The 122,742-nt window shown below is 36.2% G+C and overlaps 1 protein-coding gene and 29 non-coding genes across 31 annotated transcripts; 6 read left to right on the plus strand and 24 right to left on the minus strand.

The window, feature by feature from the left end:
* Positions 1–15,690: 15,690 nt before the first annotated feature.
* LOC128228086 (glycine receptor subunit alpha-4-like) lies at positions 15,691–37,931 on the minus strand. Of its 2 annotated transcripts, none has more exons than XM_052939176.1 (11): positions 37,426–37,931; positions 32,733–32,797; positions 29,532–29,596; positions 28,486–28,555; positions 27,753–27,909; positions 22,984–23,066; positions 22,423–22,557; positions 21,793–22,023; positions 19,063–19,268; positions 18,363–18,503; positions 15,691–16,928 (listed from the first exon to the last, which is right to left on the minus strand). In XM_052939176.1, exons 1-11 carry the CDS (start codon positions 37,533–37,535, stop codon positions 16,740–16,742), a joined length of 1,452 nt encoding a protein of 483 aa, XP_052795136.1. In that variant the 5' UTR covers positions 37,536–37,931; the 3' UTR covers positions 15,691–16,739. The 2 variants fall into 2 exon arrangements, with proteins under 2 accessions (XP_052795136.1, XP_052795135.1); XM_052939175.1 differs by having other exon boundaries at positions 15,694–16,928; positions 29,532–29,599.
* A 1,686-nt stretch (positions 37,932–39,617) lies between these two features.
* On the plus strand, positions 39,618–39,690 carry Trnav-cac (transfer RNA valine (anticodon CAC)). Its single transcript has one exon. It is a non-coding gene; the product is annotated as a tRNA-Val (tRNA).
* Positions 39,691–82,944: 43,254 nt separating this feature from the next.
* Trnaa-ugc (transfer RNA alanine (anticodon UGC)) lies at positions 82,945–83,016 on the plus strand. Its single transcript has one exon. It is a non-coding gene; the product is annotated as a tRNA-Ala (tRNA).
* Positions 83,017–83,369: 353 nt separating this feature from the next.
* On the plus strand, positions 83,370–83,441 carry Trnaa-ugc (transfer RNA alanine (anticodon UGC)). The gene has a single exon. It is a non-coding gene; the product is annotated as a tRNA-Ala (tRNA).
* A 66-nt stretch (positions 83,442–83,507) lies between these two features.
* On the plus strand, positions 83,508–83,580 carry Trnav-cac (transfer RNA valine (anticodon CAC)). Its single transcript has one exon. It is a non-coding gene; the product is annotated as a tRNA-Val (tRNA).
* Positions 83,581–83,894: 314 nt separating this feature from the next.
* Trnaa-ugc (transfer RNA alanine (anticodon UGC)) lies at positions 83,895–83,966 on the plus strand. The gene has a single exon. It is a non-coding gene; the product is annotated as a tRNA-Ala (tRNA).
* A 598-nt stretch (positions 83,967–84,564) lies between these two features.
* Positions 84,565–84,637, plus strand: Trnav-cac (transfer RNA valine (anticodon CAC)). The gene has a single exon. It is a non-coding gene; the product is annotated as a tRNA-Val (tRNA).
* A 5,877-nt stretch (positions 84,638–90,514) lies between these two features.
* On the minus strand, positions 90,515–90,586 carry Trnaa-ugc (transfer RNA alanine (anticodon UGC)). Its single transcript has one exon. It is a non-coding gene; the product is annotated as a tRNA-Ala (tRNA).
* A 4,841-nt stretch (positions 90,587–95,427) lies between these two features.
* On the minus strand, positions 95,428–95,500 carry Trnav-cac (transfer RNA valine (anticodon CAC)). The gene has a single exon. It is a non-coding gene; the product is annotated as a tRNA-Val (tRNA).
* A 71-nt stretch (positions 95,501–95,571) lies between these two features.
* On the minus strand, positions 95,572–95,643 carry Trnaa-ugc (transfer RNA alanine (anticodon UGC)). The gene has a single exon. It is a non-coding gene; the product is annotated as a tRNA-Ala (tRNA).
* A 365-nt stretch (positions 95,644–96,008) lies between these two features.
* Trnav-cac (transfer RNA valine (anticodon CAC)) lies at positions 96,009–96,081 on the minus strand. The gene has a single exon. It is a non-coding gene; the product is annotated as a tRNA-Val (tRNA).
* A 70-nt stretch (positions 96,082–96,151) lies between these two features.
* Positions 96,152–96,223, minus strand: Trnaa-ugc (transfer RNA alanine (anticodon UGC)). The gene has a single exon. It is a non-coding gene; the product is annotated as a tRNA-Ala (tRNA).
* A 5,434-nt stretch (positions 96,224–101,657) lies between these two features.
* Positions 101,658–101,730, minus strand: Trnav-cac (transfer RNA valine (anticodon CAC)). Its single transcript has one exon. It is a non-coding gene; the product is annotated as a tRNA-Val (tRNA).
* A 70-nt stretch (positions 101,731–101,800) lies between these two features.
* On the minus strand, positions 101,801–101,872 carry Trnaa-ugc (transfer RNA alanine (anticodon UGC)). Its single transcript has one exon. It is a non-coding gene; the product is annotated as a tRNA-Ala (tRNA).
* Positions 101,873–102,737: 865 nt separating this feature from the next.
* Positions 102,738–102,810, minus strand: Trnav-cac (transfer RNA valine (anticodon CAC)). The gene has a single exon. It is a non-coding gene; the product is annotated as a tRNA-Val (tRNA).
* A 66-nt stretch (positions 102,811–102,876) lies between these two features.
* Positions 102,877–102,948, minus strand: Trnaa-ugc (transfer RNA alanine (anticodon UGC)). Its single transcript has one exon. It is a non-coding gene; the product is annotated as a tRNA-Ala (tRNA).
* An 862-nt stretch (positions 102,949–103,810) lies between these two features.
* Trnav-cac (transfer RNA valine (anticodon CAC)) lies at positions 103,811–103,883 on the minus strand. The gene has a single exon. It is a non-coding gene; the product is annotated as a tRNA-Val (tRNA).
* Positions 103,884–103,946: 63 nt separating this feature from the next.
* Trnaa-ugc (transfer RNA alanine (anticodon UGC)) lies at positions 103,947–104,018 on the minus strand. Its single transcript has one exon. It is a non-coding gene; the product is annotated as a tRNA-Ala (tRNA).
* An 848-nt stretch (positions 104,019–104,866) lies between these two features.
* Positions 104,867–104,939, minus strand: Trnav-cac (transfer RNA valine (anticodon CAC)). The gene has a single exon. It is a non-coding gene; the product is annotated as a tRNA-Val (tRNA).
* Positions 104,940–105,005: 66 nt separating this feature from the next.
* On the minus strand, positions 105,006–105,077 carry Trnaa-ugc (transfer RNA alanine (anticodon UGC)). The gene has a single exon. It is a non-coding gene; the product is annotated as a tRNA-Ala (tRNA).
* An 870-nt stretch (positions 105,078–105,947) lies between these two features.
* Trnav-cac (transfer RNA valine (anticodon CAC)) lies at positions 105,948–106,020 on the minus strand. Its single transcript has one exon. It is a non-coding gene; the product is annotated as a tRNA-Val (tRNA).
* A 66-nt stretch (positions 106,021–106,086) lies between these two features.
* On the minus strand, positions 106,087–106,158 carry Trnaa-ugc (transfer RNA alanine (anticodon UGC)). The gene has a single exon. It is a non-coding gene; the product is annotated as a tRNA-Ala (tRNA).
* A 994-nt stretch (positions 106,159–107,152) lies between these two features.
* On the minus strand, positions 107,153–107,224 carry Trnaa-ugc (transfer RNA alanine (anticodon UGC)). Its single transcript has one exon. It is a non-coding gene; the product is annotated as a tRNA-Ala (tRNA).
* Positions 107,225–109,056: 1,832 nt separating this feature from the next.
* Positions 109,057–109,129, minus strand: Trnav-cac (transfer RNA valine (anticodon CAC)). The gene has a single exon. It is a non-coding gene; the product is annotated as a tRNA-Val (tRNA).
* A 71-nt stretch (positions 109,130–109,200) lies between these two features.
* Positions 109,201–109,272, minus strand: Trnaa-ugc (transfer RNA alanine (anticodon UGC)). The gene has a single exon. It is a non-coding gene; the product is annotated as a tRNA-Ala (tRNA).
* An 855-nt stretch (positions 109,273–110,127) lies between these two features.
* Positions 110,128–110,200, minus strand: Trnav-cac (transfer RNA valine (anticodon CAC)). The gene has a single exon. It is a non-coding gene; the product is annotated as a tRNA-Val (tRNA).
* A 71-nt stretch (positions 110,201–110,271) lies between these two features.
* On the minus strand, positions 110,272–110,343 carry Trnaa-ugc (transfer RNA alanine (anticodon UGC)). The gene has a single exon. It is a non-coding gene; the product is annotated as a tRNA-Ala (tRNA).
* Positions 110,344–111,576: 1,233 nt separating this feature from the next.
* Positions 111,577–111,649, minus strand: Trnav-cac (transfer RNA valine (anticodon CAC)). The gene has a single exon. It is a non-coding gene; the product is annotated as a tRNA-Val (tRNA).
* Positions 111,650–112,325: 676 nt separating this feature from the next.
* On the minus strand, positions 112,326–112,398 carry Trnav-cac (transfer RNA valine (anticodon CAC)). Its single transcript has one exon. It is a non-coding gene; the product is annotated as a tRNA-Val (tRNA).
* A 71-nt stretch (positions 112,399–112,469) lies between these two features.
* Trnaa-ugc (transfer RNA alanine (anticodon UGC)) lies at positions 112,470–112,541 on the minus strand. The gene has a single exon. It is a non-coding gene; the product is annotated as a tRNA-Ala (tRNA).
* Positions 112,542–122,742: the final 10,201 nt, after the last annotated feature.

Consider the following 122,742-nt stretch of genomic DNA (forward strand, 5'->3'; position numbering starts at 1 on the left):
TTTTATTGATGTATAGCGTGTTTAGTTTAAAACATGGTAAATAGTAACATAATGAAAATAGTAGTATAAATCTTAGATAAAATCTCTCAAATGCATTACATGAAATGAACGTGCCATTGAAGCTTTATATATGCATTAACTTAACATAAAACATTTCAGATTTATTTTCTGATGACAGTTACTGTACAAATTTGAACATATTATGACGTTGTCAATAGTAACGCTTTACATATTTCTCTCTAATTTGTAGATAAAAATGACAAATAAAGATAAAATGGAATTTATCTTCAAAAACATTCGAAGTACAAATCTGGCATACACGCAAACATATTTCTATTCTTTGGCCATACCTTCCTGTATGGACTCTTAGACTATGAGCAGACACGCGTAGTTTTGCAACTCTTATATGTCTTGAAAATATATTTTCTAAGTACGGTTCAATATCAAGTCAACTTTTGACATGGACATATACAGTCTGTACACCATTGTCATTCATTCCGTCGTGCCATTATTGCAAAAATTCATCAATCAATTGATCTTTCTTAAAACAATGGAATTAAAACATTAGCATCTACATTGGCAACATCTTCATAAACTTCTAAAAATCCATTGATTAAGTGTGTGACAAAAATGAATGACGTCCAAATGGTTATGGAGCTTGAAATTCTTGTAATTTTCATAAAAGAGCCTTATTTCTGTAGAGTGTTTTTACAAGTCTTCTTAAATTACAAATACGCTCGTGGACGGAGCTATACAACGTCTTAATATGTAAAAATTAAAGTAAAAAGTTAAAATTCCAGCCGCAAAGATATTTACTGATTATTTATGGTTCGTGACTCAAAAATCGACGTAAAATAGTGTTACGTTTTTGAACTTTTGAACATCAATGTATTCGACAAACGTGTCAATTATTTTCACAAACAGGACTTGTATTGACCGACTGACATTTCTCTTTCTTGTGAATGCATATAAATATGGACAGCTTTGATTTATTGAAATGTCCTTCCAGAATAATACAGTCGAGCTGGCCGATGCTTCGGACGGCCTTGACACAAAGATTTCGGTCTTGCTGGCATGCATAGACTCAATACACCTGATGATTTGGCTTGCAGCACAAATAATTCTAACATTCATTGGATAGGCAGTCATTTTTAGATAAAATTGTGTCATTTTCGACACTGGTATGCCAGCCAGTGAATATAAGACTATCTGGTGGACAACTGCCCTAAATTGCCATATTTGGATTAAACATATTTCACTGAGCAAAAATAAACAACATTTCACTACAGATACAAAGTTCAGGAAGAGAACGGTAGAAATAAACTTATATAGTTTCATCTCCTGGTATGATCAATTACCATTGACAATTAAGGCAGGTATTACTAATGAAGGTATTATCATACAAGCTCATATTAAATAATGTTTTAAACACAGATGATTTGATGTAAGACATCAAAGGCAAATACCTATATTTTAGAATCAAGTGTATCTTAAGGAATTGATTAAACGTATTTAAGAAGAATATAGTACGAGGGAAATATGCAGAAGAAAGAAGAAGAGGGGCATCTTAAAAGATGTGTGAGTGTTAGTTGGTGATGTGATCACGTGATCCCAGCGTGACCCTGGAAGGTGAGCGCTGCTTGGCTGATGGCAGACCCTTGGCTGGATACCCAGTGGACCCACAGATGCAGGTATCAGACCAATACCAGCACCACAACCATGAAGACGTAGAATAAACTTACCAGATTTCCGTCCACATGGACGGTGAGTTTTTGATCTCGTAACCATTGTATTACGCCGATATATATTATCGGCACTAAAACGAATATTGGTAAAGACGATAACTGTTCAAACAATTTTGACATAAGCTGAAACGTACAGAGTAGTTCAATCAGGGTGTCATCACCATATGACATAGAACGGAAGGTTACCTCTATCGGAGATTGAACAGTAATGAGCAGTAATGAACATAGGTTGTCTTTGTCCATTAAAGAGGGGACACATGATAAGAAAGTGGTATGATGTCTACTGACATCCACACCGACAAAATGGCGAGAGAAAAATATTTTAAATATAGAGATGATAAACTACAATCCTTGCGTAGGCGAGTATACAGAACATGTAGCCGACGTTTCCAATACTAGAACATTCTAGGCGATTTAGCTTATCCAAATAGAGGTATGATTTAAAACCAGCAACAGTGTTGTGTTAACAGTCTTTGCCTCAACTGGAACACAACTCATGTAGAAGGAAGGAAGGAATTCATTTACAAAGATGTGTGGGTTCGGAAACTGGATATGTTGGATTAATTTCTAAGAGACCTTAGTGAAACTTGCCTAACTGTCTAGGGAACTAAAATCAACAGATATTCTTGCGTATAACCATTTTTTAATTTATAAAATAGAAGAAATTTGTGTTTCTCTCGTCTTGTATTTTAACTATGCCAATCAGATTCGATTTGAAGCAAGCTCAGAAAAAACAGACGGTATAACCAATAAGTATACTTACACATTTATTTTGTATGTTGGCCAGTTCGTCGTCTTCATTTTGTGTATAATTATGCCAGATAACATCTGCATATTCTAAGAATTACCACCAGAGACCGTCAAGTCGATAACGAAGACGTTTTATTATACTATATCTGGAGAAGGCTTCATCTTTGATGTAGCAACATGAGCATGCCAACTGCACTCATCACTCAGAAAAATACTTAGATGTCTGTGAGATTCAACAAAAGGTATAGCTGTGTTAAACGTATACACTGGTGGATGAATGTATTTTTCAAGTCCGAGATATGACCATTGATTCCGATTTTGCAGGATTGAACTTAATTTGTCATATTTGAAAGCAAATTTGTCCTAGAGATGCCCCACCCCTGATGCAACAGCCATTATCTGGGTCCAGAATGCAGTTGAGGTGGATGTTTTGAAGCATTGCAGTGTAATAAGGCGACATGACATTTCTTTGAAGAAGACTGAAAATCTTCATCTAATTCATGTTTGCATAGCAATAAAACCCATTTCTAGCGTTTTCCACCCGCGACACCATATATAAACATGTAAGACTTCGATCTTAAAATACTATTTTAAGGTTTTATCAAGTTATATGCATTTTAAAGTGTTTTTTCTATAAACGAATATATGAATAACCCAGGATATAACCCCCTTCTCTATATGAGTATCGAATATCTTATTTACTACCAGAATCCTGGTCCTGTAGTCATGCTTTAAACAGAGACTCGGACAAGTAAGATCTTTACTTTGTTTGGTATAACAAGAGAAAAGATGGGAAATCAGTATCTGTCACTAATAATCTAGTATACAATAAGGAACATATATTTTGTTAAAAATTACAATGTTGATATTCAAAATATTTAAGAATTCAGTTTTCTGAGTCTGAAACTAAGACTCAAGACATCTGTAAATACGACCCTAGCATAACTTTCGATGTTCTTAAGGTGCTACGGCTGGTATTTACATACTCTGACTGTCAGGGCAGCGGTATACCTGTTCTTGAACTGTCTTTATTTCAGCGGTAATTGTTGTTTATGTATTTTCCCTCGGTAACTCAACTGTCTGGAAGATAGCAATATTATACATTAATGTGAATTTTATGTTCCGTTTTAAAATAATTAACCAGCAGCTTCTAAGAATAATCGGCAATATATCAATTTACTTGTTTTAATATTTTTATATTTTTATTTTGTTCGACCTCCTAGTCTGTGTAATGAATGATACAATCTTTATGAGGTTGCTTGAACACATAGTTTTAAAGATGCACTCTTATTCCCAATAAGCGGTACCACAATTAATACAATTTATTTAATTTACCAAAAAGGATCAATACATATCGAACTCTTATGAAGGATACCGTGTTTAATTCGAAAGAAAGGTACAGAAAACACGATATTTCTACCTTATAAGATGATCATTGATCTCCGTAAATCTTTTAGGACCCACCAGTCATTTAATGTTTGTGCGTTCTCATTACTTGATATTTTCCTTGAATGCATTATTTATTAAGTCGTTAAAGGTGTATCACTCGAACTCTATGTTCGATTAATAAATTGATTATAAATACGAGTATCATTTTAAACATTTGATTTTACATGTCGGGTAGCTGTCTTTTTAACGACCATGCCCAGTGTCCAGTGTGTGTATACCACGTGATAAAATGCTTCATAAATGCTGCGTTGGAAGCCAACATTTTGTTTCGAATAAAGACTTTAAACAAAGATAACTTCACTATTACTTCACTATTTTAAATGAAACGCCCCCGCCGTCGGTCTTTTACCAGAGTTTGATAGAGTGTTAAGTTTCTTAAAACACTAGACAAACCTTTTCACAAAACGGCCATCTGGCGGAGCACTGTCAAAACATTATTTGGGAAACAGGTTTGTCGAAGTGTTTGATGAAACTAATCACCTTATTAAACTCCGGTAATAAAACGAAGGCAGTGCTCTTTAAGCGGCATAGACTGCCATTTGTTTCATTTAAAATAGCGTGGTAAAAGAAAAGTTATCTTTGATGTAAGCCTTCATTTTAAACAAAAATTTGCCTTCCGACGTAGGATCTATGACGCAATTTATCACGTGATATACACACACAGATGTCATGAGTTGACTCTGCTCCTCCGGGACCGAATTTATTCGTTGGCAGGTGATGACTAATCTTGTCGTTGTATACTGGAAGTAAGTTAATCCGTTGTATTATTTGCTTAACTTTAGTTTCAATTGTCTTCAAGTTAATGCTAGCTTCGAATGGGCTTATATTTTTGTCTTCAAACATTGCCTGAGGCCTACAGACTTTAGTATCGCAAATCGAAATCAAGTATTGTCAGATATATTTTTGTTGAAATAGCTCAACATCGTTCGTCGTTTTTTGAATGTTTAGTATCATTATTTGTTCCGGCAACTCGGCAGTCTATTTCCACAATTCGTTTGTCATGCCAGTTGGACACACATTCCCTGATGTTCATGTCCATTGTTGGGTAGACTCAACAGACTAGTCCTATGTGCTTTATCGAGGTTGGTCGATTTTTACTTTCTGAATGTCCAATAACTTTTGTCATTCCAGCTCAAAATTAAATCTCGTTTGTCGAGTAAGCTGGACATTCATATTAAAAAAATGAGTATTATCGACACTTTCTGATTATTGAATGTCGCTGCAAGCTGGACATTCATATAACATAATTTATATTACAAGTGTGTACAATTATTTTATGATGAACAAAATATTTCGTTCTTGGGTCTTTGAGGTCACGCATACATTTTGTGTTATGTATGAATGCTCTTGGTTATCCGTTATCGAAGTTGATACTTTCTTGAACCAGCACTAGATTGTTTCCTACGTTCCACGCATTTATAATATCACGTGCGTTGCTTTACCGTCATTAAGTTGTAAGATATCGTTTTCATACAATTATATGGTTTCTTTTATGAAATATTTCATTTCAATACTGATAAAGCCGTGGTTTGGAAATATACAGGAAATAATCAATAAGAAACAAATTATACAACATTTTATATTTTGCAAAAATGTACTCCTGTAATACAAGGCATGGTCAACGAAATGACAAATGTATAAATGAACTACAGCCACAATGTAGATTTCGGAAAAAGAGATAAGAGACTCCTACTTTGGACATTTGTAACACCACTGGTAGGAGCGACAGTGGCTGCTGTGTTGTACAGTTGATACCTGCCCATGCATTGTGAGTGTAATGAATAAGCTGTGTTTGTTTTATTTCAGAAGCTGTAGATGTTTTCACCTTAAGGTTTGTGTGATCATTGAAGAAGAAAACCGACTTGCAGAATGTTTCGTCAGATATAAAATTTTATGTTGGTGTTGTGATATAATAATTCGTAGTGTTTGAAAATCGGACTCCATTTGCTATCGATAATCGAATCGAATCGGACCAAGCATTTCGATTTACTATCGGATAATAATCGAAAGTTCGTACGTGTGACACTATGGTCATGCATTTTGCAACAGTAAGTAAATTTCCATAACCTTTTTCTGTCTTTAATAACATAACAACACAATACATACTTGATAGTTGCACATCAATTGCAAAATGATGTACATCGCATCCAGTAAGTTATCTTAACATTTTATCTATTTAAAAGCATATTCAATATTTGTGAACCAGCTTAACATTCAATACCCTGTTATATTGAACATTTCATTAGAATATCTTAATTCATAAAACGTTCACAAAAAAGTAAAATTAGTTTCTTACAAACGATACCAAAACAGGTTTCAAATACAGAATGCATCGAGCCGGGATCCCCGATATTTGCAGATAAGACCTGACCCCCTACATCATAGAGACAGGTTATTGAAAAAGGCAAAAGCAAATGTGTTCACATTCACCGCATTAATGTAAGAGAGTAACCTCCCTTGTTAAAATGAACTCAACAAGAATCTACCGGAAAGTAAAAAACGACATTTACTCGACTTTTACTACAAAACAAAAAAAATACGTAGTTACCGGAAGTAACATTAGCGACATCGATTTTGGACAACCACTATCGATTGTCGCCGACATAGCATCGTCAGCGACGATTTATCGATTGTACTCGATAATCGTTTCATCACTAATAAATCGTATGTTTATAATTAATATTAATTTTATTTAAGCCGCTCGTTGGCATACTCAAAGTATAATAGTTAAAGACCAACTGCAAGATTTGTGATACTATTCCACCGATGGTATAGGATCTGTTTCGTTGGGGGCGTTATAGACCTCAGAATGCAATGTAAGTGACGATTTCTTTTTTAAACTAGAACTGGCGATTAGGTTAAAATGGCTCTAACCTTGGTAAACAACGGCCAGATCCTGAAAATTTACTGTAATGTATTTATAACAGAACGGGTACATGGGGATATGACCCGATGGTTTTTAAATTTCTAGAACTCTAGTTGTGAGCGGCCAGACGTAATTCAACAAAATCATTTATAGTTTAAGAAATGGTTACAATTTGTTTTTGTCCGTCTTTTTCGTAATAAACCTCTTAAAATGAAAATTATACTTTATTAAAAGATAACTATATTAGGTCTTACACTCCAGGTGAATTTGTGGTCACCAAGCCGGACAAGTGGGTTTCTTCCGGGTACTCCGGTTTCCCCTAGAACACAAGTCCGCACTCCAGCGTAACATCGTGCCAATGAGAGTGATTGTTATGGCTTGATACACTACCGTTGTAAAATAAATAAATTCAAATTAATCCTCATACATTCAAACTGTATAATAAAAATATAATGAAATACTGAAGAGGCATGTTAAGTGGTTATTTGGGTCAAATAAATTATGATAAAAGCAACATTAACTCCCCTAGATAGCGTTATACAAATAAAGTATCTTGCTTGTTTCAAAACGCAAATTGTTAAATATATCTCAAACGTTTTAGAGACAGCGTCGAAATTCGCAAGAATGCAACTGTATACCTTATGAGCACATGTGGTAATAAGTAACCTGAACAGAGAAGGCGAGCATGCAAAAGTACATTATTCTACAAGCTCCATAGTCGTGTTGGACCCCGATGCAGTTCCCACCGAGTGAGTCTACACACATCGCATCTGAAGTGCTAAAAATAGCGGCACCGCAGTAGAAAAACGCTCACAAAGTATACCTTTGTCGCCGTTAAAAAGAAGCTGTAATCTAAGATACACTTCCATTGATCTGTATACTAGGCACAAATAGCTTAAAGGGACTGTACACCAGATTGGCACCCAAAAAGTTTTTTTATGTAGCTAATCTCAGGACAATTATTTAAGAAAATGTTTTACTCTTTGATATCATAATTGTAAAAAAATACCAAAATGTAAACAAAAGAATTAATTGTAAACTATGTGGTACTTCAGTTAGTAAGTTTCAATGCATTGTGCGCATCAATACCAAGTTTATGTCAGTTTTCGACAAAAAAAATGTCGCTATTTCATTATACGGAGTACAGCCCCTTTAACACTGATGGAGTCTGCTTAACACTACATTAACGCGTTCTTGAACGCTAAGTAAGGCATTGTACACTTTAAAGAGAGGTAATAAAGAATCCTAACGGGTTTCCCCATTACATCTCATGTCAGTCTGGTGTTTAGGTTCTTAGATCAATAAACATCATATTCCAATGGCAAGACTTTGGGCAGACGGCTCTAATCTCGGCCTCAAAAACGTTGAAATCGTCTGGCAGGGATACGGTATAATGTTCCTTAAAAATGAATTTGTGTTCCCTAAACATCAACCTTGTCGTACATTTCGTGGCTAATGATCTAGGTCGGGTAAACACTTTCGATATAATGTACGCGCCTGATAAACTGATACGATTTTCGTTTTGTCGTGAAAGCCATTGAATTCTAGCTTTGCTGGAGTTACATTAGAATCTGGTGGCCATTATTTAAAACACTCAGAGCTTAAAGTTTTTATACCCCGTTTTTACTCCAAGGACGGGGTTCATCTGACCAATCTAGACTCAGACTTGCTTTTATATGAAAATTCAGCAGCTTTGTACGAAATCATACACCTTGACTCGCCTGTTTGATTTTCAATGTGTGAAGTATTTAATACGTTACCAAATTCTTGCATGGCTACACTAACCTTAAGTTGTCTTTTTCAATGCACGGCCTCTTTTGGCATATCGACAATCCGAAGGTATTTTTGGATGCGATCTGGGATCTAATAACGGCCCTAGGTAAACCTTTTCGGCGATGGATCCCTATGAGTTACACATTCATGAAATTGGGCTTCGATACGTCAAAATCTTCCATATAATTAGGAAACCGCCTCTCCAAGTCCGATACCGCTGATAACCAGAGTCCGCTTCGGACAGTTATTCTGAAAATTCGTGACTTTGTGAACATTCGTGACTTTGTGAACATTCGTAAAGTTGTGAACATTCGTGACTTTGCGAATGTGACTTTGTGAACATTCGTGACGTTGTGAACATTCGTGACTTTGTGAACATTCGTGACAGGTATGATATGTTTGGCCGAGGTACGGCCCCGTTTTCCACTGTCATTACAAAGCTGTGCATTATTCTGCCAAAAACATTTAGTTGAATAACATTAATATATATATATACATTATATTTTTTTTCGTACAAAATAAGTTTGTGTAGCTTTTATCTTTAACCAATAAAAGTATTTTGATTATTGAAGATTATATTATAAATACATGTTGTGGTGTTACGTTAACCGTCTTGCTTCCTACAGTGTTCATAGTTATGCACCAGTCAATTGTAACCACGGCCCCCCAAGGTCCGGGGGTAAACCGGGGATAGCCGAGGAAATGGGCCGTGTTTTTACCTTCCCGGTGGCCCCGCAGTGCCGGGTAAATGCGGTGGTTTTGTATTCGCGCCAAATATAGCGGGGAATGTGCCTTACTTAGGGTCCCTGTGGTGCGGAGGCATTTGGCGGGGATTTTACCATCAGTTCGTTCCCAAAGGACTGGGGTTTGACCCGGGCTGGGCTGGACCGAAAGTCAAAGTCCCCGGTCTTCCCCGGACCTGGAGGGGCCGTGGTTACAATTGACTGGTGCATTATCATCTAGAAACCTTATTTGAAGCCGTTGGTCAAATCACAGTAACCTTATCAAAAAGGTGAAAAATTGCCGTTTGAATATTAAAAACATTGTTACCATTTTTATCATGAAAACGCAAGTTTTTTTTTCGAATTGCTAATTTGAACGCAATATGTTACTTACACAAACACTTTAGTTCCCATTTATTTTTGTAATTTGATTGTTTTTGTTTCGACGACAGGGGCATCTTCAAACATTACATAGATCTACGTGACGTGCTTACATGAACAAAACACATCGTTAGAAAGAACAATTACATTTGTTGATAAATACATTAGAGTTGTGTGATCACTGGTTATAAAAACGCCCTTGGATGGCGAATAACCATAACATGCCAATCGACGTAAAACATATCCATCCTCCACTGTAATGGATTTCAATTAGAATTTAATTTTAAAGAGTCATGCAATAAACATAGATACTCGTATATACCTTATTACTTATTTGATTCAAGTCGCAAACAGACACTCCCATGATATATTTCCAGTACAGAGTACCAACAAAGTGTACGTAAAGAGTGCATGTTATACTTAATTAACATCATACAATAGGGCGTAAGTGGCATTATTCATGCAGCGCACTGGTACATGATTTAATAAATGAGGTACGTTTGAGCAAATGCAATGAACAATAGCTTTTCTGTTTTGTACACAATCATTGATTTTAGATTTAGCCATAATTAGGTAGAGCTGCTCTATATGGGAAACGTTAGTTGATAAAGTACTGAAGTATTTAATCATGGTTTCCGGACAATTCGGCACCAAACGAATTCGGCATACATACCTTTTCGGCACTAAGATAATTCGGCACCGCCAATTCGGCACCATCCGACTGGATACCAATATAATTCGGCACCGTTTTATTTATTTTTTTGCTCTTGTATTTAAGCATTAAGGGTTTAAATGTTTTTCAAAGAAAAATAATCATTCCCCGAAATATTTATTAAGCAACATTATTTTTTATTTTGTTTTCAATTCTTATTTCTGTATTCATTTTTATTGATATACCGTACCGTTTTCTAAATTTTAAGAACTGGTACAAATACTTTAAGCATTTAAATCCGTTTTTTTTTTGTTATACTGAATTCAAAAGGAATGATCGAGATAACAAACAATACACGTGACATAATAAAAATGTTAACATTAAAACTTTATGATGAAACGTTCGTTGTTAAAAAAAAACTTAAAAAAAACCATATGAAAGTATTTTGCAAAAATGAAAATAAGATGCTATGGTATAATACCAAATTTAATATGATTTTTATAAAAATGAACTCGTTAAAGTCGATTTTTAACGTAAATTCATTTACACGGAAAGGAATATAATTATTATTTAAACTTAAGGCCACACCAAATTAATGTTTAGTTTCTCGGATTTTTGCCAAAAAAAATTGGAGCGAGCGAGCGAAAAATTTTTTTGTCAGTTTTCATAAAAACCGAAGCGAGCGAAGAGCGAAAAAATATTTTTTTCCTTATATTCAATATAAATAAGAAAGATTTTTCAAAATAATTGCCCTTAATCCCATTTTTAATGCCATCTTAAACTGAACCTCTAATGGTCATTGGGAAAATGTCGGAATACATACTATTTATTCATCCGTATTTAGTACAAACATTATATAGATAAATCTAATTTCTTATATAATTAAAACGTACTTTAATATGACGATCATTCATGATAATAAATAACCCTGCTTTTAGTAAAAAGTTTGAAACGACTTATATAAATCTACCTGAATCAGTTTTACATCATATGCATACTGAATTTAGACATAACTTAGGATTGATTTTGGATTTGTAAAAAAGATCACTTACACAGGCATCATCAAACATCAGACTCCATATAACATAGACTAAAGTTTGTTTTTATTATCACAGGAAATGCAATGACATGTGCTTATTAAAACAAAAAGAACAAGGGTATTTTTCAGAGTACTTTTTTTTTGGTTATTTAGATGTTTTTATGCACCAGCCAATTGTATATGCCCCCCACCCTAAGTCCGGAATAGCGGGGACTTTGACTTCCGGTCTCTCAAATCCCGGGTAAAATACCCGACCTTCAGGGACACCGCAACCCTGAATACCTATGTGAGGCCCATTCCCGACTATTTTCAATATGAAGACAAAACCACATTCACTAGGCACTGCTGGGCCACCTGAAAGGTAAAAACACAGCCCATTGCCTCTGCTATCCCCGGTATACCCCTGGAACAAGGGCGAGGGGTGGGCGGGGCAGTTGTTACAATTGACAAGTGCATTACAATCCCGAATTATGCTGCAAATAAAAACAAAATATAAGGTGATAAATTTGGCTTACTTATGTTGAGGTATATCCAGACCAGTGTTTATATCGCTATTTGTGAAAAGATATTTGTTCAAAACTGTTGTTATGTCAAAATTTGATCAAAAATGAGCTTGATACATCAATTTGGACCAAACAATGACTCATGTTCCAGTTAAGTTGACCTGTTATCTTCAGCATCGTCGTAACGAGGTAAAATTTTGGTCCCTTGAATTATGACTTGAATAAAATAGTACTAAGTTGATCATTCCGATTTCCATTCAAAACGAGTCACTAATTACGCAATATAATCGCTACCAGTCTCAGATACACATGCTTTATTGCATAATGATTGCTTTAAATAATGATCCTTTAGTGCATGAGACGATCAACAATGACTTCAAGCATGCTCAAAACATATTTATTGTCAAAAATAAGATTTAATTTCCAAACTTCGAGCCACATTGTTGATACTGGAAGCCGCCATTTTGATTGAATTTATTGAAACTCATGCTAAACCGATCGATATACAGTATAAAAACACTACGCATCGGTAACTTCCCTTTACAAAAACACGAAAACTAGCGTAGACAAATTATACTTGATTATTTTTAGCCTTTTAATAAATTCTTACCTGAAAAAAATCTGCTTGGCGATCAAAATGGAGGTGCGGGCGCACTAAAAAAATAAAAAAATATTTTTTTTACATTTTCAAAAAAATAGGAGCGGTAAATCCGCGGAACGAAATATCAATTTGGTGTGGCCTAAATCATTTTATTGACAGATTGCTTTCTTATTCCGTATGCATAGAATACTTAAACCGAATATCTTCATGAACTACTAAAAACATAATGAAAATAAACAGACTTCTTTAAATTTATTACAGAGTTATTTGTTGTGTGATGAGATTATTATTTATGAAAACACATGTCATAGTGTGTCGGCATGTGTCTCGTTAATTAACCCTATCCGTTCAACCCCTGGTGTGAAATTAATAATAATCTTTAACATATCATTGTTTATTGATAACCATATGGTTTAATTAAGTACAGGAGGTCGCGTGGCAATTTTCTGAATTATATTACTGTGCGTATATATTCAGTCACACTGATTTTTATTTATTGTTGTAGAATTTTTCTATTTAACTGTTAGACTTTCCGATTAGTTGTTGATAATCTGTATTGGATTTAACAATGATCGACGATTTGTGCATAAAGTGTCGCCGTCTTGTGAGGCCTAGGCATAAGGGAAGGACATGTATATCATGTGGAAAAAACAACATGAACAGTGCCTTGAAGGTAAAATCTTTCTTTTTATATGTTAAATGAAACTTTTTTTAAATTATTATATTGTTGCATAAAAACTTCCAATGGGTATTTTGTTAGTATAATAAGTGATTGTTTTAGTTTACGTACTTGTTATTCATGTGTTTTCTTTTCTGCAAACACATATGTTATACTATATAGAAATACATAAAATAATTATGTTTTATCTGTTTTAAACTACAGATGGAGCTGAGACATGTTCGTTTGTGTGCGGGCTAGTGTTGGGAATCGGACAGAAAAATAACTATCGATAATCGGTTTATGAAACCGATCAATGATCGATTATTAATCGATTTAATTAATATTCAATTATCTTTGGTCATTTAAGGCATGCAGATACAGTACATGCACCAGTTTTAAGCACCAATATTCCCTTACAATAGTGTTTGTACATTTCTTTGTATAAATTACATTATTAATTCAGAACGAAACTGTCCTTTAGTGTTTACAAGTTACTGTTACAGAACAATTGACCACAGGCTCTATTTTAGTCTTACATTTAGTATTTTATACATGTGTAAAATGATAACAAAGAAATATATCAATTTGTTTTTAATAATCAGTAAGTAACAAGTACAACAAGCAGTTGATTATTCTATATATTTTACAAGAACATATCCTTTCAGAAAACTGAGAAAACTAAATTCCTACATTGTAAAAAGTAAACGGGAACATGTTTTAAAAATGAGAGGTTAGGAACCAAACCTATAGCAGTTTAATTCCAAAAAAATGGTAATAAAGTATTGTATTGCCATACTGACTTGATAAGAATATGACTAAATAACTGAACATAGTAACAGCTTACATGAACTGCGGTTACGTCCCTTGTTTCTGTAATCGATTGTTCAAATTTTACTATCGATTGTCGCCGACGTAGGCCTTTCCGATCAATTGTCGATTATAGTCGATCATCGGCACAACACTAGTGCGGGCCATGCGAAGAAAATATTCCGGAAAGGGAATCATATATAAATGCCGACGATAACGCATAGAGAGCGCGTTCCGTCGTCTTCGGAAAAGGCAACAACCCCCAAAATTTGAGATTCTCTGTGAATACATAGACGACCAGTGGATGGCCAACTCTTGCTGGACGGTGCGCGAGTGGTCTTGCTATCGTCAGTCTGTCAGGACAAAAAGTGACTGCGAAGGTAAGCAAAAATCTAAATTCCAATTTGTTAAATAAAGCATTATATTCTAGTAGCATTATCGTTCAGCTGCACCGACTTAACATTATGTGCAACTATAATGAACAATTGTAGTGCCATAACATAACACTAAAGTTAAAGATAAAACAAACTACCGATCGCGTGCAATAACATTTGTTTAAAAATAGTTTTATACCAATATAAACAAGGATGGCGCAGTAAAGCGGGTCGCAGTAATTTGAAGTTTTACGTTCTTGTGTCATTGCTGCAGCGTGAGGCCGAGACTGTTGGACGACAAATACAGCTTCAGCCTTTCTTAAGTCATTTGGGGCAATGTATCGACCCATTTGAAAATGCACAGCGGAGTATCACTCTTTATGTACTAGCAAAAATCAAAGTACATTATAATTGTCACAAGACAAAAGGTATATATTAAATAATTTGTCTGAAATAAAAAAAAAATACTACAAAATAAAGCATTTAAGACTCGACTTAAAACTTACGACTCGAGGGAAGATCAGCTCAAGATCCAATCTTTGCAAACTTTCATGTATATTCAATTATTAACTAAAAATTGTATTTGCAAATGACTATTTATGATAATTTATGAATTGCCTTTAAATTTTGAATTAAATTTTTGACAATAAACGTGTCTTGTAATCATTACTTACCCACGGCGCACGCGTTTTACTAACGTTAATTATAGTTCAAAAAATAAGAAGCAAAATATCCCCCAATAAACGAATGTATGCTATTAAAATAAGAATGTTCATTATCTTGGGCCATCTGTTATTACTGAAAAAAACCCATACATGATGCTCATATTGGATGATCGAATGTTTTTTGAAAGGTAGATTAAATCATTAATTGAAATAAACGAACCATATAACGAATGCAAGTGAGAACAGTTGAGTTAAAGATAATTTGAATTTTGTGCCGAATTGACTATGCTTTATGGTGCCGAGTTGACGGGGTGCCGAATGTGTTGGTGCCAAATTGACTATGCCGAATTCGTTTGGTGCCGAATTGTCCAGTTACCTTTAATCATCTCTGATAAACTTACTTCTATTAGATATTACTTTCCGTGTCTTTTTGTTGAAGACTATAATTGATCGTTTATCAAGACATTTAATTGGGGCCATTTCCACACCTTTATTCTAACAGTTTGGTATTTTTTCTAATAGCATTGTAACACAAAATTGGGTGTGAAATTTCGGAAAGGACCAGCTAAAATGAGATAATAACTGCAGTTGTTATGGGTATAACCCGATGGCGAGGGTAAATAAGCTCCCCCCCCCCCCAGTTGCTATCATTTAGTACCGGTCTTTAACAACACACGTTAAAATGTCATTAATGTATATTGTAGATATGTAAATAATTATCTTTGAATACCCTTATTTAACATATTTCATAGCCCATATGTATTTCCAAAATTGCCAATGAAACTTGAAACATTAATATTTTATAAGAAAAGTGTTACGTTTTAACGGTCTGTAATCGTGTTGAGGTTAAAAATGGGAATAACTTTTGCTAAATATATTACTTTGTTTTATACACAAGAACAATATATGACATTTCTTAACTACTAATGTAAATGAATAATCGAGTATCATATATAATTTCACTTTTATAATAATGATAAAAGGAAAAAAATCCGAAATGGTTATGGAATAATTTTATTGCTATAAATGACAATCTTCGATACACATGTCATTCCCAGTGTCATAACCTTGCCGATGGATTAATTCTATCCTGCTTTGAATACGCCGCGGGGTGGGCCATAAAACCATTATCGTACAGTTGAATACACAATTTTGGGGCATCGATTTTCTACAAATTTTACATAAATGTTCAAAAAGGACCAAAATATATTTATAAATTCATTATTTCGAAAAGTGCATTTGAAAGAGAAAAATATTCTGCAACGTAATCCGTTGGAAGCTAAGCGATCAGATGTCTATTATAACTAAATAGCAAAACAATTTTAAGCTCCTTCTTATTTCAATGTAACTTTTCATGACCAACAAAACCCTTAAAAAGGACCAAAATGTAAAAAATCATACAATTAATACAAAACCATCATCTTCAAGGGCAAGAATTATCCTAACATATATGTAGGAAGTAAGTTAATCTGTTGAAAGACTAAGTCGTGAGAACTGTTTAACCATATTTTCCCTATATAACTCTATAGGCACTTTCGCTTCAGCGGATTTCTCCAAAGTTGGCAATGTGTTAACAGCTGGAGTTATCAAGTTTGTATGGTACTCTTGTGCTCATTAATCCTGCAACTACGTTGTGATTTCATTGCTGTTCTCCAAGTTTCTGTTCTGGGTTCAGTGAAACAAAAGCAAACCCGACACGTCTCTTTTGTGTACACTTCTGAGGGCTTGAGATACACTTCGTGCCCGCGCCGTCACTCTGCCGGAGTGACAGGCTCCCAGAAAATATAGACGCACCAGTATACAAGGTTGAATAGAAAGAAGGCGACCGGAAACAGGGTCCTGGAGATGCGGTCAATGTTGCGCGCTTTCTCGCGGTCCGCGGATACCAGGCGCCCAAACCTCATCTGAGCTCGACGAACCATGCCGTATATTCGGGCACCCTGGAATAGTCCGGAATGTGTTTTGATATAAAGACATGAAGTGTTAATAATAATCAAACATATTGGGAAATATGTTTTTTTTTAACATCCGAGCATATTATAGGAAAAAAAGGAAAAATAAGATGCTTTATTCCAATACTGAAATAAATTCATCAATGTTACACATTATTTGTGACTTGAGGTCTGCGTTTAATTGTCTGAAGTGTCGAATATTGTAAAATTAATACTGCAAACGTGTATTCCATGAAAGTTCTTATTGAAAAATGAAGTATAAAATTATTAAAATATTTTGTGTGCTATGTATGAACACAAACAAGGGATGTTCAAATGTAGAGATTTAACCGTTATTGGTAGTTTGTGCAAATAGGAAGTTGTTGTTTTTTTTCTTAAAAAAATTCTCATAGCAGTTTATACTTCAGACTTAACTTTTGTCAAAATATAGAACAGCCTCTAGCGGAGGTAGGAGGGTCTTAATAATTGCTATATTTGAGGTAAAATTATGTTTACTTCCTTGCACTAAAATAAACAAAAACGAGCTTTGAAAAAACTCAAACATCGACACAGATTCATACTCCAAGGTGTGTTGTCCGGGCAAAATTTCTTAACTAAAGAACACGTGTACACAAAAACAGTAAGAACACGTGCTTGTTTACATAAAGATCAGTCACAGACATGTACGTTAGTGGTCATCTTGAGTCATTTCATGCGTGGGGTTATGTTCTTGGTAACATTCTTCCAGAGACCATTGTTTGGGTATTGCTTCAAGATATGTATAAACAATTTCAAACACAACGTCATAGATAATGAGTTTGAATGTATGATCTCATTTCATAGTATGGAAAAATAAAGGGATCATCCGATTGTTAACATAATGTGCCTATTGAATTACATTGTATTGATATTACCAAATCGTTCCATATATCACTAATCTTTTAATGCCTGATGAGAATGAAAAATTCGTAATGATAATTAAGGATAACCTTATACGGTTACATTATACTTCATAAATATTTATCGTTTTCGGATTTTCACAACCGTGGGAAAATGTACATTAACTTGTCAGGTTAATCCAGTTTAGTTGCCCAGTCATTTCGTATCAACTGCATAATGTTTTTATCGACATAGTCTATTTGGTCAAGCTCAGTTTTGTGATTTTTTTTATAAAACTAGTTGCCTGAAAGTCATGATAACAACACAGTGGTGTGTTTCAATTATAACGCTTCCATAGCTTTGTGTTATATTTTAGTATCTCTCCATTATGTGAAACAACACAACGCTGAAATCATTACATGCACAATTGAGTGTCCACTTTTGACTACCATAAACATCAGGATCCTATCACACAATTTACCCTTAACGCAAACATTGGTTCTAAGAAAATATGTTAAACTTTTAATATAAAATGCGTTACGTACAAACATTTATAAACTTTACCTTGTCATCCATCTTGCCGTTGGCCTCAACGTCCCCATTGTGAGGTAAAGAGTTGTCGACAGGCAGTGGTGTACCGATGGCTATTTTACTGACCACAGGCTGGAGTTGAGCTCGACGTACCACGCCGAACAATCGGGCACCCTGGAATAGTCCGGAGTGTATTTTGTCACATGTGATGCGAATAATAAGTAAACTGAATGGGAAACGTTTTTTTCGATCGGGTAGGAAAATAGAATCAAAGAGTTGTTTAAAACAAATGTGGATAGAACGAATTTATTTGTGACTGGGGTTCTGTGCGTTATTGTTTTAAACTTAAAAAAAAACAGAGATATAAGAGTGTATTAATGTGTGTCCTTCTGTAGATTTTTACTGAAAAGTAATGCCGTCAGTTACCAATAAGCAATACTTTCATGTACAAATTCTTAACACGGATAATTGAAAAAAGACGCATTGTCATATAAAAGTATTGAATGGTGTTAAAGGCTAATGGCCGGTTGGTCAAATTTCCGAATACGAGCATATAGGATTCAAAAGGATTATGCCCAGTTTTATTTTACTGTAAGCTATTGAAGTATAAACCTAGATGAGATACGACTTAGAAACTGCCCGTAAATATGTCTTCAAAAAGTCCATCAAGCGCATTCATAATTTCTGAACACAAATGTTATTTGTCACATGTACAAGCGTTTATTGGCTCTACCTTGTCTTCAGTTGTGTTGTTTGCCTCGATGTCCTCATTGGGAGGTATAGAGTCGTCGGCAGACATTGGCGTACCAAGGGCTATTTTACCGGCCACGGGTTTAAGTTGACGCCGCTTTTGAACACGCGACAGAACATTGACGTACGCAAATTGTACCAGGGCCAAAAATACGAACAGTAAACAGGCCGCCATCCATACGTCGATCGCTGAAATTAAAAATTAACAAAACAATGTTTCAATCAATCACACACGAACAATGGTAGTCTGTAACATATTGCGATCTAAAGGATATGAAACGTCAGGCACAGGCGAATTATATAGCCAAACAAGATAACCTAGCGATACATGTACGGCAACATGGAGGAACAGCAACGACCAAAACTGGTCACCACAAAAACAGTTAACATGAAACAATTATTCATCTGATAACAAAGCAAACATGAACCATGTTATCCCGGACGCAACTATCGAGCTGTCTCCTTGGTGTTGTTTATAAGTAATATTGGGTGTTCAGTCGGAAATGAATATAATTGAAAAGGATTCTGAGTACCTAAGCTGACACGAAGCACACAAGAGGTGATAAAGCAATGCTTTGTCGTATTCATCCAGATCTTTATCAAAGCATAGAACAGAAATTCAACATTGCCTTTGTAGAATCCATTTTACTCTTCAAGCCAGTAAAATCGCTTCGAAAATAAGATAAATAGAAACAGGTAACAACGGATAGATGAATTGTGCAATGTTAAGAGTGGACACAATGACAAATACACGAGCGTGATTTACAACGGCAAAAATAATAGACGTAATCAGTTATAAAGCAACCCGAGTTAACACTTGAATATCACATCAATTCTGCTATCATTTAGACAAACATATAGTTTTCAAATAACAGTAACCTAGGTAATTTGACATAAACTAATGCTCTTTCGTAGCGTTGTAAAATATGAGCGTTTTCTTTTTTCATGGGTCTGGTATTTAGTGCAGGTGTTTCCGCTATTACTGACATTCTGGTGGAGGACGTGTGCTTCAGTCGACTCATGTCAGAGATTAGTATTCTTGAAGAACAAAGTTTCGATAATCTAGCCTGTTAGTTTGAGTTTCGTCTCGTTTCTCGTTTTGTCTTGTCTGGTTGTTTATCTACAAATGTAGTTTTATGATAGCATCTCTCCTTTTTATATAACCAATCGCTCAAATATCGAGATAGTAAAGATTGGGGGAAAGGTTTGCAAGTAAAATGATACCGATTTTATTACTCTTAGGTAAAAACAAGAGGAATTTGTTTATGTCATACCTGAACTTTTGGGTAGTATAAACCATATTATTTCACAATTGTTTCGCACTAAATTATGATGTTATTGAATGACTCGGGTAAATATTGAAAGAACAGTCAAATAAATGATCTTAGATTGTATCAAGAAAACACATTTTTATTTACAACAATATAATAAACCACACACATTTTAAGCATGTCAACGAAATGTAAGCAAACATATTGCACCAGATTATGGAGTGCCTATACGTCTAATGTTCTAAAACAGGCAAATAATATCGTAATTTCTAATATGTTTTCCGACTTTGTCTAAATGTGTATATTCCAAAAGAGAGAGTCTTTGGAAACACAACTACAGGTGTAGTATGAAAACTGTAGCTACGCTTTTAATGACACTATTCATTGAAGGTGATGAAAGGTGCATAACTGTCAACGCCCCTAGCACCGGTCTTAGAGGTAATCACCTGAAAATAAATAACTACATTATAGCGAAAGTACACGATGTGTACCTCCTTTCTATCTAATATAATTGTTAAGTGAAACAATCTGTGGATACTTGTGAAAACAAAACAACACAACAAAATAAAAACAAGTTTTGTCGTAAAAGAGAACTGCATTACATGGTGGTAATCTTCAACTTTTATTTCATAAATACTAAACACAAGATATCAAATCTTCAACTTTTATTTCATAAATACTACACACAAGATATCAAAACAAGTATCACAAAAACATATTGGTAAAGACGTAAAAACATAAACAAGAACTTCGCGAATACGAGCATATGGGATTCAAAAAACCTTCTGAACGTCAACATAATTTCTATTATGTTTTTTTTGTTTTAAGTCGAAACGGGAATATAACTCAACAATAACTATGACCAGATATCTAGGTCTTAAAAACTATTGTCTCCTGTCAAATGCTTTTGCGAACACCGAAGCTATAATACAACAGATATGTTTACTTCGAAAAACTTAAGACCTAAAATTGAAATGATAACTATTTGTTATAAATGCACGATATTCATTTTACTGAAAACAAATATACTGCAGATAAATAACATTGCAGACGGCAACCTGTTATAATAGACAGCTCTTTAGGTAGAGGACTCAGCAGTACTCCATCTTACCAACTACTTACTACATCCGCACTATTGACCGCCAGATAGTGTGATGGTATTTTAAAGATCATGCATACCGTGAAAGCCAATACTTCAATCTGCTGGCTTCATAGACATTTTTACATACATTATCTTCCCTGGAGCATAAACAACTCTTATATTTTGATTGTTTTTACCTTATTTGTAAAAGATGCACAAATTGTTTCCCACTTCCACGAGTAATGCAACTAAAGCCACCATCTCTACTACCACAACAACACCAACATCCATATCAAAAACGTCTACAACAAGAACATCTCTACTTACAACAACGACTTAATGAAGAGCAACAATTATATACCTTTCAAGTAGGATACTTTGGGTAGGTTGTTGCGTGCTCCTGCACTCTGTGTTGTCATGGTGAGGACTGTGAGAAGACCAAGAGATATTCTTGCAGGAACTGCGTCAATGTCGAGCCAAAATGAGACCCATGAAAGGAACACGATCAAGTAGCTGGGGATGATAACCTGGGTGATGTAGTAACCCTTGCTGCGCACCATTGAAATGTCAAACCGCACACAGGAGTACCCGACTGTTTGTATGAACGAAAGTAAAGGTAACTGTACAAATATAATTATATTGGACATAGGACAGTACTGTTTTTAAATATATGTTTAATATTGTGCATGCGTTCGCAGCAGAATTTGTATTTGTCTAATGGCGAAGCAACATGCTCTTTGTGTTTTTTTACCAAATCAATGCATGCGATGTGTATATGCAGTGTGGGTACACGCAGCTTTTCTTCTTTACGAAACACGACCAGATGGCTACACACTACTGAGCCATGTACATCTCATAACGAGCCTTTTAAAATACATTAAATATGTTTGAGTTAGTTCTGTTTTTAATGTACACCACAACCTGTCTAAATAACACTTCTAACGGCGTACGTAAATGTACAATGCACCTTACGGAAAGTTGTTGCACTTACCACCGTAGTATAGCTTGTCGCATTGGCTAGTCGATATCTCGTTGAGGGTGAACTGAGAGATGGCAAGGCCCGGACTGTGACTGATGGGATCCAGTCCCGCCCACTCAAACCTCATCGTGTCCGTTGTGTATCCGTCTGTTAATAGATATCACTATGAGAAACATATTCAAAGTTGAAGTGTTCTTCTTTATACAATGACATTGAAGTTGAACAGAGAGATGGTAAGGGGCAACCTGGCCCAACTTGTGGGACCTACCCCCGCCCCGTTACACCTTTATGTACAGATGTATCCGTCTCTAAATTGGATAAAACGACAGTTGTTTTTTATCTTCTAAATAAAATAAATTGAAGTTTCACTGGCATAGGATAATGCTAGGACTGCGACAAATATGAGATACTGTCGTCCATTTAAGCCGATTTGCCCCAAATACCTGGAATAATGGGTAGTTTTATAATTAATAATTTAAATCAAAATGAGATCTAAGATTTAGTCAATACCATTGTAATTATGTATACCATGTCCCTTCATTAACTTGGGAATGGTATCATATGAATGCTTACAGCTCTCCATTTCCACCATGCAGTGCTGACTATCCAATGGGAACTTGCGGAGGTCAAAGTTACATTTGATTGTTGCTGACATCCTGAAAAAATACACAAGAAGTTTTGACAGTGCCGGTCATCGTCTGGTCAGTAATTTGGAATGTAGTACAGCATATTGAATTAATTATGAAAACATATTTGCTTTGTCTGGGGATCATTACTGCAACCTGGCAAAGCATATTGTTTTAACACTACAGTCTACTACATAAACTAACAAATCGTCCTGCTAATCATTTTGCGAACTAACAACAATAATCAGAAGTAATATCTAAATATATATTTCTTAGCAACAGCAGTTAATGACTAAGGTTAGAAGAACGAAATTCCGCTCCAGATCTAAAATAAAGAAAGAATAAAAAACGGCAAAGAATGAAGGGCGGACAATTCAATTTTAAACAAAATGTTATCCCTTGATGGTTATTATTTTTCTCAATTTTTTATATTGGGTGTTGTTGCTGTTTTATTCCTGTATCCATAACATATTAATACAATACAACTTATATGATACCAATCAAAAACAAGGCCTTTGTTATGCGATACAAGTACTAAATATGTTGACTTGGGGGGGGGGGGGGGTGCGATCAAAACCTATTTTAAACTCTTGTTTCTATACAACTTGACTTCAGGTTAAACACCCGAATGTCAGTTAAAATCAAAGGTGTGTTAAACGTCCATGTTAGCGCGAAAGCATAACATATTTTAATTCACGTGCACTTATAAGTCTGCAAATTCGATCATAGTACTTAGTCAATATAGTAAATGAGCCTTGCAGCACACATATGTAACATTCTATAAAAAGGAAGTCATAAAACTCGTAAGCAATTACAATCATCATTACCACACCTTCGTTAAGTACTCTTTCCTGACAATGTTAATAAAATATCATTGACGTCGAAAGCAACGTTGTCTCAGTTGTTAGGTATTTCCAACAATCATTTGTGATAGCTGTAAGAGCTTCTCACTTAGGTAATCAAGTATTAATTAGTATCCTTGCTGCTGAGGTGGTCCTCTCTGTATAATGAGAAAACCACAACGTGTGGCTGCTATGTAACAGCGTTTTTATCAGTATTTACATGAGCAGTAAATGTTCATGTCTGTATTCGTAATAGGATATGAAATAAATTAAGGCTTGGACATACTTGAGCAAGCATTATGCAGCTCCTCAAAGGTTGACATGACACTTTGGCGTTTGGTAACGGGTTTTGGTGAGAGGAAATACAAGTACAAAAAACATTCGTAGATATTTTCAAAAATAATTGTAAAATCAATGTTTCGAAATTGTATTACGATCGATAATATTTGTTAAGCTAGGATTCAAAGAACAGTACATGTACGCTAAAACTATATAGCAATAACATACTGAAATAATTTAATTACCTAAGCATTCGGGATTGGCAGCTAGCTAACAAGATAAAAAGTGAATTGCTCACTACAAGACTGCCATATTGTCAGTACATATCTGTATACTAAGACACCACATTTATGTGGGGAAATAATAAACTATAATAACAGCAACACCTTTGTCTTTCACAAAGCAAGTCTTGGGAAGAAACGTAAAAAAACACTATCATTAACCAAGTCAAACTAAAAACACAGTTAAATGAACAAAATCCATGAAACAGATTCGTCTTTCCGTTCGAAATGCTTAAAGAAGCCTTTTACTTCTGCCAAGAAATGAGAAATATTGGATTTCAAGACTCCCTTCAATGATTTTCAAGACATGGACAATGAAGCGGGGTTTTTTATGCACGTTTAGGACACATATATTTTATTTTTTGAATTAAGCAGATTTTTGCCGACTTTTTTGAGCGAGCGGGAGGAATAAAAATAATAACACAAATTATCAATTTATCAATTTCGTTTAAAAACAAGAGCGGTCGATGGCGAACCATTTCTTTCCTACCTTATTTACCGCAAGGAATGGTGGTCCTTATTAGCTTTAATTACATTTCCACTTCTAAATGAAAATTTAAGCAAAAACCAAATGTAGTATTCATATTATTCACCTGTTTCAGTGTTTCGAGAGTTGTCATAGAGAGACATAGACTACCATCGGTTTTTTCGTTGTTTGGGGCAACATTGCTTTTACAATTAATTTTGTTTTTGTCATTTCTTGAACGACACAGCTGGAGCGGTCGCTTAAAAATAATATACAAATTGTTTTGCATGAGAAAAGGGTGCGGTAAATCCATCGAAAAAAAATGTGTGGCCTAACCTTGATATATGTGCCAGGATGATTGATTACAGCGTCTATGGCAACGTTTATGAGATTTGTAGAATCACATTGGGTTATATTATACAGTTGATACTTAAAAGCTAACAAATAGTAGAGGAATCAATATGGTAGAGTGAGAGTTCAAGACTTTGGCTTCATTGAAATCGATGACATTAAAATCATGCCACGCTTTACTGATGAATGTAATGTTCTAACGTGCCTTTTTGTCTGTTGCGTCATGTATGGTTCACTAACAATTTGAATTTGAATTACCCATTGTTCTAATCGAGTATAATCTGAACACTTAACAGATGAGAGAACGCATATGCTAGTCATTGATTAACTGAAGAAACTACTTTTCCATTGATGAATTCTTTTTGCCGTGCCATGTGTTCTGCATTAATGATGGTAATGCACAAACTTGCAACACGTTACGTCACCAGGTATGTTTTTATTTTCAGAAAGTATTCACATAATTTGTTATTCATGCACTTAACTGCATTTTATCACGTTTAAACAACAAACCTTTATCTCTCTGGGGTCAAATGAGTTGCAAAGTCAGTCGTATAAATTATGGGCAAACAATATGCACTACGCGAAAATGCGTATGAGTTTAGTCTATCACGCCTACTAAATACCAGCTCTACCTCTAAACGGTGGAGCAAAGAAAATGAGGAGTCAACAATTTTAATATTTTCCTCTTTTTTCCTCAACATGTAATAGCAATTTATGATAAAAATGGCACCCGATTGAATTCCTTCCAAAGGCCTTAAATCATATCACTTTTCAGCATAAAACACACTCAACAGCGCCACCACTATTCCACAGCCCCATCACTAAACAACAGCACCACCATTGTGCATGGCTCCTTTTTGGTCTTCGCACGTATTTGTGGACAATGACAATCGAGGATTTACCCGATTTACTGCAGCTCCATATTTGACCGTCTCCGTGGCCTAGTGGTTAAGCGTCCGCCTACGGAGCGGGAGGTCGTGGGTTCGATCCCTCAGGCCGCGTCATACCAAAAGACGTTAAAAATTGGTACAAGTAGCTCCCTTGCCTGGCGCTCGGCATTTAAAGGGTAGTGCTTGGAAAAGTGGTGTACTCAGTACTGGTTTAACCCAGGAAAGTTGTACCCCGTGTATCGGTGCTTTACACCGAGCACGTAAAAGAACCAAGGGGTCTCTTCGAAAAAGAGCTAGGGTAACGCACCCGGACTTCCTTGTATCCCACCACTGTCTCTTCAGCGTGCTGTCCCTTCAGCAAAAACAAAGGACCCCGTTGGAAATAAGTGCTTGCACTTTCACGGGTTATCCTTGACCGCAAGGTCTAAAGAAATACATACATACATACATACATATCAGGGACAGCAGATTTGACGGTGAATAAAAAAGTTATCTTGGTAGATAACAATTTGTCGGACGACATGATTTGGTAAGGTCGTCTATTTTTCATACATCGCTATGCAATCTGCGCATGCGTACTTATGATTGACAGTGAAGGGTGCCGAATTCATGAGGCAGTTGAAGCTTACGTCATTATTGAAAATAGATTTGTAATCAGCTATAAAATCGTATTGACATCTTTTCAGTGCACAAGTAAACTATTTATGTGACAACATTCGAATACAAATCCCATTGACGTTTCTTCCTGTCATATTCACGTTTAACAACATCAAAACCAAAATGTGCAATCATTTGTTGATCATTATAAATAAAAAAAGAAACGAGGTCATCGCAGTAAAGTTCAGTTTTATGAAAATATACCTAGGTAGTTCGAATAATCTAAATATCAACAACTTGACTATTTCTAAATAAAAACGTTCATGTTTCGGTGCTTTTCCATTTTTGTACAACATCAATCAATTGTACTATTATAACATATTCACGAAGTCGCGACAATTTACCATTACCCGACACTCATTTAATGAAACAAACGCCTGGTCGGTTTAAAACTTTCGTGCAAAAAATACCACGTGACTACACAATGGGCGTAGCTAGTCTCGATTTTCTGCAGGTCGCCAAAATGAACTCTAGCTAATAAGAGCTTGTCAGGTTCCACGTGTACCGGCGCAAGCACTTTAAAAACCTATTCTATTTTCACTCGCAATAATGTTTTACGGATGAACCGAAATGTAGTTGAAATATGAAGTAGTCCTTATCGGGGCAAAAAGCTACTGACACCACAATTCGTACTATTGAAATTGAATCGAAGACAACCTGTAGTAAAAGTGTTCTTACGGCAACGCGTATGTCCAACAATAGACACAGATGCACCAAGGACAAGTGTCGACAGCTTATTTTCTTTGCCCCACCGATAAATGGTGAAGCTGTTATATAAATATCTGTAAACGTTCACACCACAATATGTACGGTATTCCCACCAATCTGAGCTTATATAACTATATCAAATCATGTTATGACTATTTGATTAGCTTGTTATTAGCATTGTCATAAGTACCATTGGAAAAAAATGCGGAATAAATGATATAACAAAAATTGAGAACACACACCTGAGACTATATTGTATAGTGCCGTCCGGGTAAATGTGCATAAGCTTGTTTGGAACGGTCACGTGATGCACGTGCGCACTTTTCTCGGCAGGCATGAACAAATCCGGCACCCAGACACGTGCTATTGACGCCGAGTCCATCTCCAGTCGAACCATATCTGAGGTATGGGGACAGTTGGTAAGGGGAAGTTTAGAAAGAATGAAACTGCTTTAACCACTGGTGAAACATTCCCGTTTCTTAAAAAAAATATACACAAATCTAACGCAGTATTTTGTTAACATTGAATCATAAGATTCAGACGATAAATATTGATTTATGTAATATTGATTACCTTGAAACGTCCGTTAATTGGTGATTTCACCTCATTCAAGTTCATAATTGGCCAGCTGACAGTGTATGTCATTAGAAGTAAGCGACACAAATATTGCACACGGATCTTCTTTGGTACTTTATTCATAAAATGTTTAATATAATTATACAGTAAAACTGCGATCGCTCGAGGACACCGGAGTCCGAGCTGAAACCTCGAGTGAACCGATGTTTTGATGTATTAATAAATAAATGTTCGGAAGTGTACTTTGTAATTGTGATGTTCCCTTAAAAGATATACGACTTTTTGAATTGATTTGACTTTAATTTTATATCACAGGTACTAATAAAAGAGGAATATGTATCATTATATAATTTGCTACATGTATACATCACTGTCTTTGTATTAATTCTATATTCATACCTGCCCTCGGTGTGTACATCAAACGCTTGTCGAACCAGCGTTGGCGTAAAAACATACTGATTGAAAAGTCCTGAAATAAATCAAATGAACGTCAGCACAACGCTAACACTTTAAATAGTAGTTTCATTTCTGTTAACGTCTTTGTGGTACATCAAAAGCGAAAAGAAACAACATAACTAACAAGACCAGGCTTATTGGCTATTTGGAACCGGACATTGTGTTTAACGTAAAAACATCTGATAGTTTATAAATCACACACGAGTCCGTTTTATAGGTAAAAGCCAGAGGCAATGAGGAAGTTTGCCAAATGGGGATTGAACATTCAATGATGAATTTAATGACCACTATAATGAGCCGCATCGCGCGATTTTGGGCCTTCGGACATAAATATTACAAATGAAATAATCATTAATAAAAAAAATGCCAAAAATAAAGTTTTTTTCTATGTAAATCAATTTCTTCCAAACTTCTTTTTTTAAGGTTTTGTCATTGGTGCATTTTCTCGACAATTTATGACCATTGATTTACTCATGTTTCCATAGCAACCATGGATTTCGTCCCGACATATTTTGACCGGATTAATAGTCTGTGTTTAAAATGGTCACATGTATTAAAAATGCAAAAATGGTTCATTATTTTTATTCTAATTTATGGTCCTTGAAGATTCTGTGATAAGAAAATATTTTTAATTATAAGCTAGTTGTCATATTGATACGTTAATTTTGAACGTCATTTGAATAATGTGCTTTGGTAACAACGTCATTTGAATGACGTCAAATTTAGTATTCAAAATGCGCATTACATGGTCTAACTTGTTAGCACGTATCTTACGCAATTTAAGTGTTATTATCATGAAAATTTCAGAATATCTTCCTGAAATATCATTTCATTTAAATACCTTAAAACATTGTTATAGCAAATATATGTCCGAAGGCCCAAAATCGCGCGACGCGGCTCATATGGGGGTTGTATCGCGTTATCTCGAGTTGAACGTTATAAAACATTCGATAATTAAAACGGTTTATGCCTTGAATCCCTAAACCTACCATGTTGGTTTCACTTATGGAGTCAATGCTCAGGATGAACAGCTGGACCGTAACATTTGTTGAACCTTCTGAAATATCATACACTATAAGGGAACACGGTTAAGTTTGAGCATATGATACCAAGTATTAAAACATCAAAATGTTCGTTAGAACATCTTACAACGAAAACATTGCCACTAGGTTATTATCCACCTGGTTTGTCCCTTAAGAGTGTCCAGTTAGCACAGTGGTTAGCGCATTTTTGGCTCACTAAGGTAACTTAGGTTCGATTCCCGGCTCCGATGCATACGAGTTTGGTCTGTGGTCACCAAGTCCGGGTTCTCTGGTTTCCCCCACCACACACTCGCGTAGCATCGTGCCAAAGAGGGTGACTTAGAATAAAACTTTCTTCACACTCTTTGTAAAGTGAATCAAGTTTATACAATATAATGCCTCTTAAAACTACCCAAAAATAAAATGGCTTATCAGATCATGTTATACATTACAAATAAGTCCCGTATGTCAATTATCTAAAAGGGCATTCGTATATATCTGGTATTTTTGGAAGCTTTTGGAAATTTGTGTAAGGGAAGTTTTCAAAGGTTTTTTATATAAACACACGCAATAATAAAGTTTTGTGTCATATTTGCAACTTATCGATAATCGTGAAAATAGTCGACAGCCTTACGAAGCCAAACTTTTGGAAAAGCAATGAAGCGCTGTACAGGGAATGGCATTTTGTGATACGCTGAAAGGTCTTCTCGAAATTCTTCAAAGAAGCACTTGTGTTAATTGACTAACTGGTAAGTGTGATTCTAGAGCGACGGCTGTTTGATTAATGAGCATGGTCATTAATATATAACCATTGTTCCGTGATGATGTCGAACAGTTTATGTGTCTCAATAACACGTAGTCTGCCGGGATGTGACCAGAGCATTACGGTGTCTCGTAAATTATATGTGTCTTTGTCCATACATCATTGAGGAGACGTATATCATCTACTTGAACAAATAGGCTTGTCAACGATTCATAACATGTGACATAAACTCGGTGAAGGCTCTGAGGACTGTACCCAGTAAAATGTATACAAAGTGTGCCAAGAACATCTCGATAGATGTAAACACTGGAGGACACTTTAGGACAGTGCAAAAACTCCCATAGGAAATAAGCGAAAGTAAATATATTGTTAGAGTACTATCATACCACTTTGCTTACAATGGCCTGTCCAGTTTGCTTTATGACAAATAGATTCATACCCGCGTGCTTTCATCATTTAGATACATGAAAGTGACATTAGCAATTATTGTTGTATGTTTCCTAGAGGAGCCATATATAAACATGTATTATTTATCTTACCACTCGTATACAAGTCGGTCAAATAACAAGGTGCCGTGTAAATTTTAGTTTATTAGGATAGTTGACCACTTATAGTCAGTTGGTCACGTGACCGCGAAAATGAACTTCATTTCTAATCAGAAATGTCAGAGGAAAGGCACAAAGATGCTTTTAAATCTTAACAATAGTCCGCCAGCAACCGATCGCAATAATCACTCTCTCAGAAAGTTCATTCACTCTGCATAATAATGACACTGGCAAAGAAGATCGGCCAGAAAATCTACATATGCACTTACCCCACCCGCAAATGCATAACATGTGCAGCATTCAACGATAGGTGATTCAATTTATGTAGTGAATGACAAAATCTCGCTTACAAGAAAAATGAATTCTTTATTTTCCGGTGAAGTCCTGAACATCCAACACTTTATTCTTTAATATCAACATGAATTAAATCCATTAAACATGTGGCATTTGTTTGTAAACATGTGATTTTGAACAGTGTAGTCTGCGACTTGGGGAATAATTGTTACATGTTTAGATTATGTTTGGTGACGGATCAACTCTTATGCACGTTTGAAAGCTTCTAGGTTTTGAATTCGTATTGACATATTAAAATGCAATTTCTTTGACTTTACCCCTATTGAATGAAACTGAACAGTTTTGAAAACTATTTTTGGGCACATTCAAACATAGATACCCAGTGTGCCGATGTCAACAGGGAAAACAGTTGTCCCCCTTTAAAAAAATGTACTTGATAATTTTAAAGTAGGGATGGCAACGAGTAGTAAAATTAATACTCGAGTACTCGGACGATCGTTCGATCGAGTACTCGGGTACTCGATTACTCGGAAAAATTGAATATGTGTTCGCGAAGACAAGTTTGTATCGTTAATGGCGTATATTGTGCGTTGGTCGTATTAATGGTCGTTTTCACCTTTAAATTAAACTTTCGTTACGTATTTCAACAAAAAATGATATAAAAAGAAAACAAATGTTGTTTCATGCTTTTAATTTGTTTAATTCGTTTCATTTTATACAAGTATGCACTGCAGAAATGAACAACAATCAGAATTACAATGGACAAAAATTAATAGCATACACACAAAAAATGAACGAAATTCAATACGAAGTTCAGTTTTTTAGTGGTTTACAACTACTAGTATCACAACAACTGTCAACTAATCGATTGAGGTCAATTGTATACACAGCGGGGATTAGAGGGACCGTAAATTGTCCTATTGGCAACTAGCCAGATCTGATATTTTGTCTGTAAATCGTGTATTTGGTGATTTTTAAAAAAAACAAATCCGAGTACTCGAGTAGTGATTTGGTACTCGTGAACTCGGACGTTCGATCGAGTACTCGGGTACTCGTTGCCATCCCTATTTTAAAGTATTCGATTGTGTTTTTATAAACAAAGAAACAGGTTGAATGGAGAAGGAGAAAGTAAGTTTCTATGGGCCGCCTTGCCAGATAAATTTCCTTCATCCACGTCACTAACCTAGTATTCTCTATACACATGGAATTTGATATGAAATCGCTCTGTCCAATTAGTATTCCGATTAACTAGAATTTTAGCTAAAAAATCAGCCTCAAATGAAGCCGTTCTATTGCATGAAATCCTTATTTAATCACCGGTCAATATTATTTGCTATATCAACAGTTTCTAATTATCTTGTGAGTAAAATATTTTCTTTAGGTTTATTGCGTAAACGTTCATTTTGCTATACGAGTTACAAATTTCAAAGAAATCCTCCCCCGACAGAGGTTGTAATAGCTATTTTGCTTGAAAGTAAACCTAGCCTATGGTCAGCCATCTGTTTCGCAGCGAGTAAACCAAACGTTGTGTTACCCGACACGTTGTTGTTGAGATATCAGGTTTACCTTTACTAGTTGTTGGTGGAATCCGGGCATCGTAGCGGAGAAACAGGTTTTCTATCAGCAATTTTCTGGAATATACCAAATGCAACAGGTTCGTTTAATAAAGGCATTTGATATGTGCTGCATTATGCAAAAATAAAATTATCATAGGGTGATTGATAATGAATCTCTAGCCATAGAGGCTAATGTTAACAGTTACGAATCTTCCAAAGAAAGTCATTACAATACATATAAATATAAAGCAGGGTTTAGGTACTTGGAATGTAATGATAAAGCAGAATCAAATGAAATAACATGGACAAGCCACGTAGCAACATATCCAGCAGGTAATGATTTATAGTATCAAACAGAAGAGGCCAACATACAGGTACTGGCCTTTATGTTTACATCAATACATGCATTCGTTGATCAATCTTTCCAGTAAGAACCGGACAAAAAACAAACACTAATGCAATCCAATTCCAACAATAAACCTATGAATGTTCTAAAACCTCATCTAGGACTAATAGTGTCAAATTAATCGGGCGTATACGTATATGACAACTTGACAAGAGCTGCGTTGGTTAAATGTATAAAAAATTAAACCTACTGGCCAGCACCTTGACTACTTCCAGCTTGATCACATGATGCGTTGGACCTGGAAATGTTACAAAAAAGCGAGTGAAGCGTAGCATGCAAACAGTTAAATCAGAATGCGAGAATAAAAAGATCGCCATTCAATACTTATTAAAGTTCCAAGTTGCAACGACACTAAGTAGAGAAAGGCTGATTTTTAACATAACACGAAACAAGATCATATGACATGCTAGCTAAACACACATTGCTTACCTGAAACTCCTCATTGAAACATTTGATAAGTATGATATTTACATACTATATACTAATATAAATATGTCATGTCAAAAAGAACTCGTATTGGCAGTCATTGAGTTGTGAAGTTTGGAATTTCTCTACATCTGACACTATTGAACCAAACACAGAAACTTTCAAATTGTTCACTAGTTAAATAAGTACATTGTACTCACGTGTGTATGGACAATTGGAAAGTTAACCAGCTTACATAACTATGTTTTTGAGAATTATAAAATTATCTATTAAATTAAAAACTGTTAATATTTTTGTCCATTAAGTAAATATAACGCAATAAACAGTTGAGTTTACGTGTCTGTTCTGTTCTGTAGAACAAAAAACTTCAGGCTTGAAGAAAACGTATCAGGCAAATATAACTGAGAATCTAAAGTACAAGACTTTCCACAGTATAAAACGTCATGAGTTATTTCCAGACTCTATGAATATTGATGCAACTCAATATTCTTTTATAATATAACAGTTCAAAACTAATTTTATCAACACGTACATAGTTTAATGGAGAACTTATTTAAACCATCAAAAAACTTAGTCATAATGATTTATAAAAAAAACAAACCTCGATACAATTGTATAAGTAATTAAACAATAACTTTGTAATTGAAAGTTATCATTCCATAATGTATTGCTATTATAACACGTTTTAATCTAAGAAAGTATATAGGAGTATATCCCATTAAGGATATTATCTCATATGTCAAACACACAATATTGTATCAAGAATCAAACGTAAATGTGGATTGTGTATTACAATTGACTAAGAAGGCGAACTTTCACTTTGTATATATATATGTCGTTTGTATACGAAAAAAAAACATATAAAAAGCTTTATTTCAGGTACACGTCCAAGTTTATACTTCTTTAAATAATACAAATCAAATTTTGTTGAATTTTGCCATTTATCGTTAATATGAACTTAAATCCGGACATACCGAATAATAATTTATTCATTAGATTAGTAACAAGGTAATTATTAGAACTAACTCATGCTAGGTGTATGCTATGCATTACATGATTGAACTCCTGTTTATTCTAATTTGTTCACTCTCGCAGTGGATAAATCTTTTGACCTGCGTCTATAATATTCTTTCAATCTATTTGTTGGGTTTGCATAAAATTGTTTCTGAAAGACATTCGCATTAGATGAAAACCGAGAAATTGGATAAATCGACCGAAAATTCCCCAAACTTCGGTGAGCTTTTAATTAAGAAATATTTCTGTAGACAAATCATTGTTTATCAAATGAAGGCAAAACGTTGAATAAAGCAGAGTCGATACACGTGGTTCATTACTTTTCAATGTTTGCTTCCTAGAGAAAACTTCGGAAAAAGTGAATATCTTAACTTGAATTCAGTATTATTCTTAAAGTGCATTTCGAAGAAGTTCTATATTATATTACCCAAAAGTGACAAAGACAGCTAAAGCGTGTGAGCGATATACGAGGCAATGTAATGCATTAAGCTCGAGATAAGCTATATGTGCGACATTTACCCCAATGTAGCTGAACGTGATCTATATGCACACGGATGATATTATCCGCCTATATCTTGATTGGCATAAGGTTTTTTTGACCGAAACGAATGCTTGATATTGGCGAAGAAATTAAAATTCATAAAATTAATTAAAAAAATGAAATGGAGGTGGAGAAAAGATGACAAATGTAGGATTAGCAATGCTAGTTCTGGTCACCAGGGTCAATTGTTTTAGTCCTGTCCATTTTGGTTAAGGCAGAAAGTAGTGTGTCCACATGCCATAAATTATTTAAAAAGTATAATTTCGAAATATTTTCCTTAATTATTCAATTGTTATTAAGAGCATGTTTCGAACATAAACTATAACAGTAATCACAGAGTCACAAGTAGAATGTTCACGGATTATTTTGCGCGTGGCTTAAACATGTTCTACAGATAAATGGTCTTTGCATTTTGCATTAAGCCCGGGCTTACGCTCATGATGACATTAAGGTAATACAATTTCGCATTTTTTTTATCATTAGTTTGGTAAGTTTATTCATGTTCCAATGTATTTACGATGTTTACTGTGTTCTAGTTCTTTATACTTGTTTGTGTATTTTTAAACACGTTTTTTTTGTGTTTTTAGATGCACTATTTCTTCCTGGGAATTGTTTTCTAGTAACTCTCAGACAAGAACTATGTGTTTTGATAACCTTTTTAGCATCTTCTACAACATATAAACGTTTGATTCGTTCAAATACTCGACAGATTTATCGCTGTGAAAAAAGATAGGTCAATAACATTCTTGTAAACAAATTTACAACGCTGGAATTAAACTAAAAATAAATGAACCAATTTTAGAATCCATCATCGCCGACGGTGTTTGAATCATAAATTAAAACCATTTATCAAATTCAATCGATTTTCATTAATTATTTCTTGACTTAGACAAATAATTGCGGTATTATGAAAGCAAATAAAATATGGCACTATGGGGCCATACGCAAGTTTACAGACAGGGCAGCCTTACCGGTGCTATATGGACCGAAAGGAATGTATTCCATTGGAGCGACAGGGACGTCAAAACAATATAAATTAAAACAATGGAAATAAAATGCACGAAATACCTGGTTCTGATTGGCTTGATTGATATGATGAACTATAACTTCGTATTTTTCATTGAGTGAACGAATCACTTTAACGTAATTGCATATTTTGGATGTAGATTATGCATCTGCAGAAATGCATTTACTGTAATTAGGTAAAACGTGCTGGCCATCAGCTATGACGCTAAGCAATTTACCTAGAGTTGTTCATTAATCACCTACGGGTTTGAAAAGCAGGAAGTACTTCATTCATATCATTAAGTCATATGAAAGATTTTATAAAAGTTTGGAACAATGATTACGAACAGCCTCAGGTCTGAGTTCAAGCTCAAGTGGCAAAGATGTAAATCTTCATTTCATTGAACGAGTTGAGTTTAATTGATGAAACTTGCTGAACTTTATTATTATTCGAAATTGAACTAGTAATCACATTAAGTTTTGTAAAATAAATGGATTGAAGGTAATGTTTTGAAAAATAATTAAAATGCTTTTCTGAGTCTGAGTTTAGTCTTGGACTTGAGACTGTTCGTAAACTCATGGCCCCTGGCCTCGATTTCTCAAAAAAATAAGCGTAACAGTCGTAAGTGTCTGAATTAAAGTACACAAAACACTTTCTTAAACTTGATATTACAAAATCAAAAAAGTTTCTCATTATTAGTTTGAAATAGATTTCCTTTAAAAGTCTCATGATCAGAAGAAATAACGCAATGTATACCAAAACAAAATTAGCTTAGTATCATTCTTGAAGCGAAAATGAAACGGAAAACATTGTTTGAGGAATTTGGGCCTATTTAGAGACATTGAAAACCTGCATTGTTCTCAGCTAAAGTAAGCTTGAATAGCAGTTAACGTTTCCTTCAATATGTTTTAGCACTCAGTATGTAAAACATAATGTAAGAGAATGCTAAGTAATAGTTTGCCCTCTTGTAGTGTTTTTGGCAATGTTCAATGACCTCAGAAGAATACGAAGCTATGGCTGTCACTAGCATTATTATGCATAATAAGTTATAAAACAACAAAACTAAAATTATTTCGATACATAATACGTAACTAAAATAATCTGGAGTGAACATTTTATTGATGACTTGAATATAATTTTGCTACATATAAACCAATTGAACAAGATTTGAACCTTGTTCTTCATTCATTTGGAGATATCGTTTCCATCTGTCATACGAATAATTGAAAACACAAAAAAACTATGCATTGCATTGGACACGTTCACTACTACAATTCTAAAACCAAACGGGATTTTTTTGGTTCTCTTACCTGGTGCTTGGAATATCCGTGTCATTCAAGGTGGAGTTCTGTCCTTCCGAGCCCTGGACAACAATCCCAACAAGCACAAAGGCAACACCACACCACCGCAGTGAACACATTTTAAAGAGTAAGAGAAATATAACTCCAAAAAAGATTATTATTAAAAGGCAATATCAATAAAAAAAATTAAAATGACATTTCAATAATCAGTAATTTCCCGAAGCGTCATAAAGTTTGGGGTACAAGTTATGTTGCTTAGACAGTTACAAATATATTACAGATTGTATCTTATATCCTTATTTTTGAAAATATTGTATTCACTTCTGAAACCACTTGTCACTTCAATTAGTTCTAAATATCAAACAAAACCGAACTATCCGCAAGTAATGCCCAATTCAGTTTCGACTACGAGCAAGAGCAAATACTGTCGCTCCGATAGCGAGTGCCTGTCTGCGAGCCTGTCTGCCTATCGAGGAAGTGACATTTTCTACCAAATTACTGACAAGGTACTAGGCTACAAACACAAGTGTTACTACCCAGTGTTACATTAGATACTGTTCACTTGAGTAAGTCTGCCAATTTTCGAGAAAATGCCATATGGCTGTATGGTCGTTACCGCTAGGAAGAATGAACGCCTCTTCTAGTATATTGAACAGTAAGAATGACAGTAAATATATGTGAGGAATGCTGTTACAAGACAGACCAGTGTTTCTTGTTTATGTGAATATTTAAATCCTATTAAATCCACCTGAAGTTTATAAGATGTTTCAAAGATAACCTGTGCTTTTGGAATGCTTGTTCATTGTTGTTAGTCATTTATACAATTAGAATTCAATGTCAAACAACATAAACATTTAAGCACTAAAGATAGTAGAATTTATAATTAAAGGAATGCCAAGCCCATATTTATAGTACACATCCCAGTGCTTTAGTAAACTTCTTTTATGCACTGAAAGCTTTTGTATAACGGCTACATTATAAGCGGCATCTATTTCGAGTATGCTGCTTAATATTTCAATTTCCTAAAAGGCATTGAAGATACCACTTTGAAGTTTTCCCCACTTATCAACTAAAGGTATCGACTGACCACCAAGCTTTATGTATATTGCATTTTAAAGTTTCCTAGTGCTTGTACCAGCCCCAAACCTCCACCACTTTGCAGTAAATTAAGCAATTCAAGTAAAACATATTTTCTAATGTTGGCATTTTAGTATTACTAGTATACAAGTATAATATCTCAACAGTCCAATACGAGTAACGCCCATTGAAATACATTGAAATATTATAATATATTATATGAGGTAAACCAGTTTTTACCATAACAAAAAATCATATATATGATAAAAAAACATTGATTTGTCATAGAAAATTTACTAAAATAGTAATCATGATTAGCTATTAAAATTATAGTGTGTGAATACCACGTGATAAATTGCGTCATAAACGCTTGGTCGGAAGGCAATATTTTGCCTTGAATGAAGACATTAAACCAAGATAACTTCACTAATTCCTCACCATTTGAATGAATTATAGCGCAGTCTACGCCGCTTACGGAGCATCATCTACCGTTTTTACCAGAGTTTGATAGAGAGTTTAGTTTCTTAAAACACTTCGACAAACCTTTTCATAATACGGCCGTCTGACGGAGCACTGTCAAAACATTTTTGGAAACAGGTTTGTCGAAGTGTTTGATGAAACTAATCACCTTATCAAACTCCGGTAATAAAACGAAGACGGGGCTCTTAAAGCGATATAGACTGCCCTTTGTTTCACTTAAAATGGTGCAGTAAAAGAAAAGTTATCTTTGATTTAAATTTTCTTTTTAGGCAAAATGTTTCCTTCCGACGTAGCATAAATGACGTAATTAAGCACGTGGTATATACACACTGTAATATGTATCTTTAAAATCATAAAAAAACATTTGCAAAACAACAATCATACTACATAGTAATAACTAGACGCTTCAACAGGAGTCATTGTATGGCAGTCAAATGAATCATTTTTAGCAAACTTGCATGGCAAGTGGCGGTGTCAAGGGCCATTCGTACTATCGTCGTAAAATTATCGGGGTCATTCGGTCGACGATTGGTCCTCGATATACAAATTTGTTTTTTGTTTGTTTTTTTATCCCCGAATCTTCATCTATGTTTTCTGCTTCTTTTGTACATAAAAGTAAGGACCGGTCACATTTCAACCGTATCGGTTCCGTAGTGTAGTGGTTATCACGCTCGCTTCACACGCGAGAGGACCTGGGTTCCAGCCCCAGCGGAACCATTTTTGTTTCCTATTTTACTCAATTCCTTGTTATAGTTAACTTTTAGGGTGTTACAATTGTCCCGAGAAAACATTTTTTTTTGTCACCAAAAGTTAAGTTTACATTTGCAAATTAATGTCTATAATGTATAACACAATTGAAAGCTTACAAAAGTAGGGGCCCTGATATGAATGTAAATGCATTTTGCATTCATGGGAAATCCATATTGTTGCCACATCTTCTTTCATTGTTTAATAAGCTTTTTTGAAATACGATATTTTCCGCAGGAGGGTCGCGTTATACCATTGCATAAAAAGGTAAATTATCAATGACGAGAATTACTTCGTAGAAATCACATTGCTGAGTATTATTGGTAAATTATTTCTTAGAGTATTAAACAATATATAGACTGATTGGGAAGAAACATATTATGTATATATATAGAAGCATAGACGAAATCCATATCACATATTGGTACTAATGATAATAGGTACTGCATGTTATTGCCACTCTTATGTTGAATTAAAGCAAACGCTTATACTGCGCGTTTAATAGATACTACAAAAACCTTTGATAATATATGTAAAGTGAGAGACAATCTATGGTATCAATTTATAAAGCTTGGAATTAGACGTAATATGTCGAATAAATTTAAATCTATGTACGATTCGGTCAAATCAAAAGTGAAACATAATAATGCATTAGGCGATGATTTGAATTGTACTCTTCGAGTAAAGCAAGGATAAAGTATGTCGCCTTTCCTTTTCTCGACGTTTATGAATGACATTAAAGTTTTGGTACATAAATGTTTAGATTGGATTGATGGCAGTATGTTTAAAATATTTATTATTTTATGTGCAGATGCTATTGTTACATTTGCAAACTCATCAAATGAGCTGTAGTTAAGTTTAAATGCTCTGCTTGAATATTGCATTAAATATAATTAAGTTGTAAATACAAATAAAACAAAGAAATATGATTGCCAAGTATTAGACTTCAGCCAAACCTTAAAATATTGAATGTGACATCAATCAATCAATTAAATTTTATTTCCTCCTAAATTGAAGATATGCAAATATATTTACAACTTACAAAGTACTCTAACATTGAGAAATATAGACCAAGTTAACACAATAAACAACATGGATCAATGACCTTCTTGGAATTAAATGTTTTGTTCTGTTCTATATCACTTTGCCATTCGCAATTACAAATTCAATCTTCGCCCGGCGTAGAATATTTTAGAGTGTAAATGTTTGCGGGCTCTCTTAGGCTAAATTATGGTCTGACATTGTCAGGAAAACTTGCGTGAAGAGTCATTTATGATCAGTGGATGCGGTATTTAATCGAAAATAACACATATAACGATATATAGTTACGAAAGTAAATAATACTTGCATTCCTTTTTATCACGATGCTGGTTTGCCAACACTGACGGAAAACGTGACGTCAATGTCCTCGCAGATAAAGCCTGTTTATCGGAGATGTGGCTCATTGGAAGAACGTTCGCTCCAAATTTGAAAGGCCCCCGGTTCGATATTGTCCAGGCATATCCATATATCTTATCTGATTATATTAGCTTGTGTTTAAGATTAATTTAAGTAAGTTTTATATTTTAACCGTCTCCGTGGCCTAGTGGTTAAGCGTCCGCCTACGGAGCGGGAGTGAGTTCGATCCCTAGCCGCGTCATACGTAAAGACGTTAAAAGTTGGTACAAGTAGCTCATTTGCGCTCGGCATTGTAAAGGTAGTGCTTGGAAAAGTGGTGTACTCAGTACTGGTTTAACCCAGGAAAGTTGTACCCCGTGTATAGGTGCTTTACACCGAGCACGTAAAAGAACCAAGGGGTCTCTTCGAAAAAGGAGCTAGCGGATCGCACTCGGACTTCCTTGCATCCCACCACTGTCTCTTCAGCGTGCTGTCCCTTCAGCAAAAACAAAGGATCCCGTTGAAAATAAGTGCTTGCACTTTCACGGGTTACCCTTGACCGCAAGGTTTAAAGAAATATATACATACATACTCCCGCTTGTATGCTTTTTCATAATCAGATTTACGAGAACCTTAATTTGCGTCCTCCCCATATATTGTGTTGAGGTCGTTAAGTACAAGAAATCAATCTTAGGCCTAAAAAAATAAATTGTGTGGTTCGGATCACCCGACCCTAGCTGTAAAATATCGCCGACCCTACTGTTATTTTTTTGGTGCGACTTGCGAAAAAAACACTCCAGAACGTCGGGAGTTTAAGCTCATAACACCCAAGATTAGTTTCGAAGATGTAGAGATAATGTTTTTGTTCTAGCCGGGATCTGTATCTGTGATTGACATCTCAACATCCGACAAGGGGCCATGGACCCGTTTGTATGAAGAACAGCTGTACGATATTCCTGTCGTACAATTTATCAAGAAATTCTCCGACTTTTCGCTCTTCAGAGTAAGGTGTATACAATGGAACAAAATGTCTCTTGGATAATAGTACAAGTTTTCCCACTCATAAGATTGAATGCCGGTCTAATTTTAATATACTCCAACCACCACTGCAGGACAAGCCATGACCCTTTTCACCTGTCATGTTGTCAGATGCAATCATAAAAAATAGTTTAAATAAAATAGCAGCAGGGCAAACATACTACTAGTATAGAAAGGAAATATAAAATACTGGGAGTTCTGACATAGGCTGGTGCCTGACAAAATGAGACTTTCTTTTAAACTGGGACTGAAACCTGGGTCTGTTGCCATTTGTACAGTTTATAAATTATACTTACTTTACTTCTTGGAAAAAGGCAGAGAAATGTTTTTGAGATGCTGAAGCAGGTCAGTATTGTCACATTTAATTATCAATATGTTTTGCTTTCGGAAGGTGTGTGACGAATGGCAACAAAACTAGCAATGACACACCACCTAACTGCAGCGATGCTCAGCAATGTCCTTATATAACTAAAATTATGTTGAAAAGGGACAAAAACAAAGCAAACAAACCTGTACCAAACTAAAAACAAAACAAAAAAAGAACAAAATAAAAAACCTATCCTACCTATTCTTGGGGACCATATTACCCGAACCACACAATTTATTTTTTAGGCCTTATCTTGAATGCCAATTGTTCAATTGGCTATAGATTCTATAAATTTATTTAGTGGATGTCTGACAGTTTTACCGAAGCTACCAACCAGACAAAATTTCGGTTTCATTTTCAAGTATTCAGTTATAAGTAAAAAGGGAATAGGTTCCCATTGGAGATAAGTGGAATATAAATAGAAATTGCATTCATGCAATATGCGGATGGGTTGATAAAATAACGCTATTCACTGCAAAACTTCTGTAAACGGCTCTCTACAGTGACGTCACGAAAAGTAGTTCGTATGAATATTCAAAAGTGTATTTCCAACTTCTTCCTCTGGACGCTCGGTGACATGGGTGGTTTAATTCGATCGGAATACAGTTTATAAGGACAAATGCGCAAAAGGGAATTGTTAATATCATTATTGCAATGATACCCAGCAGTCATTTATGTTGCTGCCTTTAGGCATCACCTAACAATAACGGCTAACAGTAAACTTGGTACATACTTATAGGTAAAATATCGGTTGATGCAAAATACAATTTAAATGCATTATCATGTTTTATTCATGTTTTACTTATTTTACTAAAATGGTTAAAAAACAAAACAAAATAGAATAAATGCATATGATTTAGGTACAGATAAAAAGATATTAGCGATGTTTTGGCGTTTTTTAACTGGGAAATTTGTGGCCACGTAGCTATTGATTAAAAATGTATAAAAACTAATATTTTTTATCTTTACCTAAATCATATGGGTTGTTTTGTTCGGTTTTATCAATAATTTTATTATTAATATATATTGAAAATAAATATTATTTTTTGGCATCAACCTGCCGTAATTTCAGGGCGAGTACTTATGTCAATTGAAAAAAGAATAATAATTCCAATAAAACAAAAGTATGTATTGAAAAATACATATTACCATTTATGTGTATGTGTTGCGTGCGGTATCTGTTAGAGGAACTATATGCCACTTTGGCGCTCAGTCAGTATTTGTTTTTGTTTGGTTGTCGTTCAGTACAGCTGTTTTTCTTGAGTGTGTGGAGCGGTCTTCAGTATATGTAGATTTTCCGTAAGTGGTATTCGGTGCATATTACCTAGTTATACGATTATATTGGCTCGGCATATGTTTTAATTCATCGGAAATTCTTGCGCGTGTTACGTGCACTTATGATTTGGTATGTTCACAGCATGATAGACACACCAATACCAGACGATTAGTACGTCTTCTCCAAACGCTGTGTATCATTACATACGCTAAAGTGATTCAATGGATGTAACGTTACTGATTTACAACGAAATATAACTACCGCAGGTATTCTTTACCGTTAAGATATTAGTTAACAAGTTTGTCAAAACCTTCAAGACAATTGATTCCCTGTAAATGAAGAGGCGACTCATTGTCTTCTTTTTTAAGGTAAATAATAAACAATATGAAAAATATGCTGAAATGGCATTAATTCATTCAATACATGTGATGTTAATTTTTGTCTATTAATTGCATGTCTATGTGCTATCAAATCCCTGGTTTATAACAAGTATTTTTGTTTATTAGAATAAGTTATTCGACTAATTCCTATTTTTTTTTATTCATTTCAAATATTCGTATCTTTATTCTCTCATGAATATTCAAATGATCATGACGAACATGTTCTACAGCAAAAGTATTAATATCCCACCAAAGATGTCGGTGATTTGTTCCTATGAACTATGGGGACGTTTCCTTGGCCACCTATAAATTCAAGCTAGTTAGACTCGGACCCAACAGTTATTAGTAGCTTGCTTCTCAATCGAGCTTAGCTATATCTGCATAACTAATCAATTAATATAAATTTCAATGTAGGTTTAAAACTGCAAAACTAACTATTACTGTTAGGAATCAAAGCGCTTAAGGCGTTGAAAGGCTTTCGGTCTGCTACGTTTTGTGAGTAAATTAATTATTTTTTGTAAGCTACTTAATATGCAGAACACCGTTTCGTAGCTATAAGAGCAGATTGGTGACTTTGTTATTAATATGTAAATTTTAATTAGGTCGTTGAACACCGCATTTGTTACAGCGCTGGGTTTACACGTGTAAATTCGTCAAATGTTTTAAATGCCATGTCTATCTGTCCATGGTAGATTACAAATTACGGTTATAAAAGACAACAGTTATAACGGCATACAGCCTAGAAATCAACATTCATCGAGTCCGCCTTCACAGTGAAATTTTAATAATACACACAAGAGACAGTAAGAAACAATAGCTAAATACGTAAGAAAACACACACTTCAAAGAAAGGTCTCTGCTCCTATAGGATGACTGCCAATTATTCAATATTAACTTGATAATTTTTATGAATATCCGTTTAACTTTAAAAAAAATATTTATTACGTTTAGCGCCGATACAAATTGCAATCGGAATAAATTTGACTTAAGAAAAGCATTGGTAAAGTAGAACCATATGTTACATTCGGAATTATAAGTATTCTATAAAGAAACCACCACTTAACCCAGGTCATAACATTAAAATGGGTATTGTCGGCTTTATCATAATTGTAAATTTGTAAAACAAGCCATGATAATACGTTAAGATATTAAATTCAATGTATAAATAGAATAATAATTAAGAAAGTTAGAAAATAGAAAATAGACAAACATATTTCTCCGACGCTTGACCCATGTCTTCTAGGTTTGCAGTAAGGCACCTTATACTTCTGTTATTCTAAATATAACAAATGAACTCGTAAAAGCCGACTATACCCCTTTAAAAGAAAACGACACCTGCAAGAATCCTATTATTTCACAAAAGTTTTAAAAGTAAGCGCTGAGACTTTACTACACAGGCGCTATAAAGGATAAGTTTTAGGAGTAGTCGATACTTTCACGATAGCGATGTTGTTAAGGAGTACGCGAAGATGAGCTCATCTTCTCTCGATCTCTCTTTCTCTCACATGTCTTTCTCTACAACTTCTACTGTATCATGTTTTTTCCGCTTAAACAATATTACTCTTAGTGTTGTTGTTGTTTTGCTTATGAAACACCTTTGCTTGGTATAGAATGTGACGTTTCGGGAGAGGGCTGTAACTGATCTTGGCATAACTCGTGGCCCAATACCTTTGCATGCTTGTTTTTATCACGTCGGTCTAAATATTGTGTTGAAATTTGTATTCTAATTGTAATTGTCAAATGTGTTCTCATGCAACAAAATATTATTTAATCAAGGAGTACCCACTTCACACAAATGCGATGCTGTAGAAATAGGCGAAAACTGCACAAAGGCGATAGGCGATTACTTCATCATGGCGATACCGTTTAGGAGTAGTCGATAACTCATTTAAAGCGATGATACTTAGGAGTAGGTGATAACTCGTTAAGAGCGATGATATTCAGGAGTAGGTGATAACCCTTTAAGAGCGATGATATTTAGGAGTAGTCGATAACTCGTTAAGAGCGATTATATTTAAGAGTAGTCGATAACTCTTTAAGAGCGATGATATTTAGAAGTAGGTGATAACTCGTTAAGAGCGATGATATTTAGGATTAGGTGATAACTCGTTAAGAGCGATGATATTTAGGAGTAGGCGATAACTCATTAAGAGCGATGATATTTAGGAGTAGGTGGCAACTCGTTAAAAGCGATGATATTTAGGAGTAGTCGATAACTCGTTAAGAGCGATGATATTAAGGAGTAGGTGATAACTCGTTAAGAGCGATGATATTTAGGAGTAGGTGATAGCTCTTTAAGAGCGATGATATTTAGGAGTAGTCGATAACTCGTTAAGAGCGATTATATTTAAGAGTAGTCGATAACTCTTTAAGAGCGATGATATTTAGGAGTAGGTGATAACTCGTTAAGAGCAATGATATTTAGGATTAGGTGATAACTCGTTAAGAGCGATGATATTTAGGAGTAGGCGATAACTCATTAAGAGCGATGATATTTAGGAGTAGGTGGTAACTCGTTAAGAGCGATGATATTTAGGAGTAGTCGATAACTCGTTAAGAGCGATTATATTTAGGAGTAGGCGATAACTCATTAAGAGCGATGATATTTAGGAGTAGTCGATAACTCGTTAAGAGCGATTATATTTAGGAGTAGTCGATAACTCGTTAAGAGCGATGATATTTAGGAGTAGTCGAGAGCAGGTGATAACTCGTTAAGAGCGATGATATTTAGAAGTAGGTGATAACTCGTTAAGAGCGATGATATTTAGGAGTAGTCGATAACTCGTTAAGAGCGATGATATTTAGGAGTAGTCGATAACTCGTTAAGAGCGATGATATTTAGGAGTAGGTGGTAACTCGTTAAGAGCGATGATATTAAGGAGTAGGTGGTAACTCGTTAAGAGCGATGATATTTAGGAGTAGTCGATAACTCGTTAAGAGCGATGATATTAAGGAGTAGGTGATAACTCGTTAAGAGCGACGATATTTAGGAGTAGGTGATAACTCTTTAAGAGCGACGATATTTAGAAGTAGGTGATAACTCGTTAAGAGCGATGATATTTAGAAGTAGGTGATAACTCGTTAAGAGCGATGATATTTAGAAGTAGGTGATAACTCGTGAAGAGCGATGATATTTAGAAGTAGGTGATAACTCGTTAAAAGCGATGATATTTAGGAGTAGGTGGTAACTCGTTAAGAACGATGATATTTAGGAGTAGTCGATAACTCGTTAAGAGCGATGATATTTAGGAGTAGGTGATAACTCGTTAAGAGCGATGATATTTAGGAGTAGGTGATAACTCGTTAAGAGCGATGATATTTAGGAGTAGGTGATAACTCTTTAAGAGCGATGATATTTAGGAGTAGGTGGTAACTCGTTAAAAGCGATAATATTTAAGAGTAGTCGATAACTCTTTAAGAGCGATGATATTTAGGAGTAGGTGGTAACTCGTTAAGAGCGATGATATTTAGAAGTAGGTGATAACTCGTTAAGAGCGATGATATTTAGAAGTAGGTGATAACTCGTTAAGAGCGATGATATTTAGAAGTAGGTGATAACTCGTTAAGAGCGATGATATTTAGGAGTAGGCGATAACTCGTTAAGAGCGATGATATTAAGGAGTAGTCGATAACTCGTGAAGAGCGATGATATTTAGAAGTAGGTGATAACTCGTTAAGAGCGATGATATTTAGAAGTAGGTGATAACTCGTGAAGAGCGATGATATTTAGAAGTAGGTGATAACTCGTTAAGAGCGATGATATTTAGAAGTAGTTGATAACTCGTGAAGAGCGATGATATTTAGAAATAGGTGATAACTCGTGAAGAGCGATGATATTTAGAAGTAGGTGATAACTCGTGAAGAGCGATGATATTTAGAAGTAGGTGATAACTCGTGAAGAGCGATGATATTTAGAAGTAGGTGATAACTCGTTAAGAGCGATGATATTTAGAAGTAGGTGATAACTCGTGAAGAGCGATGATATTTAGAAGTAGGTGATAACTCGTTAAGAGCGATGATATTTAGAAGTAGGTGATAACTCGTTAAGAGCGATGATATTTAGAAGTAGGTGATAACTCATGAAGAGCGATGATATTTAGAAGTAGGTGATAGCTCGTGAAGAGCGATGATATTTAGAAGTAGGTGATAACTCGTTAAGAGCGATGATATTTAGAAGTAGGCGATAACTCATTAAGAGCGATGATATTTAGAAGTAGGTGATAACTCGTTAAGAGCGATGATATTTAGGAGTAGGCGATAACTCATTAAGAGCGATGATATTTAGGAGTAGGCGATAACTCGTTAAGAGCGATGATATTTAGAAGTAGGTGATAACTCATTAAGAGCGATGATATTTAAGAGTAGGCGATAACTCATTAAGAGCGATGATATTTAGAAGTAGGTGATAACTCGTGAAGAGCGATGATATTTAGAAGTAGGTGATAACTCGTTAAGAGCGATGATATTTAGGAGTAGGTGATAACTCGTTAAGAGCGATGATATTTAGAAGTAGGTGATAACTCGTGAAGAGCGATGATATTTAGAAGTAGGTGATAACTCGTTAAGAGCGATGATATTTAGAAGTAGGTGATAACTCGTGAAGAGCGATGATATTTAGAAGTAGGTAATAACTCGTGAAGAGCGATGATATTTAGAAGTAGGTGATAACTCGTGAAGAGCGATGATATTTAGAAATAGGTGATAACTTATTAAGAGCGATGATATTTAGAAGTAGGTGATAACTCGTGAAGAGCGATGATATTTAGAAGAAGGTGATAACTCATTAAGAGCGATGATATTTAGAAGTAGGTGATAACTCGTTAAGAGCGATGATATTTAGAAATAGGTGATAACTTATTAAGAGCGATGATATTTAGAAGTAGGTGATAACTCATTAAGAGCGATGATATTTAGAAATAGGTGATAACTTATTAAGAGCGATGATATTTAGAAGTAGGCGATAACTCATTAAGAGCGATGATATTTAGAAGTAGGTGATAACTCGTTAAGAGCGATGATATTTAGGAGTAGGTGATAACTCGTGAAGAGCGATGATATTTAGGAGTAGGTGATAACTCGTGAAGAGCGATGATATTTAGAAATAGGTGATAACTTATTAAGAGCGATGATATTTAGAAGTAGGCGATAACTCGTTAAGAGCGATGATATTTAGAAGTAGGTGATAACTCGTTAAGAGCGATGATATTTAGAAGTAGGCGATAACTCGTGAAGAGCGATGATATTTAGAAGTAGTTGATAACTCGTTAAGAGCGATGATATTTAGAAGTAGGTGATAACTCGTTAAGAGCGATGATATTTAGAAGTAGGTGATAACTCGTGAAGAGCGATGATATTTAGAAGTAGTTGATAACTCGTTAAGAGCGATGATATTTAGAAGTAGGTGATAACTCGTTAAGAGCGATGATATTTAGAAGTAGGTGATAACTCGTGAAGAGCGATGATATTTAGAAATAGGTGATAACTTAAAAAATATGATAATGTTTAGGAACAGTCGATACTTTCCAATGACGATGCTGTTCAGGAGAAGCGATAACCGCACACATCCGACAAAGTTTATGATTAGCCAATAAATTTCATAAGGAGGAGTAGCCGATAACTTCAAAAGAGATAATGTTCAGGTGTAGTCGATTAACTTTATAAGGACAATTCAATTGAGGAGAAGCCGATAACTTCAAAAGATATAATGTTCAGGTGTAGTCGATAAACTTTATAAGGAGAATTCAATTGAGGAGTAGCCGATAACTTCAAAAGATATAATGTTCATGTGTAGTCGATTAACTTTATAAGGACAATTCAATTGAGGAGTAGCCGATAACTTCAAAAGATATAATGTTCAGGTGTAGTCGATTAACTTTATAAGGACAATTCAATTGAGGAGTAGCCGATAACTTCAAAAGATATAATGTTCAGGTGTAGTCGATTAACTTTATAAGGACAATTTAATTGAGGAGTGGCCGATAACTTCAAAAGATATAATGTTCAGGTGTAGTCGATTAACTTTATAAGGACAATTCAATTGAGGAGTAGCCGATAACTTCAAAAAAGATAATGTTCAGGTGTAGTCGATTATTTTCATAAAACCAGTAATATATAGAAGTTGCCGATAAGGGGATATTGTTTAGGAGTATGCGAAAACTCTTTTAGAAAGGCGACGTTTTTAAATGGATGTGATAAGTTCTTTAAGAGTAAGTTGCAATCAGACACGGGTGATAATTTAAAGGAGTAGGTGGTAGCTTCACACAGGCGGTAACTGCTCTCAATCGACGATCCTTACGCGTAGGCTATTATTTCACAAAGTTGTAGGTAGTCACCCGAAGACGTCAGCTGTCGCAGACGGAGGAACCGCCCATATCCGACATTGTCACATGTGACCCTTTGCGGCAGGTACGGGTCGAAGGGAGGCCCGCTGTAGTAGGCACATAGTGTTCCTGTGTATCCTTCACATTCGGCCTCCGTTTGACAGACGTACAGCCAAATGTTTGCATTACGTTCATCTGTAAAAAATAAAAGAAAGAGTTGGTTAAATAAAATGGTGGAAAGACCACACTACGATTTACACCAACAATGAAGTTTTTTTATATTACCTATTAGGAAATATGTAAGCGTATGGATCTTTAAAATGAAGAGAAGTTTTGTTAATAATAAAAAGCTTCAAGAATACGAGAATATTAGATATTTTTTACTGAAATTTAACATTTCAACACCTTTATCATTATACAATATTGGCTTCAGACATTCAACAAAGTGTACCCTGTGACTTATATATTCCAATAACCGTATCACCGCAACAAGGAAATAAGGCTAGTGTAAAGTCTAAGATTTGCATGACATTTGATACACTTGAAGAACCGCCAATACGTTTTTAGATTGTGCTAGTAGACTTAGCACAACTATGAATCGCTTACTGCAACAATCAGCTCGAAAGTAGATGTCGACGGCCGTGATAGGTACAGGCATTGCGAACTCCATCTGCCAAAAGTTGTCCTTATCCAATGCTGAATGGAAACAACTGTTCAGGCCGTGGTGGCTTGTCGACAAATCACCGTCAATGGCTTTACGGGCCGCTGTCTTTTCCACTTCAATACTGGAGGCTGTTGCGTTAATACCACTCACATTGCGTCCTGAAAGAAATAGCAGTACATTGACATATTTGTGTAGTGTAAGTTCGTTTGCGTGTGGCAACTGTACTTTTGTGTGTGATATTTGTACGTTTGTTTGTGATATTTGTACGTTTGATTTTGGTGTTTGTACGTTTGTTTGTAGCCATTGTTCGTTTGTGTGTGGTGATTGTACGTTTGTGTGTGGTGATTGTACATTTGCGTGTGGCGACTGTACTTTAGTGTGTGGTATTTGTACGTTTGTTTGTGACAGTTGTAAGTTTGATTTTGGTGTTTGTACGTTTGTTTGTGGCCATTGTACGTTTGTGTGGTGATTGTGCGTTTGATTGTGGCCATTGTACGTTTGTGTGGTGATTGTGCGTTTGATTTTGGCGATTGTACGTTTGTTTGTGGCGATTGTGCGTTTGATTGTGGCGATTGTACGTTTGTTTGTGGCGATTGTACGTTTGTTTGTGGCGATTGTACGTTTGTTTGTGGCCATTGTACGTTTGTGCGGTGATTGTGCGTTTGATTGTGGCCATTGTACGTTTGTTTGTGGCGATTGTACGTTTGTTTGTGGCGATTGTACGTTTGTTTGTGGCGATTGTACGTTTGTTTGTGGTATTTGTTCGTTTGTTTGTGACAGTTGTAAGTTTGATTTTGGTGTTTGTACGTTTGTTTGTGGCCATTGTACGTTTGTGTGGTGATTTTGCGTTTGATTGTGGCGATTGTACGTTTGATTGTGGCCATTGTGCGTTTGATTGTGGCGATTGTACGTTTGTTTGTGGCGATTGTACGTTTGTTTGTGGCGATTGTACGTTTGTTTGTGGTGATTGTGCGGTTGATTGTGGCCATTGTACGTTTGTTTGTAATACTTGTACGTTTGACTTTGGTGTGTGTACGTTTGTATGTGGCCATTGTACGTTTGTGTGTGGCCATTGTACGTTTGTGTGTGGTGATTTTACGTTTGTTTTTGGCGATTGTACGTTTGTGTGTGACCATGGTACGTTTGTCTGTGGCCATTGTATGTTTGTGTGTGGTGATTTTACGTTTGTTTGTGGCGATTGTACGTTTGTGTTAAGTGATTTTACGTTTGTTTTTGGTGATTATACGTTTGTGTGTGGTGATTTTACGTTTGTGTGTGGCCATTGTACGTTTGTGTGTGTTTGTACGTTTGTGTGTGGTGATTTTACGTTTGTGTGTGGCCATTGTACGTTTGTATGTGCTTGTGCGTTTGTGTCTGGTGATTTTACGTTTGTGTGTGGCCATTGTACGTTTGTGTGTGCTTGTAGATTTGTATGTGGTGATTTTACGTTTGTGTGTGGCCATTGTACGTTTGTGTGTGGTGATTTTACGTTTGTGTGTGGCCATTGTACGTTGATGTGTGGTGATTTTACGTTTGTGTGTGGCCATTGCACGTTTGTGTTAAGTGATTTTACGTTTGTGTGTGGCCATTGTACGTTTGTGTGTGGCCATTGTACGTTTGTGTGTGCTTGTACGATTGTGTGTGGTGATTTTACGTTTGTGTGTGGCGATTGTACGTTTGTGTGTGGTGATTTTACGTTTGTGTGTGGCCATTGTACGTTTGTGTGTGCTTGTACGTTTGTGTTTGGCGATTGTACGTTTGTTTGTGGCCTTTGTACGTTTGTGTGTGCTTGTAGGTTTGTGTGTGGCGATTGTACGTTTGTTTGTGGCGATTGTACGTTTGTTTGTGCTTGTAGGTTTGTTTGTGGCGATTGTACGTTTGTTTGTGGCGATTGTACGTTTGTGTGTGGCGATTGTACGTTTGTGTGTGGCCATTGTACGTTTGTTTGTGGCCATTGTACGTTTGTGTGTGGTGATTTTACGTTTGTTTTTGGCGATTGTACGTTTGTGTGTGGCCATTGTACGTTTGTTTGTGGTGATTTTACGTTTGCGTGTGTTTAATTATGCCATCTGAATAACAAGCAAGTGCTCCAGAGCTTAGATTCATGCACCAATATAGGTTTGATTATAGAGATCGAACATAATCTGACAATGGTGCTAGTATGCAACGTGGACTTTTTAAAGTTGAAACATGCAGGCGTTGTTTGCAGTAAAATATATGTCAAATGTAGATATAAACGGGTGAAACATAAAATTGAGGGAGAAAAAAACAAGGTTGTCCAATTTACAGTCATATGAATGAAGACGGCTATAGTCGTAGGGCTTTTACAGTCTTCCTCGGGTCAGGTTCAGTGTTGCTTCCATCCACTCTTATAATTTAGTTATCAGTTTTATCATTATTATCAGACTAGAAAGTAACATCACTCTTAATTGAACACAATTTTAATTAAAGCCGCATTTTCGAAACTTTGTGCAAACCACTGTCACGAACAGTAACTGCTATTGGTATGTTGAGAAACCTAAATGTGATGGGGATAATTAACCAATTAGGTTTTTTTTAGGTGTATTTAAATACAATTTTAATATATAGAGGATATTTGTTTATTTCAGTGTCAGATCGTATTTTATTTCACGCTTGTCATAGAAAAACCTATTTTCACGAGTGGCGATGTTGTTTTTAGTATTTTAATTTATTTTCTTAATTACCCCCTTTTGAAAAGGGCGCTATTTTCGCCGCTTCTCGTGAGACGTCCCTCACGCAAAATTAAATCTGATGACGTAGCTGTCAATTTTCTATTTCCGGTTTGTTGAGAAAAAGTTCTCTGATTTTCTTTTTTATAGTTTATTATTCGCTAGTTTTTAGAACAAAGATTTTATGAACAGTAATCAATGAAGTTTTATTAGAGCATGATCCAAAAAATAACGAAAACACTTTTATATTAAATGGGGCACGAATACATAACCAAAATACTACGCCGCCATTTATTGAATGAAAGTTTGAAAGGTCAATAATTGTATACTATTAACCGTATGGGTTAGGCTATGAGTTCAGTCTATGTAGACTGTTACAATACCTTGTGCGCTTTCGGAGAAGTAGGTAGACCAGCCGACGTTCTGGACACACATCGACAATTGTTCAATTTGGTTTGTGTCCAGTAGAAAACATGTCCGGAGGTTGTGATCATAGCTGGTGATTTGACATCCGGTGTAGGAGCTGCAACGGATTCCACATCCTGCCAGACTTATCTTGCTGTACGTCTTCAACAAGGGCACATCTGTGCATTGAAGGTTTTTCATTTGTCTGAATTTCATTTCTTTCACGTCTGTTAATAGCGCCTGCTGATATAACGATGTAATGATACACAGCATCAATAATGAAGCTGCGTCGGTGTACATTTGTGTTTTACCGTAAATGCCGTTAACTTGCATAGTTTTTACGTGTCTGCAGGAATATCACCTTATTCAAATGTCCTGGTTTCGAGAAAAATGCTTATAACAATGTCCGTCAAACCCCACTGAATGTTTCTAACAAAACCAACTCCAGTGAGAGCTATTTATCTGTACCTGTTTAAATGAAATGTCGTCTTCTAAGAAATGCCACTCCATGAAAACCAGTAAACTATTTTAATAAAAGCGCGTTTCAGAGCCCAATTTATAGTTTGAAAAAATCTTTATTTTTACCCGAAATACTGTTTACGTACCTTTTATGAAGGGGAATCACATTTTAAAAATACATATGAATTTGTTTGCGTAAAAAGCTTCTATGCCGTTGAAGCTGACCTAACGGAAGTCCATTAACGTATTCTATTTTCCGTTGGATATACAAACGTTTCCCGTAGAACACTTTAAATAAACAGCAACTGTTTATTCTAACGTTGAGATTATACAGGTTAGCAAGTTTTGTCACATAGCTCTTTAACAGCGTACCTTATTCGGAACTCTTATTTCCGGGGGCTGAGTATTAGTTTTGTCATCCGGTACCAAGAAGTGTTTGTTTTATTAAAACGAAAAATATAATTTTAGCACCATTAAAATGTTTGCTTTTTGTAAATATAAAGTCAGTACCACTTGTCACTTCCTATCCCATTAAGCAAGCAGCCGCTGCAAAGAAACAGACTCCGGTCCCTATAGCTGTCACGGTACGTGCACAGGATGCTCTAACGCCTCCTTCCGGTGATAAATAGCTGCGCCACTCGTGAATGACGTCATGCAATAACATGGCGGGTAATCATTGGAGCCATAACATTTTGTTACGTGTTGAAAATGCTCCAACGCGTCTTCCGTTATAGTGCCAATGAGTGGAATATGGATGTAAACAGTGAATATGGTTTCTTATTTTTCATTTTTAGAGGTTTATACGAGTAAATTTAAAAAATGAAAATGTAGTTTCACATATGATTGGCTATGAGTTGTTCTTAATGTAAAACTTCTGAATAAATTTAAAATCTGATCGTCTAGAACTTGCATAACTTGCTAGAGGTTAGTGTTGACAACGTAAAAATCTGGAATTTCGTGAGAATTGTTATCGTATCTTAGTTTCATCTAATTTCTTAACATGTGTGTGGCTTTTTATTGACAAAAGGTTGCCTCGTTACAAATTTTAGAACTTTATTTGTTATACTTATTGCACTATGTTCGATTTTCTGAACGTTGTGGTGCCAATGAATAGGTTGTGGTGCTCATGAATTGTAATTTATTAGGAAACGAATTGTTTAAAAACGGTATCAATTTCATAACATGAAAATTAACAATTAACTGTATTAATATCATTTTCGATCTTTTAAAAGTATGACGAACTACGACACAGCTTCACGAACTTTAAGGCTCATTTGATGTCAAATAAATTGTCACTTGATTGCAAATGATCGTCGAAATTTCAAGTCTGTATTTTCAGGTATTATAAGGCAAAAATCTAACGATTGTGTTTATATATTTTCAGATAGATGTCTTTAAAGGGAAAAGGAGGCGGTGGGCTATACCTGTCGAGAAAAAATCACTCCGTGGCTCAAAATTTGCAAGAAAATGTATTTTACAAAGTCAATCACCTGTTATAAAACAACCTCTGATGTATGCCGGTACATCAGTTGAATTATTTTTTTTTAATTATAACAGTAATGTAATGTTTTAGAGTTGTATTAATTCTATTGATCTAAGTTTAAATTGATTGCGAGTGAAGTGTATTATAGCAAACATAATTAAGATTCCCAAGAGTTAAGGCATAAAGTATAACTGCTAAATAAAATTACTACGCGATCTACTTGAAGCGGGCTTAAACGTATTTCTTTTTGAGTATGTAAACCGTCCAAATACATCCGAGGTTGTTTTAGATAAAAATGGCCGAGGAGCTCCGATTCAATGTGTCCAAAGCTTTGTCATAACGTTATAAGACAAACGGGGTTTTTGTATCCTGATGGTTCGTTTTTTAATAAGTTTATACAATTGTTTGTTAGTAAAGGTTGTTTTTTATTAAACACATTTTACAGTTTTATTTAAAAAAGATAACTTTGGCTGGTTCCTGTTGATTACCTGACCCTCCACGGAACAACAACGAAACCTATTCCAAACTGACTCCACCAACACGACGTAAAAAATGGGGCTATGACATTTACGACCAAAACTCTGCGTTTACGTGATTTAAGAAAATGAAACGCCTCAAACTGTCCATTATGTTAGAGAAAAACAACTTCGGCTCTGTGTGCCTCGGACAGTCCTTTGTCTGACATAATGGACTTTTAAAATATTTCTGTCACGTCATCATTTAACTATTTTTTACACTATACAGGTTTTTTGGACTGCGTAATGTACTTTATTTTACAGTCTGTCCAGCATTTTAAGACCTGCCCAATATTCCAAAAATGGACAGTATTCGTATAGATGATGTACAGTCAGTTTACACGATACTATAACCTATATCGAGTACAGACATGACAGTGGATGGCGGTACAGACATGTTAACTCATGTTCTTGTTGAAATCAATATTAAACAAATGCGGCCGTTAAAACATAATCACAACTTGTTGTTATTTGAGCTTCATTTTTATTTAACGTGATTTTGTTTCCTTCGGTACATTAAAAAAGAACAGAAAAAGGACGCTACCGGCCACCATTATAGCTATTGATACCTGGCTTAAACGCAAATATGAGGTTTACCATAGCCCTCGTTTTTTGGTTACTTTGAAAAATAAACAATATTAATACATGAGCGTCCCTTGTCGTTTGAAACCATAAATATAGCCTGTTATTAAAAAGGCATATTTCTAAAAACAATGGGCCTTTTGTCTTTCTGGTAGTGTTCAATAAGATGTCTGTCTTTCTGTCTGCCTGTCTGCCTGCCGTATGTCGAACGTAAATATGAATACTGCAATCTGCTCTTTTGTCAGCAGTTAAATTTCACTTGTTTCCAGACATTTAGCAAACATTAGCTCATTCCGAAAATAAAAATAAAAAACAGTTTTGAGAACAATCAATCTGTGACAGCGCAGCTTTGATAACTAAGGTATAATGATATGCATACTTGTAAATCGGAATCTAAATGAAATAGACTGGTAAAGAGGATAAAATGGTAAACATGGAATAACATGCTGAATACAGCATTATCGTGCAGTGGTGAGGAAAAGATTGAAAGCATGCATGGTTTGTTATTTTTCCTTACCTGTAGATGCGGAACTAAATCGAAGAGAACAATTAATATAAAGTGTGATTGTTATAAATGATTCTACACCTTAATCCGACAAAACAAAATCAATGATCGAAAATCGGTCAATAATCGATACATAAACAAAACTGAAAGCATGCACGAGAGGGAGCAGTTGCCAAACTGTGTCGCTGACTTATTTTTATGAGCTATGGAAAACGACATTTGTCAATTATAACTTAATAATATCATCTTTACATTGAATATATTTATTTGATCATTTAAATCACCCTAAAGAACTTCGGTGACAAACAATCCATTGGCAACTTTGGAGAAATCCAGCGTAGCGAAAGAGCCTATAGAGTTTTATTATTTATATTCATTGAACACAACTACATGAATTTGATTTTTCAATAGTTACAAACTTAATGCTAAAAGGTGAGTTTTATATTACTATTACAGATTGAAACACATGAGATGTATTATTTCCTTACGTACAACTGCATTTACTTATTTCATTGACCTCATGACCTTGACACACACACCTTAAGACTTATGACTGGCCACTATATTTGTGGTAGATACTAGTTTTTTCCTAACAAAAAACGAACAACATTTTGAGAAATACAAATACTGTATTTGAATAAGCATCTGGACGGTCAACTGAATTAAAAGAACGGGCACTGAATAAATAACAATCTGATGGACCTTATAAACTCTATACGTATGGTTAAAACAAACATTCATAAGTTTACAACAAACAACAATCGTTACAGTCCCAAACTCATAGACACTGATAACCGTTCATGTATATCATCTTTGATATAATCATCCTTTGCACTTTCACTAACCCACCGACCATGTCTTTTAAAGAGTCTGTCTTTAATACCATTGTTTGCAGCAACAGTAGCACCACCCGATCTTAAAGAATGAAGGCAGTATTTACTCACATCGTTTACATGCGGCTTTAAAGGTGTAAGACATTTCCTTATTTGCACTTCTAGTTTTGTAACCGTCTTTCGTTAAAAATATATTGCAAAACAAATAATCGTTATCTGACAATTTGCTCCAAAATATTAACTTTCTAACATTCTCGACTGGACACAACTTTGTATTTGTTTAGGCAATCATTACCCAAGCACCATTACGATATCTATCAGTCTTGCTCCCCTCCATAAATATAGCCATTTATGAACATTGAAATACAATATCACACACATGAATGCTTAATAACTCAGAACTTCTCAAAAAACCTGCGAAAGCTCCCAAAAAAAGCGCAAATAATACGCTGGCTTTTAATGTTTTCTTGTGTATAGAATCTGTCGTATATACCATTTAAAATATTAATATCTATCGGTTCTTTCTTCTTTTTAGGCTTAGATAATATGTGTTTTGCAGACTCCAAAATATTTACTACTAATTTAGAATTTGTAGGAGATTCTAAACCCATTATGTCATGAAACCATTTTATTGCGTAAAAAGCAGCAATCACAGGACTAGGTGTGTTTGCGGTTTGAATTAAAGATGCTAAATAAATAGCAACTGCAAGACTCCTAGCAGGTAAAATGTCCCTACTCCCCAACCCGTTACACAACGCACATTTATGAAAACGCACGAAAGCACCATGGTATTTTGTGTCCGTACTGTGTGCGCGTGACTGGCGTAGCAGGTCCGGGAGCAGGTTCACTCTATCCGCCAGGACATCAGGTAGGCTATTAATATCTTCCTCATGAACCTGGAAAAATAAATGTATAAAACAAAAATCAAAATAAGCATTTGTCTTGTTTCTTTAAATGGAACATGCCTAGTTACAACGTAACATGAACAAAGACAATCGTCCTCTTCTTATAGCATTGTAATAATCTCACAAACAATCATCGGCATGCGCCTTATTTTTATGCATTGTGGCAATTTCTTAATCATACAATCGACCAAGCAATAAAAAGCAATTCTACTAAGTCATCTATGCGATACCGCAATGACAAATGTTATTGTTTCGGCGATACCGCCTCTCAGCAAAGCTGCAATATTACAAAACTCGTTTATTTACCCAACCAGGGTAATCACTGTTATACTACATATTTACAAAATCACAGTTAATTCCCCTTCCTGAAATCATACTGTAGTGCCAGCATTCTAAATTTCAAATCAGTATTTCCGAACATCCCCTTTCCATTTTTGCATTTTACATAATAATGCTTCTCGATCGGTAAATCAAACCAATCTACAACTTCATCGATAAATACACCGTTTTTACACAAAAATGTCCAATACAAAGACGATTTCCAACACGGACACACTAAAATACCTCTCGCTTTATCGTTAGCCATTTTCATGATGACTCTGTGAATGACAGCAATTGGAGGCACAAACAATCCTATATGACCATTCCAGTTTTCTGCGAATGCATCTATACCTGAACAATTTGGATTCCAAAATCGGGAATAAAATATCGTTAACTTTGCATTATAATATGATGCAAACCAATCTACCTGTAATTGACCAAATCTCTCAAAAATCATTTGCAAAACGACATCAGATATTCCCCAATCATCAAACTCTGATAACCTCGACAAATAATCAGCTTTTTCATTTTCCGACCTTGGAACCCACTCCATTTCAAGTGAAATAGAGTTAACCATACAACACTGGAAAATACTATACGCAACATCTTGCAATTCCCTTTTCATAGAACCCTTGACAGCAATTGATCTGACACCTTGATTATCTGTATACCATTTAACCTTTTGGTGTCTTACGAAATGTACCAAAGACAACAGTACTCTGTACACTGCGACTAACTCTCTCCACGTAGACGATTTTATGCTCTCTTCCTGTGACCAAACACCTTGAGAAACACCATTTACAGTATTTACTTCACACCCTCCGTAACCAATGTCACTAGCATCTGAATATACCACCTTTGTACATGTTTTTGACTGCTCAAACATTTTGTTATTTACTAACACTAAATTTTGTTGCCAAAACAACAACTGTTGTTGGCTTTCATCACTCAGAAAAATGTACGAATTCCAATGACTAGCATTCAAAATATCTGCACTCAAATACCTAGTCATAATTTGAGAAATATTACCAATAACCACTGTCATTGAAATCAACTGTCCTACTGTACTGACAACTTTCCTCACAGAAACACGAACCTTTTTGTTTGCAGAAACAATAAGCTCTTTGATAGCTGAATTTGCTTTGCTCAATCTACGTTTTGGTACAGAAATGGTACCTTCTAAAGTATCAAGATCACAGCCCAAAAATTCCATATTTTGAACTGGGGTCCAAATACATTTTTTGCGTTAGGAATAAAACCAGATTTCAATAAATCAGACTTAATATGACTACTCAATCTCAACGCACTTTCATATGTGCTCGAACAACCTAGGCCATCATCTAGAAACATGGTAACAAGCAAACCTTCACCACGCCATTTCTTAATCAATGGGTGGCATAACTTGGTCCATAAATAACAAGCTGACGATAATCCAAATGGCATTACTACGAATCTATAATATACAGGATTACCTCCCTTGTCATTCCATGAAAACCCTAAAAACTTTGTATGAGGCTCGTAAATCTGTACAAAATGATAAGCACTAGTAAGATCAAATTTTATCATAAAACATCCTTTCTGAATTAAAGCCAATGCAGTTTTAATATCTTCATATTTAACAGATTGCTTCCATAAATGTTTGTTAACCTCTCTTAGGTCTAATATCAAACGTTTTTTACCAGAACTCTGAACTGAAACAGTTAAAGGATTAACCACATATGGGGGGATACTACATTTCTCTATTAAGCATCTATCTAATAAATCTTCTATGGCCTCAGTAACAAATTCTGGCTCTAAAATAGCAGACTTATTGTTTTTACAGAAAATTTGTTCTGGCTCCGAATACAAAGGTATCATGTAACCGTTTTTAATAATGTCTAATATATAATCATTAGTACCTATGCTTTGCCAAAATTCTAAGTGATCTTTTAATCTGCCCTTAACAATCATATGTTTCTGACCCTGTTCATACTCGTAAAAATCATGAGTAAAGCGTCTATAATCATACTCATCTTTAAAGGTCACATCAGAATTCTCGTTTTCTGGAACCGGAAGGCTGGTCGCCTTGAGCACCTGCCCGAACGTTGGGGCAGTTCCGCCGGAAGTGGGTGGTCTCTCCACAAGCGAAGCATGGGCCGGGCGCGGGTGGTCTGCCGAAGCCTGGGACTGCGTTGTAGCCGAAAACGGAAGTGGATCCTGAACCGTAACCGGAAGCGTTGCTGAAGGACCCGTATGGACGAAACGACCTCGCCCACCTCCCGTAAGAAAGGGCGACTGCACAGGCTGACGAGTGTTAGCAAAATCACGCCCCTTACCCCTTGAAGAGCGTTTCTTCTTGAGAGCTCTGCTCTCAGATCGGTGAATCTTGGTCTCATCTTCACTATCACTCGCTACCGGATTCGACTCGTACTGTCGTACCGTCTCCCATCCGCCCTAGGAACTATCAGCAATCCTAATTAACTTATTCCTCTTTTGCAATTTGTCCGAAAACTCGCTTAATTGTTCAATACAATATTCCCTCTTTCCATGTTCTAACGCCCAAGTTGCTTGTTTTACAGCATCCAACAATTCATTGTTAAAGTTAAACTGAACTTTGTTTCCTTCAAAACGCCACTTTATGTCTTGCTCAGTTTTTAACTTTTTCACTTCTGATGACACTGAATAACTGTTACCATGTACTTCTTGTTTCAAGCTGCTTAACTCCGCTAAAATAGTACTTAATTGCAACTGGATAGGGTTCGAATCTCCACAACTTGTATCCTCAGTACTTAGAATGGACTCCGAAGTCATAATCTACCACGTGGTCGCCCACAGTGTAATCAAAACCGGTTTTCAAACATTAACAAAGAAAGTTAAGTCTTGTCCGTTTGACTGTCCGAAACTGAATGACCAATTCACTGACCAATACCTCGTTTTCCTCGTGCTAACTTACAACGCCACCTAGCGTTCATTTCATTTAACTAAGGAAATTAATTTACTTCTAATTCGTAAACTCAAACTAAGTAAATTACATTTCATAAAGTTGATGTCGTCCATTAATTGTTTTAATTTGTAATTCATTTGCTTCGGAAAATAAAGTTAGCTTTAATACTTAATTATGTTCAACATGCATAATAATCAAATAATTGAACATCTATACAATACTCGATCATCGTTTTATCACATGATATACAACTCTGATATAACCATCACGTATTTTCTGTATTACACATGTATTATACGTCACCACCACCACCACAAGACTTTTCTTCAGGGAGATTGAATAAGCTGTTCGGACTCTCCGGGAGTTTCTTCAGTGCTGTCCTATTGTAAATACTGGCATCGTTGCTTGAACCATCAGAACCGAAATCAATCCTGAGGAATCTGTTGTCAACGTCGACCAGGGTCATGAGGACAATGGAGAAGAAGCCCTTGTAGTTTCTGTACACAGAGCAAATATTCCAAGTACAGGTGGCCGTCACATGCTTGCCATTCAGAGCACCATGGCAGTGTGGAAATTGCCACCTCTCCTCAAACTGCTCAGTTGTAGTAAGACACTGCATTACCTCAGCAGCAAACTAGGTTTTGATGGCATCGCATAAATGATGACTCCATAAATGATGAGGGAGTTGGTGGTCGGGGCAAAAGTGAAGTTGTAAGAGAGACATGGATAATTGGCACTGCAGGCCAGTTGTCGTAGACAGCTTGAAACCAGGGGAGATAAACTTTCTGTAACATGTGTCCTTCTTCTCTCTTCTGCCTTCTACCATTCACAGGACCTCATCGTGAGGCCTTTTTGGAAGTATTGTGTAGTTGTAGAAGGCATTCTTATCTGCTGTTTTCAACTTATTTAGTAGACCTGACCCACATATACATTCAATTTGGTTTACTCCTTCATTTAGTAGACCTGACCCACATATACATTGGTTTACTTCTTCATTTAGTAGACCTGACCCACATATACATTGGTTTACTCCTTCATTTAGTAGACCTGACCCACATATACATTGGTTTACTCCTTCATTTCCTTTGTTTGCCCCAACCCTGGCACATTAAAAGAAAAACAAAGAAAGTACATTGTCGAATGCTAGAAAGGAAAACAGCAAGCAATGGCAAAGTGAAATAAGATAATTTCACCTGTAATAGGAGGTACTGGGTCTGTAAGAGTTGCTCATCATGTTATTTGAGGTGCATCAAAAAATCAATGGTGCTGCCTTCGTTTTCCTGGTTGACTCGCCGTCAAAGTATGTCATACTGCAGAAACTGAATTGTGATTGATTAGGAATGAAGTATTGGGAGTTACACACGTCTCTGCTCCGTAGGGTTGCCCAGGGCTGATTGCGATAGAGGTTTGTTTATTTGACTTTACCAATGGCTGATTTATGGCTTGACCCCGCAGTGACGCCATCACGACTTAAAAAAGCCGTAAGTGACATGAAATTCGCAGTCGAATCCAGACATATGAACACTTAAAAAAACAGAAAGAGATACAAGAGATCTAGGTGCGATTCCCATAGCCTTTTTCGAATATACCTATTGGTTCTTAAACGCGCCAGTATAAAGAACCGATACATTGGATACAACTTTCCTGGGTTGAACCAGTACTGGGCACATCATTTTGTTAGTACATCTCCTGTCGGGCACTAGCAAGGGAGCATTTAACGTCTTTTGGTTCGAACAACTGAGAAAAAAATAATCTGAAGCTGGTCTTTTATATGTCCGCCCACGACACATGGAAAACACTTTGTGTTGAGTTACTCAATTTTGGCTGTTTTCGCCGACACCGTGGTCCCATCTCGATGTCATCGTACTATAATAAGATGGCTTCATGATGGCTTCACGTCGCGTTGCGAGACAATCGGGCCTCTTCTTGTTTCCCTCGTATTGTTTTCGTGAGGCAAATTGCCCGATGACACGGATGGTCACACGAATTTAAGACAAAGATGACACGATTTGGCAAGTTGGCTATACAAAGGTAAAAATGAGCAAACGAATTCAACACGAAAATGAACCTTCGCAAAGATTTTGCAACCGCTCACGAAATTGCTGCCGGACCTTGAGAAACTCTACCGGCGGTCAAACGATTACTTAAGATGTCCGTACAAATGGCCCGATGGTTTTACGAGCAGAGCCGAATTGTAGCATTTTCTTTAAAGTGTGTCCATCTGGTGTCAATTTCGGGACAGAGTGACGTCTGCATCAAGAGCATTGAACAGGAATGCATTCTTACTTGTCACGACAATCGCAATACTAATACAAGAAAGACAACCGTTATTACTAACCCTATTATTCACAGTAGAGCGATGTACCATATTGAGTGTGTTGCATATATTCCAATAAGAAACATAACAGATCGGAACAGTGTATCAGAAAATTTATGAAAAATGTAATGAGCCTTGTACAAACCTACTTCGTATAAACACACACTAGTTTAGTTTGAATATGTCACGTACATTTCCTTCAACATAAACGAAACGCGTTGACAATTTCACGATATGTTCATAAGAATATATTGTATTGATGTAGCAAAACTACTAGTCATAGGCCACGGAGACATCACTCAACGTAACCGACAAACCATACGGAATTATAGAATAGTTGTTTAAGGTATAAACTATTCTTATAACACAGCAATACAGCGGTACTAGAAACGGATACGTAGTAAATAATTGACTGTATGATAGTAGAGGATGGACAGTATTGTTATACAGGATGACCAGTATGGTAAAAGAGGATGGCCTGTATTGTTATAGAGGATGGGCAGTATTGTTATAGCGGATGGACAGTATTGTTATAGAGAATAACCAGTATGGTAAAAGAGGATGGCCAGTATTGTTATAGAGGATGACCAGTATTGTTATAGAGGATGGCCTGTATTGTTAAAGAGGATGGCCAGTATTGTTATAGAGGATGGCCAGTATTGTTATAGAGGATGACCAGTATTGTTATAGATGAAGGCCTGTATTGTTATAGAGGATGGCCTGTATTGTTATAGAGGATGGCCAGTATTGTAATAGAGGATGACCAGTATGGCAAAAGAGGATGGCCAGTATTGTTATAGAGGATGACCAGTATTGTTATAGAGGATGGCCAGTATTGTTATAGAGGATGACCAGTAGTGTTGTAGAGGATGGCCTGTATTGTTATAGAGGATGACCAGTATTGTTATAGAGGATGACCAGTATTGTTATAGAGGATGGCCAGTATTGTTATAGAGGATGACCAGTGTTGTTATAGAGGATGACCAGTATTGTTATAGAGGATGGCCTGTATTGTTGTAGAGAAAGACCAGTATTGTTGTAGAGGATGGCCTGTATTGTTATAGAGGATGACCAGTATTGTTATAGAGGATGGCCAGTATTGTTATAGAGGATGGCCGGTATTGTTGAAGAGGATGGCCTGTATTGTTATAGAGGATGGCCTGTATTGTTATAGAGGATGACCAGTATTGTTATAGAGGATGGCCAGTATTGTTATAGAGGATGGCCAGTATTGTTATAGAGGATGACCAGTATTGTTGTAGAGGATGGCCTGTATTGTTATAGAGGATGACCAGTATTGTTATAGAGGATGGCCTGTATTGTTATAGAGGATGACCAGTATTGTTATAGAGGATGACCAGTATTGTTATAGAGGATGGCCTGTATTGTTATAGAGGATGACCAGTATTGTTATAGAGGATGGCCAGTATTGTTAAAGAGGATGGCCAGTATTGTTATAGAGGATGACCAGTATTGTTATAGAGGATGGCCTGTATTGTTATAGAGGATGACCAGTATTGTTGTAGAGGATGGCCTGTATTGTTATAGAGGATGACCAGTATTGTTATAGAGGATGACCAGTATTGTTATAGAGGATGGCCAGTATTGTTATAGAGGATGACCAGTATTGTTATAGAGGATGACCAGTATTGTTATAGAGGATGGCCTGTATTGTTGTAGAGAAAGACCAGTATTGTTGTAGAGGATGGCCTGTATTGTTATTGAGGATGACCAGTATTGTTATAGAGGATGGCCAGTATTGTTATAGAGGATGGCCTGTATTGTTGTAGAGGATGGCCTGTATTGTTATAGAGGATGGCCTGTATTGTTATAGAGGATGACCAGTATTGTTATAGAGGATGGCCAGTATTGTTAAAGAGGATGACCAGTATTGTTAAAGAGGATGACCAGTATTGTTGTAGAGGATGGCCTGTATTGTTATAGAGGATGACCAGTATTGTTATAGAGGATGGCCTGTATTGTTGTAGAGAAAGACCAGTATTGTTGTAGAGGATGGCCAGTATTGCTAAAGAGGATGGCCAGTATTGTTATAGCGGATGGACAGTATTGTTATAGAGAATGACCAGTATGGTAAAAGAGGATGACCAGTATTGTTATAGAGGATGGCCTGTATTGTTATAGAGGATGGCCTGTATTGTTATAGAGGATGACCAGTATTGTTAAAGAGGATGGCCTTTATTGTTATAGAGGATGGCCTGTATTGTTATAGAGGATGACCAGTATTGTTATAGAGGATGGCCTGTATTGTTATAGAGCATGGCCAGTATTGTTAAAGAGGATGACCAGTATTGTTATAGAGGATGGCCTGTATTGTTATAGAGGATGACCAGTATTGTTATAGAGGATGGCCAGTATTGTTAAAGAGGATGACCAGTATTGTTATAGAGGATGGCCAGTATTGTTATAGAGGATGACCAGTATTGTTATTGAGGATGGCCTGTATTGTTATAGAGGATGACCAGTATTGTTATAGAGGATGACCAGTATTGTTATAGAGGATGACCAGTATTGTTATAGAGGATGGCCTGTATTGTTAAAGAGGATGACGAGTATTGTTATAGAGGATGGCCTGTATTGTTATAGAGGATGACCAGTATTGTTATATTGGATGACCAGTATTGTTATAGAGGATGACCAGTATTGTTATAGAGGATGGCCTGTATTGTTAAAGAGGATGGCCTGTATTGTTAAAGAGGATGGCCTGTATTGTTAAAGAGGATGACCAGTATTGTGATAGAGGATGGCCACTATTGTTATAGAGGATGACCAGTATTGTTATAGAGGATGACCGGTATTGTTATAAAGGATGACCAGTATTGTTAAAGAGGATGGCCTGTATTGTTATAGAGGATGGCCTGTATTGTTAAAGAGGATGACCAGTATTGTAAAAGAGGATAGGCAGTATTGTTATAGAGGATGGCCTGTATTGTTATAGAGGATGGCCAGTATGGTTATAGAGGATGGCCTGTATTGATATAGAGGATGACCAGTATTGCTATAGAGGATGGCCTGTATTGTTATAGAGGATGGCCAGTATGGTTATAGAGGATGACCAGTATTGTAAAAGAGGATAGGCAGTATTGTTATAGAGGATTAACAGTATTATTTTAGAGGATGGCCAGCATTGTTAAAGAGGATGACCAGTATGGTAAAAGAGGATGAACATTATGGTAGAAGAGGATGGTCAGTATTGTTATAGAGAAAGACCAGTATTGTTGTAGAGGATGGCCAGTATTGCTATAGAGGATGGCCAGTATTGTTATAGAGGATGGCCAGTATGGTAAAAGAGGATGGCCAGTATTTTTGTAGAGGATTGCCAGTATTGTTATAGCGGATGGCCAGTTTTGTTATAGAGGATGGCCAGTATGGTAAAAGAGGATGGCCAGTATGGTAAAAGAGGATGACCAGTATTGTTGTAGAGGATGGCCAGTATTGCTATAGAGGATGGCCAGTATGGTTATAGAGGATGGCCAATATTGTTATAGAGGATGGCCAGTATTGTTGTAGAGGATGGCCAGTATTGTTGTAGAGGATGGCCAGTATTGCTATAGAGGATGGCCAGTATTGTTATAGAGGATGGCCAGTATGGTTAAAGAGGATGGCCAGTATTTTTGTAGAGGATTGCCAGTATTGTTATAGCGGATGGCCAGTATTGTTATAGAGGATGGCCAGTATGGTAAAAGAGGATGGCCAGTATGGTAAAAGAGGATGGCCAGTATTATTGTAGAGGATGGCCAGTATTGCTATAGAGGATGGCCAGTATGGTTATAGAGGATGGCCAATATTGTTATAGAGGATGGCCAGTATTGTTATAGAGGATGGCCAGTATTGTTGTAGAGGATGGCCAGTATTGCTATAGAGGATGGCCAGTATTGTTATAGAGGATGGCCAGTATGGTAAAAGAGGATGGCCAGTATTTTTGTAGAGGATGGCCAGTATTGTTATAGCGGATGGCCAGTATTGTTATAGAGGATGACCAGTATGGTAAAAGAGGATGGCCAGTATTGTTGTAGAGGATGGCCAGTATTGTTATAGAGGATGGGCAGTATGGTAAAAGAGGATGGCCAGTATTTTTGTAGAGGATGGCCAGTATTGTTATAGCGGATGGCCAGTATTGTTATAGAGGATGGCCAGTATGGTAAAAGAGGATGGCCAGTATTGTTGTAGAGGATGGCCAGTATTGTTATAGAGGATGGGCAGTATGGTTATAGAGGATGGCCAATATTGTTATAGAGGATGGCCAGTATTGTTGTAGAGGATGGCCAGTATTGTAATAGAGGATGGCCAATATTGTTATAGAGGATGGTAGGTATTGTTATAGAGGATGACCAGTATTGTTGTAGAGGATGGCCAGTATTGTAATAGAGGATGGCCAATATTGTTATAGAGGATGGCCAGTATTGTTGTAGAGGATGGCCAGTATTGTAATAGAGGATGGCCAATATTGTTATAGTGGATGGTAAGTATTGTTATAGAGGATGGCCAGTATGGTTATAGAGGATGGCCAATATTGTTATAGAGGATGGGCAGTATTGTTGTAGAGGATGGCCAGTATTGTAACAGAGGATGGCCAGTATTGTTATAGAGGATGGCCAGTATGGTAAAAGAGGATGGGCAGTACTTTTACAGAGAATGGCCAGTATTGTTATAGAGGACGGCCAGTATTGTTATAGAGGATGGCCAGAATTGTTTTGGGGATGGCCAGTATTGTTATAGAGGACGGCCAGTATTGTTATCGGGATGGCCAGTATTGTTATAGATGACGGCCATTATTGTTATAGAGGATAGCCAGTATTGTTATGGGGATGGCCAGTATTGTAAAAGAGGATGGCCAGTATTGTTATAGAGGACGGCCAGTATTGTTATGGGGATGGCCAGTATTGTTATAGAGGACGGCCAGTATTGTTATAGAGGATGGCCAGTATTGTTATAGAGGACGGCCAGTATTGTTATAGAGGATGGCCAGAATTGTTATGGGGATGGCCAGTATTGTTATAGAGGACGGCCAGTATTGTTATCGGGATGGCCAGTATTGTTATAGATGACGGCCACTATTGTTATAGAGGATAGCCAGTATTGTTATGGGGATGGCCAGTATTGTAAAAGAGGATGGCTAGTATTGTTAAAGAGGACGGCCAGTATTGTTATGGGGATAGCCAGTATTGTTATAGAGGACGGCCAGTATTGTTATAGAGGATGGCCAGAATTTTAATAGAGGATGACCAGTATTGTTATAGAGGATGACCAGTATTGCTATAGAGGATGGCCTGTATTGTTATAGAGGATGGCCAGTATGGTTATAGAGGATGACCAGTATTGTAAAAGAGGATGGCCAGTATGGTTATAGAGGATGGCAAGTATTGTAAAAGAGGATAGGCAGTATTATTTTAGAGGATGGCCAGTATTGTTAAAGAGGATGGCCAGTATTGTTATAGAGGACGGCCAGTATTGTTATAGAGGATGGCCTGTATTGTTATAGAGGATGACTAGTATTGTTATATTGGATGACCAGTATTGTTATAGAGGATGACCAGTATTGTTATAGAGGATGGCCTGTATTGTTAAAGAGGATGGCCAGTATGGTTATAGAGGATGGCCTGTATTGTTATAGAGGATGGCCAGTATGGTTATAGAGGATGGCCAGTATTGTTATAGAGGATGGCCTGTATTGTTATAGAGGATGGCCAGTATGGTTATAGAGGATGACCAGTATTGTAAAAGAGGATGGCCAGTATGGTTATAGAGGATGACCAGTATTGTAAAAGAGGATAGGCAGTATTATTTTAGAGGATGGCCAGTATTGTTATAGAGGATTAACAGTATAATTATATTGGATGACCAGTATTGTTATAGAGGATGACCAGTATTGTTATAGAGGATGACCAGTATTGTTATAGAGGATGGCCTGTATTGTTATAGAGGATGGCCTGTATTGTTATAGAGGATGACCAGTATTGTTATATTGGATGACCAGTATTGTTATAGAGGATGACCAGTATTGTTATAGAGGATGGCCTGTATTGTTAAAGAGGATGGCCTGTATTGTTAAAGAGGATGGCCTGTATTGTTAAAGAGGATGACCAGTATTGTTATAGAGGATGGCCACTATTGTTATAGAGGATGACCAGTATTGTTATAGAGGATGACCAGTATTGTTATAAAGGATGACCAGTATTGTTATAGAGGATGGCCTGTATTGTTATAGAGGATGGCCTGTATTGTTAAAGAGGATGACCAGTATTGTAAAAGAGGATAGGCAGTATTGTTATAGAGGATGGCCAGTATTGTTATGGGGATGGCCAGTATTGTTATAGAGGACGGCCAGTATTGTTATAGAGGATGGCCAGAATTGTAATAGAGGATGGCCAGTATGGTTATAGAGGATGGACATTATGGTTATAGAGGATGACCAGTATTGTAAAAGAGGATAGGCAGTATTGTTATAGAGGATTAACAGTATGGTAAAAGAGGATGAACATTATGGTAGAAGAGGATGGCCAGTATTGTTATAGAGAAAGACCAGTATTGTTGTAGAGGATGGCCAGTATTGCTATAGAGGATGGCCAGTATTGTTATAGAGGATGGCCAGTATGGTAAAAGAGGATGGCCAGTATTTTTGTAGAGGATTGCCAGTATTGTTATAGCGGATGGCCAGTATTGTTATAGAGGATGGCCAGTATGGTAAAAGAGGATGGCCAGTATTGTTGTAGAGGATGGCCAGTATGGTAAAATAGGATGGCCAGTATTGTTGTAGGGGATGGCCAGTATTGTTATAGAGGATGGCCAGTATGGTTATAGAGGATGGCCAATATTGTTATAGAGGATGGCCAGTATTGTTGTAGAGGATGGCCAGTATTGTTGTAGAGGATGGCCAGTATTGCTATAGAGGATGGCCAGTATTGTTATAGAGGATGGCCAGTATGGTAAAAGAGGATGGCCAGTATTTTTGTAGAGGATGGCCAGTATTGTTATAGCGGATGGCCTGTATTGTTATAGAGGATGGCTAGTATGGTAAAAGAGGATGGCCAGTATTGTTGTAGAGGATGGCCAGTATTGTTATAGAGGATGGGCAGTATGGTTATTGAGGATGGCCAGTATTGTTATAGAGGATGGCCAGTATTGTTGTAGAGGATGGCCAGTATTGTAATAGAGGATGGCCAATATTGTTATAGAGGATGGTAAGTATTGTTATAGAGGATGACCAGTATTGTTGTAGAGGATGGCCAGTATTGAAATAGAGGATGGCCAATATTGTTATAGAGGATGGCCAGTATTGTTGTAGAGGATGGCCAGTATTGTAATAGAGGATGGCCAATATTGTTATAGTGGATGGTAAGTATTGTTATAGAGGATGGCCAGTATGGTTATAGAGGATGGCCAATATTGTTATAGAGGATGGCCAGTATTGTTGTAGAGGATGGCCAGTATTGTAATAGAGGATGGCCAGTATTGTTATAGAGGATGGCCAGTATGGTAAAAGAGGATGGGCAGTACTTTTATAGAGAATGGCCAGTATTGTAATAGAGGATGGCCAGTATGGTTATAGAGGACGGCCAGTATTGTAATAGAGGATGGCCAGTATTGTTATAGACGATGGCCAGTATTGTTATAGAGGATGGCCAGTATTGTTATAGAGGATGGCCAGTATTGTTATAGAGGACGACGTGTATTGTTATATAGGATGGGCAGTATTGTTTAAGAGGATTAACAGTATGGTAAAAGAGGATGGGCAGTACTTTTATAGAGAATGGCCAGTATTTTTTATAGAGGACGGCCAGTATTGTTATAGAGGATGGCCAGTATTGTTATAGAGGACGGCCAGTATTGTTATAGAGGATGGCCAGAATTGTTTTGGGGATGGCCAGTATTGTTATAGAGGACGGCCAGTATTGTTATCGGGATGGCCAGTATTGTTATAGATGACGGCCACTATTGTTATAGAGGATAGCCAGTATTGTTATGGGGATGGCCAGTATTGTAAAAGAGGATGGCCAGTATTGTTATAGAGGACGGCCAGTATTGTTATGGGGATGGCCAGTATTGTTATAGAGGACGGCCAGTATTGTTATAGAGGATGGCCAGAATTGTAATAGAGGATGGCCAGTATGGTTATAGAGGATGGACATTATGGTTATAGAGGATAGACAATATTTTAATATAGGACGGCCAAGATGGACAGTATTGTTATAGAGGATGGACAGTATTGTTATATAGGATGGGCAGTATTGTTTAAGAGGATTAACAGTATGGTAAAAGAGGATTGACAGTACTTTCATAGAGAATGGCCAGTATTGTTTATAGAGGACGGCCAGTATTGTTATGGGGATGGCCAGTATTGTTATAGAGGACGGCCAGTATTGTTATAGAGGATGGCCTGTATTGTAATAGAGGATGGCCAGTATGGTTATAGAGGATGGACATTATGGTTATAGAGGATAGACAATATTTTAATATAGGACGGCAAAGATGGACAGCATTGTTATAGAGGATGGACAGTGTGGTAAAAGAGGATGGAGAGTATGATAATTGAGGATGACCAGTATTGTTATAGAGGATGGACAGTATGACAAAAGCGGATAGCCAGTGTCATGTTAAACTCATCGCTTAGTACAACGAATGTCAACAACATACAAACCTTCATTGGAATCGATCCATTTTGAAAACGATGTTTCATGTTGATAACTGTTCTTTGGATGTGTGTATTTAGTAAAGACCTTTTACTGATCGAATCTGTAATTGACGTTGATTAATTGTTTTTACCTTTTATATCCATCTTATTATTTATCAATTCTAGTTGTATTGGTTTCTCATTTAATATAATCTTGTTCCATATTGTAGATGATTTCCTATGTTTTTCTCAATATATTAACTCCAATATAAGAACGGTGACCAAGTAGGCGGAGCTTAACCATGCAATAAGTAGCGTGCGGATAAATTGCAACGATGCTAATATATATCTTCAAGCTAGTTATTTACCGCTGTGCTTGACAATGACAGGTGTAATGTGAAACTCCTGATCGAGAAATATAGGATTGTTGACCACCTCTATGTGTAATATAAACCTTGGAACGCGTGCCATATTATCGGAATGAGAGATCAGGATGAAAACAGCGGACACAAACTGGAATATTTCACAAGATACAAGATACAATAATCTTTACTTTAAGTCTGATATGTGCTTACAAGAAACATTAGCTCAATGAGCTATTTTCCGACATGAATAATGCATAACATATCAAAACACAACAATAGTGACCAAGAAATAAAAGCAAATAGTTTTAAATAGATACATTGGAGCAATTATTTACCAAAAAACGTTTCTTAATAGATTCATGCATAAAAACACAAAAAGTAAGATAGATTAGAGCACTGTATACAGTGAAAACATCTACTAGTTCTTCCGACCACATGCGCACGGTTCCTCCTTTTGACATACCATTGTAAATTGGTTAGTTCTTTCAAGAGTATCTATACAGGATCATTTCACACATGTACATGGGTATTACAACATGGTTCAGTGATATGTCGTTGGTAAAAATGTTATAATTAATTTTGCTTGCTAAAAAATGCTAGAAAGTATTGCTTAGAGGAAGTACTTAATTTATAATGAACTTTAAATACTACGAGATTTTGCTGATATTATTAGAAACAGTGGCGTACAAAGGCATTGTTGCTCCGATGATTGGGTCAATCCCTACCTTCAGGTTACTATCCAAATCTTTGCCCAGTCACCGTCTTGATATAATCAGCAACTATCTCTGTGTAAGAATGTTAACTGAAAATGCCAAATCGTAACACCTTATCAAATACTTGCCGAAAAGAAACACAGTTAGTTGCATATGTTTGACAAATGTTAATGAGATAAACATGTGAAACAATGATAAATATATATTATCCCTTGTTATTTAATATGATTATTTTTTATTCATATTCAAAATGCCCGCTGAAATCTTTTCTGGTATTTGAATGCCACATCGTATCCAGTTGGTGTAGGTAATCCCACTGAAAACAAAAACTCCTTTTCCATGGAGGCAACTGATAAAATATATTTAGTGAATATTATTTATAATTCTTACTTTCTTCTCATTTTAAGGTATGAAATGCTTTTTGCACGTTTTGCATTTACTAGAGGGACCTGTACAGGTGCGAATCAAATACTCAATTCCATGTAGTTTTAGAGCAGCTCATATTCTTTTGGAGGCTGTTCCATACCTGACTGGCCTCAAATCGGAAAGAGTTCTTTCCATATGTTGTTGTCCTTACTGTTGGCATATCTACATAGTTTACATATTTGAGAATAAAACTACATGTCTTAAAGCTTCAAGAATGTGAACTTAGTCTGGTCACATACCGTACAGACGTTTGTAAGTTTCAGCATCTTAACCTGCTCAGATGTAATGTTGGCAAACAAACTATATGAAGCAGATGTTTTGTAAGTTGAGGTGTAATCATTAAAAACATTTGTAAAGCTCTGTTTTAAATCTTTTTTTACTTTCTCTGTGTTGGTATTGCTACGAAATGCCAGACATCAGGACAGTAGTTTAAATTGGATCTGGTAAAATATTTAAAGATAATAAGATTATTATTGGTTGTTAAAAATTTGCTTAGCCTTCAAAGGATAGTCACTGGCTTAGCTGATTGTTTGTACATTTAAGGAACCTGGGCATCAACGCTTGATAAACTATCTACCTCAGCTCCTAAAAGTTTAACATGCTCTTCACAAATAATAGTGTGATTACGTAAATTGTTTTATTTCTTTTACGTTTTGAGCCAACTATAATTGCGTGAACTTTGTCAGGGTTAGCCTGCATTTGATTGGAAGTAAACCGTTTTATCAAAATATAATTTTCTCTGTTTATCACACACATAAACAGTATCAATAATAATAAATGGCTGCCTTATTGATGAAGTATAAGATGTCATTGAGAAAGACATGATGCCGTGGTATCAATCCTTCATGCACGCCTTTCAAAATGGATGCCCACTCACTGGTAGTTTGACCAAGTTTGACCTGTTGCTTTCTGTTTTTGGACTAGGGCACTTGCGGCCTAGTTCATAGCCATAACCGCGCTATCTGCATTTTCAAGCCGCATCTGGTTAAGATAGCCGTGCATAAGTTAACATGCTGGAGCTGACAAACCATATGCATTAAGCTTGTCTTAGATGAGATGAGATCATGGCCACCAGCTTTTGATCAGAAACCAAATTTCTTATATTGTCTTTGAGTATTATTGGATTATCCAATTTATTTGTAGGTTTCTGTGAGAGAAAAGGCTTAATTATCTTTAGATTTGGGTATTTCACACCACAGTTCTTTGAAATAAACAGCTACAGATTTTCTTTTGAGCTTGATTTTAATATTTCTGAACTAGCTTTACCAGTTGGTAGTGTTTTGATTTCTGTTATAGGTGTTTTTTGCTTGACGGGGCTTGTAAATAGGGTAAAGGTACCTAGAGTTCATGTAAGGGGGTGTATTTATTTTTGGGGTTTTCAGTTTGAATGGGGCATGCTCGTAAATGCCTTGCTTTAATATATGTTCTTTGGCCCAATACATATCATCCATGTCCTCAAAGATATTGACGAGATGGAACGGTGCTTTGGGAAAATGTTTATTAAAATAGTCGTTGTCAATTGTATTTGTATGACATTTCTTTTCATAAATGGCTCACATTGTTATCTATACTAGTTGATATGAGGCTGTGACAGTCGTTTAGGCCGCTTCACCATAAACAAAGAACTTCTCGAGAACAGAACATTAAACTTTACTCACTGTTGTTACAGCGCATTCAAAACGTTTGCCGCTTTTCGTCTCAACCGACATGTAAATGAACTCGATGTTAGGTCTACTGTAAAAGAAGTTGTACGAGAACACATTTGGAATAACTGTAATGTCAGCTATTCTTGGAAGAGCTCGTCCTAACAACCAACTGATCCCCATTGGCAAAATGGTACGCTGACAACACGCTACCTACCTTCACTGACGCTGACATAAAATGATCCACCTGTGTATATGTGACACCTGCTGGACACGTAGTTTTAGCTGTTAGCTAACATGCACAATCCCGCAGGTTGACAATGACTTCGGTAGATCTATTTCATCAGTAAGTGTGGGCAAATGGAAATACATTATTGTTGTCATATAATTGCAGTTGGTATGTATGAACAGACTTTTTGTTTGGGGAGGCTTTAAAAACGAATTTAATTTTATAAGTACATAATGATTTGTGATCTGGGACGGGAATGGTATATGAGTCCTTGTATCATCGAAATAGAAATATGCTAGACATATCGTCTTAATAATACACATTAAAGTAAAAAGAAAAGGTCCTCGACATGACTATTCCCTTGATCAATCCGTGGTTTGAAAGTCAGTTCGAAAAACTTGCGATGTGTGTTTGATATTCCATTGAATTGGCAATAGGTGCCTTACAGCAGATATCACTCAAGCGAAATAACTCCTCCCTTCAACCGAAGAATACTTTCGACAACTGATGTCCCTTCTTATGCAGATCAAAACAACACGCGTGCATTTATAAGCATTACACGGGTTTGAAAGATACCTACTTGTGAAAAACTATATTTGAAAAAAAAATCATAAACTACCAGCTATATTTACTCAAGTGAAAGAAACACGGCCATTAAAAAACTGTAACGTATATCCTTTTAATGCAATCATACATATGACAACAACATAATGTTATATTAGGATGACTTCGATCCTGTCATTGGTCCATCGAGTTTCATTGTGTTAAAATGAATGTTGCGGGGTTATCTGTAAGTAAATCTGACCTAACTTTGGCCACTTAACGACCTATAACGTCGTTTTGATTAGCTTCTTAATTGCATTGGCACTCAGAAGTTTTTAATGTTGCAACGCTCAAACCTCACAGTGTTCTTATAATAATGATCTTCCGATATTATACTCTACTTCCCTCTGATAAAATACGAAGAAATAAAATACAAGTTAGATGTATTTTTCTTCGGCATAGGTTCATTACATTATTAAAAAGTATTAACAATCAAAAGTAGAGAGATAGATTGAGTTACCAAACATGTCGTGATATAATACATTGTTCATTAAATACGGGATGACTACGAAATGTATTTTCATAGACAACACACTATCGTAAATCCAAAAGCAAGGGGGAACTTATAATGGGACCCATGAAAGGAAATTGACTGGAAAAGTTCACGAGATTTGCCGATATATGGTGACAACAGTAAAGAATTTCTTAAGCTTTTCATTAACCCGGGAATATCCGCCTTTTAATAAAACCAAACAGTTCTACCGTATGATTGGACAGTGTCTGATTATGGTGCGACGAGCACTAAATTAACTTTACTGGCGGTCTCGCTTATCAGGACTAATCAAATCCAAACATAGAGGAGTTCTTAGTCCGAGTCAGGCCGTAAGCTGGCCAATTTATATTCTTTGTAGAAATGTCCTAAAATACAATTACCTTATAGATCTGCAATCAGAATGAGTACTTTTCTGAGTATTTTCCACCAGTGAAGAACATATCCTTCCCGTTCGTGTATACTTAACATCAAGATATGTCTAATGAAGTACAGAAAAACATACAATCTGGACTCAAGTCTATTCAAACCCTTTAATACCACTATTTTCGACATTCAAAAGTATTATACATTATTGTTTTTTTTATAAAATGTTGACTTCGCAACTGATAATTGACGCACAATATCTTATTCAGATTCTAAGTTTCAAAGCATATTATCATTCATTTTGTTTTACATTTTAAGAAATTCCAATCAGTAGATTTGATTAAACAACCATCGTTAACCCATTGGGACGTAACAAGTTAATTAATTAAATTACGCAAGGACGGCACTGAGTACGTTGTAAAAACAATGCATAAACACTTATATGTTACAGCCAAATGTAACATGTCATTCAAGAAGAATAAAAGATACATGCGTTTTATACGAATTCATAATTTAGATAGGGGAATAGACATTTCCTGTATAAACACTGGCGTTGAAACGTTGAAACATGTTCTATTCTTTGTCCAACCATACAACATGTGTTTATCAATATTTAGACGAACATACTCGTTTGAAACATAATTCGTGCTGCAAAATTTGCAGACATCAAAATACGAAAAGTTGTATCATAAGTAAGATTATGAGAGGAAATGAACATGCAACATCATTATCTTTATGTAATTGATTAATTTGTAATTTGTTAACAAAAAAGCATAATCCTGCGTAGGGGTAATTTCCATAACTTTTCAAATATCACACAAGGGTGTCGTAAAAAATCGGAAAGTAACAGGGGTTTTTAAATAATTTATTTCAATTCAGAACGTTGCATTCTGTTTTTACCATTTGATTTTTTTTCGAGATGAATAATATTTAAACGTTATCATTGTCTAATATTACAAATCGAGGGAATTTTTAGTAAAATAAAATGCTGTGTGTTCCGTAAAATGTTGGTTTTCTTGAAATTCGTTTATATTGTGCACTGCAATCCATCGTAAAAATAATTTTCAACATAATGTTTTCATAAATCGCTATCATAAATGTTAAAATAGGAGTTGCTTGCGATACCGTGAAAATTCACTATGTTTCAGTATGTTGTTATTTTGTGATCAGGCCTTAGTTGCCTGTAATTTGAATATATCTGAAAAATATATAATATATATATCATTGTCGTGTGACCATTTGTAGACGAGTTTCCGTTCATGACTATGAACAAACTATTTAACTTCTACTTTGTCAAACCTGGCCACAGTTAAAATAGTCAAATCAAAGTGTACATTCAGTAAAGATGTCATTTCGTTATTTCTCTTACTGAATGATTAGTTTCTAGTACATATAAAATATAATTGTTTTCATTGATTATATTTGGTTTTGGACATCACAATTGCTTTTCATGTAGGGAACAACTCTATAAATAGTTATCCTCGTCTAGCACGAGTAATGTGTACACGAGGGGAAAACCGGGTCGTTTCCCTGTTGTTGAAGCTCTGCCATTTTAAAAGACAGCGTGTATCGATCATGGCTACGAACAAAAAGTTTCTGGTGAAAATTACTGGACAGGTTCTCAATTAAACCTGATTTGAATTGCCATCTCCGTCTTGAAAGTACATGTAGAACATTGCCTAGCAAATGCAGTTCATGTGCTTAAATGTTCGAAAGAAGATGCTAGAGGACCACACGGGAAACTACACAGTAACCCAGCCCACCATGGAATACCCATCAATACTCTGTAAATATAGAGCTCGTACATTTTCCCGTAAAACGCTAAAATGAACTCTAACTTAATTGGTGTTCGCTCTTATTTAACTCCTTTGTTCCACCCTCTATGTGATATTTGGGCGCAGAAGTTAAATCGCCCAGGCGTTACAGCTAAATTTAATCAGTAAATGAGTGTCGCGTCAATGTAAATTGTCGTCGAATATTTCATAAAGCAAATAGAATAATTTTTTGTTTGCATAAAAGGGAAACGCACCGTAGGATGAACGTTGAGGGTACATTTCGTTAAAATTGGAGATATTTTGATAGCTATTATTACCTGTGAAAAAACGCTCGACTTTTCACACGTATCGAATATCAAAACCATATATTTCATTCCGGTTAGAAATGATAAAGTTGCCCAAGAAATGAAAGATATTCAATCAGACCGTGAAGATCTTTGGATCAAAATATAAACCCCATGAGCATGACCAGCATAGTTGGGATTAATTCGCACTTTAACTTGCCCAAGAAAGATGGATTGGGACCACCAGTGTCCCTCCACTGACTGCAAACATCCCTCATACTTCTAACAAATCATCGAAACACTTAATGACTTCCACTATACTCAATCAGTCAATCTACCAACTCGTGAATCTAATATTCTTGATATTTTCCTTACAACAAATACCACTCTTGCCCAAAGAGTCAATATTTTTCCTGACATAAGCCTTAACTATTGAGCACCATAAATAATCTTCCCAACTCAAAAGACTTGCTTAAAAGAGAGAAAGAGTTTACCGAAAACATTGTTATTTCGGGAAGCCTTAATAGAAAGAGGTTTCTTGATCTAAAACGTCTACTTAAGAAATCCATCAAACTATCCTACCAATGTTATCTTGAAGACATTTTCAATAATGCTTCCAATGATCATACCTCCAAACGTAACACGAAAAAAGCTATTAAAGCTTCTTAAGCATTCCAAACAGGATTCAGCCTCTGTTGCTCCCTTACGTACATATAATTTTGTCCTCCAAGCCGATATAGCAAAAGCAACCAAGGGGATTGAGAAACTTCTTTCTCCCACCTCAGATAAGTAGATCCAATAATTTAACCATGCTTGAAATTCTTATCTTGCCCACGGGCGAAGATAAAATGCTCGTATGGAACTCCTTTTTTAATGGTCATCACATCGAAGTTACCTCCCTTGTTGAAGACAGTCGTCTGTAGCATCATAGAAACCTTGTCTTGTGGCAATATTTAGAATGCTAATTAACTATTTCTCACTTCAAATGTCACAATAAAAAAGTATTCACGCATCTTTCATGAAATAATGCTCCACTCTCATCAGTACTATTTAAAGACCTTTTTGACTATTAACATAATCTGAATCAATGCGCGCATATCCATGACAACCACGAGTTATCAAATATCCATACGCATTATTTTCACTACGCACAAAAGAGTTCCGGCAAAAAATACATTTTTACTTAATTTTGTTTAACTGAGGTGGGAGAAAAAGCATCTACCATAGCCGCTCGTATAAGATAGGTTCATCCCGACCCTCGCGCAGGGTGTTTTGCGGAAACTCGGTAAACCTCGTTTCCCGAAAACACCCTACGCTCGGTCGGAATTAACCTATCTTACACTCTCGGCCATGGAAGATACTTATACTCAAACTTAATTCCTAACAAAGCTTCAGGCCCAGATCAGATAAAGCCTATCATCATGAGAACCTTTTCGACTTCACTTTCACCCATTCTGAAACATCTCTTCCAGAAGTACATTGACATTGGATCTCTACAGGCCCATTTCTCTTTCAATCATGTATTTTGTGCAAACAATATAACATATAATCGCATCCTCTATTTCAAAACACCTTACTTAGATCAATGCCTTTTATGAACTCCAACATTCCCTTCTGGGAAAAGCGCTCTTGTGTATCCCAGCTCCTTATGCTGGTTGATGATCTTGTCAAATCCCTCCATAACAAAAAGCAAAATGATCTAAGCAAGGCTTTCGACAAAGTCAGTCATGGGAAACTTTCCCTCAAACTTCATGGCAATGGCATCAAAGGCCCTGTCGTAAAATGGATCAAAAGGTTTCTCGATAGCTAATGTAAGACTGTTTGTTGAAAACGAGTCTTTGTCAGAAATTCTGCAGAAAGCTCTTTATATACTTGAACATTGGAGGCATGAATGGGACATGGAATTTGTCCCATCTCAATGCAAAATCTTTCACATAACACAGTTCACTCTTCACCATTGCTTACTAGAATAGGTATCTTCAGAAAAATATCTGGGTGCTGATCTTTCTTCAGATATATCGTGGGTTCGAGCCCCAGTGGAACAATTCTTTATTTTACTTATTTCTTTGTCTGATCAAGCTAGTCAGTGATTTAGAAATTATAATAAGATCAAGTGAAATGTTTGCGGTCAATATGTCAAACCAGTCAGTGTATGTTTACTTTAGGGTGTCGATCTTTTTACAACATATTTACAAAGTCCAATCAGAAGCGAGACGGAGCAAAAATCAGATTTAAATTTGAAGAAAAACGCTCGACTTTTCTTACTTATTGCATTATTAAAACCATATATAAAACTCGTTGAAAAATATTTCTGATGCTTGTTTTGGAATCAAAGTATATGGGGGATGTGGCTCAGTGGTAGAGCGTTCGCTTTGCATGTGAAAGGCCCCGAATTCGATCCCCGGCATCTCCATATAATTCTATTTAATATAAATTGCTCTAATTATGTATTTACTTCATCAGAAAAGGGCCAAGTCATCGGTTCTTTGATTAACCAAGCGAGTCAGTGATTAAGAAAATTATAATCAGATCGAGTAAAATGTTTGCAGTTAATATGTCAAACTAGTCAGTGTATGTTAACATTACGGTGCCTATCTTTTTACAACATATTTTGGAAAGTCCAATCCGAAGCGGGACGGGGCAAAAATCAGACTTAACTGTGAAGAAAAACGCTCGACTTTTCTTACTCTTCGCATTATTTAAACCATATAAAAAATAACTCGTTGAAAAATATTTCTGATGCTGGTTTAGGAATCAAAGTATATGGGGGATGTGGCTCAGTGGTAGAGCGTTCGCTTTGCATGTGAAAGGCCCCGGGTTCGATCCCCGGCATCTCCATATAATTTTATTTGATTAACATCGTTTGCTTTAATTATATATAAAAGCATAAAAGACCAAGTCATCGGTTCCGTAGTGTAGTGGTTATCACGCTCGCTTCACACGCGAGAGGTCCTGGGTTCGAGCCCCAGCGGAACCATTCTTCTTCATTTTCCTTATTTCTTTGCTTTAATAATCAAGCGAGACAATGATCAAGAAAAATATAATAAGATCGAGTAAAATGTATGCGGCCAATGTGTCAAACCAGTCAGTGTATGTCTATTCGTGGATGTCGTCTGTCGATCTTCTTACAACATATTTAAAAATGCAATCAGGAGCTTGACGGAGCAAAAATCAGATTTAAATGTGAAGAAAAACGCTCTACTTTTCTTATTCTTCGCATTATTAAAACCATAAATAAAATTAACTCGTTAAAATATGTTTGTGATGCTTGTTTTGTTATAAAATTATAAGGGGGATGTTGCTCAGTGGTAGAGCGTTCGCTTTGCATGTGAAAGGCCCCGGGTTCGATCCCCGGCATCTCCATATAATTTTATTTAATTAACATTGTTTGCTTAACTTATATATTAACTTCATCCGATAAGGATCATCATTTTACTTTTGTTTTACCTAATCAAGCGATTAGCGATTGAGGGATTTAGAATATTATCAAAAATAAATTAAATTGTTTCAGGTGAATGTTTTAAACCAATAACTTTGCGTTCTTAGAGACCGATTTTTAACAATTTATTTATAAATTCCTTTCCGAAAGGAAGTGCTCTGAAGTGCTGATTGAGTAGTAAGCCATAAGACTGTTATACAAAACTGATATCGGACCCGTGACTGGTTTGTGGGTCACTCGCATAATTATATGTATCAAGAAGATCAGGTTTATCTGTTAAAAAGCGCTCTGCATATGTCACGTACCGCAATATTAAAACCATATGTGAAATTAACACGTTTAAGTTTATTTGAAAATTTGGTATCGCTAGTAAAGTATTTGCGGGATGTGGCTCAGTGATAAAGCGTACGCTTTGCATGTGAAAGGCCCCGGGTTCGATCCCCGGCATGTCCATATAATTTTATATGATTAGCACCGCTTGCCTTATAAGTATGAGTAGCTTAAACATATTTGGACCATGTCGGTTCCGTAGTGTAGTGGTTATCACGCTCGCTTCACACGCGAGAGGTCCTGGGTTCGAGCCCCAGCGGAACCAAGCTTATTTTTACTAAAGTTTTTGTCCTTATCTAGCGATCGACTGTCTAAGTGGTTACGAATGTTACAAGAGATCGAGTAAATGTTTGCGGTCTTTTCACAACACATTTACAGATTGAGTAGTAGAATATTACGTGACATCAGAATCACGGCATATTTGTGGCAATATGGAGATTTAATGTCTACGTTAATGGCAAAATAAAGCAAACATGCAATTAAAATGGGGACTGAATCCGGGGCCGTTCACAAGCAAAGCAAACGCTCTACCACTGATAAGAAAGGACGACAGAGCGTTCTATTATTAATCAACTATTACGTATTTGGCGAGATACAGAAACAATTGCGGTACCAATACCAGACAATTTAAGACAATATATGCCAGAACTCGCTCAATATCGACCAAACTCGGCCAATATCCATTTTGCTTGGCTAATTAACTCGCCTAATATAGGATTTGAGAAATGGGCCATTTTCATTGGCTGTCGAAACTCGCCTAATATGAGAAATATGCCGGAAATTATTTTTAAAGGTAGCCATTTTGTTTTTCGTTTTCCGACTGTTTTTAAAAAAATGTGCTTCGTATAAACCCATTTGGGATACTTGAACCTATTGAATGATTGAACCAGCTTGTACGGTTTGATATTGCAGTTGTATTTTACCCGTTTGTGGATTTTACGACTATTACGATTTTGTACACCGACAAAATGGACGACGAAGGGATCGAACCCGGGGCCTTTCACATTACAAAGCGAACGCTCTTCGACTGAGCAACATTCCCTTTTACTTTGTTTACAAAACAAGCATCATGAAAATACTTCAACGAGTTAATTGCAATAATTGGTTTGTATATTGAGATTCGTGAGAGAAGTCGAGAGTTTCTCTTGACAGTGAATCCTGAATTTGTTCATACATATAATGATGCAAGTGATCCACAAATAAGTCATGAATTTGATGTCCGTTTATTGAACATCTTTATTAAATAAACTACTTGACTATGCGATTCCGAGCTTTCTGCTCCGCCCTGCTTCGGATTTGGACTTTGTGAAATTGTTGTAAAATTATCGACATCCTTAAATATACATACAGTGACTGGCTTGACATATTAACTGCAAACATTTTACTCGAGCTTATTATAGTTTTCTTAATCGCTGAAAGCGTCTGATCATAATATCCCGTATATAATTCACTCCTGGTGTATGCCTTCTTTTTCGCTTGTACGCTATGCTACGATATACGTCAGAGACTGTAGGACCATTTTGTTTAGTTCATTAAAGCTTTTATCCAAGCGCACATCACTGTTCAAGAAGAACGTGCCTTGAAACATCGACTCTGTTTTGGAAAACAAAAAGAAAAGCACAAACCAAACCTTAAATAGTCTTGGAATATTGGGCATGTATCCGTCGAGACCGTATGTTTACTTACCGAAAGAGACGTGATGCAGGTCAACAGAAAAGCGTCCTATCGTAATATTCCATTTGTTATATTCCTGACTATTTTATCATTCCTGTTTATGTTTAGGATTTAATTTGATTTAAACTTACCACTTTCTGTCAAATTTTCAAGTATGGAATGGCTTGTTGTTGCGCAGATAAATATGTTACATACTTTTGTGTATTAGGTCAAGGGAGGCTTCTCCAGCGAAACGAGGTCAGAGGGTGCAGAATTCACTTTATTTGGCAAAATAAGAAGAAAAGGTTTTACAACTCAGCAAAATAACAAATTGCTAATACGTAAACAATTATCAAATGTCACAGCGCAAAAATAACAAACACTAACGGTACTTATTTTACGAGTTTACACTTATCGTCTTTATCTAGATACGTAACGCGGCCATTTTAACAAAGTGAATGTTCGTGGGATTTTTTGACGATAATTATATGCAGAATTGAGGTAAGTTCGTGAGTCAATCGCGATTAATATCGAAGACACGATTTCGCTTTCTTCTTTGTATTGGCGAGCTACTCGTGTTTATGATAACGTTACACTTTATGAACTCCGAATTGGAAAACAACTAGTTGTCTAGGTAGATTGGAAGATCGGTGTTCTCTGCTTCGTGCTTGTCCTCGTGTTTCTCTGAAGAGCCATGTTCCTGAATATTTGCATGCTTCTGGTGGAGTGATTTAAATAAGGTAATTTTATGAATCTAAAACTTGGAAAATGGGGCGGTTTTCTTGGTGTGTGTTTTTTCAGATTGTGTTGGAGCACTGGTCAGAGACGGGGAAATGGTGCATTTCAGAAGGTTATGCTGATGGAAGGAATGGATTGGATTATAGCTGAGACTTGCAGTCGATGTCTCCGAGATTATTTGAATATCGGATATTGAATGAAGTCGAATCGCCGGGACGCTGGAGACAAAGAGTGATTTGAGTTTGTGTTTATCTCTTATATCTTTGAGTGATTCCAGGGAAGTTTCCTTATATAGATTGTTGAGGAACACCAGCAATGTCTCATTGTTTACAGACTGCCGTTCAATATTTGTGACATAACTTCTTCTTCCTTGACGTTCTATAGAATATTGATTCTTCTGTTCAGCATTAATTCAACAAAACCACGACTAGATCTTTACTTCATTTTTTAACAAGTTTAAGTTTCATAGTACTCTATATCAAATTCTCAATGATATCTAGTCCGCACCCTCATTAACCTTTATACGATTATCCTCAATCATCACCCCTTATCTATTACACTGTAGAAGACTCACTTTACGTGTACCCCTCTGTATAACGCTGAGTTCTAATACAGTTACCATGATTTTCCAAAACAATTAACCATTTAAATGAAACATAAACTTCGTGACGAAAGCTTCTCTTGTCTCTGTCATTTTTTATCATTTTAGTGCATCGCGAGTAACATACATATTACTGGGCTAAAATATAATGCTGTGTTTCTTGTTTTTATTGCAAATGCGCATAGCCTTATAAAAGGAAAGATATTTGAACACAAAACAAATGTTTATAGAGAAGAATTGTTTTATACTATGTAAAATCCGGGTTTAACTTTCCAGCTATATTGTATGTAATTAGCAGTGCATACTTATATATAAAATCATTAAAATGAAATGAAAAAGACAAAATTAAAAGCTTGAAACAACATTTGTTTTCCTTTTATTTAATTATCTGTTAAAGTACATAATGAAAGTCTAATTCAAGATGAAAATGACCAATAATACGACCAACGCACAGTATACGCCATGAACGATACATGTATACACGATCTTGTCTTTCCCGAAAACAAATTCAATTTTTCCGAGTAATCGAGTACCCGAGTACTCGATCTAAAGATTGTCCGAGTACTCGAGTACCAATTTTACTACTCGTTGCCATCCCCATTTTATAGTGAATTATGTTCGTTGCCTCTCCATACGGGAAATAGCATAGAATAGTATAAAAGTTTTAACATTGCGAAGTACCTTGTTTGCATATTATAGATTTCTGCTATATATAATTTATTGTTTCAAAATATGCTGTATTCAACTTATACTTTAATTGCCATACAATTGTATAGTTTATTTGAACTAATATACATGAATAATATAATGATTTAGGTACATGTAGATCTCTTTTTCAGTGTGTATTGTATTATTAATATTATTTGTATTATTATTGTTGTTGTTGTTGTTGTTGTTGTTGTTGTTGTTGTTGTTGTTGTTGTTGTTGTTGTTATTATTATTATTATTATTATTATTATTATCATTATTATTATTGTACACAAAAGCCTTCTTGGATGTAAGATTTGACTATTTCTCCGTTTAATAGAAAACACTTGAAGAGCCATATAGTTATGAATTTGCCCCTCACTTTTTCAACTCTTTTGGTACCTACATCGAGTTCAAACGAGTACAAGCTGATCTTAGGACAACATTTAAATTAGCATGGAAACCTGAATCGACGCGAAATGACTACGACTTTACATGTGAAAGTGCAAGGCATTTAGCTGTTTCCCACTGTATTTGTTCAAAAAAGTAGTTATGTTGGTAAACTCACCAAATATAAAGCGCCTTTATACATTTCATGTTATATGACAAAGTTCTTCTTCAAACAAAGCACTAGTTTTCAGTAAAATTGCGGAATGTAATTTTGCACGTTGAAGTGACATGAAATAAATGAAAAAGTGCAGTGAACCCCCAAAACACCCCCACATCCCCACACCAACCCCCATTTAACCAAATGACACTGTCGTCGTCCTTTTCAGACTGAACAGACGTATATTATTATAACGACCAGCACCAATTACCAGTTTGTTGTCGCACATACCGCAACTTTATCATTTAATAGCAACGAATAAAGATACCCCATTAAATGATTAGCCAATTTTTTTATGTTGAATTGATGAATTGCATTTGTCTGTGAGACCACCTGGTTGGTTCTGCCAGTAAGAGCGTATGGTTTGGACATTTAATTGAGAGCATCACGCCTGAATCTTAGTGTGTCTGTCAACTTTGCAGAGCTACAGATGTAAATGTACCAAGTACTGAGGGTGGATATGATGGTACTGGTAATAACCCGGGAATGCTGTCAGGCTAAAAGAACATCTTATGTTTGAGCATCCCAAATCCTTGGTAAAGTACAAACTATATATGCATTTTACATTGTTTCTTTGAATAAACATATTGTGTAGTTCAAGTTCCTTCGAGAGCACCCTATGTCTGCTAAAAGCGGATTATAATTACACCGTTATTTGTTAAAGTTTTCGACTTTCAGAGAACGAGGATATATGACTACCGTGGCACGTCTTTTTTAACACAACGGTCGTTACAAAGCCACACGGTCTCTGTTTTGTTATCATCTGTAATACAGAGATTACGAAGACATACAGAACAATAACTGTGTTATGGAACATGAAATGTAAAATGGCACTATATTTTTGGTGAGTTTACCAACAAAATTACTTTTTTGTGAGAGTTATTGTGAGAAAAAGCAAAATGCACAACACTTTACCATGTTAAATCGTGATCGTTTCAGGTTGATTCAATTGTTCCTGCAAATGCAACTTTTGTCCTAAAATGAGTTTGTTCTCATAATAGTCAAAAGCTTACCTTTTGCATCCAAGATGGCGGCTTTGTGTTAAAATTTTAATGCTAAAGTCAGGTATATTACCTGTCCTTAGTCATGCACGTTCTAGATGATCCGATTCTGAGTTTTTCCCAGAAGTAGAACATCTAACACAACACATATTCAATCATATGCGACACTTCATTTCACGGTATTTAAATTTTGCTCATATTAAAACACAGAAAAACATTCCAACAGACAAAATTCAGCGCTTTCCTCCTTTAAGAACTAGTTGGCACCACAACGGAAGACGCGCTGGAGCATTTTTAACGGATAACAGAATGTTGTAGCTCCAATGATTCCTCAGGATATTTTTTTATGGATAAAGATACTTTAAAATGTAGGGTTTCTCTTCAAATGTATACGAATGTTAAATCCATGTTCCACTCATTTATCTTACGGCAGACAACAATCGGTTATAAAAGCTCTGTTTGCAACTAAAAACATGGTTTATAGTAGAGAAAAGTAAAAGATATGAAACAAAAGTATACACAATTACGTTAAGCATTAAAAAAAAGAATACTTCAAATAGTGATAAACATCAACTTGATGAATAAGTGAACGGTATGGTTTAACAGATAAACCGCATTATTTTCAAACATTTCGTTATGCAAGAGTTCCACAAACAAGTCACGATTCTGATGTCAGGTTGTTTCCTTGTCTTATGGCATTCTTTTCAATAAAGCAGTCCAAAGCTCTCTTGCCCCCACCCGTTCCGGATTGAACTTTGTGCATATATTGTGAAAAAATTGAATGCCATTATTGGTCGTTTTATGTTTTAGTAAATATTTTATTCAAGCAAACGGTGTTAATCAAATAAAATTACATGGAGATGCCGGGGATCGAACCCGGGGCCTTTCACATGCAAAGCGAACGCTCTACCACTGAGCCACATCCCCTTACACTTCAGGAACGATAACATCTTTTCATATCAGAGGTTGCAGAATTCACTTTATTTGGCAAAATAAGAAGAAAAGATTTTACAACTCAGCAAAATAACAAATTGCTAATACGTTAACAATTATCAAATGTCACAGCACAAAAATAACAAACACTAACGGTACTTATTTTACGAGTTTACACTTATCGTCTTTATCTAGATACGTAACGCGGCCATTTTAACAAAGTGAATGTTCGTGGGATTTTTTGACGATAATTATATGCAAAATTAAGGTAAGTTCGTGAGTCAATCGCGATTAATATCGAGGATACGATTTCGCTTTCGTGTTTATGATAATGTTACACTTTATGAACTCCGCATTGGCAAACAACTAGTTGTCTAGGTAGATTGGAAGATCAGTGTTCTCTGCTTCGTGCTTGTCCTCGTGTTTCTCTGAAGAGCCATGTTCCTGAATATTTGCATGCTTCTGGTAGAGTGATTTAAATAAGGTAATTTTATGAATCTAAAACTTGAAAAATGGGGCGGTTTTCTTGGTGTGTGTTTTTTCAGATTGTGTTGTAGCACTGGTCAGAGACGGGGAAATGGTGCAATTCAGAAGGTTATGCTGATGGAAGGAATGGATTGGATTATAGCTGAGACTTGCAGTCGATGTCTCCGAGATTATTTGAATATCGGATATTGAATGAAGTCGAATCGCCGGGACGCTGGAGACAAAGAGTGATTTGAGTTTGTGTTTATCTCTTATATCTTTGAGTGATTCCAGGGAAGTTTCCTTATATAGATTGTTGAGGAACACCAGCAATGTCTCATTGTTTACAGACTGCCGTTCAATATTTGTGACATAACTTCTTCTTCCTTGACGTTCTATAGAATATTGATTCTTCTGTTCAGCATTAATTCAACAAAACCACGACTAGATCTTTACTTCATTATTTCAACAGGTTTAAGTTTCATAGTACTCTATATCAAATTCTCAATGATATCTAGTCCGCACCCTCATTAACCTTTATACGATTATCCTCAATCATCACCCCTTATCTATTACACTGTAGAAGACTCACTTTACGTGTACCCCTCTGTATAACGCTGAGTTCTAATACAGTTACCATGATTTTCCAAAACAATTAACCATTCAAATGAAACATAAACTTCGTGACGAAAGCTTCTCTTGTCTCTGTTATTTTTTATCATTTTAGTGCATCGCGAGTAACATACATATTACTGGGCTAAAATATAATGCTGTGTTTCTTGTTTTTATTGCAAATGCACATAGCCTTATAAAAGGAAAGATATTTGAACACAAAACAAATGTTTATAGAGAAGAATTGTTTTATACTATGTAAAATCCGGGTTCAACTTTCCAGCTATATTGTATGTAATTAGCAGTGCATACTTATATATAAAATCATTAAAATGAAATGAAAAAGGCAAAATTAAAAGCTTGAAACAACATTTGTTTTCCTTTTATTTAATTATCTGTTAAAGTACATAATGAAAGTCTAATTCAAGATGAAAATGACCAATAATACGACCAACGCACAGTATACGCCATGAACGATACATGTATACACGATCTTGTCTTTCCCGAAAACAAATTCAATTTTTCCGAGTAATCGAGTACCCGAGTACTCGATCTAAAGATTGTCCGAGTACTCGAGTACCAATTTTACTACTCGTTGCCTTCCCCATTTTATAGTGAATTATGTTCGTTGCCTCTCCATACGGGAAATAGCATAGAATAGTATAAACGTTTTAACATTACGAAGTACTTTGTTTGCATATTATGGATTTGTGCTATATATAATTTATTGTTTCAAAATATGCTGTATTCAACTTATACTTTAATTGCCATGCAATTGTATAGTTTATTTGAACTAATATATATGAATAATATAATGATTTAGGTACATGTAGATCTCTTTTTCAGTGTGTATTGTATTATTATTATTATTTGTATTATTATAATTATAATTATTATTATTTTTGCTGTTGTTGTTGTTGTTGTTATTATCATTATTATTATTATTATTATTATTATTATTATTATTATTATTATTATTATTGTACCCAAAAGCCTTTTTTGATGTAAGATTTGACTATTTCTCCGTTTAATAGAAAACACTTGAAGAGACATATAGTTATGAATTTGCCCCTCACTTTTTCAACTCTTTTGGTACCTATATCGAGTTCAAACGAGTACAAGCTGATCTTAGGACAACATTTAAATTAGCATGGAAACCTGAATCGACGTGAAATGACTACGACTTTACATGTGAAAGTGCAAGGCATTTAGCTGTTTCCCACTGTATTTGTTCAAGAAAGTCGTTATGTTGGTAAACTCACCAAATGTAAAGCGCCTTTATACATTTCATGCTACATGAAAAGGTTCTTGTTAAAACAAAGCACTAGTTTTCAGTAAAATTGCGGAATGTAATTTTGCGCGTTGAAGTGACATGAAATAAATAAAAAGTGCAGTGAACCCTCAAAACACCCCCACATCCCCACACCAACCCCCATTTAACCAAATGACACTGTCGTCGTCCTTTTCAGACTGAACAGACGTATATTATTATAACGACCAGCACTAATTACCAGTTTGTTGTCGCACATAACGCAACTTTATCATTTAATAGCAACGAATAAAGATACCCCATTAAATGATTAGCCAATTTTTCTATGTTGAATTGATGAATTGCATTTGTCTGTGAGACCACCTGGTCGGTTCTGCCAGTAAGAGCGTATGGTTTGGACATTTAATTGAGAGCATCACGCCTGAATCTTAGTGTGTCTGTCAACTTTGCAGAGCTGCAGATGTAAATGTACCAAGTACTGAGGGTGGATATGATGGTACTGGTAATAACCCAGGAATGCTGTCAGGCTAAAAGAACATCTTTTGTTTGAGCATCCCAAATCCTTGGTAAAGTACAAACTATATATGCATTTTACATTGTTTCTTTGAACAAACATATTGTGTAGTTCAAGTTCCTTCGAGAACACCCTATGTCTGCTAAAAGCGGATTATAATTACACCGTTATTTGTTAAAGTTTTCGCCTTTCAGAGAATGAGGATATATAACTATCGTGGCACGTCTTTTTCAACACAATGGTCGTTACAAAGTCACACGGTCTCGTTTTCGCCTTTCAGAGAACGAGGATATGGCGTGAGACCACAGTTATTTTTACTATATGTTTCATATAGACACTAACCTGGCTTTTGACTTTATACACACCCCAATTGAAAAACAAGGACATGGCATCTCTAGAACAATTCAAGACACAAAATATAATCACAAGAAAACACCATGTTGACCATTGACCCGACTGTCAAAATTGAGTTCAAATACATAACCCTTCCGCCAGGGAGTCAATCGGCTACAAACAACTAATTTTCAGACTTCCACAAGCTATGATTTTTCCAATATTTGCATTGAAAACTATCAATTTCTGCAATAGAGTGTCAAATTCAGTCAAGTTCTCTGCAAAAAGAACATTTTTTGCTTCTTTTTCATTCAATTTTAATAAAATATTGATACTTGAACACAAGCACTCTTTTTTTCTGTATTCACATCCGGATCTTGGTCAACGGGGGGCAGATAACTGTGGTCTTGAGCCATATATAACCACTGTGGCACGTCTTTTTCAACACAACGGTCGTTACAAAGCTACACGGTCTCTGTTTTGTTATCATCTGTAATACAGAGATTACGAAGACATACAAAACGATAACTGTGTTATGGAACATGAAATGTAAAATGGCACTATATTTTTGGTGAGTTTACCAACAAAATTACTTTTTTGTGAGAGTTATTGTGAGAAAAAGCAAAATGCACAGCACTCTACCATGTTAAATCGTGATCGTTTCCGGTTGATTCAATTGTTCCTGCAAATGCAGCTTTTGTCCTAAAATGAGTTTGTTCTCATAATAGTCAAAAGCTCACCTTTTTGCATTCAAGATGGCGGCTTTGTGTTTACAATTTTAATGCTAAAGTCAGGTATATTACCTGTCCTTAGTCATGCACGTTCTAGATGATCCGATTATGAGTTTTGCCAAGAACTAGAACATTTAACACAACACATATTCAATCATATGCGACACTTCATTTCACGGTATTTAAATTTTACTCATATTAAAACACAAAAAAACATTCCAACAGACAAAATTCAGCGCTTTCCTCCTTTAAGAACTAGCTGGCACCACAACGGAAGACGCGCTGGAGCATTTTTAACGCATAACAGAATGTTGTAGCTCCAATGATTCCTCGGGATTTTTTTATGGAAAAGATACTTTAAAATGTAGGGTTTCTCTTCAAATGTATACGAATGTTAAATCCATGTTCCACTCATTTATCTTACGGCAGACAACAATCGGTTATAAAAGCTCTGTTTGCAACTAAAAACATGGTTTATAGTAGAGAAAAGTAAAAGATATGAAACAAAAGTATACCCAATTACGTTAAGCATTAAAAAAAGAATACTTCAAATAGTGATAAACATCAACTTGATGAATAAGTGAACGGTATGGTTTAACAGATAAACCGCATTATTTTCAAACATTTCGTTATGCAAGTGTTCCACAAACAAGTCACGATGCTGATGTCAGGTTGTTTCCTTGTCTTATGGCATTCTTCTCAATAAAGCAGTCCAAAGCTATCTTGCGCCCTCCCGTTTCGGACTGAACTTTGTGCATATATTGTGAAAAAATGGGTACTCTAAAAATATATAAGTGATATCTTTTAACACATCACAGCAAACATTTTACTCGATTGTATTACAATATTTTTAATCACTGACTAGTCAATCGCTTGATAAGGTAAAGAAATAAGTAAAATGAAGAAAAAATGGTTCCGCTGGGGCTCGAACCCAGGACCTCTCGCGTGTGAAGCGAGCGTGATAACCACTACACTACGGAACCGATGATTTGGTCGTTTTGTGTTTAAGTAAATATCTTATTCAAGCAAACGGTGTTAATCAAATAAAATTATATGGAGATGCCGGGGATCGAAGCCGGGGCCTTTCACATGCAAAGCGAACGCTCTACCACTGAGCCACATCCCCAATATATTTCACTAACAACAACAAATTTTGAAACAAACTTATATCGGTTTACTTCAGGTATTATTTTAATATTACGGAACGTGACAAATGTCGAGCGTTATTCAATAGATAAACCTGGTTTTGTTTTCATACATTTAATATTGCAAGTTATCCACAAACCTGTCAATCCAGAGTTCTCTTGCACCCTCCCGTTTTGGATTGGGCTTTGTGTAAATACGTGCATATTTATATTGTGAAAAGATCGGCACACTTAAATAAACAATAATTAACAAATTGATCGCAAACATTTAACTCGATCTTAATATAATTTTCTTTTATCACTGACTCGCTTGATTAGGCAAAGAAATAAGTAAAATGAAGAAAAATGGTTCCGCTGGGGCTCGAACCCAGGACCTCTCGCGTGTGAAGCGAGCGTGATAACCACTACACTACGGAACCGCCGATAGGTCGTTTTATGTTTAAGTAAATATTTTATTCAAGCAAACGGTGTTAATCAAATAAAATTATATGGAGATGCCGGGGATCGAAGCCGGGGCCTTTCACATGCAAAGCGAACGCTCTACCACTGAGCCACATCCCCTTATACTTCGCCACGTTAACATCTCTTCCGCTCAGAGGTTGCAGAATTCACTTTATTTGGCAAAATAAGAAGAAAACGTTTTACAACTCAGCAAAATAACAAATTGCTAATACGTTAACAATTATCAAATGTCACAGCACAAAAATAACAAACACTAACGGTACTTATTTTACGAGTTTACACTTATCGTCTTTATCTTGATACGTAACGCGGCCATTTTAACAAAGTGAATGTTCGTGGGATTTTTTGACGATAATTATATGCAGAATTAAGGTAAGTTCGTGAGTCAATCGCGATTACTATCGAGGACGCGATTTCGCTTTCTTCTTTGTATTGGCGAGCTACTCGTGTTTATGATAATGTTACACTTTATGAACTCCGAATTGGCAAACAACTAGTTATCTAGGTAGATTGGAAGACAGGTGTTCTCTGCTTTGTGCTTGTCCTCGGGTTTCTCTGAAGAGCCATGTTCCTGAATATGTATATGCTTCTGGTGGAGTGATTTAAATTAGGTAATTGTATGGATCTAAAACTTGAATAATGGGGCGGTTTTTTGGGTGTGTTTTTTCAGATTTTGTTGGAGCACTGGTCAGAGACGGGGAAGGGATGCATCTCAGAAGGTTATTGCTGATAGAAGAAATGAATTGGATTATAGCTGAGGCTTGCAGGCGATGTCTCCGAGATATATAGGATCTGACACGAGTTGTCATTTAATACAAGATTTTATTAAACGAGTTCATGAAATTTGTTAGTAAGCGAGCCTCTGGCGAGCTTACTAACAACTTTCATGGACGAGTTTAATAAAATTCTTGAATTAAATGACAACTAGTGTCAGATCTTTTTTATCACATGCTTAAAACGGTGTTTTTATTACCAATTAAGTTCCACTTTCTGAACCGATTATTTGACAGCCAAAGTACTCAGAGTAGAATGTCAACGATGCGCCATATAAATAGTTCCAAATTAAAATGACAAAAGTAACTAGCAGTTATCAAGTTTTAAAAGCTGATAAAGCGCTTAACAAGTCACAAATACAAAAGTGTGTAGTAAAATATCCAACAACATGAATAACGAACGAATTTAACCAAAAAACCCAATAAGTACACAATTTGATGACGTCACACTCAGAGTACATGCATTTACGCGGTTTATGTGACCTACATCGGTCTGTCAAGTTTTCTGTGTGCAAGGATTTAAAAGTTATTCGCTGTCGCTTTCTACGATGATTTTGCAGCGTTTTCTTGGTGTACATGGCGTTTCACAACATGCTGATGATAACGGCGAAGCCTTATTCTGTACTGCATGGATGTTGCTGTTGAAAAAGTTAATTTCCACCAGGAATGTTTCCAGAGAACATGATGTTCTAGCCGCCATGGGATGTGTAATGAAATGTCTGTGCTGCGGAATTCGTATTTGTGTTTTCGGTAACCGACAGCTGATTAAATTGGCAAGCAAATGGCATTGATTGCATATTGCTTGTGTTGGTCAAGATGGAGATGTTTGAAATGTTCTTGTGGTGTTGTCACTATTGTGGCTGTATTTGTTGACTGACTGGATACTTCTGTGACTAGTAATCTGCATTATCTGGTTGGCGGAACATTGTTATCAAAAAGTTTGTGTACAAGATGCTTTCTGGCACTATGATTCGTTAGCCTTTTCTCTCCCGAAAGTCTTACAGCTTCATTATTACGGTAAGTATTTGCTGGCATTTAAACCATTTTGTTTACAAACAATGCGGAGGGATATCTAGGTTGCGTGTGATTAGTCTGGCCAATCAAAATGTCTGATAGGTTATGTTACACATGTGTAAGATAAAAATATTCGTCATGGGTATATTACACGGAAAACAAGGGTAAGCATGTGATAAAGTTTGAATTCCGGATATTGAATGAAGTCGAATCGTCGGGACGCTGGAGACAAAGAGTGATTTGAGTTTGTGTTTATCTCTTATATCTTTGAGAGATTCCAGGGAAGTTTCCTTACATAGATTGTTGAGGAACACAAGAAATGTCTCATTGTTTACAGACTACCTTTCAATATTTGTGACATAACTTCTTCTTCCTTGACATTCTATACAGTATAGTTACTTCTTTTCAGCATTTATTCAACACAACCATGACTAGATCTTTATTTCATCATTTTAACACGTTTAAGTTTTTCAGTATTCTCCATGAAATCTAGTCCACACCCTCATTAACCATTATACTATTATCCTTAATCATCACCCCTTGTCCATTATACTGCCGAAAACTCACTTTACTTGTACCTCTCTGCATAACGTTGTGTTTCATAAGTATTTGCCATGATTTTTTTAAACAATTAACAATTAAAAATTTAAAATTAAACATAAACTTCGTGATGAAAGCTGCTCTTTTCTCTGTTATTTTTATTATTTTAGTGCATAGCGAGTAACATACACATTACTGGGATAACATATTACGCTGTGTTTCTTGTTTTTTATTGCAAATGCGCATAGCCTAATAAAAGAAAGGTGTTTGAACACAAAAAAAAGTTTTTGGAGGTCGATGGTTTTAAAGTAAATTCTGTTCGTTGCCTCTCCATACGGGAATCAGGATAGAATATTATGAAAAAAATAACATTACGAAGTACTTTATTTGCATTTTTTTTTGCAATATTTAATGTATTGTTTCAAACTATGCTGTATTCAACTTTGACTTTAATTGCAAAACAATTGTATACTTTATTTGAGCTAATTTATATGAATAGTATAATGATTTAGGTACATGCAGATCTCTTTTTTAATGTGTATTGTATTATTATTATTATTATTGTTGTTGTTGTTGTTGTTGTTGTTGTTGTTGCTGCTGCTGTTATTATTATTATTATTATTATTATTATTATTATTATTATTGTAAACAAAAGCCTTCTTGGATATTAATAGGTAAAATTTGACTATTTCTCCGTTTAATAGAATAAACTTGAAGAGACATATAGTTATGGACTTGCCCCTCACTTTTTCAAATCTTTTAGTACCTACATCGAGTACAAAAGAGTACAAGATGATCTTAGGACAACATTTAAATTAGCATGGAAACCTGAATCGACGTGAAATGACTACGACTTTACATGTGAAAGTGCAAGGCATTTAGCTGTTTCCCACTGTATTTGTCCAAGAAAGTAGTTATGTTGGTAAACTCACCAAATATAAAGCGCCTTTATACATTTCATGTTATATGACAAAGTTCTTCTTCAAACAAAGCACTAGTTTTCAGTAAAATTGCGGAATGTAATTTTGTACGTTGTAGTGACATGAAATAAATGAAAAAGTGCAGTGAACCCCCAAAACACCCCCACATACCCACACCTACCCCCATTTAACCAAATGACACAGTCGTCGTCCTTTTCAGACTGAACAGACGTATATTATTATAACGACCAGCACCAATTACCAGTTTGTTGTCGCACATACCGCAACTTTATCATTTAATAGCAACGAATAAAGATACCCCATTAAATAATTAGCAACTTTTTCGATGTAGAATGACGAATTGCAATTGTCTGTGAGCCCACCTGGTCGGTTCTGCCAGTAAGAGCGTATGGTTTGGACATTTAATTGAGAGCATCACGCCTGAATCTTCGTGTGTCTGTCAACTTTGCAGAGCTGCAGATGTAAATGTACCAGGTACGGGGGGTTGATATGATGGTACTGGTAATAACCCAGGATTGCTGTTAGGCTAAAGGACCATCTTATGTTTGACCCTCCCAAATCCTTGGTAAAGTACAAACTATATATGCATTTTACATTGTTTCTTTGAACAAACATATTGTGTAGTTCAAGTTCCTTCGAGAGCACCCTATATCTGCTAAAAGCGGATTATAATTACACCGTTATTTGTTAAAGTTTTCGCCTTTCAGAGAATGAGGATATATGACTACCGTGGCACGTCTTTTTCCACACAACGGTCGTTACAAAGTCACACGGTCTCTGTTTTGTTATCATCTTTAACACAGAGATTACGAAGACATACAGAACAATAACTGTGTTATGGAACATAAAATGTAGAATGGCACTATATTTTCAGTGAGTTTACCAACAATTTTTTTGTGAGAGTTATTGTGAGAAAAAGCAAAATGCACAGCACTTTATCAAATGAAATCGTGGTCGTTTCAGGTTGATTCAATTGTTCCTGCAAATGCAGCTATTGACCTAAAATGAGTTTGTTCTCATAATAGTCAAAAACCTACATTTTTGCATTCAAGATGGCGGCTTTGTGTTTAAATTTTAATTATTGAGTCAGGTCTATTACCTGCCCATAGTCAAGCACGTTCTAGATGATCCGATTCTGAGTTTTGCCCAGAACTAGAACATTTAACAAAACACATATCCAATCATATGCGACACTTCATTCGACGGTATTTAAATCTTGCTCTTATTAAAACTCAGAAAAACATTCCAATAGACCACATTCAGCGCTTTCCCCCATTAAGAACTCAGCTAGTTGGCACCACAACGGAAGAAGCGTTGGAGCATTTTTAACGCATAACATAATGTTGTAGTTCCAATGATTCATCAGGATATCAAAACCCGAGCTGATATTCAATGTTAAGCACACTTTTCATGGGAAAAGATACTTGAATAATGTAGGGTTTCCCTTCAAATGAATACGAATGTTAGATCCATTTTTCCACTCATTTATCTTACGGCAGACAACAATCGGTTATAAAAGCCATTTTTTTCAACTTTAAACATGGTTTATAGAAGAGAAAAGTATACAGTATGAAATAAAAGTATACACATATACGTTATTAACGTATTTGTATTTACTTTTTAAAGCATAAAAAACACTACTTCAAATAAGTATAAACATCAACTTGATGAATAAGTGAACGTTACGGTTTAACAGATAAGCCGGATTATTTTCAAACATATAAGTATGCAAGTGTTCCACAAACAGGTCACGATTCTGATGTTATATTGTATCCTTGTATTATGGTCTTCTACTAAATAAAGCAAATCAGAGCTCTCTTGCGCCCTCCCGTTTCGGATTAAACTAGATGATTGGGGATCGAACCCGGGGCATGCAAAGCTAACGCTCTACCACTGAGCCTAATCCCCCATATATTTCACTAACGAAAACAATTTTTCAAATAAACTTATATCGGTTTACTCCAGTTATGAATTTAATATTACGGAACGTGACAGGTGTCGAGCGTTTTTCAACAAATAAACCTGATTTTGTTTTCATACATTTATTATTGCAAATTATCCACAAACCTGTCAATCTAGAGTTCTCTTGCACCCTCCCGTTTTGATTGTATATATATATATATATATATATTTATATTGTGAAAAGATCGGAATACTAAAACAAACAATGATTAACAAATTGAACGCAAACATTTTACTCGATCTTTATATAATTTTCTTTTATCACTGACTCGCTTGATTATGCAAAGAAAGAAGTAAAAATAATGGTTCCGCTGGGTCTCGAACCCAGGACCTCTCGCGTGTGAAGCGAGCGTGATAACAACTACACTACGGAACCGCCGATTGGTCGTTTTATGTTTAAAAACATATATTATTTAAGCAAACGATGTTTATCAAATAAAATTATATGGAGATGCCGGGGATCGAACCCGGGGCCTTTCACATGCAAAGCGAACGCTCTACCACTGAGCCACATCCCCTTATACTTCACGTATGATAACATCTTTTCCGATTAACTTGTACGTGTTTATTTCATTTATGGTTTTGAGACACTTTATTCCCCGCTTTTTCAATTTTTCTCGTGTAAAACTCAGATAAAAAGATACCAACAGACCATAGTCACAGCATTTCTCCATTTCCAACTAATTGTCACCACAACGGAAGACGCATTGGAGTATTTTTAACGAATAACAGATTATTGTAGCTCCAATGATTCCTCAGGATATCAAAATCGGGGCCGCCGTTTACTGTTGAGAACACTGTTTTATAAAAGAAAAATACTTTAAAATGTAGGGTTTGTCTTCAAATGCATGTATATACAAAAGTTAAATCCGTTTTCCACTCATTTATCAAACGGCAGACAACAATCGGTTATAAAAGCTCTGTTTTCAACTTAAAACATGGTTTATAGTAGAGAAAAGTAAACCGTATCAAATATAGTATATACAATACGTTTAGCATTAAAAAACAAGCACACTTTCAAATAGTTATAAACATCAACTTGATGAATAAGTGAACGTTACGGTTTAACAGATAAGCCGGATAATTTTCAAACATATTGTTATGCAAGTGCTCCACAAACAAGTCACGATTCTGATGTCAGGTTGTTTCCTAGTCTTCTGGCCGCCTATTACTCAATAAAGCAAACCAAAGCTCTCTTGCGTCCTCCCGTTTCGGACTGAACTTTGTGCATATATTGTGAAAAGATCGGTACTCTAAAAAACATACAATGATTTGTTTTAACACATTCACACCAAACATTTTACTCGATTTGATTACAATATTCTTATATGACTGACTAGTCAATCGTTTGATTAGGTAAAGAAATCAGTATAATATGAAGAATGGTTCCGCTGGGGCTCGAACCAAGGACCTCTCGCGTGTGAAGCGAGCGTGATAACCACTACACTACGGAACCGATGATTTGGTATTTTATGCTTCTGCATATAATTAAAGCAAACGGTGTTAATCAAATAAAAGTATATGGAGATGCCGGGGATCGAACCCGGGGCCTTTCACATGCAAAGCGAACGCTCTACCACTGAGCCACATCCCCTTATACTCACGTATGATAACATCTTTTCCCATTAACTTGGACGTGTTTATTTCATTTATGGTTTTGAGACACTTTATTCCCCGCTTTTTCAATTTTTCTCGTGTAAAACTCAGAAAAAAAGATACCAACAGACCATAGTCACAGCTCTTCTCCATTTCCAACTAATCGTCACCACAACGGAAGACGCGTTTGGGTATTTTTAACGAATAACAGAATGTTGTAGCTCCAATGATTCCTCAGGATATCAAAATCGGGGCCGCCGTTTACTGTTGAGAACACTGTTTTATTAAAGAAAAATACTTTAAAATGTAGGGTTTGTCTTCAAATACATGTATATACAAAAGTTAAATCCGTTTTCCACTCATTTATCAAACGGCAGACAACAATCGGTAATAAAAGCTCTGTTTTCAACTTAAAACATGGTTTATAGTAGAGAAAAGTAAACCGTATCAAATATAGTATACACAATACGTTTAGCATTAAAAACAAGCATACTTCAAATAGTTATAAACATCAACTAGAAAAATAAGTGAACGTTACGGTTTAACAGATAAGCCGGATAATTTTCAAACATATTGTTATGCAAGTGCTCCACAAACAAGTCACGATTCTGATGTCAGGTTGTTTCCTAGTCTTCTGGCCGCCTATTACTCAATAAAGCAATCCAAAGCTCTCTTGCGCCCTCCCGTTTCGGACTGAACTTTGTGCATATATTGTGAAAAGATCGGTACTCTAAAAAATATACAATGATTTGTTTTAACACATTCACAGCAAACATTTTACTCGATTTGATTACAATATTCTTATATGACTGACTAGTCAATCGTTTGATTAGGTAAAGAAATCAGTAAAATATGAAGAATGGTTCCGCTGGGGCTCGAACCCAGGACCTCTCGCGTGTGAAGCGAGCGTGATAACCACTACACTACGAAAATGATTTGGTATTTTATGCTTCTGCATATAATTAAAGCAAACGGTGTTAATCAAATAAAATTATATGGAGATGCCGGGGATCGAACCCGGGGCCTTTCACATGCAAAGCGAACGCTCTACCACTGAGCCACATCCCCCTTATGCTTCACGTATGATTACATATTTTAATATTAACTTGGACGTGCTTATTTCATTTATTGTTTAGAGACACTTTATTCCCGCTTTTTAAATTTTTCTCGTGTAAAACTCAGAAAAAAGATACCAACAGACCATAGTCACAGCATTTCTCCATTTCCAACTAATTGTCACCACAACGGAAGACGCGTTTGGGTATTTTTAACGAGTAACAGAATGTTGTAGCTCCAATGATTCCTCAGGATATCAAAATCGGGGCGGCCGTTTACTGTTGAGAACACTGTTTTATAAAAGAAAAATACTTTAAAATGTAGGGTTTGTCTTCAAATACATGTATATACAAAAGTTAAATCCGTTTTCCACTCATTTATCTTATGGCAGACAATAATCGGTAATAAAAACTCTGTTTCAACTTAAAACATGGTTTATAGTAGAGAAAAGTAAACCGTATCAAATATAGTATACACAATACGTTTAGCATTAAAAAAACATACTTCAAATAGTTATAAACATCAACTTGATGAAGAAGTTAACAGATAAGCCGGATAATTTACAAACATATTGTTATGCAAGTGTTCCACAAACAAGTCACGATTCTGATGTTAGGTTGTTTTCTAGTCTTGTGGCCTATCACTCAATAAAGCAATCCAAAGCTCTCTTGCGCCCTCCCGTTTCGGACTGAACTTGGTGCATATATTGTGAAAAGATCGGTACTCTTAAAAAACATACAATGATTTGTTTTAACACATTCACACCAAACATTTTACTCGATTTTATTACAATATTATTATATGACTGACTAGGCAATCGTTTGATTAAATCAGTAAAGAAATCAGTAAAACATGAAGAATGGTTCCGCTGGGGCTCGAACCCAGGACCTCTCGCGTGTGAAGCGAGCGTGATAACCACTACACGACGGAACCGATGACTTGGTTTTTTATGCTTTTATATATAATTAAAGCAAACGATGTTAATCAAATAAAATTATATGGAGATGCCGGGGATCGAACCCGGGGCCTTTCACATGCAAAGCGAACGCTCTACCACTGAGCCACATCCCCCTTATGCTTCACGTATGACTACATATTTTAATATTAACTTGGACGTGTTTATTTCATTTATTGTTTAGAGACACTTTATTCCCGCTTTTTAAATTTTTCTCGTGTAAAACTCAGAAAAAAGATACCAACAGACCATAGTCACAGCATTTCTCCATTTCCAACTAATTGTCACCACAACGGAAGACGCGTTTGGGTATTTTTAACGAGTAACAGAATGTTGTAGCTCCAATGATTCCTCAGGATATCAAAATCGGGGCCGCCGTTTACTGTTGAGAACACTGTTTTATAAAAGAAAAATACTTTAAAATGTAGGGTTTGTCTTCAAATGCATGTATATACAAAAGTTAAATCCGTTTTCCACTCATTTATCAAACGGCAGACAACAATCGGTAATAAAAGCTCTGTTTTCAACTTAAAACATGGTTAATAGTAGAGAAAAGTAAACCGTATCAAATATAGTATATACAATACGTTTAGCATTAAAAAAACAAGCACACTTTCAAATAGTTATAAACATCAACTTGATGAATAAGTGAACGTTACGGTTTAACAGATAAGCCGGATAATTTTCAAACATATTGTTATGCAAGTGCTCCACAAACAAGTCACGATTCTGATGTCAGGTTGTTTCCTAGTCTTCTGGCCGCCTATTACTCAATAAAGCAATCCAAAGCTCTCTTGCGCCCTCCCGTTTCGGACTGAACTTTGTGCATATATTGTGAAAAGATCGGTACTCTTAAAAAACATACAATGATTTGTTTTAACACATTCACACCAAACATTTTACTCGATTTTATTACAATATTCTTATATGACTGACTAGGCAATCGTTTGATTAAATCAGTAAAGAAATCAGGAAAACATGAAGAATGGTTCCGCTGGGGCTCGAACCCAGGACCTCTCGCGTGTGAAGCGAGCGTGATAACCACTACACTACGGAACCGATGACTTGGTTTTTTATGCTTCTGCATATAATTAAAGCAAACGGTGTTAATCAAATAAAAGTATATGGAGATGCCGGGGATCGAACCCGGGGCCTTTCACATGCAAAGCGAACGCTCTACCACTGAGCCACATCCCCTTATACTTCACGTATGATATCATCTTTTCCGATTAACTTGTACGTGTTTATTTCATTAATGGTTTTGAGACACTTTATTCCCCGCTTTTTCAATTTTTCTCGTGTAAAACTCAGAAAAAAGATACCAACAGACCATAGTCACAGCATTTCTCCATTTCCAACTAATTGTCACCACAACGGAAGACGCGTTTGGGTATTTTTAACGAATAACAGAATGTTGTAGCTCCAATGATTCCTCAGGATATCAAAATCGGGGCCGCCGTTTACTGTTGAGAACACTGTTTTATAAAAGAAAAATACTTTAAAATGTAGGGTTTGTCTTCAAATACATGTATATACAAAAGTTAAATCCGTTTTCCACTCATTTATCTTATGACAGACAACAATCGGTAATAAAAACTCTGTTTCAACTTAAAACATGGTTTATAGTAGAGAAAAGTAAACCGTATCAAATATAGTATATACAATGCGTTTAGCATAAAAAAGCATACTTCAAATAGTTATAAACATCAACTTGATGAAGAAGTGAACGGTACGGTTGAAAAGATTAGCTGGATAATTTTCAAACATATTGTTATGCAAGTGTTCCACAAACAAGTCACGATTCTGATGTCAGGTTGTTTTCTAGTCTTCTAGCCTATTACTCAGTAAAGCAATCCAAAGCTCTCTTGCGCCCTCCCGTTTCGGACTGAACTTGGTGCATATATTGTGAAAAGATCGGTACTCTAAAAAATATACAATGATTTGTTTTAACACATTCACACCAAACATTTTACTCGATTTGATTACAATATTCTTATATGACTGACTAGTCAATCGTTTGATTAGGTAAAGAAATCAGTAAAATATGGAGAATGGTTCCGCTGGGGCTCGAACCAAGGACCTCTCATGTGTGAAGCGAGCGTGATAACAACTACACTACGGAACCGATGACTTGGTTTTTTATGCTTCTGCATATAATTAAAGCAAACGGTGTTAATCAAATAAAATTATATGGAGATGCCGGGGATCGAACCCGGGGCCTTTCACATGCAAAGCGAACGCTCTACCACTGAGCCACATCCCCTTATACTTCACGTATGATAACATCTTTTACAATTAACTTGTACGTGTTTATTTCATTTATGGTTTTGAGACACTTTATTCCCCGCTTTTTCAATTTTTCTCGTGTAAAACTCAGAAAAAAGATACCAACAGACCATAGTAACAGCTCTTCTCCATTTCCAACTAATTGTCACCACAACGGAAGACGCGTTGGAGTATTTTTAACGAATAACAGATCGTTGTAGCTCCAATGATTCCTCAGGATATCAAAATCGGGGCGGCCGTTTATTGTTGAGAACACTGTTTTATAAAAGAAAAATACTTTAAAATGTAGGGTTTCTCTTCAAATACATGTATATACAAAAGTTAAATCCGTTTTCCACTCATTTATCTTATGGCAGACAACAATCGGTAATAAAAGCTCTGTTTTCAACTTAAAACATGGTTTATAGTAGAGAAAAGTAAACCGTATCAAATATAGTATACACAACACGTTTAGCATTAAAAAAAGCATACTTCAAATAGTTATAAACATCAACTTGATAAAGAAGTTAACAGATAAGCCGGATAATTTTCAAACATATTGTTATGCAAGTGTTCCACAAACAAGTCACGATTCTGATGTCAGGTTGTTTCCTAGTCTTCTGGCCTATTACTCAATAAAGCAAACCAAAGCTCTCTTGCGCCCTCCCGTTTCGGACTGAACTTTGTGCATATATTGTGAAAAGATCGGTACTCTAAAAAACATACAATGATTTGTTTTAACACATTCACACCAAACATTTTACTCGATTTGATTACAATATTCTTATATGATTGACTAGCCAATCGTTTGATTAGGTAAAGAAATCAGTACAATATGAAGAATTGTTCCGCTGGGGCTCGAACCCAGGACCTCTCGCGTGTGAAGCGAGCGTGGTTTAAAAGATAAGCCGGATAATTTACAAACATATTGTTATGCAAGTGTTCCACAAACAAGTCACGATTCTGATGTCAGGTTGTTTCCAAGTCTTGTGGCCTACTACTCAATAAAGCAATCCAAAGATCTCTTGCGCCCTCCCGTTTCGGACTAAACTTTGTGCATATATTGTAAAAAGATCGGTACTCTAAAAACATACAATGATTTGTTTCAACACTTGACAGCAGACATTTTACTCGATTGTGTTACAATATTCTTAATTACTGAGAAGTCAGTCGCTTGATTAGGTAAAGAAGTAAGTAAATACAATTATGTTTTCTATTTCATTTCATTTTATGCCAAACATAAAATATTTATTATCTTAACCTTAAGTAAAGACAAACAAAGGAACACAATATAGGTGTGCCAACAAGCGGGGTATTTTATTTTGTATATTCTGACAATTCAATAACATTCACACAGGCACTGATTCCCTGAATAGCCAGAACATGGTGAATGGCTCAATGTTCCTATACACAGTGATGAATACTTCTGCATTGTAGTAATGTCCGGAATCAATGCCACTCACAGCCCTCTACACGAATAAACTCCCATTCGTACGTTGGTAACACAAACAATACCAAACTGAAAAATAAATATGCGTTAATAACACAGAAACAATCATCTATTTGTATATCATTTTTTGTAATAATAATTACACAAAAAAAAAAAAAAAAAAAAAAAAAAAAATCAATAGAACACGCTACTAGTGTACAATGACACGATCCTCTCCGTACCCCACTTGCTTATCGAATGATTTCCCAAATCAGTACATAACCCAATACTTGTAATTTCCTCGAGGAAAATGTAAAACTTATATAAACTACAGTACCCTATAAAATCTACCTCACAACCGAATTTTACATTCTCAATTCCGATAATAAATACATGTAGAATGGTTCCGCTGGGGCTTGAACCCAGGACCTCTCGCGTGTGAAGCGAGCGTGATAACCACTACACTACGGAACCGACAATTTGGTCGTTTTATATTTAAGTAATAATCTTATTTGAGCAACCGGTGTTAATCAAATAAAATTATATGGAGATGCCGGGGATCGAACCCGGGGCCTTTCACATGCAAAGCGAACGCTCTACCACTGAGCCACATCCCCCTTATGCTTCACGTATGATTACATATTTTCCTATTAACTTGGACGTGTTTATTTCATTTATTGTTTAGAGACACTTTATTCCCCTTTTTTAAATTTTACTCGTGTAAAACTCAGATAAAAAGATACCAACAGACCATAGTCACAGCTCTTCTCCATTTCCAACTAATTGTCACCACAACGGAAGACGCTTTGGTGTATTTTTAACGAATAACAGAATGTTGTAGCTCCAATGATTCCTCAGGATATCAAAATCGGGCCGCCGTTAACTGTTGAGAACACTGTTTTATAAAAGAAAAATACTTTAAAATGTGGGGTTTCTCATCAAATACATGTATATACATAAGTTAAATCCGTTTTCCACTCATTTATCTTACGGCAGACAACAATCGGTAATAAAAGCTCTGTTTTCAACTTAAAACATGGTTTTTAGTAGAGAAAAGTAAACCGTATCAAATATAGTATACACAATACGTTTAGCATTGAAAAAAGCATACTTCAAAAAGTTATAAACATCAACTTGATGAAGAAGTGAACGGTACGGTTGAAAAAATAAGCCGGATAATTTTCAAACATATTGTTATGCAAGTGTTCCACAAACAAGTCACGATTCAGATGTCAGGTTGTTTCCTAGTCTGTTGGCCTACTACTCAATAAAGCAATCCAAAGCTCTCTTGCGCCCTCCCGTTTCGGACTGAACTTGGTGCATATATTGTAAAAAGATCGGTACTCTAAAACATACAATGATTTGTTTTAACACTTGACAGCAGACATTTTACTCGATTTTGTTACAATATTCTTAATTACTGAGAAGTCAATCGCTTGATTAGGAAAAGAAATAAGTAAAAGCAAGTACAATGGTTCCGCTGGGGCTCGAACCCAGGACCTCTCGCGTGTGAAGCGAGCGTGATAACCACTACACTACGGAACCGACAATTTGGTCGTTTTATATTTAAGTAAATATCTTATTTTAGCAACCGGTGTTAATCAAATAAAATTATATGGAGATGCCGGGGATCGAACCCGGGGCCTTTCACATGCAAAGCGAACGCTCTACCACTGAGCCACATCCCCTTATACTTCACGTCTGATAACATCTTTTCCAATTAATTTGGACGTGTTTATTTCATTTATGGTTTTGAGACACTTTATTCCCCGCTTTTTCAATATTGCTCGTGTAAAACTCAGATAAAAAGATACCAACAGACCATAGTCACAGCTCTTCTCCATTTCCAACTAATTGTCATCACAACGGAAGACGCGTTGGAGTATTTTTAACGAATAACAGAATGTTGTAGCTCCAATGATTCCTCAGGATATCAAAATCGGGGCCGCCGTTTACAGTTGAGAACACTGTTTTATAAAAGAAAAATACTTTAAAATGTAGGGTTTCTCTTCAAATACATGTATATACAAAAGTTAAATCCGTTTTCCAGTCATTTATCTTACGACAGACAACAATCGGTAATAAAAGCACTGTTTTCAACTTAAAACATGGTTAATAGTAGAGAAAAGTAAACCGTATCAAATATAGTATACACAATTCGTTTAGCATTAAAAACAAGCATACTTCAAATAGTTATAAACATCAACTTGATGAAGAAGTGAACGGTACGGTATAACAGATCAGCCGGATAATTTTCAAACATATTGTTATGCAAATGTTCCGCAAACAAGTCACGATTCTGATGTCAGGTTGTTTCCAAGTCTTGTGGCCTACTACTCAATAAAGCAATCCAAAGATCTCTTGCGCCCTCCCGTTTCGGACTAAACTTTGTGCATATATTGTAAAAAGATCCGTACTCTAAAAACATACAATGATTTGTTTCAACACTTGACAGCAGACATTTTACTCGATTGTGTTACAATATTCTTAATTACTGAGAAGTCAGTCGCTTGATTAGGTAAAGAAGTAAGTAAATACAATTATGTTTTCTATTTCATTTCATTTTATGCCAAACATAATTATAAACATCAACTTGATGAAGAAGTTAACAGATCAGCCGGATAATTTTCAAACATATTGTTATGCAAATGTTCCACAAACAAGTCACGATTCTGATGTCAGGTTGTTTCCTGGTCTTATGGCCTATTACTCAATAAAGCAAACCAAAGCTCTCTTACGTCCTCCCGTTTCGGACTGAACTTTGTGCATATATTGTGAAAAGATCGGTACTCTAAAAACATACAATGATTTGTTTTAACACATTCACAGCAAACATTTTACTCGATTTGATTACAATATTCTTATAGTACTGACTAGTCAATCGTTTGATTAGGTAAAGAAATAAGTAAAATGAAGAAGAATGGTTCCGCTGGGGCTTGAACCCAGGACCTCTCAAGTGTGAAGCGAGCGTGATAACCACTACACTACGGAACCACTGAGCCACATCCCCCAAATACTTCACGTAAGATAACATATTTTCCCATTGACTTGGATGTGTTTATTTCATATATGGCTTTAATACACTTCATTCTTCGGTTTTTAAAATTTCGCTCGTGTAAAACTCAGACTTTTTTCCAACAGACCATATTCACAGCTCTTCTCAATTTTCAACTTATTGTCACCACAACGGAAGACGCGTTGGAGCATTTTAAACGAATAACAGAATGATGTAGCTCCAATGATTCCTCAGGATATCAAAATCGCGGCCGCCGTTCACTGTTGAGCACACCTTTCATAGAAAAAAAGACTTTAAAATGTAGAGCTTCCCTTAAAATATATACAAAAGTTTAATCCGTTTCCACTTATCATTTATCTTACGGCAAACAACGATCGGCTATAAAAGCGCTTTTTTCAACCTCTAACACTGTCAGGTTGTATCCTAGTCTTATGCCATACTTCTCATTAAAGCAATCCAGAGCTCCCTTTCGCCCTCCCGTTTTGGAATGGACTTCGTGAATATGTTGTGAAAAGATCGTCATCCTAAAAACCATACAATGACTTGTTTTAACACATTAACAGCAAACATTTAACTCGATCTTATTATAATTTTCTTAATCACTGACTAGTCAATCGCTTGATCAGGTAAAGAATTACGTAAAATGAAGAAGAATGGTTCCGCTGGGTCTCGAACCCAGGACCTCTCGCGTGTGAAGCGAGAGTGATAACCACTACACTACGGAACCGACGATATGGACATTTTATGTTTAGGTAAATATCCAATTTAAGCAAACTATGTTTATCAAATAAAATTATGTGGAGATGCCGGGGATCGAACCCGGGGCCTTTCACATGCAAAGCGAACGCTCTACCACTGAGCCACATCCCCAATTTAATCACAAATGATAACAACTTTTCAGATAAACTAGGACGAGTTTATTTCAGTGGTGGTTTTAATATTGCGATACGTGACAAATGTTGAGCGTTTTTAACAGATAAACCTGAGTTTCTTCATTCATACAATTATGGGAGTGATCCGCAAGTTGTTTCTAAGTCTTATAGCTTACTACTCAATAAAACAATCCAGGGCTCTCTTGCGCCCAGTTCAATTGTGCCGACAGCTGATACGAATTTCTCAAATCCTCTTCCTGAGTAGAAACCAGTACTAACTAGTGTCAGTTTTGAGAGGCCAGTCAAGGGTACTCCTCGTACGGATCGACTGGGCAACTTTCCCACCAAACAAGCAAATCAAGCAATGAATGTAAAAACAAAATTAATAAAATTACATGTATATCATTTAATTTTATCCTATTATTAGTTTTTTGGTGTTTATAGTTCATTCCTAAATATAGTTCATATGTTTAAAAAAATAGCCATAAATCGGCTATTACTTGACACTGTTTTGTTAAACCATTTATTTGGGTATGTACATTTTAATAAGCTTTAACCATTAATAAATGCGTATTATACGCTATTACAATTAAAATCAAAGCGCTAAAAGCGTTGGCAGGCTTTCGACCTTCAACGGTTTGTGAGTACAGTCATGTAATGCCGAATGGAGAGGAAAGAGTGTGAAGATTTTTTAGTTTGTCTCAGGAATTTCAGCCCAAAGTCTTGAGCATATTGCATATGCATATTTATAAACCACTGATATAAATCTGCTCGCTTTGTCCACGAGTGACATAGGTTGAGGGCAATATTAAGATAAATCAATACATACAGGGAATAAATAGTATGAGGGTCATTCGATCCAGAGAAATTTTGCGCGAGGATACTGTCATTGAAGAAAGAGACCTAAAACATAAACTTTATTATCATGTTCAATGCATTGTGTATGATATGCATTGTATTAGGTTAAGCGCGCTTACCCTGGAAGTAAATTGACTAAAAATGCATACAAGCTGTATCCCTGGCAGTGCATTGTTTATGAAACAGAAATTCCAAGTACGGTTTCATATGCAATTGAGAATTACTTCATAAGTTTGTTATTGTTTCCACATATTATTTAATATAGTATTGAGCATTTCAAGTCACTGATTGTCAATGGTTTGGATTTAATTGAGTATTAGCATAAAAGTATAAAGGAATTAATGAGCATGCTTATTCTATCTTTAGATGTTTATGTTTATTTGTTTTACAATAACACGACTATATTCACAAAACGTAGTAAGCCGAAAGCCTTTCAACGCTTTAAGCGCTTTGATTAGTAATAGCCCTTCTTATAACTTTCCTTTTTACAAAACACTTTACCTCTTATTGTTTATTATTTGCCACATGTAAAAATAAACAGTTGAGCCAATGTGTAAGTATCAGTATTGATGTCTCTAACAAACTTATAGTTTATTCACTGACAAGAATGAGGTCAGCATTCGATTTCTGACGAGTTTAATAGCGTTGGTACTGTGGTGCTTGAGTATTTATGCTGGGGCACGTGGTTCATATAACTTGAAAATTGTTTATAAAAACTTTCTTAAAGATATGCATACAGGGGTGGATCCAGCTTTGGACGTTAACTTGAGGCGGCGCACTTCGCAAATAGGCTCTAAACCAGTCATTGAGGAGATAGATAGATATATAGATAGATTTATTTCAGAAATAAAATGTACATAACATGGCATTTAAATACATGATAAAAATACAAATAAATACATGCATCCATGTTAAAACCACATTACATTGCTAAGGATAACACAAAAAAGATTAAAAATCCCTTATTTCCATTGTGGTCCTTATTATATTAAATGGTTGACATAGGAAGACATTTTAGAGCATTATAAAATGAAATATTATACCATAAAGTTTGCTTTATAATGAAAAACATAAGAGTATGGACTCTGATAAATCTATCTAAGACATAATTACAAAAATTATATAGGAATAAAAGAGTAACAGTCCTAGTCCAACAAGTGTGTCTTAATAGAGGACTTAAACTTATTCAAGGTTTTGATCTTTCTTAAATCATGTGGTAAATTGTTCCATAATGAACACCCACGGTAGGCAAATGACTTTTTACCAAAACTGTTGACCTTTGGGTAAGAATAGCGTCCACTATCAACGAAAGTACATGTATCTTCACTATTGGTCGTAGTTGACACTCTAAACCTAGTGATATAATTGTGTGCAGTACTCACAGGAATAAAATGTTCCATCATATAGGAAGGGGCTGTTTTAGTATGTATTTTAAAAACATGACAGAGAGTTATAAAGTCTACTCTTTTTGCTATGGGTAACCAGTTTAAAGTGGTGAACTGTTCCTTGCCAATATGGGATCTAAAATCTAAATTTAAAATAAACCTCATAATTTTGTTCTGGTAACCTGTAGCTTGTTTCGCAAGTCCTGGGTAATGGAATTAAACCAGACAGTAGAAGTAAAATCAAAATGGCACTGCATAATGGACATAAGTAGCAGCCTTTTAGTGTTTTTGTTAAGGAATTCTCGTTTCCTATACAGAAACTTGAGTCTTGCATTAGCCTTTTTGATGACTGAAATAGCCATGTCTTCAAAAGATAAGGAGTTAACAATAGTTGCACGAAGGTACTTTACTGAACTTTTAGCTACAATGGAAACTCCTTTACAGGTGACATTGAGACCACCTTGTGATTTCAGCCTTTGCTTAGACCCAAGTAGAATTGTTTCTGTCTTGCCTAAGTGCAATGAAAGTTTATTACATATAAGCCACTCACTTACACTTTCCAATTCATTGGAGATGGCACATTCTATTTCATCTTTATGTTTACCAGGAACTAGAATTGCATAGTCATCCGCATACAAGAGCAACTTATGCTTTACAACTGCTGGCATATCATTTAGCTGTATTAAAAAAGGAGTAGACCTAAAATGGACCCGTTATATTTGCTTGTGAAGAAAATGTACCTGAGACAGATACTTACTGGTGCCTGTCGGACAAATATGATGAAAACCATCTAACAGTTGATTCATTTAATCCAATAGCTCCAAGTTTCATTAACAGTATACTATGATTGACTGTATCAACAGCTTTCTGAAGGTCTAACAGGGCCATACCAACAAGGTGTCCTTTTTCCATATTAAAACGAATAAAATCTGTCAAATGAAGAAGACATGTTTCAGTAGAGAATTTGCGCCTGAAACTAGATTGATAATTAAATAAAAGTTCATTATTGGTCAGATAATCTTCAACTTGGTCATAAATAACTTTCTCCAATATCTTAGATACAATACTTAAAATAGAGACGGGGCGGTAGTTGCCAACTTCTGTTTTGTCATTTTTCTTGAACAAAGGGACAACGCGTGCAGACTTCAAGTCGGCTGGCACCACGCCCTGAATAAATGACAAATAAATGATATGGGAGAGATGATGTGCGATGCAATTTGCAGCATCCTTTATAAATTTTGAGGGGATACCATCAAGTCCAGTGGGCTTGTTGGAGCTAAGACTGTTCAAGTATTTTAAAACTTTGCATTCAGGCACAACTGAAATACCATAGCTGTTTGGTTTGACATCCTTAGACAAATAATATTGTGAGACAAAATTTCTTCCAAACTTGTTAACACACTTTTGTTAATTTATCAACGAGATTTGCAGCAACAGATTGTAAAATGAGTTAAACTTTTCGGCAACCTTCAATTTATCAAAACAAATTTCATCACTTATGTTTAAGCCAACACTACAAGTATATTGACTTTTCTTGGAAGGTAAGCCTAGCTGTTTAAGACTATTCCATAAAGATCTTGAATCATTTTTATTACTTTCAAGAGAGATTTTAAAATAGTTTTTCTTTGCTTTTGCAATGCAACTTTGAGCCTTATTTCTCAAATTTCTAAACAGACATAAATTTTCTTCAGTTTAACAACTTTTGTAATTATAAAAAGCTTTATCTCTGTCATCTATGCATTGAAGAACTTCACTATCAATCCATGCCTCTGTTCTCTGCTTAATACGGACCTATTTCACTGGAGCAAAAGAATTTAGATTTGATAAAAAGATAGACTTAAAATTGTTCCAGGCAAAATTTACATCATCAGAAAATAAAACATTACTCCAATCAGATCCAATCAGACTTTGTTGAAATGCTTCTTAATTGTAATTCTTCAAAGATCTTGCTTTAACAGAATTATGTTTTCCAATAAAATCACGTGTTACTTTTCTAGTACAATAGGTCATCAAATGGTCACTAATACAACAATCAATAACACCACTTTGTGATCTAAGTTGAGAATCAGACACCAAAATCAGATCAATGGTAGTAGATGACTCAGCACCAATTCTGGTGTGATCATTTATCATAGATCACAAAAAATATTTCAAAGCTTTGACCAAAGGACATTTGCGGGTTGATGATACATTGGTATTAAAATCGCATAAAAGAATTGTTTCAAAAACATTACAACTAGGACATGATAAAATAATGGACTAAAACGTCATAAAAGTCTGTTTGTTTTGGTGGACGGTATAAAACACCACATAGAATAGGTTTTGTTCTTGGTAAAATTATATCTATAAAAGTTGCTTCCAGATCTTCATGGATAAGGTCATCACGAATGTTGAAGGTAATGTCACTTCTAATATAGATGAACACACCTCCACCATACCGATTTCGGTCTTTCCGCTGGATAACGTAGTTGTTTATAAAAATTTCAGAGAGGAGGGAGGGGGATTGTGGTCCTCACCGTGGAAAAATGGTTACATGTTGTATAAAATGTTGCGTTTGTTACATATATAATTTATTCATGATTGGTCTGGCTTAATTACATGTAATGTTCACTTGGGTAACTGCCTTTCTATGGGGGGGGGGTGCGCTCTCGCACCCTCCCTAGATACGCTTGTGGTATTGATACATGCAAATGTACTTACCTTTAATAATCTCTCTTTCAAAGTATTGTTGGTGAAAATGACCGAGATCTCCCAAAAGAAAGTGTGTAATTAAGTCTACATCGTTTCTTCTATTGATACGCCTAATGTAATAAGACTAGAAACCAGCAAAGGAATATGTCAATATTATTCCAAAGATTAATTTTCTAATTTTCTCTAAGGCCGAAACTCATCATTTACTGCAGAAGAAATGTTTAGTAGTGTCTATTAGATGATTGCATTACAGTATTGATTAGTGAGCAGAGCGGAGAACAAGCGTTTTAGCGAGTATGATGATTACTCTCAGCCATCCAAGCCCGCCGTGGTAGATTCGCGAGATTGTCATAGTAGAGACACAGGCAAATATCGCGAGATTATTTTCAGCTTGATTTCATTATGGACTTGACATTGGGGAGAAATGAAATTCTGCCGGATATTCCCAAGGGTCAGTTTTCTGAGGCAATCCGAAGAATGCAATGTTGATAAAGCAGTATTTAGCAATAGATCGACGCCTTTTCTATGGAAATTAATATCTTCCCTTCACATATACTCTGTAAAGAAGATGACAATCTCAGACAAAATCAACGAGATGGATAAAAAGTGTACATATCTGACGAAACAGAGTATAACATAGAAGGAAATCTAGGATGACGCTGAATATGATGCCAAATGTACACTAATATAGTACTTGTAATTAAGACAACCGGTATCCGGCATTTATACCCTACGCAAGACGTGTATTCATACAGCAGCTTAAGTCATTTCCTAACTTAATAGTCACTTTCCTATTTTAAGTGTATCATTGGCCAAATGGTATAAATAATTAGGAAATCGAGTTAAGTTAATAAATGACTTAAAAAGTTTTATGAATATCGGCCCTGATCTCCAGAATACGCATTATGCCCTAAAACTTGGTAGACGACAAGACGAAATTGGATTAACATCTGAATAAAAATAGGCTATTTTTCAAATGTACGTTGTAAAAAGCTCAACTTGCATAGCTTGAAAACCGAGAACCGACCTTGAATGCAACAATCATTTTTGTTTTTACTATTTAAATCGACGATTTGAACTAAAGCTGAACTGGGGCGGAAAAGGACGTGAGGACGGTTCGGTACAAATATTTATGGGAAAAGCTACAAAAATAAGGTCAGTGGCAAAAAGTTAACATAAACCCGGTTTAATGGCACTGGGTAAACGCCAAAGACATAGAGCATAAAATCACAAACAAGAAACATGAAAGAACAGCACAAAACTCCACAAACAGCATAGTGCATACATACTATATATATATATATATATATATATATATATATATATATATATATATATATATATATATATATATATATATATATATATATATATATATATATATAAACTAGGTATGTTTATCAAGGATTGCTAGGTACCGCCTTGGAACGGTCAGTAAACTGTTAATTTACTGGGGGTTTAAACCATTTTGTGTTCACAACCTCACTCTTATCCCAGCAATCCTGAATAAGGTAACAACGTAAATGGTTGAAAGTCATCAAATGTTCAGGTGTTTCTTACAACAACTGTCTTGTTATTGTCATAATCAAAACCATGTGCACCGTCCCATTCGCTTGTCACTCGTTCAACAATGTTAAGGGATATGTCACGATTTACGCTCGATAGTATCAGTGTTCGAAGGGTCCCCCGTCACGGTTAACGCTCGATAGTATCAGGGTTCGAAGGATCCAATGTCACGGTAATGGTTCGATAGCATCAGGGTTCGGAGGTTCCTCTGTTACGGTTTTCGCTCGATAGCACCAGGGTTCGAAGGGTCCTCTGTCACGGTTTTCACTCGATAGCATCAGGGTTCGAAGGGTCCTCTGTCACGGTTTTCACTTGATAGCACCAGGGTTCGAAGGGTTCTCTGTCACGGTTTTCACTCGATAGCATCAGGGTTCGGAGGATCCTCTGTCACGGTTTTCGCTCGATAGCATCAGGGTTCGGAGGATCCTCTGTTACGGTTTTCGCTCGATAGCATCAGGGTTCGGAGGATCCTCTGTCACGGTTTTCGCTCGATAGCATCAGGGTTCGGAGGGTCCTCTGTTACGGTTTTCACTCGATAGCACCAGGGTTCGAAGGGTCCTCTGTTACGTTTTTCACTCGATAGCACCAGGGTTCGGAGGTTCCTCTGTTACGGTTTTCACTCGATAGTATCAGGGTTCGGAGGGTCCTCTGTTACGGTTTTCACTCAATAGCACCAGGGTTCGGAGGATCCTCTGTCATGGATTTCGCTTGATAGTATCAGGAATCGAAGGATCCTCTGTCCCGGTTTTCACTCGATATCATCAGGGTTCGGAGGATCGATAATAACAAGGTTCGGATGATCCTCTGTCATGGCTTTCGCTCTACAGTATCATGGCTCGTGAAATCCTCTGTCACGGTTTCCACTCGATAGTGTCATGGCTCGTGAGATCCTCTGTCACAGTTTCCGCTCGATAGTGTCATGGCTCGTGAGATCCTCTGTCACGGTTTCCGCTCGATAGTATCATGGCTCGTGAGATCCTCTGTCACGTTTTCCGCTCGATAGTGTCATGGCTCGTGAGATCCTCTGTCACGTTTTCCGCTCGATAGTGTCATGGCTCGTGAGATCCTCTGTCACGTTTTCCGCTCGATAGTGTCATGGCTCGTGAGATCCTCTGACACGGTTTCCGCTAGATAGTGTCATGGCTCGTGAGATCCTCTGACACGGTTTCCGCTCGATAGTGTCATGGCTCGTGAGATCCTCTGTCACGGTTTCCGCTCGATAGTGTCATGGCTCGTGAGATCCTCTGTCACGGTTTCCGCTCGATAGTGTCATGGCTCGTGAGATCCTCTGTCACGGTTTCCGCTCGATAGTGTCATGGCTCGTGAGATCCTCTGTCACGGTTTCCGCTCGATAGTGTCATGGCTCGTGAGATCCTCTGTCACGGTTTCCGCTCGATAGTGTCATGGCTCGTGTGATCCTCTGTCACGGTTTCCGCTCGATAGTGTCATGGCTCGTTTGATTCTCTGTCACGGTTTCCGCTCGATAGTGTCATGGCTCGTGAGATCCTCTGTGACGGGTTTCGCTTGATAGTATCAAGGTTCGGAGGATTCTCTGACACGGTTTTCGCTTGATAGTATCAGGGTTATGATGATCCTTTGTCACGGTTTTCGCTAGATAGTATCAGGGTTGCGATGATCCTCTGTCATGGCTTACACTCGATAGTATCAGGGTTATGATGATCGTCTGTCACGGTTTTCGCTAGATAGTATCAGGGTTACGATGATCCTCTGTCACGATTTTCGCTAGATAGTATCAGGGTTACGATGATCCTTTGTCACGGTTTTCGCTTGATAGTATCAGGGTTACGATGATCTTCTGTCACGGTTTTCGCTTGATAGTATCAGCGTTTCGACGATCCTCTGTCACAGTTTGCACTAGATAGTATCAGCGTTACGATGATCCTCTGTCACGGTTTTCGCTAGATAGTATCAGGGTTCGGAGGATTCTCTGACACGGTTTTCGCTTGATAGTATCAGGGTTACGATGATCCACTGTCATGGTTTTCACTAGATAGTATCAGGGTTCGTGAGATCCTCTGTCACGGTTTTCGCTTGATAGTATCAGGGCTCGTGAGATCCTCTGTCACGGTTTTCGCTTGATAGTTTCAGGGTTACGATGATCCTTTGTCACGGTTTTCGCTTGATAGTATCAGGGTTACGATGATCCTTTGTAACGGTTTTCGCTTGATAGTATCAGGGTTACGATGATCCTCTGTCACGGTTTTCGCTTGATAGTATCAGGGTTCGTGAGATCCTCTGTCACGGTTTTCGCTAGATGGTATCAGGGTTCGTGAGATCCTCTGACACGGTTTTCGCTTGATAGTATCAGGGTTACGATGATCCTCTGTCACGGTGATCGCTTGATAGTATTAGGGTTCGTGAGATCCTCTGTCACTGTTTTCGCTTGATAGTATCAGGGCTACGATTATCCTCTGTCACGTCTTTCGCTAGATAGTATCAGCGTTACGATGATCCTCTGTCACGGTTTTCACTGGATAGTATCAGTATAACGATGATCCTCTGTCACGGTTTTCGCTTGATAGTATCAGGGTAACGATGATCCTCTGTTACAGTTTTCGCAAGATAGTATCAGGGTTCGTGAGATCCTCTGTCACGGTTTTCGCTTGATAGTATCAGGGTTCGTGAGATCCTCTGTTATGGTTTTCGCTAGTTGGTATCAGGGTTACGATGATCCTCTGTCACAGTTTTCGCTTGATAGTATCAGGGTTACGATGATCCTCTGTCACGGTTTTCGCTTGATAGTATCAGGGTTCTTGAGATCCTCTGTCACTGTTTTCGCTTGATAGTATCAGGGTTACGATTATCCTCTGTCACGGTTTTCGCTAGATAGTATCAGGGTTACGATGATCCTCTGTCACGGTTTTCGCTAGATAGAATCAGCGTTACGATGATCCTCTGTCACGGTTTTCACTTTATAGTATCATGACTCGTGAGATCCTCTGTCACGGTTTCCGCTCGATAGTGTCATGGCTCGTGAGATCCTCTGTCACGGTTTCCGCTCGATAGTGTCATGGCTCGTGTGATCGTCTGACACGATTTCCGCTCGATAGTGTCATGGCTCGTGAGATTCTCTGTCACGGTTTCCGCTCGATAGTGTCATGGCTCGTGAGATCCTCTGTGACGGGTTTCGCTTGATAGTATCAAGGTTCGGAAGATTCTCTGACACGGTTTTCGCTTGATAGTATCAGGGTTACGATGATCCTTTGTCACGGTTTTCGCTAGATAGTATCAGGGTTGCGATGATCCTCTGTCATGGCTTACACTCGATAGTATCAGGGTTATGATGATCGTCTGTCACGGTTTTCGCTAGATAGTATCAGGGTTACGATGATCCTCTGTCACGGTTTTCGCTTGATAGTATCAGGGTTACGATGATCTTCTGTCACGGTTTTCGCTTGATAGTATCAGCGTTTCGATGATCCTCTGTCACGGTTTTCGCTAGATAGTATCAGCGTTACGATGATCATCTGTCACGGTTTTTGCTAGATAGTATCAGGGTTCGGAGGATTCTCTGACACGGTTTTCGCTAGATAGTATCAGGGTTACGATGATCCTCTGTCATGGTTTTCGCTAGATAGTATCAGGGTTCGTGAGATCCTCTGTCACGGTTTTCGCTTGATAGTATCAGGGCTCGTGAGATCCTCTGTCACGGTTTTCGCTTGATAGTATCAGGGTTAC

Source organism: Mya arenaria, chromosome 3 (genome assembly GCF_026914265.1).
Source record: "Mya arenaria isolate MELC-2E11 chromosome 3, ASM2691426v1".
Taxonomy (NCBI): Eukaryota; Metazoa; Mollusca; class Bivalvia; order Myida; family Myidae; genus Mya; species Mya arenaria.

Coding starts and splice junctions, on each gene's coding strand:
- LOC128228086 (XM_052939175.1), bottom strand. CDS start 37,535: ATGTGTTCACTGCGGTGGTGTGGTGTTGCCTTTGTGCTTGTTGGGATT. Junction 27,910..28,485: donor GATGTACACACCGAGGGCAG/GTATGAATATAG, acceptor CCCATACCTCAG/ATATGGTTCGACTGGAGATG. Junction 22,024..22,422: donor CGACAAGCTATACTACGGTG/GTAAGTGCAACA, acceptor TCATACAAACAG/TCGGGTACTCCTGTGTGCGG.